At 33.4% G+C, this 144,179-nt stretch overlaps 10 protein-coding genes across 18 annotated transcripts; 4 read left to right on the top strand and 6 right to left on the bottom strand.

Annotated features, from left to right (window-relative positions):
• Positions 1-6,098: 6,098 nt before the first annotated feature.
• On the bottom strand, positions 6,099-9,173 carry LOC117933328 (two-component response regulator ARR1-like). The gene is made up of 6 exons (XM_034854695.1): positions 8,780-9,173; positions 8,599-8,675; positions 7,491-8,447; positions 6,740-6,838; positions 6,303-6,356; positions 6,099-6,152 (listed from the first exon to the last, which is right to left on the bottom strand). The coding sequence occupies exons 1-6, from the start codon at positions 9,171-9,173 to the stop codon at positions 6,099-6,101; spliced, it is 1,635 nt and encodes a 544-aa protein (XP_034710586.1).
• Positions 9,174-17,555: 8,382 nt separating this feature from the next.
• On the bottom strand, positions 17,556-23,206 carry LOC117933327 (two-component response regulator ARR1-like). Its single transcript, XM_034854694.1, has 11 exons — positions 23,065-23,206; positions 22,080-22,232; positions 21,284-21,691; positions 21,095-21,171; positions 19,327-20,292; positions 19,082-19,177; positions 18,562-18,657; positions 18,074-18,196; positions 17,961-18,004; positions 17,666-17,763; positions 17,556-17,605 (listed from the first exon to the last, which is right to left on the bottom strand). Exons 1-11 carry the CDS (start codon positions 23,204-23,206, stop codon positions 17,556-17,558), a joined length of 2,253 nt encoding a protein of 750 aa, XP_034710585.1.
• A 2,190-nt stretch (positions 23,207-25,396) lies between these two features.
• On the bottom strand, positions 25,397-31,880 carry LOC117934180 (traB domain-containing protein). 4 transcript variants are annotated; one of them, XM_034855815.1, is made up of 7 exons: positions 31,424-31,880; positions 29,943-30,058; positions 29,780-29,868; positions 29,613-29,687; positions 27,838-27,942; positions 25,937-26,032; positions 25,397-25,794 (listed from the first exon to the last, which is right to left on the bottom strand). In XM_034855815.1, the coding sequence occupies exons 1-7, from the start codon at positions 31,831-31,833 to the stop codon at positions 25,528-25,530; spliced, it is 1,158 nt and encodes a 385-aa protein (XP_034711706.1). In that variant the 5' UTR covers positions 31,834-31,880; the 3' UTR covers positions 25,397-25,527. The 4 variants fall into 4 exon arrangements, with proteins under 4 accessions (XP_034711706.1, XP_034711703.1, XP_034711704.1 ...); XM_034855812.1 differs by having other exon boundaries at positions 31,448-31,880; XM_034855813.1 differs by having other exon boundaries at positions 29,943-30,071; positions 31,448-31,569.
• A 4,717-nt stretch (positions 31,881-36,597) lies between these two features.
• LOC117933065 (ethylene-responsive transcription factor ERF027-like) lies at positions 36,598-37,639 on the top strand. Its single transcript, XM_034854429.1, has one exon. The coding sequence runs from the start codon at positions 36,653-36,655 to the stop codon at positions 37,364-37,366; it is 714 nt and encodes a 237-aa protein (XP_034710320.1). The 5' UTR covers positions 36,598-36,652; the 3' UTR covers positions 37,367-37,639.
• Positions 37,640-62,451: 24,812 nt separating this feature from the next.
• LOC117933861 (dehydration-responsive element-binding protein 1B-like) lies at positions 62,452-63,612 on the top strand. Its single transcript, XM_034855425.1, has one exon. The coding sequence runs from the start codon at positions 62,533-62,535 to the stop codon at positions 63,187-63,189; it is 657 nt and encodes a 218-aa protein (XP_034711316.1). The 5' UTR covers positions 62,452-62,532; the 3' UTR covers positions 63,190-63,612.
• Positions 63,613-63,939: 327 nt separating this feature from the next.
• Positions 63,940-99,211, bottom strand: LOC117933023 (valine--tRNA ligase, mitochondrial 1). 2 transcript variants are annotated; one of them, XM_034854369.1, is made up of 21 exons: positions 99,108-99,211; positions 98,802-98,873; positions 98,034-98,096; positions 97,680-97,849; positions 97,527-97,599; positions 93,677-93,742; positions 93,503-93,586; positions 87,242-87,319; positions 87,037-87,120; positions 86,757-86,836; positions 77,847-77,904; positions 77,471-77,770; positions 77,147-77,317; positions 74,308-74,507; positions 73,378-73,780; positions 72,649-72,900; positions 72,057-72,557; positions 71,265-71,371; positions 64,890-64,989; positions 64,444-64,589; positions 63,940-64,336 (listed from the first exon to the last, which is right to left on the bottom strand). In XM_034854369.1, the coding sequence occupies exons 1-21, from the start codon at positions 99,108-99,110 to the stop codon at positions 64,159-64,161; spliced, it is 3,189 nt and encodes a 1,062-aa protein (XP_034710260.1). In that variant the 5' UTR covers positions 99,111-99,211; the 3' UTR covers positions 63,940-64,158. The 2 variants fall into 2 exon arrangements, with proteins under 2 accessions (XP_034710260.1, XP_034710261.1); XM_034854370.1 differs by having other exon boundaries at positions 98,802-98,864; positions 99,108-99,186.
• A 1,995-nt stretch (positions 99,212-101,206) lies between these two features.
• Positions 101,207-107,955, bottom strand: LOC117934079 (post-GPI attachment to proteins factor 3-like). Of its 2 annotated transcripts, none has more exons than XM_034855681.1 (5): positions 107,687-107,950; positions 104,859-105,120; positions 104,570-104,766; positions 103,748-103,935; positions 101,207-101,798 (listed from the first exon to the last, which is right to left on the bottom strand). In XM_034855681.1, exons 1-5 carry the CDS (start codon positions 107,788-107,790, stop codon positions 101,512-101,514), a joined length of 1,038 nt encoding a protein of 345 aa, XP_034711572.1. In that variant the 5' UTR covers positions 107,791-107,950; the 3' UTR covers positions 101,207-101,511. The 2 variants fall into 2 exon arrangements, with proteins under 2 accessions (XP_034711572.1, XP_034711573.1); XM_034855682.1 differs by lacking the exon at positions 101,207-101,798 and adding an exon at positions 101,805-103,417 and having other exon boundaries at positions 107,687-107,955.
• An 8,610-nt stretch (positions 107,956-116,565) lies between these two features.
• On the top strand, positions 116,566-129,793 carry LOC117933797 (ABC transporter B family member 28). Of its 3 annotated transcripts, none has more exons than XM_034855339.1 (17): positions 116,575-117,023; positions 118,548-118,735; positions 121,065-121,088; positions 124,074-124,175; positions 124,439-124,529; positions 125,146-125,246; positions 125,407-125,457; positions 125,567-125,695; positions 125,777-125,839; positions 125,937-126,216; positions 126,746-126,894; positions 126,987-127,076; positions 127,622-127,756; positions 127,839-127,895; positions 127,978-128,034; positions 128,492-128,781; positions 128,880-129,793. In XM_034855339.1, exons 1-16 carry the CDS (start codon positions 116,624-116,626, stop codon positions 128,726-128,728), a joined length of 2,154 nt encoding a protein of 717 aa, XP_034711230.1. In that variant the 5' UTR covers positions 116,575-116,623; the 3' UTR covers positions 128,729-128,781; positions 128,880-129,793. The 3 variants fall into 3 exon arrangements, with proteins under 3 accessions (XP_034711232.1, XP_034711230.1, XP_034711231.1); XM_034855340.1 differs by having other exon boundaries at positions 116,577-117,023; positions 126,746-126,879; XM_034855341.1 differs by lacking the exons at positions 127,622-127,756; positions 127,839-127,895; positions 127,978-128,034; positions 128,492-128,781; positions 128,880-129,793 and adding an exon at positions 127,354-127,578 and having other exon boundaries at positions 116,566-117,023.
• A 4,020-nt stretch (positions 129,794-133,813) lies between these two features.
• Positions 133,814-137,812, top strand: LOC117933727 (calcium-dependent protein kinase 26-like). 2 transcript variants are annotated; one of them, XM_034855240.1, is made up of 5 exons: positions 133,814-133,982; positions 134,643-135,580; positions 135,679-135,975; positions 136,650-137,057; positions 137,175-137,812. In XM_034855240.1, exons 2-5 carry the CDS (start codon positions 134,992-134,994, stop codon positions 137,408-137,410), a joined length of 1,530 nt encoding a protein of 509 aa, XP_034711131.1. In that variant the 5' UTR covers positions 133,814-133,982; positions 134,643-134,991; the 3' UTR covers positions 137,411-137,812. The 2 variants fall into 2 exon arrangements, with proteins under 2 accessions (XP_034711131.1, XP_034711130.1); XM_034855239.1 differs by having other exon boundaries at positions 137,142-137,812.
• Positions 137,813-139,450: 1,638 nt separating this feature from the next.
• LOC117933961 lies at positions 139,451-140,432 on the bottom strand. Its single transcript, XM_034855546.1, has 2 exons — positions 139,916-140,432; positions 139,451-139,821 (listed from the first exon to the last, which is right to left on the bottom strand). The coding sequence occupies exons 1-2, from the start codon at positions 140,414-140,416 to the stop codon at positions 139,549-139,551; spliced, it is 774 nt and encodes a 257-aa protein (XP_034711437.1). The 5' UTR covers positions 140,417-140,432; the 3' UTR covers positions 139,451-139,548.
• Positions 140,433-144,179: the final 3,747 nt, after the last annotated feature.

The raw sequence follows: 144,179 nt of genomic DNA, 5'->3' as shown, positions 1-144,179 counted from the left end.
CAATGTTTTGGCTATTACTCCATCTACTCCACTCATAGAGCAACCCCAGCAATCAGGTGATTCTTATGGCTCTAGCAATCGTAGCAAGCAGACCAACAAAAAGTTCTGCAACTATTGCAAGCGTCCTGGCCACACCATTGAGACTTGTTACCGTCGTAACAAATCTACTGCTGTTGTTGCTAATATTGAGCCTACTCCGCCAATGGCTTCCACCTCAGTTGAGTCCAAGTCTTCTGGATATACTATCAACCTCTCCTCTACTGAACTATAGGAGATCATAGCTCAGGCTGTTCGTATGGCTGGTAATGCATCTCTTTCCACTACCTTATCTGTTCTACCTGGTAAGTCTCAAACTTGGCTTTTTGATTCTGCCTGCTGCAATCACATGACACCTCACTCATCCCTATTCTCCAAACTTGACCCTGCACCACATCCTCTAAATATTCATATAGTTGATGGTTCCACCATGCATGAGAATAGTCTAGGATTTGTTTCAACCTCTAATCTTTCTGTTCTTGGAGTCTTCCATGTTTCTGACCTATCCTATAATTTGTGCTCTGTGGGACAATTAGCTGAACTAGGTTATCGCCTTATTTTTTACTATTCTGGGTGTATTGTGCAGGATCCGAGGATGGGGCAGGAGCTTGGGACCGGTCCTAGAGTTGGGCGTATGTTTCCCGTGAGCAATCTTCATTTTCCACCTGTTGCTCCTATTTCTATTGCTACTGCAGCTGCTGCAGTTTCTTCCTTACCTTCTCTTTCACTTTGGCATTCTCGTCTTGGTCATGCATCATCTTCTCGGGTACAATAGTTAGTGTCTAAGGGTCTGCTGTGTTCTGTGTCTAAAGACATTTTTTATTGTACTTCTTGTCAGTTAGGAAAACAGCCAGCTTTGCCTTTTAATAACAGTGAATCCATTTCTAATAGTATTTTTGAGTTAATTCATTCTGATGTTTGGGGGCCTTCTCCTGTTGCTAGTATTGGTGGATCTCGATACTTTGTTGTTTTTATTGATGATTATTCTCGTTATAGTTGGATTTTCCCTATGAAATCTCGTTCCGAAATTTTATCAATATATAGCAATTTTGCAAAAATGATTGAAACACAATTCTCCAAACGTATCAAAACTTTTCGATTTGATAATGCTCTTGAATATACTCAACATGCGTTTCAAGCTCTGTTACATTCCTATGGCACTGTACATCATCTAACTTGTCCAAGTACCTCTCAGCAAAATGGTCGAGCCGAAAGAAAACTTCGTCATATTCTTGACACTGTTCGTGCCCTGCTTCTTTTTGCCAAAATTCCTGCCCCATTTTGGGGTGAAGCGGCTCTTCATGCTGTTCATGCAATTAACCGTATTCCAAGTGCTGTCATCCATAATCAGACTCCGTATGAGCGTCTCTTTGGGTCACCCTCTGTCTATCATCACCTTCACTCATTTGGATCTGCTTGTTTTGTTCTTCTTCAGTCTCATGAGCACAACAAACTTGAGCCTCGCTCTAGACTCTGTTGTTTCCTTGGTTATGGTGAAACTCAAAAGGGGTATAGGTGTTATGATCCTGTCTCTCATCGTCTTCGTGTTTCTCGTAATGTTGTCTTTTGGGAACATCGATTGTTTGTTGAACTCTCTCACTTTCGTTCTTCCTTGACTAACTCCTCTGTTTTAGAAATCTTTCCAGATGAGTCTCTTGTTCCTTCTACAAATACTTTTGATCTTCCTTTGGACTTCTCTCCAGATATTTTTGATGTTTCTCCTAGACAGGTTGCAGATGAACAGATTGATGACGAGCTACCCCACTTTGAGACTGGGTCCCCTGCTCCTACTCTGCCTGAAGATCCTCCACAAGACATTCCATCTCGCCACTCAACCCGGGTAAGATCCATTCCTCCGCACCTACTTGACTATCATTGTTACACTGCCCTTGCTACACTTCACGAGCCTCAAACCTATCGTGAGGCCTCTACTGACCCTTTATGGCAGATTGCTATAAAAGAGGAACTTGATGCATTAACCAAAAACCATACTTGAGACCTGGTTCCTCTCCCTCCTGGACAGTTTGTGGTTGGTTGTAAGTGGATCTATAAGATCAAGACTCGCTCTGATGGATCCGTTGAGCGCTACAAGGCTCGTCTTGTTGCCAAAGGCTTTACACAGGAATATGGGATTGATCATGAAGAGACTTTTGCTCCAGTTGCTCGTATCTCATCTGTTCGTGCTCTCTTAGCTATTGCTGCTGCTCGTCAATGGGACCTTTTTCAGATGGATGTTAAAAATGCCTTCCTTAATGGGGATCTGAGTGAAGCAGTCTATATGCAACCTCCTCCTGGTCTCTCTGTTGAATCAAACAAGGTTTGTCATCTTCGACGTGCACTTTATGGTCTTAAACAAGCCCCACGAGCTTGGTTTGCCAAGTTCAGCTCCACTATTTTTCGCTTGGGTTACACTACCAATCCGTATGATTCTACCTTATTTCTTCGTCGTACTGATAAATGCACTATTTTGCTTCTTATATATGTGGATGATATGATCATAACTGGTAATGACCTTAGTGGCATTCAAGAACTCAAGGATTTTCTCAGTCAGCAGTTTGAGATGAAAGATCTTGGACATCTCAGCTATTTCCTGGGTCTTGAAATTTCTCATTCCACAGATGGTCTTTATATTACTCAAGCCAGTATGCTTCTGATCTGCTGTCTCAAGCCGGACTCACTGACAGTAAGAATGTTGACACTCCAGTCGAACTTAATGCGCATCTGACACCCTCCGGGGGGAAACCATTGTCCAATCCTTCTCTTTACAGACGATTGGTTGCAGCTTAGTTTATCTCATAGTTACTCGTCCAGACATCTCCTATGTTGTTCATCAGGTGAGCCAGTATTTGTCTGCTCCACGATCAACTCACTATGCTGCTGTTCTGCGCATTCTTCGATACCTGAAGGGTACCATTTTTCATGGCCTTTTCTACTCAGCTCAATCTCCTCTTGTACTCCGTGCATTCTCTGATGCTGATTGGGCAGGAGATCCTACTGATCGCAGGTCCACTACAGGTTACTACTTCCTTCTTGGTTCTTCTTTGATTTCTTGGAGAAGTAAGAAACAAACTTTTGTGGCCCGCTCCAGTACTGAAGCAGAATATCGTGCCCTTGCTGATACCACATCTGAGCTCCTTTGGCTAAGATGGCTTCTTAAGGATTTGGGTGTGTCCACTTCCTCTGCTACTCCCCTTTATTGTGACAACCAGAGTGACATTCATATTGCTCACAATGATGTCTTTCATGAACGGACTAAACACATCGAGATTGATTGTCATTTTATCCGTTATCATCTTGTCCATGGTGCTCTTGAGCTTTTCTCCGTCTCCTCCAAAGATCAGCTTGCAGATATCTTCACCAAGTCACTTCCTACAAGACGCACTCGTGATTTAATTGACAACCTCAAGTTGGTCTCACATCCACCTTGAGTTTGAGGGGGGCTGTTAATGTATATTATAGGTATATTATATGGGTATATTATGTTATGGGCTTTAGGCCCAGTTAGGTTACTTGTACCGCACACATATGCCTCCTATATAAAGGCATTGATGTATATTCTTTCTTCCAGGAAATACAATACAATCTTTCAGTATTTCTAACATCATGAATGAGAGACTCTGAGATGACGAGTCTATTTAACAAGTTCTGGCTTATTCATTCAAACTCCTCTGATCCGTTCTCAAATCCACAAAGGTCTTTAACCGAGAAGACTTAGCCTAATATTTTCCAACTAAGAATGATCAAGTTAAGGAAAAAAAATGAAAAAAAAAAAATATTAGGGGATCTCCTTCACATTATGCACACAGACAACATGGAAAAAGGTTTCCCGAATTGTGCCATTTGAAATCCTACTGAAATGGACTTGAACTTCATAAGTGCACAAGACTACCACTTCCATGTCCACAAGCCCAAGAGGCTAAGGAAGTGAGAAACTATGTAAGGACGAAAAGACTTCAATTCAAGTTTCCTATGTGAGATTGACACCTTTTAGCTTTTACACTCAAAACTCACACATACACTCTTCCTACTTTTTATGTAATCTTCCAATTTCATGAAGTCCTTCCTAAGAGTGTTAAGTCTTCTAGTCGAGACTCTTAAGTCTTCTAGTCGAGACTCTTATTCTTGTATAGGTATGAGCGGTTGCTCTTGGATAATGAGCTGAATTTCCCAAGTGATTTTTCCCCAACAATCATGCTCAAAATGTCTTTGGTAATCATCTAGTTATCCATCATTGTTTGGCCAAATGTGAAACTGAGGACTTCTAATCTTCTTTCCCTCTTCATCTTTTACCTCCATTGGTGATTTCTCATCATTCATCTTTGATATGTTGTTCAATAATAAGGCTTCTGATAAGTGGGATAATATGAGAAGGTCAGAGCAAATGATTTAAGGATGAGAGCTTTAAGGAAACAAGTCCAACACATCAGTTGAATAATTGGTTGGAGAGTTTTGGTTCAATGTTTTGAACTACCATTGTAAGAAGCATTGATACTGTGAAACCTTTTAATTGTTGAAGTAGAGAGAGGATTATTAAGAAACAATGACTTGACTTTTCCATTGATTAAGAATGAATACATACATATATATATATATATATATATATATATATATATATATATATATATATATATAAAACCTAAAACACAAAAATAGGAAACAATCTATCCAAAACGCAAAAATAGGAAACAATCATAAAATTAGGAGATTACAACAAAAATAAGAAACAATCCTAGAATTAAGAAATTACAACAAAAATAGGAAGTTACAACTAATTACAAGAATTTGAAAATAGAAAGAAAATCTATTGTAATGAATTCTCTAATATTAACAAATAATCTTTTTGAATAAAATGGCTCAAGAGTGTCATTATTTGTCAGGAAGTTATAATATCTATATATATTAAAATAAATAAATAAATAAAGCAAAAGGTGCAAGTCAACTTTATAATTGACCTATTCCAAATATAGAAACAAAAATGTAATAGCTATAATATAGGGGATTTATTTTAAACAAAGTGTTTGACCTTGGATAATTTAGTGTCCGTTTTGGCATAAAATCAATTTTGAATATTTTAGTATCCATTTGGATATACTTAATTTTTTTCAGTTTTTAAAAAGAGAAAATGGCATAAGAACCCTTTGTAGATTTTTACTTTCTCAAATTTGAAAATCTTTGAAAATAATTTTTAAGGATATATGATGACTCTATACATTTTGCATAAAAGTTTTTGCATTTTGTATAGAAGTTTCTACCTTTCAAATCAAGAAGCATATCCAAAAGAATTAGCCTTGGCTTCTTGATTTTGGCATAAAATCAATTCCAGTATTCTAGTTGTTGGAATACCACAAGCTAAGCCCATGCATTGGACCAGATTGGCTTCAAGAGAATCATGAGGATTCTGTTGCCATCTTTAAACATGCGGTTGAGTTTCTTTCCTTAACAACAAGCATAATATAAACCTTAATTTCCTGATCAGGTACCAGCAGTCAATGAAATTATATGTCCAAGCATAATATAAACCTTAATTTCTTGATCAGGTACCAGCAGTCAATGAAACTATATGTCCAAACCAGACCTAATTCACACACACAATTAGGGTTTACAAGCATATCATAAGGCCTAATTTCCTCAAGAAATCAGATGCAGTGTTAATATTCATTCAGACGAGACTAACTGCATAACAACGTAAACCCTTGGTCCTGGTTCCAGGATTTTAAACCCCAGCTTCTGTAGTAACTGGAACAGCAAAAATTGGGTTGAGCATTCAAAAACACATTAAAAAAAAAAAAAAAAAAAAAGGCAGACTCTTCTGAGAGTAATAGAGCCCCAGGAGACCTTATTTAAAAACCGATCTATACAGTATTAGTTACAAACTAGAAGCTAGTGAAGTACTCATAAAAGTTCACCCACAAGTCACGTTCAAATTAAGACTCCAAATCAAAACAAACTGTGAAGACTAGGTTTAAAGTTCTAAGTGAATTAACAAAATCCAAAACCCAAATCTGACTAAGATGTAGAAGTTTTGATGGATGGATTTAGATCCTTGGAAGGTTGCTGCCTCCTTAATGCATGCCAGATGGACCAAACACCAAATCCACGACGTCATCACTAACACCCTGCAAGATAAATCAAGACACCAAAAGTCTGTAAGGGAAGTTTTCAAGGACAGAAAATTTCTGAAATGGGGCCATTAAATCATTATTTATACTACTACAAAGAGAATGAAGTTTGAAGTGATGGCTTGCCGGATTCCATGTTGGGTTTACCTCCAGATAGCCATTGTAGGCTCCATGCTCCACCACTTCTCCACCGCCTTGTTTCTACACATCACAATGGATGGATTTCAGTTAAACTAAAAAGGAAGTTAAGAGTGTGCACTAGAGCAGCTTTTAGGCTCCATTTGATCATGAAAAGAATGAGTATAGTGAAAAGAAAATTATAAAAATAGCTTGAGGAGGGAATCCATCTTTAAGTAGAGTTCAGCCATTTTTCATCATTCCCTTATTCTTTCTGCAATTCAAACAAAAACTCTCTTGGAAAAATAACTTCCCAGTGGTAAAGTTCAATTACTCTTATGAAATATAGGGCTTGGGCATGTTTAATCAGTATCCTTAAGAATTTAAGAAGAAAAAAGGACAAATGAAGCAGTGGAACATTATTTAGTAACAAAGGGAATAGAACTTTATGCAAGCAATTGACTTGCCTGATTAGGGTATGGTGGATCAAAGATTGGAAAATAGTCATCCAACTGATTCATGCCACTGCCATAATCGTAACTTATTATACCTCCATCAAATTGTCTCTGCATAGATATCAACAAATTGGAAGTTTTTTCAGAACAATTTGGAACTGTGCAGTTGTTTGGGACTACTAATAAAAGTAGGCAGAAGATGAGAAAATAAAAATTAATGGAGAAAAATATATGGAAACTAGGTTTTCATTACTCTATAGATAAATTATTTTCACATTGAGTTGATTAAATTTGGTAAAAATCAAGACAAGTTACAAGCTATTGAATTATCATTAAAAGAAAATTTTGGTATGTATTTGAAACTGCAACTTCTAAAAATCCTCCAAGTTTCTTTAGAATTGTTGTGCTCATTTTATCCAATAATATATGGGAAAAAGTAAAACAATAGAGATACGTAATGAAAAGTAGTTTACAAACAGACTCGGTCAGTGAACTAAGCATATGACATGCCTCGTTGGAGGACTATTGGTTTCCAGGAGGGTTATATTCCACAGGATTGGATTTGATGGTATACCCATGGTTATGAACTTCTTCCCTAATTTGTTGCTTCATATATCAAATCCAATGGCATAAAAGAAGGAAACTAGTCAATATTTATAAACAACCAACCTAGCACTACTTTATGTATGAAAAAGAATCAAATTGGAATAAAGAATATATATCCAGTGCAGCCAAGAAAGTAATTAATCAGTTTCAATAGTACCTCATTATAGGATGGATTTTTAGGCTGGTTCTGCCCGAAAATTTCATCAAGATCATTTTCCGAAAATTGTGGGATAGAAGGGTTCTCCATAGGAGCAGTATTATTCCTCACTTGATCAAGCAAATAGCTATTGTCCTCCCCTCCTTCCCCTAGATTGTTCTGTTGTGGCAGCAGCATTGGATTATTGTCTTGTTGGATGACATTGGAGAACCTAGGTGGGATTTGGTTTGTGCCCCCAAACCCTGCGGAAGAACATGCTCCTTCAGCATAATAACCAGAATTCACATTTCTCAATGATGCATGTGTAATACCATTGTTTCCATCGAACAAGCCATAACCGCCATTGAAACCATTCAATATCCCACCACCAGCAAATCCCATTTGACCAGAACCAGCAATATTTAGTGTCATATCAGAATTGTTGACACCATTGTTCTGGATTCCATGAATGTTGTTGGGATCAGAAACTCCTAAGGCAGTGAAAGTGTTGTTAGACATGGCATTTGGGACAAGTTCTGATCTTGCTTGAATTTTCTGTTGGTACATTTGCATTGGATCTGTAGCATTCATACCTGCACCGTTGGCTTGATAGAGAGCCTTAGTGTTGCCAAAAGTTGGTTGCTGGAGATAAGCGTGTTTGTTCATTGAATGGGCTTGTCCATATCCAAGTTGAGGTATAGGGTTACCACTTGAAGCTTGCTGATTGGGGAAAATTGTGCTGCTAAGGCTTGAACCATTAGCAATTGGGAGGTTGCCAAGGAATCTTGGTTGCAACTGGGATGCTCCTACTTGTTGATGGTCCAGAAACTGTGGGAAACCTCGCTGGAGAGCATTAACCATTAATGAAGGATGCCCTGTGGCAAAGCTTGATCTGAGAGTTCTCTCTGAAATGTTCTTTCCAGTGATAGTTCCAGGGCTGCTTGTTTCCATTACACGCTTCAGAAAAATTCTATATTTCTGAAAAAGTGGCATAAATGCCATCATTAAGGAGTAGAAATGATTGGAAGGCATCAAACAAATTGAACAACAAAGCTTTTTCAGATACACAATTAGGATTCTTCAAGCAATAAAGCTCCAACATGGAAAATGAAAAAGCATAGAATCAAACCTGCAGATGGCTAGCCACATTTTCTCTAGTTAATCCTGGCACATTCATTATCTCAAGAATCCTCTTTGGAACAGCCCCTGAATAATATGACAGTAAAAGTATATAATATTATGGATATAATTTGTAGGTACCATTTCAATCCTAGGGAAAAGGAATGTCCAATTGGAAAGGGCTTTCTTACTTTCAAGGCCTATTTTTCTTGCAGCTTCCAAGAACCGGTTATGAAGTGCAGATGTCCAGATCACCTTTGCCTTCTTGGGGGCAACAGTCTCAGATTTTTCTTTTCCATTGCCTTCATTAGCCTTTTTCAATGTCTTTCTCTTGGAATCTCTCTTATTATGCTTCTCTTCATTCATCAATGACTGTACTTCATTATTGGATGTTTTCTCAAGTCGTGATGCCCCTTGAGTCCTTTCGATTTCCTGCATGACAATATGGGATTTACCTTTCTTTGGGCCAACAGCATATTGCCATAAGTTCTTAAGGTCATCATAGTTTACAGGCTTCACAATGTAAAATGCAGCTCCAGCTTCTAAACCCCTTAACATGGAACTTTCTTTATCATCTGCAGACATCACTGAATTGGAAAGACAAGCAAATCAGAACACACTGCAGTGCAAGAAGGTTTAGGGTTTGATAAAACTCAAAATTAAGTTTTGAAGACTTTACTACTGAATGAAAGAGGACTTTCATTTAGGATAAGAATTCTTTGCCACAGATGAGGAAATTAAGACAAATGAAGAAAAGAGATTTCTCGCTCAAAGCAATACTTACTAACTACAGGGAGGTGAAATTCTTCATGGACTAGCCTTTGAAACTCAAATCCGTCCATCTCAGGCATGTGCACATCCGTTACAATAAGGTGAAAAAAATTACTTCTTATTCGAAGAGTAGTCAAAGCATCCTGGGCACTATTAACAGTCACGACTGAAATGGACAAAGGCAAATCAATTACCTTCAAATAATTAAAACATCGATGAACAAAGCAACTAAAAACCTCTTACAAGAGAATAAAAGGCATACCCTAATAGCATTTCCCAACACTAAGAATCGGAAAGCTCAATTGTAGATCAAGTGGAGAAAAATATAGGTATTAGATATATAGTAATCATGTTGGAAAGTATCCCAAATTCCTATTCAGTATAAATTCCTTTTTATAAATAATATTGTATAAAATATTTTTTATATTCGCATGTAATTGTAATATTAGAATTCCCTATAGAATAAGAAAAATGATTTACAATGTTTGTATAAAAATGTTAGGTCATAAGAATAAAAAGTAATGAGATAAATATGAGCTTGCAAAGATCATACAAGGGAGATAAAGATGTAAGGAAGAATGGAAGACATTCAGTGAAGTGAAGGGGTTCATGGTTCCGAGTTTAGATAAGAAAAATAGTTATATCTAGTTTGTCTTCTATGATGTTTTCTATGGTATAATGGAATGATTTTCTCCCATTCATATATATATATATATATATAATTAGCTAAACCGTGCCAAAACCTTATATACATTTATGTAGATTATTTTATCTTTTCATTCTTGAACTAACGTTATTTCTATTAGAGCTTCCATTGACACAACAATGCAAATGATAGAAATCATTCTATGAAAAATATTTAATTTCTTCAAAATGCATTCTGCCCCATTATGCATCCATATCTTATATATGACCTTAATAAATTGTAAAATAGACCAATAAACCATTAAAAAGCTATTATACATAAAGTTTTTCTTGGAGGATTTGATAGCTAAACTAGCGATCCTCTCATTAATTATCAGAGTTGAAAAAAAGAAAATTGCATAAAATCACATCTTATTCCACATATTGATTAAGCTTGCATTGTTAGGATATATGGAGAAATTGTAAAAATAGATTATAAAATAAATCCAAGAGAGAAAGCACACATATCAACAAAGAAAATTGATATTAGCATCGATTTTTCTTTGAAAAATTACTTGAAATTGGTCAGTACTATAATTAGAAGAAAATTAAAACTTTGATTAATTGGCATAAGAAACAAACAAAATTTTCTAGACCCAAAATAACCCTAAGCATGAGTTAACTTAGGATGAATATCATTTCTTTATCCTCTACAATAATAATAAAATAAAATAAAAAAATTGAAGGGATCACCAAAAGTGAGTTTATAAAAAATAAACATGCATGCATTATTGAATCACCAAATAAAAGTGCTATTATAAAATCAAGCATAAAATCTCCATTAGATACCTTCATATTTCCATGTCTTAAGAATTCCTGCTACAATTGAGAGACATATAACATCATCATCCACAACCATAATATGTAAGCCAACATGAGAGGTTTTGATCTCGAGAGACTGGCTTGAGGTATTTATCTCACCATCCATGTTCAAAGAGTTTCCAAACTGCAAAGAAAATGCAATGAGGTGGATGTTGAGTCAATCTGGAATATGTACAAGATGATGCAAAGAGAGATAAATGAGAGGACAACGGGAAGAAAGAGACTTTATAAGTGCCCATGCATTTCTTTGAGATAATCTTTTTCTTCATCCCTAAAATAAGTTAAAAATCTAACAATAGATACAGGGCTTCCATTCACCCATTGAATTTCATACCAATTAATGTGGAAAATCTAAAAACAATCTACACTTAAAGCAATATATAAGAAAAATAAGAAGAATATCCAACAAGTTTCTTTTTGGAAAAGATTTTCTATGATCTTTCATTCTCATCCAATTTAATGTCTTCTATAATTTTCAATTTCGGAGTCCTTATATTTGTTCAGATAAAACAAAAAATTTCTAACTTGTTGGCTTTTTAAGTATTTAAAGTTAAATATATTTTAATTTGTATTTGGTTCTTAATTTTAACTTGGAAAAAATAAGGATTTCCTATTAGGAACGGTTAAACGCGCCTAAAATTTTTCTTTTATACTTGTTTTTAAAAAAAAAGGAAAATTAGACCATATGGTAATGTTTTTGAAATATTGTTTTTAAAAATTGTTTTCAAAATAGAGAAAAAAAATAGTTTTTTAAAATAAAGGTGTTTGAGAGGATGTTTTAAAAGCGAAAGAATAAAGTCGAAGCCAACTACGTGCTTACAAGCATTTAACTAAACTATTGAAAGTATAGGAACAAAGCCAAATAGCCTAAGCCTCGATCCCATTGCTTAAAAGCAAATCCAAAATGGCGCAAACAAGAGAAAAGCTCAAAATCTGATAAAGGCCAAAGGCTAAAACGGATAAACGAACATTTAATATGTATATAAGGCTAAAACGGATAAGCAAATATATAGCATGTATTTGATTGTTCAGCCCACCACAAAGTGTTTCTTCATGAAGTAGATTGAGTTATGAGTAAATCCATCTGTTTATAGGGCCTCGCCGTCTGAAAGTTGAATATCAACCAAGTCGGGAATTTGGGAGCAAACCCAGAACTCTTGTTCAGACAATTCATCCATAAGATGGTTCATTCTAGAATGCCTAGATTAAGAAGCCCTCACTCTACTCCATTGAGACCTATCACTTGTTGAAGAAACACCCTTTCTATCCATGTAGATAAATTGAACAAAGGTCGACTAGACACCTGCATGGGGAAGCACAAATGGATTAACCAAACATCCCCTAGACTGAGACATAGAAGGCATCAACCCGATATCATATTGCTACTAAGGAAGTTTGACCCCTTAAACCACTTAAAAGCTTATGCAAAGTATCATTAACTCAAAGTCGTTTATAAAGTTATTAATTAGCCAAAATCCATGCTTTGGCTTTCAAAAACCCTCACAAATCAAGCAAAACTCCCTCACAAATCACAACTCAAGCAAAAATATGCAGAAACCCTAACACAATGCTAATAAAAGCAGGAAGTTTTCAAATAAAAGAAGAAAAAACCTAATCTGGCATAACAAAGCAGAGGTATTCCAGCACTAGTGGTGAACAATAGCACTGATAGTGAACCTGTGGCAATATTGACAATGAAAATAATAGCAACATAGTCCCTAAATGCAACCACAAGAAGAAACCTAATCCAAGAACAAGAGACTAAAGTTAAAATGGTCAAAATGGCATTTAAATAGGTTGAAAAATGGGTGCAATGATCGAGGCATTTGAAAAGACTTGTTGCCTGTCATCCACCATAATCATGTGTCACCTCGAACCCTATGCATCAAACACATGCTCCTTTGGCGCTAAAACAAAAATTTGTAAACTTTTCCAACAAGCAAGTTAACAGTAAATTCTCTCCAACCACTCATCTAGTTCATAGACGGATCTCGCTAAGAGAATTGAGGGGCATTGTGGAACCCCACATCCGTCCAAGTATAAATCCATTTCTCGTGCATGTATCAGACAAACAAAGGGCTATTCAAGTAGCATCTATATTTATTATGCAAGTAATAAATGTACTGAACTATTGCATCAGGAGTAATCATAAACATAAACGCCTGACTTCAAGCCCAAAAATCATTATTCATAAGGTCAATTATTGACATTTAAAGCATTAAAGAGGCACGTAAAATGTTATAGCTCTGTCATAATAAAAGACTACCATACATCAAATTCAAGTATGAAATAAGCTTCCTAAAAAAGTCATAGTCCATTTTTTTTTCCAAAAACTAACTTAAGCTTCAGAGAGGCGTGCCCAAAAAAACTATCCAGACACATCTTGTTCCAGATACACTTGTCGTTTGCGAGGAGGAAGCTAACTGAAAAACCATTATTAGTTGTGTACCAACATCTTACACCCCCCCTCCCTTTCCCCAATAAAAGCCTCATTAATCTTGATCATTCCTCATGCAATGAATTCAACTCTCTATAATCTATACACACTTAATAGTAAACTCATGAAAAGCAAAGTTCGATAGGTAATAATGTAATCAATGCCTTTTACTCCCCATTTTTTCCATAAAATGACAAATATACAAAAATTAAGCATGATCAAGCACACAAGGAGAAATAATCTACCAAATATCTAGGTAATAAAAGCATAAATGACGGTCCTGTCAAAAATACAAACCAAAATGATCAAAGTGTAATGACATATGATATCAAAGTATGATCCAAAATACGTCAAAACCACTTTGTCTTGCCATCCTAATACATCAAATCTCCAATTATCTAGATTTGAAGATGAGAAAGCACGATTAAAGACTTTTACAACAAAAGGAATAGACGTGCGAAAGAAAAAGATGTAAGAGAAAATGAGCATTTGAAGTCCTTTTAAACAATGAAATACAAATTAAAACATGGTCATTTGAATGGTCGCAAGAGGCATGTGAATGTCCCATGACCATTTAAGCGATTATTTTAGGCGTTCAAATCCCTCTCCCAATCCTTCCTAGTAATGAAGGTTCACAAATTTTGACCTTGTTATCTTATTGTATCCCCTTCTAAAGTCTCAAAGAAGTTCAAATTAATCTCAAAATTACTAAAAATCCAAGAGAAATCATGTATCATATCATATACATAGATATCAAATGAATTCCAAAATAGTTGGAAAATAGGATACACTCTTAGCAAGGATCATGATTTTCAAAAACTTAGCCAAAATGTTAAGATAATTGGATTTGTAAAATTATTCACAAATCAATAAAGAGAAGCAAGATAATTCAATTTCTAGGAATCAAAAGACTTTCAAGCTCATAATGAATAAATCATTTGCATTATCAGTAACAATCCAACCTCAAGTAGATGAAGATCATTTACTACTTGAATACCTTAATCCATCTTACTTTATTATTTAAACAAATTATTCCAAGTTCATGGAAAGCAAAAAACATTCAATTTGAAACTATCCAACTAGATTTCTTTTTAACATGGCTTTTTTTAGGAAGTCTTGACTTTCCCACCCCAATTTTCTCAAATTTGTTTTTCTATCAATTTTTTTAGTCCAATTTTTAGCATAGAATAAAAATTAACTTTCATCTATAATTGCTCATTCCACTTTGGGGACTTCTCATTTTTCAAATGATGAATTTCACTTTTAGATTAAAGATATAGATATTAATATTTGTCAAGGGTAACCTTTTTCATTCAGGAATCTTTTAACAATTTGGCTATTTAGCACTTATGAATAAATTAGCCAAGACCATATATATGAGGTGTGACATCACTTTTAAGTTATGATATCACATCATTACAATTGATTGTGTAATGTATATATATATATATATATTTGTTTTTGGCCACTTAACTTATATATTTCTAATGTTTATGTATTAACCTATAATAAATCACATCCAAAAATATAATTATCATATTATTGTATTTACATACATTCCAAAATACATTCCATTCCCAAACTCTATTTGTGTACTGAGAATGTGCATCCAAAAAATTGCACCCAAACATGTGTCAAAATGTGCACCTAAAACTATTTGTACCTATCCAAAATGTTTCATCCAAGCATATTGTACATATGTACCTACATTGCTCTAATAATAGTCCAATCTTGTTTTCTATTAGTATAGACAATGAGTGTTTTAGGTCCATATTGTAATTAGGACCTAAGAACTTGCGATCAATCTTTTAGATCATGTTTGGTTGACCAAATATAACATGAGATAGGATAAGGGATCGGATATTATATTTTATCTCATATTTGGTTGGTGATGGGATAGGATAAGTTGTCTCATCACCTATCCTATCTTATATTCAATGATTGGATAAGTGATAATATATATTATCTATCCTCTTCTTTTTATCTTGTATATGTTAATCTCATACTAAGATATGAAATATGCATATCTCATGTATTATAAATTTATTTTTTATTAATTCTTTATTTATTTATATATATATATATATATACTCATTTTTGCACAATAAATTTTTTTATTATAATTTAAATTTATGGTGAAAAAATAAAAACTAAAAAAATATTTATAAAATAATAATAATATATGACATATAATTTTTTTTATGTATTAAATAATATAATATAAAAAATTATTTGTAAAGCTTAAATATTTAATCATGAATATTGTTAAATATAAGTGAAATTTCATTTTTTTTATTAAAAAAATATTGGAATGTGATATAATTTTTATTTTATAAGTTAAAGATAAACATATTATAATATAACATATTTCATTGGATATGCTACCTTAAATATCATGTCCATAAGATATGTGTATTCAAGATATCTCATTGAAAATCATATCCTAAACATGTATTTCCCATCCAATTAAGTATGATATCCTAGAACATATCTATCTTATCTTATCCTATCATGCCAACCAAACATTACATTAATGATAATGTCAAGAGATAAATATGGGTTGCCACAACTATATATGTATCTTAAAATAAAAGATAGGTTTACCGATAAACAAGAGAATGACAATGAGCATATGTAATTAATTAAAGAAAATGTAAAAATTTATGTATTAAAAAAAAAAAAACTTCAGCCTACAAAAACAAAATTTAAATTTTTGACACATACCCTTCAATCTCAATACAACATTCATGAGTACTACTGAACATGATCAAGTGACTTGCCAAAACAAAGGTTAATTCATATTACCAAATTTTTGTATGCCATATCCAATCCAACAAATGCCACAATCACTAACCAAAAAAAAACAAATTATTGTTGTGAAAGAGACATTCAATTGTTTTAGTACAAGTGTCTTGAAAATACGACAAAGTTCAACAAAGAAATCAAATACGAGGACAAAGACATATTATATATATGTAGGGTCCCGGAAAGACATTTTTTTTAGGCTATGTTTGGTTCCCATCAAATTTGCAGGAAAATGTAAGGGAAAAAAAATACAAATGAAAAATATAAGGAAAGAAGAAGTGAAGGAAAATAAAAAATTAGATTAAAAGTTGATAAATTATTTTTTTTAATGCTTCAAACTCATTTTATTTATTTTAACTCATCAATATAAAGATTAAAAATTTTAAAAATACATAATTTTTTAATTAGTTTAATTATATTTGATTTTCTTTTATATTTTTCATAGGACAACCAAACATTAAAAATTCATTTTCCTTTGCATTTTTTTTCTTTTTTTAGTATTTTCTGGAACCAAACATGACCTTAGTAACCAATTTACTCGGGTACTTCCAAAGGAATGATTTCTATGTCTCTAATAGTAGGAGATTATCAAATCACAAAGAAACCAAATGGGCTGCATAAATACAGAAACACAAATTCGATGAACTGTCTCCTTGCAAAACCCTTAAATCATTCATGGAAATTGGTATTTTTCTAATTCTATTGAGCTAATAAACTTATGAACTCTAAGAATTACTTTATTCATTTTGCGTTAGAAGTAGTGATCAATTACTTTCTGCAATTTTTTAATTCTTTCAATGAATGTTCAAGTCTAGATAAGCATCACTTTACACACAGAATTCTAAAATGCCATAGGTGAATCATAGGGTTCAGTAAATTAAGAACAATGGTGACCTTAAAAAGAGACAAATTTTGTGCCCTAAGCACAAAAAGACTCAAGCCAGTGATTTTTGATAGCTTTGTAGATGATGAATTATTCCTACACATCACCAAAAATTAGTAGTCATGGGGAAAAAATGGCAAAAACAAAACCTACAATATTAAATACTAACATGCTATTCTGCTATTAGATATCCATAATAATGACAAGATTCTAATGAATGGAAAGCAAACCCCAGTCCCCCAATTTTGTTACATAGAATATCATATCATATTGATTAATTATCTTTGAAGTACAACAGTCCCTGTCTATATCTTTGTCAAATGAAAAGAAAAGAACTTCCCTCCACTTTACACCAACAATCTCTTGCAAACATAGTGTGAATATTAGAAAAGATAGAATGCATAGTGATTAGTGAATCCATACTACTAGGGTTTATATACATACAATATTAAACTTAATTTCCTGATCAGGATACCAGCAGAGTCAATGAAATATGTGTCCATGCCAGACCTGACTCATCAATATATCATAGATACAGACCAGACTAACTGCATCACGTTATAAATCATTGATCCTGGTTCCAAGATTTTAGAATCCCAGCTTCAGATCGAGCAACTGGAACAGCACAGATTGGGTTGAATATTCAAAAACACATTCATTAAACAAAAAGCATACTTCTGCGGCTGCAAGAAGTCCCAGCATTACTATATACAATGTAACTAAACAAGCTGTCCCAGCAGACCATATGTAAAAACAGCTGGTACATGTAGTACCTGTTACAAACCACAAGAAGTACTAATAGAAGTTCAAATTAACACAAAGCATCTCCAAATTAAGACCCAAACCCGAAAGAACTTCCAAAACTAGGTCCGAAGTTCTAAGTAACTGAAAATGACTAAAATGCATAGATGTAGAAGTATATTGATAGCTGGATTTAGACCCTTGGAAAGTTGTCTCCTCTCCTTAGTACATGCCACGACCAAACATGGAATCCACGATGTCATTGTTTATACCCTGCAAAAAAATCAGGACCAAAGTCTGAGGAAAGTTTCAAACACAATTTCTGAAATGGTATCACTATACCATTTGTTCTACTCCAGAAGCACGATCAAGCTTAAAATTATGGCTTGCCTGGTTCCAGGCTGGATTCACATTTGGATAGCCATGGTAGGGTCCAGTTTCCTGGAAGTCTCCACCTCCTTGTTGCTGCACATCAGAACAGATGGTTTTCAGTCAAATTAAAAAGGAATTTAAGGGTTAGGCTCCATTTGATCATGAAAAGAATGAGGAAAGTGAAAAGAAATGCTGAAATAGATTGAGGAAGGAATCCATCTTTCAATAATGGTCAGCCATATTCCTTTTTTCCTTCCCTTATTCTTTCTGCAATCCAGACAGAATTCCCATGGAAAAATGGCTTCCCAGTGGCCAATTCAGTTTTTGTATGAGCTAAAGGGCTTGGGCATGTACATTCAGTATCCTTAAGATTTAAGGGGGGAAAAATGTGGCAAATGAAACAGTGAAACATCATCTACCATAAAGGGAATGAAGATTTAAGAAAACACTTGACTTGCCTGATTCGGGTTTTGTGGTTCAAAGCTCAGAAAATAGTCATCCAACTGATCAATACCATTGCCGACATAGCCCATTATCTCTACACCAGATTCTATCTGCATAACCACAAATAGGAGAATTTTTGGAACAATTTGGAATTGTATAGTTGTTTGGGGCAATTCATAAGAATTGACAAAGAAAATATAAGAATGCCCACAACAATGGAGAAAAATATATCTAAATGAGGCTTAAAATATTGACACAGGAACAAATTGAGAAACTTAAGAATGGAACCTACATTTTTTAATTATCACTACGGCATTGATAATTTATTTTCAATTTAATTTCGTTACTTAGGTTTGATAAAATCTAGACAACCTACAAGCTATTAAATATCATCAACTTTGTAAAAATTTTCCATGTTGATTTCGTTAGGTTGATGCTCATTCATCCAACAAGCTACGAGAAAAACAAAATAGTAGAGATATGAAATGCGAAGTAATTTATAAATAGAGTCGGTGAAGTAAGCATTTGACATGCCTGGTTGGAGGATGGTTGGTTCTCAGGAGGGTTATTTTCCACAGGATTCTGGTTGATAGAATAGCCATGGCTCTGAACTTCTTCCCCAACTTGTTGCTTCACATATCAAGACCAATGGCATAAAAGCAGGAAACCAACCGATATTTATAACTAACAAATCAAGCATTATTTTGTGTGAAAGAGAATCAAATTGGAAATAAAGCAAACATGTCTTATGCAACCAAAAAAGCAACTAGTCTCAGTACCTCATTATTATGTAGATTGTTGAGATGACCTTGGAAAAGTTCATCGAGTTCACTTTCAGCAAATTGAAGGGGAGAAACGCTCTCCATGGGAGCAGTAGTATTCATCAGATGATCAAGCAAATAGCTATTGTCTCCTCCTCCATTCCCAAGATCATTCTGTTGCAGCAGTGACAGTGAAGGCAGCAGCATTGGATTATTGTTCTGTTGGGTTATATTAGAGAACCTTGTTGGAGGTTGGTTCGTGCTCCTTAACCCTACAGAAGAATATGCTCCTTGAGCATAATAACCAGAATTCACACTCTCCGACAATGCAAGATTTCCGTTAATGTTCCCAGTGATTGAGCCATAGTTGCCATTAAAACCATTTGACAATCCCATTGGGCCTGAGCCAGCAATATTGTTGTTGCAGTCAAAATTTGGGGGCAGATGTGAATTGTTGAAAGATTCCATGTTTTGTACCCCATGAATGTTTCCAGAACCCTCAAAGACGGTGAAGTTGTTGTTAGACATGGCATTTGGAACAAGTTCTGATCTTGCTTGAGTTTGCTGTTGGTTCATTTGCATTGGATTTGCACCATTCATAACTCCACCATTGGCTTCGGGGAGAGCATTAGTGTTGCCAAAAGGTTGTTGCTGCAAATAAGCTTGATTGTTCATTGAATGTCCCTGTCCATGTCCAAGTTGAGGTCTAGGGTTACTGCTTGAAGCTTGCTGATTAGGGAAAATTGCTCCTCTAAGGGTGGGATCATTAATCTGGATATTTCCTGGGAATCCTGGTTGCAGGAATGATCCTACTAGTTGCTGGTTCAGAAGCTGTGGGAACCCTTGCTGGAGAGCACTAATCAACAGTGATGGGTGTCCGGTGGCAAAGCTCGATCTTAGAGTTCTTTCCGCGATGCTCTTTCCTGTGCTACTCCCAGTAGAGTTGTTTGCTTCAGCTACGCGTCGCAGAAAGATTCTGTACTTCTGCAAAAGCAACACATTGATCTTTTAAGGAGAACTAGTTGGAAGGCATCTCAAGGATTGAACAAGAAAACCTTTGTACATACACAAACAGGGTTCTTCAAGCAATAAAATTCCAACCTAGAAAGTGTAGAATGCTTTCTTGTTTCTATATCAAAACATTGAAAATTCTATTTCAATATTTTTCTCTTTTTGGAAGCCATATATTCAAAACTTCACATTTTGTTAGCCAACTTCATATAACATCATGAATGAAGAGGCATATAAAGAAGAAGATATGAATAATCATCACAAAAATCTCTAGATACAATGCAAGTACTATTAACATGATCATGTTAATTAACGACGAAATTCTTAGCTCGATAACTAAGTAATTTATAATAATAAAATGCATATTAATGGCGTTAAAAGACGACAAAATGCACACAAACAAGATATAAATTTGAAGACGACAAAGTGCATAGGCAGCGATAAAAAATTTTAGAAGACGGCAGATTTATAAATGGAAATGGATAAAATTAACTGACAAGGTGTTTTAACAAATATTCATTCTACAGAGGATAGAAAGTCCCTAGCTTAAAATTCTTGAACTTTTTTCGGTTATCTGCATTTATAAAAACTGTTTTATTGTTTCTTCCACGATTTGGTGGTTTTGCATGCCTAGAATATTATTCTATATTACAGGGAAAGCTGGCTCTTGTGTTCATCAAACCCTAACACATAAAATGCAAAGTTTTCATGGAGTTTTACATAAATTATGCCATGTAAATCACAATTATCCATATATAGTATGCCAGAAGCAAACCTGAAGATGGCTAGCCACATTTTCCCTAGTTAATCCTGGCATGTTCATGAGCTCAAGAATCCTCTTGGGAACAGCCCCTGCATGGTATATATAAGAGAAAATATAACCATTAGACATATCTTAAGTAAGTACTATTCCAATCCTTGCTAGGGTGAAAAAAAATGCATAAATCAGTAAGAGATCTCTTACTTTCAAGGCCTATTTTTCTTACAGCTTCCAAGAATCGGGTATGAAGCGCAGTTGTCCATACGACCTTTGTCCTTTTGGGTGAAACAGCATCACTGTTCTCTTTTCCGCTGTCTTCAATAACCCTTTTGGAGGCCTTTTTCTTGGGATCTCTCTTACTCTGGTTCACTTCATTTACTGATGATACAGACTCTATATCGACAGGATCATCAGGTGTTTTCTCAACTGGCGATTCCTCCTCTGGAGCAGGTCCAACATCCTGCATGTCAACAGAATTATCTTTCCTTGGACCAACAGCATATTGCCATATGTTCTTAAGGTCATCATAGTTCACAGGCTTCACAATGTAAAATGCAGCTCCAGCCTCTAAACCCTTCAACATGGAACTTTCTTTGTCATCAGCAGACATCACTGCATCAGTGAAAGACATATAATTAAGCAAATGGTAGAGAAAGAAACAGATGAATTTCACAAATGAGGGAAACTGTCCTTTTTCATCACCCTTTTCCTCTCAAATTAATCTTTGAAAATATAAACTTGATTTTTTTTTCTTTCTATGAAATAGTGAGTTGATAGCAATGAGATTAAAAGTATATATATATATATATATATATATATATATATATATATAGAAAAGGAAGAAACTATGGCAGTCATACATGTATTTCTCTTTATGTTGGACAAAAAAGATGAGAAAACTTTGTCTGATTCTTTAAGGAAACCTTCTCCTGAAATATGAACAAATAAGGTAATTATGAATAATAAAGAAAAGAGATTTCTAGCTCAAAGCAATACTCACTGACTACAGGGAGCTGGAATTCTTCCTGGACTTTCTTTTGAAATTCAAATCCATCCAACTCAGGCATGTGCACATCCGTTACTACAAGGTGGAAGAAATGACTCCCCGATCGAAGTGTAGCCAAAGCGTCTAGGGGGTTTTTAACAGTCACAACTGAAATGGACAATGAAATTTACTTTGAATTAGTTAAAAAAAATAATAATAATGAACAAAGGAACTAAAAACTTCTAATTAGAGAATAAAAGCCTCACACTAGTAGAATTCCCATAACTAAATAATTGAAAAGTTCTATATAAGATCAAGTGAAGAAAAAAAATATAGGCATTAGATAATCATCATGCGAATGATCATACAAACCATTCCTTGACAAAGATGAGGAAGATATTCAATTCCTTGTAGATGCATGCCCCCCCATTATGTATCCTTACATATGATCTTAACAAAAATTGTAAAAACATAAAATTCAACAAAATGCAAAAAAAGAAAAAAAGCAAAAAAAAAGAAAAAAAAAAAAAAGGATTGTCAAAATGCTAATATGTATGAAACACTTCATGGAGCATTTGATAGCTAAACTAGTGATTCTCTTAGTATCATAGTTGAAAAAAATGTGTAAAATCGCATAATTTTGTGATTTTACACATACTGATAAGCTTGAGAGGATACATGGAAAAACAATGAAAATATATGATAAAATAAACCTGGGAGAAAGCTCTCAGATCAACAAAGAAAATTGTTATTAGCTTCTATCTTTGATCGGAAAAAAATGACTAGAAAGAGAGAGAGAGAGAATTTTTTAAATCGATAGTTTTAGGATGAGTTACCATTTCTTCATCTTGCACTAAAAGGGGTGAAAAAGAGAGGAGATCTTTAAAACTGAGTTTGAGGAAAAACAACCATGCATGCAAAGCCTTGTTGAATCACTAACTAAAAGAGACATTGTAGAAGATGATCCAAACAGAACAAGCATAAAATCTCCCTTTGATACCTTGATATCTCCATGTTCTAAGAATTCCTGCAACTATTGAGAGACATATAACATCATCATCTACAACCATAACATTTACGCCAGCAGCAGAGGTTATGGTCTTGTGAGACTGCTGGTTTGGTCTATTTATCTCATTGTCCATGTAAAAAAATAGTTTTGACTGCAAATGGAAGCACAATGAGGTGGAGGTTGAGTTAAAAGTGTCAAGTGTAAAATGATGCAAAAACCCTGCTTTATAGAAAGACAATGGAGAGGGAGAGATTGACATTTACTGAATTTTTTCTACACCCCAAAAATAGGTTACAAATCTATCAGTAGATACCGGGTTTTTATTTGCCCACAGGAATTTCAAACCAATTAATCAGAAAAATCTTCAAAAAACAAAAAATTCTCTATTTAAAGCAATTATACAAGGAAAAATAGGAGGCCTATCCATTGAGTTCTTTTCAGACTAGATTTTTTGAGATCCTCTTTCTCATCTAATTTAATGTCATTTCTATGTCTTTTGTTTTTAATTTAAGAGTCATTATATTTGTTAACTAAAATAAATTTTTTCCAACTTGTTAATTATTTAAATATTTAAAAATTAAATAAATTTTAATTGCTTTTATTTCGTAAATTGAGTAATTGTTTTGGCAACTCATTTGAACTTGTTATCAATCGAATGATATCAATTATTTTTATTGAAATAACAAAATTGAAAATTGTGAGGCTTTCAATTGAAATTCTTCATTTGAAAATAATCATTAATTCCACTACTATATTTGCATCTAAATAGATAAAATTGTATACTATTGGCATTGTGCATTTTCAATTTTAGAATATAAATATTGTATTAATTTTAAAATTAAAAAGGAAATAATTCAATTTAAATGTATAAAAAAAAAATTGATTTCTTAGCTATAACACATTTAACAAATTTACTATATTGCATTATGTGTTATACTAAGAAATGACATGAATTTCACTCCAAATCATAAATTCTAAATATTTTACTATTAATTTTTATTTTTATTTTTTACTAATCAATAAATGCCGGAACATTTTCATTTCAAAAAATCATATTTTAAAAAAAAAAAATACAATTAATGGGTTTCCACAAAAACAAAATCCAATAAATACATTGCCTTGAGAAAATCCATGCAAATTAATTTTTTTTTTTAAAAATCCATTTCCAACAAGTTCATTACGGAGTTAATGCAGCAGAGTTTAGTGAGTGGAAAGAGTAGAAAATCCAAGTGAAACCGGATGGGGGAATGGTGGGCTTTTTCCACATTTAGTGAAAAGGGAAGGAAATGAATGTGGGTTTATCCTTAGATATAGAAAGACAACTGCCATTAATGAGGAGGATTTGGGCCATTTCCCTTTTGGGCCAACGGTTTTCTCCAACAGGACCGAAACCACTCAAATGAAAATCCAAATGGATTTTGTACATTTATGATCAAAGTAAACCCTCCGCTTTTGGGTTGAAATTGGTCTCACTAGTTGACCTCTGAAAAAGACAAGGCCCATTTTGGATTTATAGCTCACGCCACGAATCTTGGCATCTCATTCTGGGCCTTGTGGCTTGACCCAACATCTGGCTCTCCTGACTCATAAATTTTTGTCTCACAAAATCTCCACGGATTTATGTTGAAGAAATGTGTGGGCCCCATTAGGACATCAGTTTTTTGGGCCCATGTGACCCCACCAACCGCTCTTTTGGCTGTTTCTGACTTTCACTTTTTTAATGATTATCCCCAAATAAAATTTTTAAAAAAATTCAAAAACAAAGTTTTTTTGTTTTGGCTGCACATAAAGTTGGGCTCCTTTGGGCTATGTTGGGCCAAGTTCAGGCTCGGCCCAAACTCATATTGACCCATCCTTCATTTTGGGTTTAAACAAGCTCAATTTGGAGTCATTATTTCTTTTTTTTTTTCCCCTTCTTTTTTTGTTTAATAATGTGGAGGAATATATAACACACAATTAGTAGAAAAATGTAAGGGGAGTATGCACTATTAGTAACTTAAATGTTGAGTTAAGATTCGGTTTAACGATACTAATTGAGAAAGTTGTTAAAATTGTGGGGAAAAAAGAGGGAAAAAAAAAAAAACAAGCATGCATTTGGTTCAAAATCCACCCCTAAAATGAGTAGTTCAATCAAAGGTGTCCTACCTATTCATTCATCAATGGCCTCATTTTTCTTTTTAAAGAACACTCATGTTGGAAGAAGAAAAGATAGAAGATAATTAGAAGGAAAAGGATTACAAACATTGAAATTAAGAGGGCTTCTCTCAGGGTTCCATCTTCACCATGGACTAACAAACATGCTAACTATAAACAGTTAAAACTCTGGATTCAATGTGTAAAACTATTTCATTTCTTCAAATTTAGGTATAAGAAAAAAGGGATTGTTTAGAGAATAAACCAACATCAACAATGGAGAGTCCTTCAATTTTTCATCCAAATCAGGATTCTTATACCTTATAACACGGTTTTTATCTGTTCAAATAATGCCCACAACAGGATACCAATTACAGTATCCCTAACCAAGTTCTTGAGAAGGGAATCAACCCAGCCATTAGCACCATCACCAGATGACCTCTTTCCCACAAGGTCCCGAAACCGCAAGTTCCCTTGATCTGACACTAGAGCATATATGACTCCGTTCATATGGCCCTTTCCGATGACCCCCACAACTCTCTTACCGCCATTCACGGCTTTGCTCCGCTTCAAAGACCATGCAAGATACTGAAAATAACAATAGCACATCAATTAGTTGAGTGATTGGAGACCATAGCTTCATGAGAACACATCTTTTTTATAAATATATACATATAACTGAAAAGGTATCAATAAGGAAGGTGTTTTTCTGGTAGGAAGAGACTGTTACCGTGTCACGCTCATGTATAAGAGGCTGCAGAAGCGATGGATATGCCACGCTTAACTGATCATAGAGCTGAAAGGTGCTGTCGTCTGTACTCAATCCCTGCAAGAGAATATGGAAAATAGAGGAAATAACATAATAAGAAAATATGTGCAATGAATGGATTATATAATTGTTGAAAAGAGAAAGGAATCAAACAGCACGAAAAACGACAATTTCATAGTTGAACTTTGATTCTACGTGCCAAGCGCTCAGAATTCACTGTCCATGCATGCTATGGTGCTATTATACTCCCTAAATTCAAATTATCATGTCAAACAACCAATTAGCATTCAATTACTATCTCATTTCAAGGTCCAAATCTTTTAGTTGGATTGCAGCTTACAACTTAATAACCATTCACTACGCTCCTCTACAGTACATAATATACACATCAAGGTTCAAAGAATCAGTCAAATCGGATACAACACAGTTGAGTCATATTCAGAATGATCCTCACCATAAAAAGGTTGATAAATGGTAAAAAAATTTCAGTTTCAATAATACTGAATCAGTCGGTTCAATCGAATCATGTACAAGTCAGCAGAACAAATTGCTAGTCATGCCACTCCAATTTGACTGAGTCACAGACACGTCAAGCTTTGGACAACTCTTTCAACCATATCCTTACCATGAAAATTACCATTCTACTTTATATAATCATCATAGGACTGATTATGATTGATCTTGGAACTCTGATTGATAGTCTTGATTATTTAAAAGAAAATAAAAAGAACTTGAAATAGAAGAGTTTTGAATTCTTACTATTATTATGAACCAATCTGTACATGTACTTTTATCAGTATTTAGGTAACGTTAAATGGGGTATATGATTTTTATTAATTTGTTGGGTCCATCTAGTTATTTATTTTTCTAAAATTTCCATCCTTCTTAGATTGTTTGAGCTTTTTAACTAGCATACGTTGCCTATAGCCCAACACTAATCTCAGATGCTGCAACCAATCTTTCTCAGGACTTCCAAAGTCAACAACTGATAGTGCAAGTTTGAACCATGATATTACTTATCAAAAAAAAAAAAAAAAGTTTGAACCATGATATCTATCAAAGGCAATGGCTGTAAAAGTAACATTATGCACAGAACATGCTTCTAGAGTTGATTGCAATTGTAGAAATATAAATGAAGCAATAATCTGTGAATAAACACATATAATAGATATGAAACATGTAGTTTTTACATGAGAAAGCAATCCCCATAATTGGATGAGAGATATCAAAATTTCTGCCATATTAACTAACACAACTTTGAGAAAGGAAAATGAAACTAAACTCTCTATTTGCTTCTTTAATAGACACAATGGCCTACCCTATAAATTATTACACAAATTCAAGTGTATTTGTGCACTATATGTCTTGCCAGTGGGATTTTTTAGACAGAATAGTGTTCCCTGTTAAGGAAACAATTTTTTTCATTTATGGAATAAGAATTTTACATAATTAGCGTCCATTATTACATAGAATCTCCTTCATCAGTATGTCATTTTTCAGTTTGTATTTTTTTTTTTTTTTTTTTGCTTTTCTTTTGGTGTAAATTGAACAACAAAGATTACAGTATTAGCTGTGATTCATTATGTTGTCCACCTGATAAACATTCTTTTGAAACTTTTTAATAGACACAGGACCTGAAATAAACACAACCATATGCAGAATGAGAAGATTACATGTCATGTTGGCTGCTTTGGGATACATAAAGATGTAAAAGTACAGAAGTTTGTTAAACATATTTTAATAAATTACAACATCACATAAATACTATGAACTAATAGCAGCAGCATTTCATGAAAATAAATGTCGAGCAAAGCTTTTAATGTATCAAGATAAAAAAAAAATAGTATCAGTAAAAGAAAAACCTTCATCTCGTTTGTTGACAGTTCAGATGATGTTATTCCACGAATAACAGAGATCACTAGGCTTAGTCTCTCATTCCATTCCAAAGAATTCCAAGCCCTCTCAAGCTGCAAGAGCAGATTAGGTAAGCATGATTAATCTAATCCTACTTTATATAACACTTTCGATACAAATCATCACTCAGCATCTAATAAACACCATTGAGAAAGGCCTAACATAGGGATGGCAACTGATTTCATTTTTTTAGGTCACCCACACCTAATAGGTTGAGTTTGGCCAAAATATAAATGGGGTAGGGCCAGGTATGGGAAAAAATTTTATAACCCAACTTGGGTTCAGTCAGAAATGGGTATTTAATTTCCTCACCTTGCCCCAACCTATCCCAAATAGGTGCCTTTTATACTTTTCCTTTTAATCTCTTATAATTATAACATTACAACTGTATATATGTAACACAAAAAAAAATCTCTAACCCACATTTGAGCCATCTCGTCTCTCTCATTTCTCTCTTATTTTATCTGCTTACCCAACGCCTCATCCCTCTCATCTCTCATCCCTCATTTCTCCATTTCTCCCTTTTCTTTTTTCTCTTTTGGTTTTTTCGTCTAATGTAGGCAATGATGAAATATCAATATTGACAAAAATATTGCTAGTTCGATATTACAGAAATATTAATACCAATGGAAATTTACGTAAAAACTTGGAAAAGAAAAAAGAATAGTGTGGAAAAGGAAAATGAAAATAATGGAAGCTAAATGACACAAAGATGAGAGTCAAATGAGAGATCTGGATCTGATTGAATAAGACGGCTAAGATGGGAATCAAATTAAATGAAATGACCTATATATATTTGGGCCAAATTAGCTAATAAAACATAAAGCTTTAGGTAGCTGTTATTTTTTTTAGCTATTGGATGTATTTTTACTCCAAAAATGGCCATTAGAACTTGTAGGTAGAGATTGGTAAAGTTTCTCAACCATTAGATGCTTTTTTATTTAACAAGGAAACATCAGATCTCAGGTCCCACATTTGTTAACCAATTTTCTACAGAAAAATCAGAGATATTTTGCTGAAAAATCGGCACCTTTCCATGATAACATCATGTATAAACACATCTCTTCCCCATATCAATAATATGCAATTTTCATACCATTTTTCCCTGAAAGTGAGTCAATTATATAACAAATCTTCCTTACCTTTCAATATCCTATCCATGCTAGTCAACATCTGACACGTACCAACTTTTAAATCGTTGGTTGCAGGTGCGTTCCACTTTAATGTCTCCTTGCCATTCTTCCTTCTTGCTTTTTTCTTCTTCTTTTTTTTTTCTTTTTTCATAATAAAAACCATGGTGATTGTTTGGAATGAAAAAAAAAATTACCTTTTTTACTCTTCACTTTTTCTTTTTCTTTTTTTCCTGTTTTTGGGAGTGTGGTGGGTTGTGGGGGAATAGATTTGTTGAAACTGGTTTTGAATCAGATAGGTTGTTTGATTTTCTTTTATTTTTTCTTGAAGAAGGAATATATTGGTAATAACAGGTTACCCAAGTTTGGCCTAGCTCACCCCAAATCGGGGATGGTAATTGAAATCTCATCCCACCTAGATTTGGGACAAGGATGGGATAAATAGTTTCGCTATAGGGGCAGGGATGGGAAAGCCATGACCCCATTGACATCCCTCATATGGTAAAATTGCCCAGTTAGAAAGCTTGCTCATATCAAGTAATAAGAACCAAATATCATAATATGTCTTGTTGCATAAGTTAAGATGAACATACAGTAATTTCAATTGGTCGATCCCCCAAAACTATTTGAGCACCAACTTTTTCTGATGCTTTTCGAGCAGCACGGAACTGCATAGTAGGGAAAGAGTTTCATAAATGAGAAACTATAAAGAAGCACATTTCCATTAAGTGAATCCAAGGATTATGTTGAAGTTAATTACCTCATCTCCAAAAGGGCGGTTGACATCTGAAGAGATTTTTGAAGAAAAAACTGCCAAAAGAAGACGTAATGCAAGAGCAGTTTGACCCCCTGCTATGTGAAGGAAGAATAAGCAATTTTGCTTCAAAGGTACACAATAACATGTACAGAAACCTAGTGCTTACCCAAGTTTATGCTACGACCAATGGCACCAAAAAATCCAGTCCCAGTCAAAGAGAACATACTCGACCTTAATTGTTGGTTAAGCTCTCCATGATTGGAAGTATACATTATACCAGCTCTGAAAATGAACTGTGCAACAATTGAAGTTAAGCCATGGATTGAAGACAAACAAGTATGACAGATATCCAGTCAAATCAAACAAGCAGACATACTTATTAAAACTGATTAAGTTTTAATCTCTCCTGTAGAGTTACGGCTCTTGAACATTGAAAAACTTAAACCAACATATGTGATAGACTGTAATGTTGTATAAGTATGATCATTCTGCTGCTATCCTTCAACTCTTATAAATAAAAATAGCTGGTGCTTCCAGCTTCAGGTTTCTACCATTTCTTTAAACTAGTGATATAGACAGCCTGCAATATCTGGAAGGCAGCACCACTAAGTTAGACGAAGATATGAATCTTGATATGGTAAGAGAATTGAAGGAAAAATATAGGTGTAATAGTCAACTTCATGAGATTTCCAAAATCTATGGCTTCTCTCCCGTATAACCATTCATGATTATAAGACTTCTGATTCTGCATCTTATTTAATGTTATGCAAGATTTCACAAATAAGTTCTACACCTGCCTGCATTCTTCCATAAATGACATCAAGTTTGATAGATGCATTAGCATTCAGCAGAAATGATCATTTTTCCTATTTTAATTATCATCTTCAATTCTATATCACAGGATCGTTAACCATTCATTTTCAGCATCTCAATAATCAAAACCCCCTAGCCCCCTCTCTTTTCCTCTCTCCAATTATAGCATACATTGTTCCCATTCAGGTTGAGATAATTCTATTTTAAGGATCTTAATCATTCCCCCCATCCCTTCCCTTCCTTCCCTCTCTCAGAATTAAGTCTACATCATTCCCTTCTTTCTTCTGGCAGTTACATATGGCATTATATAATTTTCAGGTTTTCAATATCCCCATGATGAGTAGGGACCTATAGTAGGAACAGAAACTTACAGAAGACCACCACATAAGTTAATCATCATTTTAGATATGCCCATTGCCATGGTTCTATAGCTTATGTGCAAAATACCCATTTCATTCCATATGGCAAAAGTCTTCCTCAAACCATCCTCCATTTCCATAAAATTTCAAGGCGCGTTGCACCTGTCATGCCCCCCATTAATAATCCCAAGAAATCTAAAATAGAATCTCTCTTGGAACTTTCTTCAAACATGCCGAGGGCTTGTGGCAGCATCATCTTACTTTAGCAGCACTTACTTCTATAATTTTCGAGCCAAACCATAGAAGTACTTGAAAATTACCAACCAAAAAAAGCCTCAACATACTCACTAGCGTACCCTAATCCTATAAGTCCATCAGTCATCATTCATCAACTGCAATCAAATTAGACCAAAATCCATTGACTAGATTCAAATTCAAACAGAACCCATTGACTATTTTCAACTTCAATCAAAACCCATTAACCAAAGACGGCACTTGCCTGCTTCTACAGAGCTCCACCACCACATTATCAGGATTCACCACCTCCACGACGCGCTCCACATCCGCAGCCGAGAAGCTCGAAATATGCGTGGTTCCGAGCAACCAAATCTCTTCCGGCTCCACGAACTCGGTCCTCCAGGCAGGCACGGGGCCGAAGAGCCTCTTTTCGATCACAACTAAACTGCCATTATCGGCCAAGTCAAGCAGTTGAGGATGGGTTTGAGCGATTGTGGCTCGAGAGTCTTCGAGAATTTGGGCTCTGAAGTCGAAGTCCGGCGGTGGAGGCTTGATTGAAACAGAAACTTTAGAGGGTTTTGAGGGTTTGGTGGTATGAAAATTTGGATTTGCGGTGAAAATAGGGAAGGTAGAGGCTAAGGTTTCCATGGATGAGGCAGGGAAGGATCAGAGCCTAGGAGGCTTTGTGTTCAGAGTTCGGATAATGAACGTAACCTTAACGGCCACAGAAAGTTCGTTTTATTTATGTAATTATTTTTAATTTTAATAAATTATAAATTACGTATTTATGACTTGATTTCATTGACTACGGTGGGTTTGAGATAATAGTAATTATATATTTATCACGTGACTTCAGCGACGGTCCAACTACCAATCTAAGTTAATAGTGAATTAGTAATTTTTTTAATTTAATGTTTGGTATGATTTTGAAAACATTGATAAGGATTATTATGAAAAATTAAAAATAAAAATAATTAGGTTAAGGGTAAATTAGATTGTATATGAATTCATGTTACGATATATAACTCTTAGCATGATTTTAACATATTTTAACATATGAAAAGTTTGGTGTCACCTAAATTATAGCTTGTTTAACCTATTTAAAAGTTTAAATTTATAAATATATATTATTTTAGATATGTTTTAATTGTTTTAACTTTCAACTTTTAATTTTATTATATTTTAATTATTTAATTTTAATTATAGTATATTTATAATGTTAAAATAAATTAAATTTTGAATTTTATATTTGTTTATTATTTTATTTAATATTTTATTTATAAAATATTTTTAACAATACCAAAGTATATGAACGAGTTAGTTTTATAATACTAAGTAAATGGATTAGACAAGTTGTAATAATGAATAAAAACACAACTTGCTATTAGATAAGTTATGTAGGTTAACATGAACACAATTACACTCAATACAAATGTTGGATTGTGATTTGAATCAATTTTGTACAAATATTGGATTGTGAAATATGAATCAGTTTTATTATACTTCACTTGGGATGTTGAGGGTTGAATTGTTCGATTAAGCTCTCCGATCAACTCACTAGAGTTGAAAGGGGCAGTGTCCTTTAGAGATTTTTTTTTTTTTATGTGTATAATATGAACAACTCGATGTCTCAATTGAGTATTAGTACACTTCGTTGATATTTTTATGTGTATAATATGAACAACTCGAGGTCTCATGAGTTTAGTGGATTATTGAGTATTAGTTACATCGATCGTTGAACCACATTAAAAATTTTATCTTTTTTATTTTTATTTTTGTGTGCATAGTTTGGTTTACAACAAACTCGTTAAAATTTTTATTGTTTTCAAATGATATAGCCACATTTTATCAAAATTATCGCCTTTAATAATAATTAATTAACATCTAAGTTTCATTTCATGGTATCAATTTATCATACTTTTTATTTTCTAATCATATTTCTTTTTTACTTTGATCACATATTTATCTCATATTTCTTATTTTTATTTCAGTATCATTTAAATATTTTAGAGCCCGTTTGATAATAATTCTAGAAAGCGTTTTTAATATTTTTAATACTTAAAAATTTTCATAATTTAAATATTAGAAATACTAGAAACGTTTTCTAAAATCACTCTCAAACACACTCTTAATAAAACCATTTAATATTATTATGAAAACTACCTTTAATATCAAATGTTATCCCTCAATTAAATCCTTAAACATCCAACTCGATCTCCATAGTTTTTATAAACCTTTTCAACCTTATCAGAGTTGAATTCAAGCCTTTTAAAATGTGGACGTGTGATTTCCAAAAAAATAAAATAATTTGAGCAAGGGACTCCATTTTCTGCCATGGACCCACAAGAGAAAAAGACGGACATTAAGATAGTGTACATCATGAATGCGTAATTTAATAATCTTGTAATAGACCATCATGGGTTGAATTTGCCAAAACAAAGAGGTACGTGTGTTGAATTCATTAATCGTTACAAAGCCTCCTTTCTTAGTATATACTTAAAAAATGCAACCAATTTTGAATGTTTAAAGTCAATTTGTCACTATCTATAAAATTGTGTGGAAAGGAAAGGGTTAAGTGGCATTTGTTTGGTTTTTTTTTTTTAAACTTAATTTTAAATATAACTTAAAATTACAGAGTGTTTAATAATATTAAGTATTAAGTTTTTTTTAATATTTTTACTTTTTATTAAATATTAAGAAGTAAATAAAAATCAATATATTATTTTTAACATTCAAAATATTAACAAAAAATATAAGTAACAGGTTAACAAAAAGTATAAAAATAATAATAATAATTTCAAATCTAAAAGTAAGTTGTTTTCAGTAAAAAAAAGTTAAAAAAATAACAGTTGGTGTTTATTTATTTTATTTAATTTTAAAGAAAACTTAAAATTAAATAACATTTAAATTGTTTGTTTTTATAATATCTTATTTTTATTGAATATAAAAAAATAAAAAAAAATCAATATATTACTTTTTTATTCAAAAAAATTAAGAGGGTATTTATTTTTTTAACTTTTTATTTAAATTTACTTTTAGATTTTAGGTTGTTTAATTTTTTACTTTTTTATGACTTTTTATAAAAAATTTACTGAATAAAAAAAGTCAAATAATATGACTTTTTCTAAATGAAAAAAGGTAACATATGCATTTTTTATTTACTTTTTAATTTTTAATAAAAATAAAATATTATAAAAACAAATAACCTAATATTGAATATTATTAAGTATTATTTATTTTTAAATTCTCTTTAGAATTAAATTAAAAAAAAAAAGCCAAAATATTATGGTTTTTTTATTCAATCAAAAGTTTATAATAAATCATAAAAAAAAAAATATAAAAACAAATAATCTAAAGTATAAAAATAAATTGCTAAAAAAAAACAAAACAAAACAAAAACAAACAAACAAACACCCTCTTAGTTTGATTTAATAAATTTGTACTAGAAAATAGTGTAAATTGAGTGTCTTATATTAGTGAGAGAAGTAGGTTGAATAATATACAAGATGGTTTCTAAATGTATTTAATTTATATGCTTAATCCAAATTGGTATAGTTAGGAAACTTGTAGCAAAGGATAACGCTTTGCATGGACCAATTGGATTTTGTTTAATGGATTTGGATTAGATAACATCAAATAGAAATTTGAAAATAAATAATTATTTTTTATTCATGCTCATCCCTAGGTTAATAGATAATTAATATATAGATGCACCTAATTTGAAGTGACCAATTATATTTATTATATTTCTTATTCCAAACTCCCATCTAACCACTATTGATGCACACTTTTGAAATTAATATATATATATATTTGTAAAACACAAATTTAATATATTTAATTCAAAATAATTATAATTTTGCATAACTTTAAGCATTAAAGATACGTGAAGTCTAATTACTATTCACCCTATTTATCTTATATTTAGGATAACTAACTTTGAGAGAGAGTTATTATTATTATTATTATTATTATTATTATTATTATTATTGAGAGATATACAAAAAGACAAAGAGCAAAATCTAGAGGGTCGGGAATTTCTTGTGCTCTTTTTTCATCATAGTGAAAATCTGTAATAACTACAAGTGAATGTAACTCTTATACTAAAAATGAACCACCGTAAATTTTTTTCACATTAATTTATTGTCACTTTTGAAAAATATGATTAGAGTGTTTTAATTCTAACATTAGGCCAAAGGCAATACCTTGATATTACCTTAGAATGATACATGTATTAACTTTAACTTGAATTGCTACTACCTTTAATTCGAGTACATGAAATTTAAAACTCCAAAAATTAACTTACGTCAAGAATGACTTTTTGCCTAGGAGAATGTCTAACTTTTACACCACCCAACCAAATCCATTAACAAGCTTGTTGATAAATTGGGTTGGGTTGGTCAAGTCGCAATCTTTAGGTTAGTTGGGTCATAATGTACAACTCACCTACATTCAATTTTATATAGTTGTTCCCACAAATCCAACCATCAACATTAAACTATATTTATTAATAATTATGAGAGAAATTATTTCAAGCCAAAGAAAAAAAAAATTATAAAGATATCATCAATTTGATGGTGTTACAAATACACTTGTTCAAGTTATTTATATTTTTAATCCGTCTAGATTTCATCACAAGACATGAGAAGTGAGTTCAATAGTTATATAGATTCCCGGAACTAAGCAGCAGCTTTTAACCCCGGAAAAAAATGGCTTTTATTAGTGATGGATAGAGTCATAAAAATTTGTGGCCACTCCGCATGTGTCGTGAATCAACTGGGACCCAACGGTACGCCTTCACGATCCTATACCAACAAGGGAACACCACCACCACAGCACAATATAATTCTAGGAAAGACTCTCTCTCTTCATGGTCTCCACATTCCTAAGTTTCCTTCCTTTTTTTTGAGTGTTGGATGCTTCCAGTCTGCAGATGACTGGTTTCTGCACGAAACCCATGAATAGGAAGCCATGGAGTGTCATTTATATGTCTCAAATAGCTATAGATAGAAAGGGATGGAAAGTGGGTGTGTTCATAGAGAATCTAGTAATCAAAAGATAATGCATTTTCCCATATAAAAATACACAAGCGAATGGTCCAACCAGACGTTGCCGTGTAACCCACAGGTTTGTGTCACTAAGATATTGAAGCAAAAAGCGTTTCCAATTAAGAAATTGGGAAACAGAATGAGGACCATTAGGTTACAGCTAATTGCTAGCTTGCGCCTGATACGTGTGCCTCGGGTTGCCTCATGTCGAATTGGGTTTAAGGCGCAAAGCCAACCGGGGTCCGCGATTTGGCCACGCTTTTGCCTAGTACTCTTTTCTCGCCCCCCTTATAAGCCCAGCTCCCCTTCCGATCTTTTTGACCCGAATCTCGAATCTCTCTCTCTCTCTCTCTCTCTCTTTCTCCCCCTCTCTCTATCTGAAATTCTGAATTGCAATTTTTTTTTTTTTTTTTTTATATATGGATGAACCTCGTGCTAACGTGCGCCAAAGTGACCAACCACCTCCTACTCCAAAAATCGAAGTGCCCGACTCTTCTCTCTCTATTGTGCCCCCACAAGGCCTTTCTTCACCTCCTTCACATTCCTCCTCAACGCCCACATCTGCTCATCCCTCCCCAAAAAATCTTCCCTCTCCGACTCCTTTTTCTGGTCAAACCGCCGGGAGGCACCCTTTTTATAGGGGAATCCGGTGTCGAGGTAATAAATGGGTATCGGAGATTCGAGAGCCGCGCAAAACTACTCGAATATGGCTCGGCACGTACCCGACGCCTGAAATGGCGGCTACCGCCTATGATGTAGCAGCGCTGGCCTTAAAAGGCGCTGATGCCACCTTGAATTTTCCCAACTCCGTTCTGTCATACCCTATCCCAAAGTCCACCTCCGCTAGCGATATACGCGCGGCGGCAGCGAGGGCCGCTGAGGCTCAGCAAGCAAAGCCCGAGAGTTCCGAGAGCCCAAACCCCACCCAACCTAAAAAGGAGGAGACAACAGAATCCAGTAGCTTGGCAGCGGGGGAGGATCAATTCATTGACGAAGAGGAGCTTCTGAACATGCCTAATCTATTGGTGGACATGGCCGAGGGAATGCTGGTTAGCCCGCCTAGACTCAAGTCCCAACCCTCCGACGATTCCCCCGAGAATTCAGACAGTGATAGTCTATGGAGCTACACATAATCAAAGCCAGAAAGGTGGAGAAGCAGAACCATCATCATCACCATCATCATCATCAGGTAAAAGAATTACTATGGTAAATTTTCCACTTTGTTTGTGAGATTTGTTTTTGGATTTCCTTTTCTTTTTCCAACATTGATGTTGGATTCCGAAGCTGATCGGGTTGCAGAGATTCCAGTTACTAACCTGTAAGAAAGCGTGTACTGTACAGCTACCATTAATGTGACTAGTGCTTATATATCTCAATGTCATAACTACCCCTTTTGATAATTGCCACATATCAAGACGCCTTCCCCATCGATTCGTTTTCCACTCTTTTCAGGGCTTCCAAATTTTCAAATTCACCATGTTCTTGTCCTTTAGTCCCTTTTTACACAACAATCATGTGGGGTTGTCTTCAATAATTTTTAATCCACAAGACATGGGAAGTTTAAGAATCTCGAGCCCATACGGGTTGTATATTCATTTATGGTTAGCTAATGGATGCAACGGGAATGGCGGTCATGATAATTGCAATGTCTTTGCTTGGTTTGAGAGAAAAGTATGAAAGAAAGAGAGACACGACTCCTTTGTTCCGTGTGCAATTTGACAATAAATATCTATATATAGCAAAAATCATTCAACTGCCACGTTAGTGTACTGGAGTCAATCTTACATAAAATATAGTCACTTTCAAATCCTACTTGAAGAAGTTAAGAGAGGAGGACTTAGAGGTGGCCATTTTAGATTTTTTTTTTTCTTTCTTTTTTTCAACTTTCTGCTATAATCCTCACATATGCGGCGGGAAAGTTGGCAAGCTTAAAAAAGAATTAAAAATAATATATATTTAATTTTTGTTAAAAATTTAATATAAAAATAAAATATTTTGAAAGAAATTAGAAACATAATAATCACAACTATATGATATTTTTTTTAATTTTCTAAATCAAAGGTAATCTCAAGTATAATATTGACAATAATAAAAAATAAAGAAAAAAATTAAAAATAAAATAAAAAGGTTATGAAAAATATTTGAAAATTTAAAATAGGATGCACAACTACCAATCAAAGAGAAGAAACATAATGAATATTTTCTTTGTCATTATTTGCAAAAGCGAATACTATGAAGATATGTGATGTATTAAATTATTAATTGTGGGTCAAAAAATTATTAAAAAATTTGCAAAAAGTTTTATTTCTAAAGCTATAACTTTTGACTTTTAAGCACATTATTAAAATTATCAAATTCAGCCATATACCGACAATATATTTTTGGTGACTTTTTTTTTTTTTTTCAAAAGTACTGTTTTTAAAATGTGTTAAAATTATAAGATATATTATTATGTCTGCAAAAAAAAAATATTAAAAGAATATACAAATGGTCTGTTTGATAATTATTTTTAAGAATAATTTTCTATTTTTGAGAATAAAAAAGTAAAAGAAAATAGTTTAACAACTACAAATTATTTTCTAATTTTTGTTCTTAAAAACAAAAAATATGAGATTTTTTTTAATTGTTTTCACTTTTTTTTTCTAGAGTTGTTTTAAAAAACAATTATATAAGTACGTAGAATGATTAAAAAAATACTAAATATAAAATTTATTTTTAGAATATATTAAAAATGTCAAAAATATTTTAAGCTTCCAAACGGATTTTGGTTCTATAAAACATATAAGAACAATTTTTAAAAACTATTATCAAAAACTATTTTTTAAAATTATTTTCAAAAATAATAACTAAACAAGATCAAAACTTTTTGTATTTATTTTTAAACCTACAATTTTTTACTTTTAAACAAATTACTAGAATTGATCGAATTAATAAAGCTAAAAGCCTGAAGCCATATCAAAGGCTCACATTTGATGTATAAAAGAAGTTCAAATATTAAAGTTTTTAAATTAATGAACATTTATTTGGTATTAAAAATGATTAATTTTATATATTTATTATATAATTTAATTATTTTCATGGGTATTGATGCTATGAGGTTTTACTTTTGAATAATTAATAAAAATCTTTTATGTGTGGGTTTAAAAAATCAATTTGAAGAATCTACTAATTCAACTTTATATTACCCATCGTTGTCATAAACTTTTTAAAGATACTGTAAATTTCTTGGGGATTTTTACTTTTTGGTGGTGATGATTATTTTTATTACTTTAAACTTATTTGAATAAGTTGAATAAAAATATAAAAATATATAAAATAAATAAATAAGAAGGAAAAAGGAAAAATTGCTTGAAGAGAAGTCCTTTGACAAACCGTTTTTGTTGAAAGTTGCACAATAAGCTAAATAGGTAGGATGATTCATTAGTCTGCTGCCAAAAAGTTTCAATTAGAGGAAAAAGTTTTGACCTTCTGAAAGGAGGAGGCAGGTCGACTGCCTATATTTAATTTTTTTGGTTCCCATTAGTTGTTCATTCTAAACATTAGAATTGGACCTACTCATTCCCATTCAAATTTTTATTATTTTTTTTATTTTTTTTCATTCTTTTCATATTTTTTACTTTTAAAATTTTAATTTTTATTAAATATTTATACATAGAAATAATATTTTTTTTATACATTAAAAAAGTTGAAAAAAAAAGTCAATTAAAAGACTTTTTTATTTTATATTATATATAGTTGATGACAAAGTTGGTATCCAAAATACATAATCAATTGTCATTCTTATCTCTTTACATTATCACCAACTAATATATATTGTCTATTTCAATCTTAACATCAGTTTGGTTTTAGAAAAGTATTAAAAAAAAAAAATATTTAAAAAATTATTTTCTTATATTTGATTTTATTATAATATATATATATATATATATAATTAATTAAAAACTTACCCATAAAAGTATTTTAAAAATATTAAAATAAGTGAAATAAATTTAAAATAGTATTAAAATGTGGACCACATATTTAAAAATAAAATTATTTGTGTAAGGAACTTTTTTCTGCCATGGACCAGAAGAGAGAAAGATGGACAACCAAGACAGGGCACATCATGACAGCGGCGTATATGGGCAATGCCATGTATTGAATTCCCAAAAAGGGGCACGTGTGTTGAATTAGTTAATCGTTACAAAGCCTCCTTCCTTAGTATATACAACTAAAATGCAACCAATTTCAAATATTTATTGCTCATCGTAGACCAACTATTAAATGGACTTGGATTAAGTAACATCAAATTGGAATTTAAAAATAAATAATTATTTTTTATTCATGCTCATTGATAAGTCAACTATTAAAAACAATGTTTTTAAAAATAGATCGATCATTGAATTGAAAAAGTTATCGATTCACGATTCATGATTCACGGTTCACTAATTGGATCAGCAATTGAATTAGTAACATCATAAATATATAATTTATATATTATTAAAATTAAAAAAATTAATAAATAAAAATAATAAATTCTATCTAAATTTTGACAATATCTACATGTTTGTTGAATTTTTTTTCATAAAGTTTTGTACATATAGATGTCAATCAACCCAATAATTTTAATAATTTCAATAAATTAAAATTTTAATGTGCAAAAAATAAAACAAAAATGAAAAAAATAAATATTAAACATATCATTACAATTATAATCAACAAAAATTTAAGAAATTAAATATTAAGATATTTAAATATAAAACATAAAAAAAATAAATTTTAGAAAACAAAAATGGAAGGCGGTAGGAAGGTAAGGTGACTAGAAGGGGTGCGAGCACGCAAGGGGACTATGTTTTAGGAGAAGAGATGGGGGGTGCCAGCGGGAAGACACTCCAGTGGGCGGCGACAGTGGGAGGTACCAGTTAGGGCAGTCACGCGGGAGAAGAAAAATGAGCTTTTATACTCATCAAAACATGTGGTTTTGATGCTGGGAAAAAATAAACGATTCATTCGATTCGTCGATCGGACCGTCAGTTCAACCATTTCAATTTTGGTTCAATCACTTTTCGGTCAAATTCGTCATATCGGACTGGAATCGTGATCGACTGATCCTGTCCGGTTTTTAATCGTCGGTCGGACCGTCAGTTCAACCAGTTCAATTTTGGTTCAATCACTTTTCGATCAAATTCGTCATATCGAACCGGAACCATGACCGACTGGTCTTGTCCGATTTTTAAAACCATAATTAAAAATATTAACTTTATACTTTTTTTTTTTTATGCACACTTTAAAAAATAAAATGAGTATTTGTAAAATTAAAACTTAACATATTCAACTTAAAATAATTAAAATTTTATGTATTTTCAAGTAAACGACAACACCTTGATACTACCTTTTAATGATAAATAGTATAGATATAAATTTTGATTTGAATTGGTAATACCTTTTATATTAGAGTGCATGAAATTTTAATTATTTTTAAAGGGTTTATTTTTCTATTTTTTAAAAATATATTCCAAAACATATTTTTCTTTTTTTAGTTATACTAATCACTAGCTTAACAAATAAAAATAGAAAAAAAAATATGTATTTTTCACATAGTTATGTAAAAATAATTCAAGTTTCATATACTTACGGGTCAAAGGTAGTACCTAGAATGATAAAAAAATAGTATCCATATAATTAAAAGATAGTACTTAAATGGTCAAATGTAATATTTTTAATTAAAAAAAAAGTGTATAAAATGTTAACTATTTTTAGATAATTACTTAAAATTTGTATTTTATACATTTGAGTTCCTATTTTACGATTTTTTTCATATGAACACATGGAAATACAATTTTGCCTAGAATAGATGTGCTTAGATATATCAGTGCTAATTAAATTGGTGGTGCTAATTATATTGATGGGATTAGGTTTAAAATAACAAAACTCTACTTAGATTTGAACTGACAATGGTAAAATAAGAAAAATAGAGAAGTCATACTTAATTTTGGTTTTATTTTTCTTAATTTTCTTGTTCTCATATGTTTTGAGATTCAAAAGAAGATGAAAATAATTTTAGTGAAAAAAAAAAAAAAAAGAATGGTGGGGTTGAGTCATGGAACTTGAGATTCAAGATAAGTAATGATTTTGATAAAAAATGATTTAGAAAATGCTCCTAAATCTCAAAAAAAAATAAATAAATAAAAAAAAATCAGATTGAGTATGATTTTTGCCTAGTAGAATGTCTAAGTTAATTTGCAAACTTTTACACCACCCAACTGTTCAACCTATCCATTAAAGGAGTTCATAAATAAGGTAGGGTTGGTCAAGTTGCAATCTTTAGGTAAGTTTGTTGGATCATAATTTATAACTCACCTATATTCAATTTTAGATAGTTATTCCCATAAATCCAACCATCATCATTAAATTATATTTCTCAATAATTATGATGGAAATTGTTTAAACTTAAAAAAGAAAATCTATTAAAATCGTAAAAACTTTATCATTTTCAAAATTAATTGACTTAAAAGTCGGTTTTTATTTCCTTTCTTTGTATTTAAAACATCATTAACATTCTTTTTCATTCTTTATTACTCCTTCAATTGACACACTCAATGCAAATAACTCCGAGAATTGCAATTCCAATCCTCTCTACCCAAATTTTTGCATCTCTCTCTTTTTGAATTGCATTCACTTGCGCGCCAAAGTGACCAACCACCGCCTACTCCAAAAATTGAAGTACTTGAGGCTTCTCTCTCTTTTGTGCGGACAAGACCTCTCTTCACCTCATTCGCATTCCTCCTCAACAGCCACATCTGCTCATCCTCCTCGAAAAATCTTCCCTCTTCCTCTGCCTTTTCCGGTCAAATCCTCGGGAAGCACCCTGTTTATCGAGGAATCCGGTGCCGAGGTAATAAATGGGTACCAGAGATTCAGAGCCGCGCAAAACTACGTACTCGAATATGGCTCGGCACGTACGACACCTGAAATGGCGGCTGCCGCATTTGATGTACCGTTGCTTGCCTTAAAAGGCATTAATGCCAACTAGAATTTTCCCAACTCCGCACTGTCATTCCATATACCAAAGTCCACCTCCGCCGGTGATATAACGGTAGCTGTAGTGACTAGTGAGCACCGCCAAGGCTCAGCAAGCGAGCCAAGGCTCAGCAAGCGAAGTCCAAGAACTTGGAGAGCCCAGACACCATCCAACCTAAAAAGGAGAAGGTCAGTAGCTTGGCAGCGGGGGAGGATCAATGTAGTGCCAACGAAAGCTTTGATGCCAATAATGTTAGTTCAAGAACACAAAGATAAAACAATCACACATATGGTACATGAGGTTTTAACGTGGTTCAGTCAATCATGCCTACGTCCACGGATGAGAGATAATGATTCCACTATACAATAGAGAATATTACAGAGGACAGAACCAGATACAACTATTGGGTTCCCGAAACATCCCATGTTTCCCCACTCCTTGTATTCATACCTTGCTACGAGCCATCTCGCTCCACCGGGTACCTCCCGTTCTTCCTCACATCTCTATCCACCTTGTATAGTCTCTACAGGCCCATCTCCATCTCATAGTTTTTTTCCTCATGACTTAGAATATTTATAGAGATATTTTCAACAACCTTCCTTATTCTATAAGGAAATCTAATATTACAATAATATATCAACCTAGAAATATTCTATATAATATTCTTTACAAAAAGGAATCTATACTAATTAGGAATTTGGGACACTTCCTAACAATCTCCACCTTAGACCAAATTCCATGAAGTTAATCTTCAATCTCTCTATGACACAAACCTTTTTGTATCATATCACCACGAGAGAGGAGTCGACTCCACCTTCAGTGAAAATTCCTTTTGTTTTCATCTTGTGTGCTTTGTGATCTTTTGCTCTTCCAGAAATCTTCAACCCAAGCTCTGATACCAGTTGTAGTGCCAGCGAAAGCTTTGATGTCAACAATGTTAATTCAAGAATACAAAGATAAAACAATCACACATATGGTACACGAGGTTTTAATGTGGTTCAGCCAATCATGCCTACGTCCACGGATGAGATATAGTGATTCCACTATACAATAGAGAATATTACAGAGGACAGAACCAGATACAACTATTGGGTTCCCGAAACATCCCATGTTTCCCCACTCCTTGTATCCATACCTTGCTACGAGCCATCTCGCTCCACCGGGTACCTCCCGTTCTTCCTCACATCTCTATCCACCTTGTATAGTCTCTACAGGCCCATCTCCATCTCATAATTTTTTCCCTCATGACTTAGAATATTTATAGAGATATTTCCAACAACCTTCCTTATTCTATAAGGAAGTCTAATATTACAATAATATATCAATCTAGAAATATTCTATATAATATTCTTTACAAAAATGAATCTGTACTAATTAGGAATTTGGGACACTTCCTAACAATCAATTCATTGAGGAGGAGCTTCTGAGCATGCCTAATTTACTGGTAGACAAGGCCGAGGGAATGCTGGTTAGCCTCCAGACTCAAGTCCCAAACCTTCGACGAGACAATTTTTATTTTATTTTTTACTTTCCATCTCTTTGCTTAAATATGTACAATTGTGGTGAGAAAGTTTAAATGGGAAGTAAAGATGTAAACAAAACATGAGATGCATATTATACTTAAAAAAGAATAATACATATTATGTATTCAAATTTTTATTAAAAAGTAAAATATTTTGAAAGAAATTATATATAAAAAAGAAACTAATTCATACATTTAAAATAAATTTTGGTATATACCAAAATTAGTTTCTGAGTTTTAATTATTTTTTTAGAATTACTAAATTTTATGTATTAATTAGTGCAATTTGATTTAAAATTTATTTAATTAATGAAAAATTTTTAAAAATTTTAAAAGAAAAAACTTTAGAAAAGTATGTCCAAATTTAAAGAAATATTATATTTTAAGATTTTCGATACCAATATTAGACTATGAGAAAAGGAAAGTACATATTCAATTTTACTTGTTTTTTTATTGTCTTTTTAAATTTTCTATATTTTCCTTTTAGTTTAAAAAATAAGTAAAAACAACTTTTATTTATTTTCTAAAAATCGTTTTTTATTTCACTTTATTTTTAAAAATTGTTTTTAAAAAACAACAATCAAACATTACTATAAATTATTACAGATAATTATTTATTTTAAAAAACAGACAACTATTTTTAAATCACACAATAAAGCAGACATTTATTCTTTGAAAACATCTCTTTTTCAAATAAAATGGAATTTTGAGAATCATAACAAACAAAAGGGAACAAGGTGGAATGTTGAAGATAGTAACAAGCAAAAAGGGATGGGCCATGCTCATTTGATTATTAAAAAAGTCATAATATGATTTAGTTGAGAATGTTAGGGCACCAACTCAATGAACTTTTAATCCCAAAAAAAGAGATTGTCCCCATTTCATATATATCCATAAATTGGTAATCAATCATATGTTCAATTCAATGGGCAGTCAGTGTTTGAAAAGCGGCTAAAAGAAGAAATCTAATCATAGTATTAGATTTGATAAAATATGATTAGTGGGGGGACTATCATACTAATTGGGAAACCTACATTTTCCTTTTAGAAAAAAATAATATTTAATATAACTCTGGTGTTGTCATTATTTGTCATCAATGAGCATTGCAGGGTGTTGATTAAAAAATAGTGTTGTGACAAGTGTCACACTTAAATAGTAATTTGAAGGACATGAGTCATGATAACATCACTTTGATGCTTTTTTATTATTATTATTATTATTATCTAAAAGGCCCCAAAAATCGTATTAATTGTTTCTTAGCTCGTTTCAAAAGGTCCTCCAATTAGTTCTGAAAATAGTTTTAAAAAATAATTTTTAATGTTTTGAAAAATAAAAGTTTATTTTGAAACCTAAAATATTTTTAATTTATTTTTAATATTTTTAAATATGTTTTAAAAATAATTTTTATGTTTAGTATTTTATTTTTAATCATTTTATATGTTTGTATAATTATTTTTTAAAATAATCCTTAAAAAATAAAAATAATATAAAACAATTAAAAAATGTTATCTGAAAACATCTTATTTTATATTTTTAAGAATAGAAAACATAAAATAGGTTTTTGTTATCAACTATGTTTTTCTATTTTTTGTCGAGAATATAAAATTGTTCTTAAAAACAATTACCCAAACAAGTCCCAAAATTATGTTCAATTTCTCAATAATTCTAAGAAAAAAAATGTTAATATATATATATACATATTTATGTTTAGTTAAATAGTAAAAAATATTAAAAAAATCAAATATAAATTTAATTAATAAGAAACTTATATATTTTCAAATTATTTCATCGTTATATAAAAAATTAAAATAAATTAAATGAGTTTGAAGCAGTATATATAAATAATTTATTGATTTTAAATTTATTTATTTATTTTCCTTTCATAATTTTTTCTTTTCTATTTTCTTATCCGTTTATTTTTTTCTCACATGTTTAGGGACCAAACATGACTTAACTATCATCCAAATCAAATTTCCCTATCGTGTTTTCCAAGGAATACATTTTTAAAAACCTACTCTCCAAAATATTTCTTACAAAAATATTCAAAACATATCATTTTTCATATTTCTAAATGACATCAATGAGTACTAGCCTCCCCACTCACTAAAGTTAGCCGTACAATTCTCCACTCCACACTCCAAGATCAAAGGCTTAGATGATTGCCTTAAAAAACTTAGAATAGAAAGTATCGAGTGACCAAAATCTTTTTAAAGTTCAAAATTTGAAGGATAATTCATTGATGGTGTTAGTACATTTATTGAAATGCCTTCAAATGGAGATCTATCTTCATTCAACCAATAGAAATTCAAAAACATAATTTTCTCATTTAAATACATTATCTATCCATGTTCAAATCAAAAGAAAGTGGTTACATTGGTCAAATCCAATAAAATTTTAACATCCCTTCACTTGTCAATATTCAATTTTATATCTAGAGTTTTATCCATTTTTTCAATCTTGTATTCCAATCCTTTTCTAGTACAAAACATGGTGTGTATAACATGATGAGAAGGTAGAAGATAGGAGTGCTTATCTTAAATCAACATCTCACTAACATAGCATACTACTCAAAAAACTTACTTATACCCCAAATTAGGCAATGACATCTAATCAAGCTTTTTTTACACCCCTCATGACTTGTAACTCAAAGAAATGTTTAACCTTTGTGATCATACATAATGCTCATCATTATGTTGAAAGACAAAATTCAACATGATCTTCTAGACCATGGGTTATAGTGTATCATCGACAATCTCCCTTAAGCCACTCTTGTCAATCCATTTAGACTTAACCACTTTCCTAACATACTTTGTTGAATCATGTCAATCACAATCCTTAAATAACATGCTAAAGTAGCAACATAAAATCCTCATTTCACCATATTGTTTAGATTCAAGGGCATTAATGCTCACACAGTGTTGGTGTAGGAATTCCTCCAACCATACTCTCAAATAATCACATATGACACATACAATATCATCTCTACGTTATGGTAGAGCTCCCACAAAAATGGGTCTATCACTCTCTAACACCATATGAATCTTGGTCTAGTTGCTTCACGAGTGCCTAACTTAAGTTTCTTAGCCTAATTACCCATCAATCACCTATTTAATATCTCATATTCAACTTCATTTAGGCTTTATAAAAATGTGGACTTATTTCATAGTAAGCTCTTTAATAGTCTCATCTTAAAGCCCAACTAAGGCAATATTCCATAATTAAATTATTCTGTTCACCCTCTGAGTTCTAAAATGACTACTGCCTCATCCAACTCGTTATTCAAGCACTAGGATGATTGCCTTATGTGACTAAGTCAATCTAAGTCTAGTGACATTCAAGAAAAATATATGGTAGAGTACAATGTCAATCATGTTACTAAAGGAATCTATGTTGAATAGTTGTATAAAATACTCATGATCATATGAAATGTCAATGCATAAGTGAAAGGTGAATCTCAATAATGGACTACACCTAGATTTGAATCGGTGTTGTTGAACAATTTTAAAAAAATCTCTCAACAAAAATTACCTAATGTTAGAATTTCTCAATGTTTATAAACTTCTTTTCCAACAACTTTTCAATAAAGTATAAAATTCACAAGCAAGTACAAATGCAATTCACATGCGAATGCTTCAACACTCCTCAAAATTAATTCATAAGAACAATTCTCTTCTTAACTCATTTCCAATTACTACAAAATATCATTAACCAAAATGAACATAAAAAATATTCAAGATATCCAATGGATAATCACTATTTTAACTCATTTTTCTTCCATTCAACATATATGCCCAAATAACCAATAATATCAAAAAATGAAAATAAATCAAAGAGTAGAATGAGAAAAAGAGACAATGACACCAAATTTCAACATGGAAAACCTCCGAAAAAATAAAAAATCACGGGCCTACAACCAATCAAGGACTTCCACTATGAAGAACAAAAAATGAATACAAGGTTTTACCTAACTCAAACCTACCAATCATTTCCGAACCACTTGACTAGTACCTTTCATTTTTAGCTTCTCACCTTTTTCTTTCGGAGCACACTTGGAGTCCACACTAAGCTTAATCTCGGTCTCTTCTTGAATCGACACAAGAAAAAAATGGGTTTTTACCCAAACCCAAATAACTAGAAATTGAGAGATGAATGAATGAAGAATCAACCCATTATTTTCTCAAGAAAATTCATTGAAAACAGTTTGGAAAACAATAAGAAAGTTGGATTTTCTTAGCAACCAAAGGCCCCAAAATAGGAAAGAAGAAGATAACCAAAGGAGATTGTTGTTATTGTGTCTATCTCTACAGCATAGGAAGCAAGTTTGGGGTTTTTAAATGAAGGAAACCATTGATCCAACAAATGAGATTCCATCAAAAAAGAGTAAGTTGGATCGATCTAACCTAAAGTTGGATCGATCCTAGAACATGGCATTTTTAACACTTGGTAAAAAAATGCTTCCTAAACCTTCCTAACTCCTTAAAAAAATTTCAAGAAAAATCAACATTTAAATACAATGGTTGATTCAAATCCATCTAGCTCCAACTACAACTACAAATCTTGGCCTCTTGACAAATTCAACAAACTGATCTAAATTAACCAAGTAGTTCGTACGTAGAAGGATTGGATGAATCAAGTTAGGAGACACTTAGGAATTTTGTCCGGAATTGCCAACCTAGCTAAATTCACAATAAGGTATCTAAGCATACATCATAGTTTACAAAGATCTAAACTCCTAACATGAGTTTGAAAAACATATGTAATAATGGCTTTAATTAGAGTAGTAGCCATCATCCTTCAAGTAGAGATATGTTTAAGAATCACCTCCGCTTGCATAATAACATCTTGGATATACTAGAATCTAATGTCTATGTGTTTAGTCCTATCATGGTACTTGGAATTCTTACTACATGCTAAAGCTTCCATATTATCATTAAAGACAATAACAACTTCATCTACTACAGCTATGACAAGTAGGCACAAAAAAAAAATCTTCTTAACTAAATTACCTCTTATACTATCATTGAACAAGAGAAATATTCTAACTCCATGTAGATAATATATTGCAAAATTGCTTCTTATTACATTAAGAAATAGTTGCATCAGTAAATAAAAAGGTATATCTTGTAGTAGATATGTGTTCATCTTTGTCACTAACATAGAAAACTCTACCTTTTCCAATTACACTAACATAGAAAACTCTTTTCATTTATTCATTGTCTTCATCATTCCTGAGTCATTGATCAATACTCAAGGTGTAACTGTTCTCTTTTGGATTATGCATCTAAAAATATTCTAGAATCATCTTAATGTATTCTTTTCATATAAACTAAGAAGCTTTCTAAAGTGATCCCTTGGGATTTTAAATATCAGCACATAATTTAACTCTTCCATTTCCTTGATGTCAAAAGTATAAGACCATTCTTTGGTGACAATAGTTATCTTAAAATCTTTCATAACTAACAAAATGTCATCAACATACAGAGATAGAATGAGAAAACTTCTCCTTGATTGTTTGAAATACACACAATGGCACTCATCTGGTATGTCAAAGCTAATAAAAATAATAGTTTGATAAAAACTAAAATACAATTGTCTAGATGATTGTTTTATGCCACAAATGGTAAGCATAAGGCATTTTTGTCCCACAACTTAGAACCTCTAAGCTAATCCATGTGGATTTCCTCATCTAGTTTTCTATTGAGAAATATAGTCTTAAGATATGTTTGGAACGATTATAAATCTAAATTCATGACAATAGCAAGAATGAGGCAAATCTCACCACTAAGGTAAGAGTATCTTCATAGCTTATACCCTCTTTTTAGGTATAACCTTTCGCCATAAGATGTACCTTGAATTTGTCGATTGATCTATCTACCTTGCACTTAATATTTAATACTCATTTGTTTCTAATTATCTTGTGCCTAAATAGAAGTTCAACCAACTCCCAAACATGGTTTTTAGCCATGAAACTCATTTTTTCCCTCATGGTAGCTAACCGATTCAACTAATCTAGGTGAAGTCAATGCTTCCTTGAAATATGGAAGCTCATCAAGTTCTAACAGAGCACACATGAAAGATTTCTTCTCAATCTCAAATCATAATTGGCAATCTTTCCTTATTGGATTCTATACAAATCTTTCCATATTGGATTCTATGTAACCAAATATCATAAGAAGAGTCATTTAGTGATATGATCCTATTGAGTGGTGTAGTCCTACTAGAGGAAAGTCATTCTCGCTATCTTTAGCAATCTTAGATTGGGTTTGAAATTCCCTATCCTCATTCAAAGATTGTGTGACTTCCTTTTGTAAAGTATACAATTTAAGGTTCTTCTTTACTTTATCTAAACTAAGATAGTCATCCTCTATGAAATCTATATTGTGCAACTTTATCTAAGTCATTTTTCCATTAGAACGTTCTCCATACATCACATAACCCTATGGGGATTCAAAAAAATTTATAAAAAAAATTGTTTATTTGCTCTAAGGTAGAAGTGTCCAATGGGTTGGGTAGCCCATTTTGGCCTATGGCCTGGCACACCAAAAGACTGGGTCGAGCTGGCACGACCCAATTACTGTAGCAGCTCGGGCCAACACAACCCAAAGGATCGGGTCGTGTTAGGCCTAAGGAAACAACCTATCATGTCATCGTGTCGACCCATCTTCTTATTTTTTTCATGTAATTTGTTGAAATATTGAATAAAAGAATTATTTTTTATACTTCATTTCCCTTTATATTCCATTATTTTAAAGTTATTCTTATTTTGATAAATAAAAAAAACAAATTCAAATATAATTTTTTTACTATTTTTTTTTAAAAATTTCATTTCTATAAATTTTACAATTACAAACTCGATAAATATAAATATAAAAAAATAAAAAGCATAATTATTAGAGGTGTATAAAAAATAAAAATCATAATTATTAGAGGTGTTTAAAGTAACAAAAAGAAATTTTATTTAATAAAAAAAAAAAAAACTTAAGACAAAATGACTTACAAAAATTAAATTAAATTTTTTAACAAAGTGAGTGACTCATAGGCCACGGCACGGAACAACACGATTAGCCCATGGGCTTATGGGCCATTCCAAGCCACCTATTTGGCTTGCATGGGTTGGCCCGGCCCAACACAATTTTTAAGTCAACATGGCTCATTGGACACCTCTACTCTGAGGCCAAGTTTCTCATATCTTTGAGAAGTATTGTGAACAAAATCCACACAACTCCAAAGAAATAAATGCTTCAAATTTGGTTTTATGCCATTTTATAACTTATATAGGATTGTAGGAATTGAGTCATGGAAGGACACTATTAAGGATGTAGGTGGCAATCAAAAAAGCATCCCAACTTGTACTATCACCAATCTAACCATATCTAATAGAATATAGTTCCTCATTTCCACTATTATCATTTTACCTCAAGGTTTCCAAGAATCATTAATTGACTTTAAATCCACTTTTCTTCACACAGTCATTAGAACTAATATTATAAGTAATTGTAACCTCAATTAGTTCAAAGAATTTTCAAATTCCTCCATTTCTTATTCTCAACCATTTTTTGGCTTAGTGTACTCAAAAGCGAAGTAACCCATCTTGCCACAGTTGTTGCATTTGATTTTTTTATTGTCCTACTTTTCATTAGGCTTGCCTCTTTGGTGTTTTTTTATTCTTACCTTTGTTAGGCCTAAATTTTTTGTTGTTCCACCATATTTTCCTTGTCTCTTACATTTAGTCTTGTTATCTTGTTTTTGTCTCATTAAAAAGATAGTATGTTGCACCCAAAGTTCTCTACCTCGAGTTCGATGTGGTGAGAAATATCAACAATATTCTTGATATTCTTGTTATGGGGTTAGCATGAGCTTTACTAGCCCTTAAGTTTTAGGCAAAAAGTTTGTAATAGTTGTAACTTGTTATACTACTAAAAGCCTTCAAATCACGAATTAGGGAGCTCTTAGATGTTCAATTGTAGTTGCTTAGATACACTACTCAAACTTTAAAATAAACAAATGCAACCCATTTACAAATGTCATGTTATAAACAATCTTAAGTTTATTCCCCATGTCTTAGGCCTAGAGGCAACTCTCAAATTGCCCAATGATATTAATGCGCATGTTTCTTAACATGATCAAACATACACATCAATCCTCTTTTAGGTTGGTAAACTTCCCTTCCTCAAGTTGAATCATGACATTAGTCAAAGTCACTAAAACTTCTTGATTATTTAGTCAGAATTGTATTTTTCAATGTCATATATTATAATTATTGTCATCTAGTTTTTCTCCCACAGCAATAACATATATACTCAATAACCTTGTATTCATTGTACAAATATGACATTTAGTATAAATATTTCTTTTTTCATAAATTTCTAATTAGGATATGATATTCTTTCCTAGATAAAGGATGAAAATTTTTGCATTACTTAAAACCATCTCTCAATTTTGTAAATAGAAATATCATATTTAATTTGAAATGTGCTTTTCAAGACACATGAACTCTTCCTATCCACAATTAATAAAGGAAATAAAATAGCACAACCAAACATATATGGGCCATTACCTTGCTTGTGGTGCATATTGATGAGAGTGGTGCATAATGATGAGACACAATGCGATTACATGGCTTCCAATAATGATACAAGAATTATTACGTGGTCCAAAAAGAAAAACTACAAAATATCTAAAGAAATGAAATGTCACTTACAGCAACACATTTTATAGGCATGTCTTAATCTATACTATCCTAATATATAGTCCAATTTTTATTTTTATTTTTAAAAAAAAGACATGCACTCATATAATCATAATTAAACAAATTAATTATATAAAAAAAATTATTCATGTGGCGACATTTGATCATCTTTCATTTTTATTTTTATTTTATAAAAAATGAACAAATTACCAAAAGTAAAAATATAAAAAATATAAAAAAATAAAATAAAAAAAATATCACATGGGCACTCACTCAATAGAATTGTAAGAAACTAAGAATATATGATGCTAAGCAATGGGCGTAGACGCAGGGGATCATTGCTGCACAAGTGCTCCTATTGACTTTTCAATGACTCTTTAGTGTCCTATCATGCGGTAGAGGTTATCTAGGTAATGTTCATTGAGGATATTTTGGATATTATTGGGTAGTTAATAGTTTAAATATTCTCTAAATCAATTATATTCCAATTTTCATATTTTAATTCTAATTATATAACTTTTATATTCTTTAGGCTACTAGGATGGGATAAAATATGATAATATATATATATAGCTATATTTATCCTATAAATATGATATTTTAAGGTAGCATACTAAATATAATGTTTATATTTAATTTTTAAAATGAATAAAAAATAAATATGAATATATTATTTTCAATGTTTAAAATAAAAATTATATCATATTAAAATAATTTTTATTTTAAAAAAATCACTTGTATTTAAAAATATTCATGATTAAAATATTTAAACTTTACAAATAATTTTTTTAATATTATGTTATTTAATATATAAAAATAATTTATATATCATATATTAATATTATTTTTATAAATATTTTTTTAGTTTTTCTTTTTTAATCATAAATTTAATTTATAATAAAAAAAATTATTTTATAAAATGAGTATATGCAAAAACAAAAAATTGAAAAAAAATGTATTTATAATATATGAGATACACATATCTCATATCTCAATATGATATTAACATATCTTATATAAAAGGATAATAAATAAATAATATATCTCATCACTTATCTTATCTGATATTTAATTGAACATAGAATAATACAATCAAACAAGAGATATAATATAATATTATTTTTCTTATCTTTTCTCATACTTTATTCTATCAATCAAGCATATGCTAAGTGATTTTTTCAAACATTTTGACTAAAAAAATGTTTTAAAAAATTAAATAAAATATTTGTATCTCTTCTCAAGATATTTTGGTATATCTAGGTTGAGAACTTGTGGTTTCTAGCCACCCTTTTGTTTATTTTTTATTTGTTCTTCCTTGTCAAACTATTGCTACCAAAGTCACTTCTTACACCCAAGGTCAATTGCCTAGAAAAACTAAAACAAAAAGAATATTGAAAACCATGGTCTTTAAAATAGCCGTTAAAATAATGGTTCATGAAGTCTTCATTCAACCGATAAAAAAATATTTTTTTTTTTTTAAAAAGAAACATATTTTAAATTTCATTAAGAAACATTATCTATCCACATCAATTCATGCAAATGTTAGCTATGATGAGGTCAAATCCAATCAAAATTCCAATGTATCAAATTAGAGGCAGTATCATAAATAAATTAAATTATTAGAATTTAAACAATAATAAATTTTAAATTCAAGTTGAAAGTAGTACATTTTAAAACCAATAGCTTATTATATTTCTTGAGTCATGAAACACAAAAATTAAATAAGGTCAAACGTGAGTCCCGTGCATCAAATTTGAGTAAAAATTATAGAAAAAATCAATTAATAGAAGCAAACGACAACCAACATAATAACCAAAACCCAATGAGTCAATATAGATCTACTACTTTGTACTTTGTATTTAGTACTTATCACATAGGACAATAAAGATTTAATATTTGTACATTAGACGCGTGCTTTTTGGGCTCGTGGGATGTTTATGAGTTGGGTTGGATTAATTTAAATATCTTATGATATAAATTCTAGAAATTGACAGAAGGACTTAGAATTTCACGTGATGGGGAAGGAAAATGTGAGTTGAGATACCACAAATAACAACTAACATTTATAGACCACATTCCATCCCAACCAATGGAAGGAACATGTCCAAATCAAAACTCATTGACCAATTCAAAATGATATTTGGACTTGACATCACCAACCATAATGACAAAATGAATAAAAGGTGTCCAAAAAGACGGAGATGATTTCCACAAGGACTTGGCCAAATTCATAGTTAGGACTCATTTCAATGTACCCTAACCCATCAACATCACTCTTTGTTTGCGTTCAGAGAAAAAATTGAAACGTCACCACCACCCAATTGTGATTTGTCTGTCTCTCAAAGGACAAAAGGCCTACGATCGAATATATTATTGCTTCTAAAATAAAAAATGAAGTTATTTGATTTAGAAAGTTCTTAATATAATTTAAGTAGTAGATAAACAGTGGGCTAATGACACAGTCGAAAATACCAAAAAAACCATCTTAAGAATAAACTCAAAGAAAAAGTATCGTGAGATAGTATAGAGAAATAAAGTCACTATAGAGAAGATGTCTTCTACTGAGCACTTGACAAATCCTTTTATCAAGACTTTACCTAACAAAGTATTTGACGAACATAAAGATAACATAGGTGTTTGATATATCCAATATACTTTGAGAGCTATTAGCAATTTGTTATGATAGCATTTAAATCACGAATTATGGATAATTAGGGATGACAAAGCTCTTAGATGTTCAACCATTGCATGCTTAGACATACTACTCAAACTTTAAAGCAAATGCATGCAACCTAATTCCAAATGTCATGTCATAAGCAATCCTAAGCTTCTTCCCTATATCTTTGGCTTAGGAGTAGCTTTCAAATTCTCTAATGAGATCAATGTGCATGTTGCTTAATATGATCAACCACACACCGACCTTCTTTTACCTAAGATTGGTAAGCTTCCATATCTCTATGGTGGTGGGCTAAGTTCCCTTCCTCAAGTTGGATCATGAGATGAGTTAAGGTCTTTAGAATTTTTATTATTATCTAGCAGGTATATATTTTTAAGTGTCATATGCAATAATTATTGTCATCTAGTTTTTCTCCCTTTCATAGCACTTCTCACACTCCCACATCAAAGACTCTTATGATTGCCTTAAAAAGCCATAATGAAAAGATGATTGAATAAGTGTGATCTTAATAATACCCTTGGTTCAACTAATAAAAATCATTAAAAGAAAACATGTTAATCCACATCAATTCAAATGTGGATGTTAGTTATCATTAGGTGAAATCCAATCAAAATTCCCTCAATATCAAATTAGAACTATTATCATAAAATAAATTCAATTATTGGAATTCAAATGATAATATATCTTAAATTTCAATTTGAAAATAGTACATTTTAAACCGCACTTAGCGGTGTTTTCATTCAAAGCGTCTTTAATGGCAAAACATTTTCTCCAACAATTTTTTTTTTTTAATAAAATTACCTATGAAATGTTTTTCCGATGAATATTACAATTGATTTTTCAAATTTTAAAAATTGTGATTTAAATTTCGTCATATATATATGATTTTTCTTTTGAAACATTTTTTATGTTTAAAGTAATTTATAGAAATACTCTCAAGCATCTTTTTTTTTTCAAAAACATTTTTTAAAAACACTGTGACACGAACTCTTATTATATTTTTCGAACCATATTAAATCTAAAAATTAATAAGGTTAAACATAAGTCCCATCAAATTTAAATCAAAATTATCTATAAATAAATAAATAAAGTCCGATCACAACTCACATAATATATAAAACCGAATCGACCTACCACCTACTACATAAGACATGAAAAATTTAATATCCATACATTAGACGCGTGTTGTTTTTCATTTGTGGAATATTTAAGAGTTTGAGTTGGATTAAATTAAAGACCTAATGATAAAGAAGAATCTAGAAATTGACAGAGACACATCAATTTCACGTGATGGAAACCAAAAGTGAATGAATTGAGGTAATACAAATGACAACTAACGTTTCTAGACCACATTCCAATCCAGACCAACTGGATGAAACATGTCCAAAATCGAAATTCATGACCAATTCAAAATGACATTTGGAATTGACATCACCAATCATAATGCCAAAATAAATCAATAAAAAAAACGAGTGTCCAGAGAGGCCGAGATGATTTCCGCAACGACTTGGCCAAACACATAGTAAAGACTCATTTTCAAGGGACCCCGGTCCCATGAGAAGCCGTGTAATTAGTCCACGTCTGGGCCCAGCCCATCCACATCACTCTTTGTTTGGGTGGGGAGAAAGAGTGGGAAAGTAAAGTCATCAGTCACCACCACCCAACTGTGATTTCTGTGTCTCCCAAAAGGCGGAAGGCCTACGCTATGAAGTGGACACTCCCACTTTCCTTAGTCCTCACTCATTTCATCCCAACTACCAGTTCAAACTTTTGGATTTTTCCTTTCCCCCCCTAACTTCCAAAGATTTTCAAATGGGCCCCACGTTATTGGGGAAATATTGGATGTGACCGTCGGACCTTCTAGGAATTAGGTCACGTGGCCCACGCGTTTCCGTGGCTAAAACCTGTGGCTTCACCCGTTTTTAACTGTCAACCGTGTTTTTTTCAGAGCCGGGTCTCATCGTGGCGTCATGTCCAAAAGGGCGTTTTCAATGTACGGGCCACGTCAGCTCTCGCCACTGTTATCCACGTTTCTTAGTTTCCAAGAACTTTCTGGAATTCTTACTAGTTGCCGATCTTTCTTCCCTCGCGATTCCTCGCCGTCTAGACTCGACGGCTTTTCTTTTCTTTCCTTCTAAAAAAACAATATTTATTTTTTACTATTAAAAATATTTAACATTAAATAAATTTTACTCCCCCGACTTTTGAAATATTTTATATTTTACTCTCTTATATTTATTTTACTCAATGTTTTAGTCAAATTTGTTAAAATATAACAATCTACCTCCTAAATTTATTAAAAAGTCAATAAATAGTTTATTAAATAAAAGAAATTATTAAGAAAAGCTTAAATATAAAGAAAACATCTATTACTCAAGTTTAAAATCACCATACTTTGAAATTGTATGCAAAAATCACCGATAGTCATACAAACATTTTTCTAAAATAAAAAATAAAAAATTAATTACTATATTTCAAAAAAATTTACTTTAAAATTGTTAATTCAAAATTGATCTTACCTAATTTCATATTAGTATTCAAACCAGAGTATGAAAAAAATCGATGTATTTTATAATTTTATAAAGAGATTGTAATTAGAGGCAAAGTATAAATATTTAATAAGTTTAGGTCACAAAATGTCAAGTTTTGAATACAAAGTAACAAAATATAAAACTTATCGAAAGTTGAAAGGATAAAGTGTATTTAACCTAAATATTTGTTTTCGAGCATTTTAGATAGGGTTGTCATGCCATGATCAGTAATCAATCATATCGGACACAGTCCAATGGCATGGGTTATAATTCACTTTAATAAATTATTCCAACCTTGATTTAATAACATTGATCACCCTTATCAAAAGTTAAAGTGTGTTTAATAAAAGATAATAAAATATGGAATGAAGTCAATTCAAAGATGGCTAAATCTATCATTATTGAGATTTAGTTGTATATTTGAATGAGTCATGCATTGACCCTTGGAGGGACCAACAATGGACCCCTTGAATAGACCTCCTTACCAGTTTACAACCTCAACTTTTTCCTTATTTTTCACAAATTCAAAAATGTCAAAAATATTGAAACTATCAAGATAAGAATTAATGCGGCTTTATGATACTCAAGGATAAAGGAGCATCACCTAGATGTAAATAATATTGGTACCATAATATGAAATTTATATGATATTAATTATAAGCATAAACATGTTAGACATGATTTCTTAAAAAAAAAATTAAAAAAAAATTGATGTATAATAATGCTCGAAACATAGGTTAATAATATAATCTACATTGATAACATTGAATATTAACATAGAAATAAAAATATTACTTCACTAAATGTCAATATTTTGAAATATATTAAATTATATTTAATACCAAAAGGATGATCTATGAGGTTCAAAAATACTTTAAAAAAATGTTTTAAAAATTAATAATTAAGTACATTATTATTTTGTATCCTTTTCTTTTATATTAGCTAGTTTTTTTTTATAAAAAAATATTAGTAATTATGTTTGCAAGTTTATATCTTATTTGAATTTGAATTGAGTCTTTAGGATATTATAATGATATTTTTTGTATTTATATATATAATTTGACAAAATTTGAATTGATTTTGTTTTTTTATATATTTTGGGAAAATAGCAATGGAAACAACAATAATAACATTAGGTTATGACATAAACAAGGAAGACTTTGCCTATGTTAGCAAAGGCTTAGAACCTTTTCATGCAAGATGGCATAGCAGTCCATCCCACTTTCAAAAGCATTTTACCAAAATATCACAAATGGCCAAAAAATTTAAAACATAAGTGAAATGATACATGGTATGCCCAAAAATAACCTTGGGAAATACTCTAAATTTTACCTTAAAGTCACAGTATATGCTGTTACCAAATTTTCTGTTCCAATTAGAATGTTTAAACTTCAAGCTATATCTTTCAACTTTCTTTCTCATGTTTGCTTACTCTCCAACTCTTTCCCTAACCTCTATTTATGATATTTCATGCTATGAATTACTTCATTTTCATTTGCCGAAACTTACCTTATTAGAGCTTATTCTAAGCATATTTAGTCCCTTATCTACCATGATTGAAAATAATTTCTTCAACCTACATCCTTTTCATTCTTTAAACCTATGATTTAGCTCAAGATATATGTTATAACCATGGCTAGGATCTTAGAAACAATTCGAGTTACGTTGGGTGAGTTGAGTCTTTATAGTTGCAAAAATCATTCCTATATACGTCATTAAAGCATAATTTGTGGCTCTAATCATCTAGCGCCTTTTGTCCCTGTTTGCTCACCATCTCAAACTCCTCACCTAATTCATTCTTTCAACTCTTTGACCAACACACATCCCATGGTTACAAGATCCAAAAATGGAATTTCTAAACCTAAATTGTGTGTTGCAATTATTCCAATGTGTGACTCTATTATAGCTCATGTTATTATATCACAAGCCTTATCTAATCCTCATTGGAAGTCTGCTATGGATAGTGAGATTACAACGCCTAGATGCTAGTTCCTAATTCTGAGAATATGCTTGTTGTGAGTAATAAATGAGTGTTTAAAACCAAACTTAAAGTAAATGACATTATAGATTGTTTTAAAGCCAGACTTGTAGCAAAGGGATTTCAACAAATTCCTAGTGTTGATTACTTTGAAACTTTCAATCCTATGATCAAGTCTTCTACCATTAAAATTGTGTTTACTTTAGCTATCACTCATCAATGAAGTGTATAATAGATTAATATCAATAATGTCTTTCTTAATGGAGAATTACATGAAACAATTTATATGGCACAATTAGAAGGATTTGTTGATCAAGGAAAGCCTACTCATGTGTGCAAGCTTGTCAAGGCTCTATATGGCCTTAAGTAGGCTTCTAGGCCCTAACTTGAAAAGCTTAAGAGTATCCGATCTTGGTAATTAGTTTGCATTGAAGACACTAAGAAAAGTGAACTATTTTCTTAATTTTGAGGCACATAGAAATTCTACAAGCTTAGTTCTTACACAAACTAAGTACATCCATGATTTGTTAGTTAAAACAAACATAACCTCTTCCAAGTCTTGTTCTACTCTCATCTATCAAAATCAAAAACTTGCATTGAACGACAACAAGTCTTTTGATTTTCTCTCTCTTTATCAAAGTAAATTGGGGTTCTACAATATCTCACCATAACCAAACTTGACATATTGTTTGCAGTTAATGAACTTTGTTAGTTCTTTCATGCTCCAACAAATAATCACTAGTTTGCTTCCAAAAGGATTCTCAAATATCTTTGAGAAACGAGTACTATTAGACTTCAATTTCATCATGCTTCCAAAATGCTCCTTGAAGGTTTTGCTGATGTAGACTAGGCCAACAGTCTTGATAATAGACCCTCAATTAGTGCTATTGTGTTTTTCTTTGTGGTAATTTAATCAACTGGAACTCTAAGAAACAACGAGTTGTTGCAAGAAGCTGTATTGAGTCAAAGTATCGTGTTTTAGCTTCTACCACTACATAATTGATTTGGATTCAATCTTTGTTTCATGAGTTGGGTCTTTCTCTTGAAAAAACATTCAATGTTATGGTGTGATGACGTTGGTGCTACTGTTTTAGCTTCAAATCTTATTTTTCAAACCAAAACATTTGAATCATGAATATTATTCTTAATAAATAAATAATTTATTTACTAAATTTTAAATTATTGAATAATTTCTAGATATAACTAATTATATGATAAATTTAAAAAAATTTAATAGCAAATATTGGAATGTAATATAATTTTTATTTTAAACAAATATCAAGAAATTAAAAATAGTATTTTATTTATTTTATAAATTAAATATATGCATAATATAATAATATTGTATCATTAAGATATGATTTCCTCCGTTAAATATATAATATATGTACCCTTCCAACTCATGAAGAATTTATAAATTCTTCAAGACTTATAATGACTGATCGGAATAGAATCGGCGAGGAATTGGAAAATGAAGTATGGTAGCACATCACTGACATTGACTCTGACAGCCAGAGGGACAGCATTTGATACAGATACATTGGACCCATCAGTCAACATCATAGACCAAGTCAGGCTTACAATATCCACGTCACTTTCATGACACGTGTTGTACAACCATCGCTCCACAACTTGGCCACCAGCCTACAGCTGTATTCAAGTCAGCCCCACTTCGATTCTCTTAAAAAAAAGAAAAAAATAATAATAATTATGATAATTATGTAACCGTGGGTTTCCAGCCTGTCTCCTTATCAGAACCGTGTTTGGGAACCATATATATAAAACTCGTTAATTACTTTGTACCCAAATCTCCACACAAAAAGGGCTTCACTCAGCACTCAAATCAGTTACCGTTCTCCTTAACTGCTCTTACTAAATCTCGACACTTCAGTCTTCACCGTTATGAATACTACTTCTCCACCATATTCCGACCCTCACCCGCTCGTATGCAATTGGGATTCCCTGAATTTGCCTGATTCTGATGGAGGCAGCGAAGAGTTGATGCTGGCCTCCACACACCCGAAGAAACGAGCTGGGAGGAAGAAGTTTCGGGAGACGCGGCACCCTGTGTACCGCGGCGTGCGGCGGAGGAACTCCGGGAAGTGGGTATGCGAGGTGAGGGAGCCCAACAAGACGTCCAGGATATGGCTGGGGACGTTTCCGACGGCGGAGATGGCTGCGCGCGCGCACGACGTGGCGGCATTGGCGCTGAGGGGACGTGGGGCTTGCCTCAATTTTGCGGACTCTGCGTGGCGGCTGCATGTGCCTAGCTCCCGCGACGCCAAGGACATTCAGAAGGCAGCGGCGGAGGCGGCGGAGGCGTTTAGGCCAATGGAGAATGATGGGGTTATGCAAGATGAGAGGAGGGAAGAGAGTGAGGTGAGGACGCCGGAGAATGTGTTTGTTATGGATGAGGAGGACGTTTTTGGAATGCCGGGTCTGCTGGTGAATATGGCTGAGGGTCTGCTGATGCCGCCGCCGCATAGCGTGGCGGATGGCTACGGTGGAGATGACATGGCGGCGGATGCTGACATGTCGTTATGGAGTTACTCTATTTAGTAATTAGTCTAAAGTAACAGAGGGTAGGTGGGAGTTTAGTAGAATTAACTATTAGCCCGTACTTCATTTTTTGGCCAGTACGGAGATATTAATATGTAAGAAAAAGTAAGAGAAAATCCCAAAAGTGGGAGGTAAATCCGGTGGTTGGTACGCGGCGGTCGGCATGAAGGGATCAAATGGACCATTCCCTAATAATATCGCCAGCGAGTGTGTGGAAAGCTACGGAAAGAGCTTGTTTCAGCTTTTAATGCCTTATGGTTTGGATGCAGATAAAGAGAGTGGTTTTGATAAAATGCTTTGCTTTGTAATTAAATAAACAAAGTCATAATGTAATCTAAATGGTATTGAAGTGAATCCAATATCATGTACTGAAGCAATATTTTTGGGGCCATGTAATATACTTTGTTTGGGTATTTGGTTGAATATCTTCTTTATTTTCGCCTTTTAAAAATGGAAAATATATATAAAATATAATAATTATTATATAAAAACTAATTTAAAATTTGAGATTTTTTTTAATTCCTGGTTTTAAAAACTATTAGTTGCTTTTTCATATGTGATGATTGAGATAGGACAAAAAGCAAAACTGAAAAAAAATATAGTCCTATCCATTAGAAGGAAAGTAAGGATTGAAACCCTTTTCATATGTAAGGATCAGGAATATACTTGAGAACAGGAGCTGAGGCAAGTCACTAGGCATCTTCCAATACATAACAGTGGAACATTTTGTAGGGGTCCAACACCAGGATAAACTTGCAACGATTTGAACCAATATTTGTCAAAATTTAGATCATTAAAAAATTTTAAAATCTGATAACATTTAATTTAATGAAGTCTCAGAATTTCACAATTTAAAAAAAAACAAAAAAACAAAAAAACAAAAAAAAAAAAAATGTCACACTTAGTAATGAAAAACAAGAGAAAATAATTTAAGTTTCCTCCAATGGGGCCTTCTGTGAGGTTGAAGACTCAATGGGATTCTTGTTCTGCTGCAATATCACGTTCCAGATGCTGGCTAGCTTGTTCAAACGACAAAAGTTCTTGCATCAATGATGATAACTTGGCTACATTTTCTTCATGAATACGAGCCGGAACCTTTTCTTGGTACCCAGAAGCACTCATGATTTGTGTTAGATGCTCCTGTTGCCTGCAAAATACAAATTTGATTAACCAACAGCAAATGAATATACATGCAACTTCATTTTACTCGTGACTTGTCACAGTGAAGGGTTTGATTTAGGAAGCTGCACTTACTTTCTTATCTCCTCCATCTTTTTCCTGAGTTTTTCTCGCTCTGCTTCTGCGTTAAGAGCTCCCTGAAGCTTGAGATAGACAGAAAGGCTCTCATTTACTACTGATACAGCACATCCGATAGGAGCATCATCACCCTCGTTAAGAACCTGCAAAATATGTGCTCCGAGGTGAGAAAATTTTTAATGGTACACAAACAAACCCTAATAAGGCATACAACAAACTCCCGTTCCTCCATTTTGCCCTGCTCGAGCTTGATAATGTAACTAGCCACATAACGGTCAGTCTGCTTTGGAAACACAGTTTCACAATATGACAAGTACCATCTTTATTAATTAGAAAAATTACAACAGAAATTATTATCATATTAGCACAAAATCATGAGGGTTGAAATTGAAAGTGCACCATCCAAGCATGCACTGCCCTGAAGTAAAATCTATACAACATACCTTCAAGGATGATAAAGTGGCAAGAGTCAAAATCTCCAGTTCGTAGCTATTTATAATTTCTGCAATTGCATCCGTCCGGCAAAGCACATAAGCTGGTCGCCTAAAGAATGATGTAAAATATGCCCACCACAACTATTAGAATCTCTTACATAAATTTCCAATGAAACAACCACCTTCATGCTATCTAATGAGTCCCAATTGAAAATCCTATAATTATCCAAGCCAAAAAAGTAAAAGGAATAATAACATTCTAATGTGCTAATTAATGCTCCTCATGGATACATGTATCTTTTTGTAACTACACCTTCAAAGATTTTCAGAGAAGATTTATAATTTATTTTCCAACAAGCCCCTTTTTAATGATTAATCAAATCAATACACACACACAAAAGAGTTGGATTGCACAAAACATGCCAAGGGACTCAAAAATATCTGCTGAGAAATAACACGAAAATAAGAGAAATATGAGGAAAATAAGACTAAACACAAGCAAAAGGACGACCAGAAAAGAATCAGCACAACTTCTTAGTTGTTGAAGTCCTTGAATTGGTCTGTTAATTTTAATGACAGAAACATAAAACCTAAAACTACTACTATTTATATATCATTGGAAAACAGTTAAATGTACATATATTTTCTTGAATTTTGGCATACATTCTGTTCACATTCTATATGGTCAACTTACACAAGAATGCTTTGCCTGGGTCAAGGTTGGTGCTAGATTGTAGCTTTTAATTTTTTTTATGGATTTAGTTAACTGTTTTAGCTGTTTAAGGATTGTTGGCACCTTTGGCATCAAATGCATTCTCATATCATAGGAGGTGCCCCCCTTTGTTAGGCACTTTCCAATAAAATCTTTATTGCCAATCACCTATATATATATATATATATAGAGAGAGAGAGAGAGAGAGAGAGAGAGATATCAGGAATGCTTTGCCTGGGGCAAAGGTTTATCAGTATGACCTTGCTAGATTAACCTAAGCAATAAGATATGAAAATAGGAGGAAGTACCTTTGAAATCCTTAGGATTCCCACTTGGAGAAGACCTTAGGGTCAGGTATTCTGGGAATTATTGAAAAGGTCTCAAACCATCTCTACTTAAAGAGTATAAGTATGGTTACATCAACATAACTGTGCTGCATAATCACATACTTTCTATCAATTTTCATTACAACCATTAGTATAGCACCCAAAATTGAGAAGGTTCATAGGAGTTTAGTAGAAACCATTTGATTAGGCATAAGTTGGTATGTCAAATTAACATAGAGAGGGATTAAGGTTTTATGTGGGTTGCTTAGGATAGAGCTCTCATTAACCATTGGTTGCATTTCCTCAGGGGAGGGGCCCATTTTGGCGTGTTGCAATCAGATCAATTGCAGATTAATAGGTTGAATGCAAATCATGTTGTGAGAAGCTCGCACCATTACCCTTGGGAAGCCCTATCCATGATTATAACACTTTCTGCTGACACTTGAGATCCATTTAGGCGATGAATCTAAGGTTTGATTCTTGAAAGGAGGGATAAACCCACCTAATACCACTTTTCCCCACCTTTAGAGATTACTGAAGCAAAAGGAATCCTCATCAACAACGTCCATTCTCCCTCTAATGGCCTCCTAATGGAGATAAAGATATTAAATTGCACACTTATGTTAGACATAAATATAGGAAGTGATAATATTTTTATTTGAGAGTTAGAAATGCCTATAAAAAAGGTTTCCTATTAGAGTTAGAATTGTTTATCTATATATTGGCATAGCGATGTTATACACTTTAGACTTTGATTAATAATATTCATAATTCTTTTAGAATTTCTCTCTTCCACTTCGATTTCACTCCTTTGTATTCTTTTCTCTATACTATCCCACATCAATTGATATCAAAGGTCAATTTATGGAAGTGTTTTGCAACATGAAATACTCACCACTAACTACTGCCACTTATGTTGTGCAGCATGTTGCAACATGTTTTGCATCATCGAAATCTTGCACCAATCTAACTGCTTAATACCTCCATTAAGTCTCATTAGGTAGTTTTTATAAGTGCTTAATGCACTAGGATTCCTAAATTTATTCTTATTTCCTTTTTTGCCTATTACCTTAAAAAAAGAAAGAGAAAAAATAGAGGGAAGGGAAAAAAACTAAGCTATTTATTTCATCTTTTCCTTTATTTATCTTTACTTATTTCATATCTATTCCACACCTTTTGTCTTTCTTTTAGAGTCATTGCATAGTCCTTTATTTGAGTTTTTATTCCTATTATGTGCATCCATTCTAAGAGTAACTTGATATTAACTGAAGCAATACAAGTTTATCTCAGCATTATCCCTTTTTTAATACTTTGTCCTTATTTCCATTTTTTCCCAATTTTTGTTTTTCACCAAACATGAAAGTCACTAAATTAGAACAATCTCACCTGGCCTTTCAAAGGGATGTACAAAACCCATTGCAATAACTCTACAAGCTTAGCTAAAAGCTATTGTGACCAAACTTACAGTGGACCTAAGTCATTTATTGAAAAATCCAGAGTGTAAACCATAGAGGACTTGAGAAGTCCCAACTGGTTTTGCCACCTACACATCTAAGAAAGTCACCTATACGTAAAGATATAGTAAATGGTAGAGTGCTAGATGAGGATGAGGATGTTAACGATGATGAAGTTTTTGGTGCCCTAATGATTATTATTGGAGATTGGAAAGAGTCTAGATCACAATTTGTCAATGAAGGCCCTAGGAATACCTTTAAGCACAGGGAGCCTCAGGGTAGATATCATTATCAACAATATAAACCTTTGCCTCTATAGTATCATTATGACCAATCTAAGTATATCCAAGATGAGGTAAGGTGATATCACTAGGAGATCAAGGAAGACACTCCAGAGTTTCCTGATGGGTCAAACCCAGATGTTTCTTGATTAATTAGTAAATGTTAAAGATTACTTTGATTCATATGGCATGACCACCATTCCATGAGTTCATTTTGTTATTGGGGTGGTTAGGGCCTTGTGTGGGAAAGGAAAGGAGGAAAGTGTGGCGTTCAGCACCCTTGTGCCTTTTTTGGACTGTTTGGAAGGAAAGAAACAGTAGGGCTTTTGATAATGTAGAGCATTCGATTCAGGGGTGTAAATCGGTTTTACTTTGTAATCTGTGGGCGTGGTCCAGGGGTTTTTTTGTTTCTGGCCCCACTTCCGTTGTAGATTTTGTTGATTGGTTAGGCCATGGGTAAAGGTTTTTCTTTATATACTTCCTGTATACGGTGGGGTGCTTCATTGAAGTGCCTCTTTTTAATAATATATTGTCTCTTTATTCATCAAAAAAAAAAAAAAATTAGTAGGGCTTGCTAAGTGTTATTAGCAATCAGTCTTGCCTAACATCAACTGTATAGGTTTAGTGTGTAGGAAAAGACGAAGACTGACATAAAAGTACCTACCAGCCTCTCATAGAAATCACTTATTAGGCACAATTATTGAACCTTAGGCAAACTACTTCCTCTGTTAGCGAGTATATGGCCTAATTTGAGAAACTAATGTTACATTGTGGTATTTACCAAGATTATTAGGTTACTGTTACTAGGTTTATAAATAGTTTGAGAACTGAAATTTTTAGTGTGGTAAGTTTATATTCTCCTATTTCCTTAAAAGGAAGCTTACATAAGGCCATAGAAATTAAAAAATACTTCTTGCCCCATGAGGCGTGCCCTTTCCAACATGCCAATTCTTGTCAGCTTCATCCTAGCCCTTAGGTCTATTTATCAGTCATAGTCAGTACTTGACCAAACCCTAGAACTACTCCAACTTTCAAGGTGACAGATTCATTTCCTTACCCTGAGGCATATGCAAACCTCCAGTTTTGTCTTCTTCTATTTTTGCAGTACAATCCTCCATTCCAGTACCTCATGCTCCTTATGCTTCATCGCTGCCAGTTTAGTCTTCTTCTATTTGTGCAGTACAATCCTCCATTTCAGTACCTCATGCTCCTTATGCTTCATTGCTGCCAACTGATGATACTTGAATTACTGATGAGGAGTTCCTTCAACTCGATCCTAATCTTTTGGAGCAATATATGCAATATAACTCACCAAAGTCAAATTCTTTTCAATCAGGTGAAAATGATGGAGATAAAGATGTTAAATTACACACTAATGTTAGACATAAATATTGGAAGGGATAATGTTTTTATTCCGTTATTTATTTTAGGGTTGTTATTATTTAGTGTATTGTTTTATTATAGTAAAAATTCTTTATATTATTATTAGAATTAGTTTCCTACTTGAGTTAAGATTGCTTAGCTCTATATAGCTCTAGTGAGATAAAAACTAAACTTTGATAATATTCGAAATTTTCTTGGAGAATCACTCTTCTATTTCTATTTCACTCTATATTATTCTCTCTATCATTCTACATCACTCACCATCTCAGATTTTCAACTTCTGTTGAAATCTCGTGCTCTTGAGTAGAACAACCTTCCTTTTCTGTTATCATCCTTTTAAGATGTTTATTTGCCTGATTTTCTTTCAATAAGAGATGTTGGAGTTTAGATACCAGGAACATTTTTCGCTTTTAAATCCTTCTAATAGCCTCTCCAAGAGTGAAAATATTGGCACGCTCCTTCCAACCAGATACATATGAAAAGCAAATGATCCCTTCCCACACTATCATCAAAGCTTTTTAATGGTTAGTAGCTCATAAGAAGGTTAATGTCAATGACGTGTTCCAAGGTAGGAGAAATTATAAAGCCATTAGCCTAGATAGATATGGCAAGTGGGATATCAGCCGACCATTTCTTCTGATGTTGTTCAATCTTTTACAAGTCCCATGGCAAGGATCCCATGGAATGGGGCTCTAAATAAGAGAACATGATAATTTTTTTTGTCAGAGCAATTTGATAGGAGAAAATGAGTAAGGTACCATGGAAGTACACCAAGCTAACCACTATGCGATATGGTTGGAAGCAATGTAAAGGTTAGAACGTGTAAGCAAGGGACAGTGATACAAGGGACAGAATCTGTCAACCAATTTCCCTTGTGTATTCCACCAAAGAATCTGTCAGCATCCCTTCAATATTATTGCTATAAATTGGGGGATTGTCTACTAGTAGAATCATAGGTAAATGCTGAATTGGAACCCAACAACGACACCACTACCACTATCCAACCCCACCATGCAGGGTCAGATAGGAATTAGAGGATATATTAACAGGGTTCTCCAAGCTCTTTTATTATTGTTATTATTATTTTGATAAGCAAAGAAAATAACTTATTAAAAGCATATAACAAAAAGAGAGGGTGGGGAGGAACCTAGGTACACAATAAATATACAGAAAATGCCAAAAGAAAACAAAAGAAACAAGTGAAATCCCTCAACCCCTGCTATCCTCTTTTGAACAGCCATAAATTTCTGGCTTCCTGCAATGATTCTATCATTGTTAGAGGGCCGAAAAGAATTATGTTCCTCTAGGGTTTTGAAATTTATTGTTGAATGATAGCTCCTTAGTTGTTATCTTTCAGGCTGCAATGGGAAGTGGGTTCCATGGTGTTAGATCACCAGAGGAGGAGAATTCTTGATATCTCTAGGCACCTGGTGGGCAAAGATGGGAGCAACATTTCTAGAGGCATTCATAGGGAATCACTATCCTCCTTGAATGGTTAGAGAGAAGGAGATAGTTCACACTTGGTTGAATTTTTTTTCCCCCTTCTCTTTTAATTGTGAGAGATCTTTGGTTCTTCCTTGTACATTTCCCTTGATATGATTAATAAATCTTGCTTCTTATCAAAAAATTCTAAATAGTCAATCTCTTTACCCAACATACAACATTGAACAAGATTGTCTTTGAGGCAATCTACAAACAGAACCGATAACGTGCATAGCTAACTGTGTTACTTCAAATTATCTTTGTATATTTTCACCTAGAACTGAGGACATCAAAACATCTGTCAATGTTCCAAATTTTTACTCTTTATGGAAATATGTCAATTTTCTATTGATGGAACATATCTTATCACCAATCACTCACTCAACAATCTTTTGCTCCCTTTGCGACTACATCATGCAATTATGTGACATTTTACTCTTATAGTATTTATGAGCAGCATGAGTCAAATATTTTTTGTTCATTAAATTTTAGAGTTAACTGAAAAAGAACATGAAAATGTATTTGTTATATAATTTTTGAGAAATTATAAGAAAGATCCCAAAAGAACTTGAAAATCAGAATCAGTTTCAGCATTAGCACACCACAATTACAACAAGATTTCAATTCACAGAAATTGATTGTAGTACTTTCCTGGCAGAAACTACTAGAAGAAATGAAAAGAAAACGATACAGATCAAATGTTGTAAGAAACATAGACAATAGCCCAAGTGAATTCAAATATTTACCTTTCATGTCGTTCCTTAGCAGGCATCAAAGACCTGAGAGACCTAAGTGATTTCACAGTAGACTCCACGAGGTCCATCTCATACTCTACTCTTTCATTTGTCCAATGCTGTAAAAGAAAATGAGATATCAACAGAGATTAAGCAAATTAGAAGTAAAATTTGCCTTCAGGTAGAGTTTTAAAACCTCTTAACACTTAGCATGCACCCCACTAAAATGAAAGTGAAAAAATTTATATAAAAAATGAAGAGAAAATTAAATTAAAAAAAACAAAAAATACAACCCAAAAAGAAAAGGATAAAAGTAAAACTAGCAAAAAGACAAAACAAAAAATTGGAGATAAAAATATTGCAACTTAACTAAACAAATGTGAAGCCTAGGGAATAACTAATGTTGGACACTACTTTTTCTTTCGGTAGGGGACAATATTGCAGGTAATTATAGTACAATCAGATAAAAATAACTAAATGCATCATAATGTACTTTCCTGTGAAGCCATATGAATTATCTATTAGCTTGTATGTATCAATTTAAACGTATCACATTATGTTAAAGGACAGTCCAGTGAAACAATTCATGTGATAATTTACTTTTTGCTTGGTTTGGGTATCATCTGATGCATCTGAACTGATCCCTGCTGATAATGATGAATAATGCTAGCTGGTATTCAAATTCCTATTAAACAGATCCCCTATGTCAAGAATCATCAAATAGTGTCTCCACCTCCAGGTAAACCATCTCATTTTCTACCACTTTGTGTCTTGGACACTTTCAATTAAAAAATAGTAACTAACCTGTACAACTGATGGGTAGTCGGATATCACAATTGATTCTTTCCTAGCACAATCTCTTGCTGGAGGAAGGCGCTGCCACAATTCTTCTGTAACAAATGGCATAAATGGATGAAGCAACCGCAGCCCATTGTCCAAACATACCCACAGTGTATCTTGGGCAAACCTCCTCGCAGATGCAAATTTAGGATCATTACTAGAGAAGAAAGGTTTAACTACTTCAATGAATACATCACACAATTGGAACTGCCACCATGAATATACTGTGCTGGCAGCATCCGCAAATTCATATGAATCCAATGATGACACTGTTTTTGATATAGCCTTGTTCAGTACAGAAAGTATCCATTGGCAGGTAAATGGCATAACATCTGGAACTATTTCCATCGGTGGGGTGTAATCATCTCCAAGCTTGCTCATAGCAAATCGTATTGCATTCCACAGTTTATTACACCATTGGCGATACCCAACAACTCTTTGGATATCCAAATTTATTCTATCAGACTGGAATGATCGGATGATGCAAGGTTACAAAATTGATATATCAAGGAAACAAAACCAAATAGGAGATAAATAGATTGGTAGACGTACAAACCTGTGCTGTATAAGTCACAAGAGCAAAACGAAGAGCATCTGCACCACATTCAGCAATACCATTAGGGAAGTCCTTCACCTGTCCCTCTCTGGCAATTACCAGTTCACTGGGATCCAAGTTACCCTCTTCCAACCTCCTGTGAAGGCCTTCAAGGGATATCCCATTTATCACTTCAAGAGGGTCAATAACATTTCCCAACGACTTAGACATCTTACGCCCATGTGCATCACGAATCATTGGATGCAAATAAACCTGCAGAAAGTTCATGTACATCCATGGATTTGCTTCAACTAATTTAATAGAAATTTGCACACATAAATTAATCATTTAAAGTAGAGTACAATTTTTTCTTATTTTCCTACTGCACCTCAACTGATATATTTTCCTTTGGATTGTACCCATGGCCCCACATATGACAGGACTGCACAAAAATTGTTTCAATGTGATTTCCAATTAATGCATATTTTTTAGGGGAGGGAAGTGTATCAAGGGAAAGATACATCTGTCACTGACCCATGGCAGATAGCACCAAGAGGTACTAGGAGACTGCAATAAAGAGCCTAGGCTATTTGCATTATTTGAAATTCTCCATCATAACATGGGGCATGATTTGAAACTCCCTACCATAACTCACACAGATGAAGTACCAGAAGCCCCACAAGCAACCCAATCACAACTAACAAGTTTCCACAATTTGGCTAATTATATATGATAGCAAAGTTCACTCACCTTTCTAAAAGGCACATCACCTCCCAGCTTAATACCTAACATCACCATCCGAGCAACCCAGAAAAAGAGAATGTCATGCCCAGTTTCCAGAACTGAAGTTGGATAAAATGCCTTCAAATCTTGTGTATCATCTGGCCAGCCCAACACAGTTAATGGGAAGAGACCAGCAGAAAACCATGTGTCCAGTACATCAGGATCTTGAGATATCTGAAAGTTCTTCCCAGGAAACATTCTGCTAGCCTCAATTTGAGCCTCTTCCTCATTTCTAGCAACCACCCAGTGGTCAGTGTATGCACCAAGTTCCTTCATTTTGTCATCCTCCAATGTAACATACCATGCAGGAATGCGGTGGCCCCACCAAAGTTGCCTTGAGACACACCAATCTCGAATGTTCTCAAGCCATCTGTGACATTTGAAATCCATAATTTAGTGATAATCAGCTTTTGGACAGCAGTTAAAATGTGGCAGATAAATAGTCAACTGAAAATAGAAAGGCATGAAGGACTCATGAGTTCAGAATATGCACACAAAATGACTCCACAGAAGGAAAAAAAACCTAGTCACCTTCCTTCAAATTAAAGAGAACGATATCCAATCTAGCTTTCTGCATAACTAATTTTGCCATATTATTATACATTAGAGGAAGGATCATAGGCTCACAGCATTAGGAAAAAAAACCAGTCACCTTCCTTCAAATTAATGAGAACTGATATCCAATCTAGCTTTCTACATTAGAAGAAGGATCATAGGCTCACAGCATTACATCATTTTAAGATCCTAAGGTATAAGTTTGATAGAGCCAGAAACCATAGTCAGATCTTGAACATTGTTTAAAGCAGCAGGAAATTAACTCCTCATGTCTTAATTTCATTAACCACTACAGTTTAACATTAAGAACTTAGAGGATGGTAAGATTGCAAATGAAGATACCTTTTCCAGTCAGCAGCATACTGCTTTGGAATAATCTCAATTTTCCTATTCTCATCATCCATAACAGCATCAAGAGCTTCATTGGCAATTCCACTGCAACTAACATACCACTGAGGCTTTATCAGTGGCTCCACAACATCCTTGGTCCTTGAACAAAGGCCTAGACGCATCTCATTATCTTTTGCGCCTTTATAGAGTCCCTAAATGCAAAGAGCATTCAGTCAGTAAAGTTATTGGAAATACGATATAAATTTATGGTAGGACATATAGAGGAATGAAGCGGGAACAATTGGCATTAAACCCTGTACAACAGAATGCTCAGCAAAATGCTCTATTTTCTAGTCACAAATTCCCACCACTGTCATAAGAACATAAGTGTATGCAACCCTCATATGGTGGAGTAAAATGACGTACTTCAAATAGCAATTAGCACATAAAGGCTGTCCTAAGAAACATGGAAAAAGGGGTAGAAAAGATGAATGTCTTGGAAAGATAAGAGCTAATACACAACCTGGAAAAACCCACAAAAAAAGGCAGCAAATAAGGCTTGATTTAGGACATTGGAATTTGATTTTGTAAATGAAGCATAATAGAGAAATTCTATATGATTCCCACTATTGGAGAAAGAATAGAAAGAAATAACTGTACTGATCAAACAGAACATGACAATATATGGCCATTTTTGTCAGTCATAATTTTTCAATAAATATTGCCACAAAATGTGAGCCATAAACAGTGAAAATATGCCAAAAAGATGTTCAGTAGCTTGTAAGAATTATAAGTAGGTGGGAAAACTTCTTCTATTTCTACCATTTTGAGCTTATGCAGTGATGCACAAGGAATAACTCAATTACCTACAGAAAAGAGAAAATATCATCGTTTGGATTACACATCCTGACTGCATATTTCACCTGCAGCATTCATTCTATTTCCTGAACTTATGATTTGAAGTTTAAAATTCAATCTATTTATAGTTATGATTTTCAAGAAAGATGAACTAATAAGTTGATAAGATTATAATGTGTTACAGGAGTTTATAGAATAACATTTTTTAATTTCTTGGAGCTTATAGATTTTAAATTTAATTTCAACATTTTTATTTCTGGCAGAAACTTAGAGATTAAAATTTTTCAGATAAAATAGCTTTGGGAGTCTTGTGCCCCTCTGGAAGCAGCTTTGGTGCTTGCTAGAGACAAATGTTCAATGGATGATCACTTCATTGGTAGGAAGTGGAACAATCTAATAAATGTTATAATAGATATTGTCTCTGCATGAGAAGAACCTATCAATCACCTTTTAATCCATTATGATGTACATTGGGTGCTTGATGCATTTTCTTTTCTCTGGTGCAAGTTCTTGAGTCTTTCCAAAAACAGAGAAGGACATCTTTGCTTGTTGGTGAATTAAAAGAAGGGGGTAAGACCAGAACACATCTGGAAGGTGGTGCTGCATCAACTAATATGGGGTATTTGAAGCAAAATGATAGCCTATTTTCTTAGACAATTAGTTACCCATTTAAAGAAGAAAAATATTTTTCTCTGAGCTCTGCCATTTGCAGCTCCTCTTACCTTTTTCTAAATCTAGAGCTTCATTTAAAACCTTTTTTAGATTGTTGCCCTCTGAATCAAGCCCTAGCGGCTTTCAATATTTCGAATCTCCTCAAATTCCTTGTCTTAATATATCTTTATTCATGAAGGTCCTTGAAGCATTGAAGATTTCTCAGCATGTTTCCTTGGATGCTTCAGCAGCCTATTTCTATGCAGCTCACAGGTTTACATTGCTCCTACATATCCCAGAGTTGTCATTTCCTTTCACAGAGGTTCTTTTATCATACACCAAGCTAAGAACATAGCTTGCTTACCATTTGTTGGTTTTCCTGTGAATAACTTAGAAAGCATGGTACTAAATATTGAATACGCAATTCAGCTTTAGAGCTTTACCAAGGATGTAGTGCATATTGAAAAGGAAGTTATCAAGTAGCATCAGCATTACACTGCCAAGTGGCCATTTATTAAATTGGAGACTAAAGATTTGCTTCATTCATTTATATTGCTGTATAACATGAAACCTGGATATCTATAGTCCTAGAATACTTTTATTTTATGCAAATTTCTTAGCTCATTTTTAATTCACTACTGGAAGGTTTTTCAAAAAGTTATGGATTGGTAGGCTCCATAGAGGATTTGACAGATGCAAGTAACTTACAATTGTTGAACCTTAGCTATGACCTTCAGATAGTGACTGGAAGCATAACGTTGTTTGGAAAATTTTTCACCTTAGTTGAGGAAGAAAAATTTGAAACTTTGCCTAATTATTCTGAACATCTAAACAAAAGTTACTTTAGCAAAGCATCAATAAATAAATAATATATCAAATGACAGGAACTTCACTGCGACAGCAAGGCATTTATGCCAACTGCCGGCAGATAAAACCTCAGATAATATGGCCCTACACCACTTAAATTACTGGGGAAGCTCAAACTCTGGACCTCTGGTTCTTTTCCAAAGGTCACTACTGCTAAGCTACACCCAGGAGGTTAGGAAGAAGCGCATCGGTCAAATTGGAAAAAAGATTTACTTGGTCTTCTATAACTGCCATACTCATATATCTCATGTCCATTTTTACAATGCCTACAACAGTGATGAAGACCATTGAGAGAGTTCAAAATGAATTCGTATGGGAGGGGATAGAGGATGCTAATAAGGTTGATGCATCTAAAGTGATAATAATTAACCCTCAAGAATAACCCAATTCCTCATAAATTACTTGGATACTATGTGTAAGTTAAGCTACAGTGCCCCAGCAACTAGAACAGGACAGATATATGCAGTACCAATACCTTTTTGTGTAATGCTGCAACCACAGCCTCACGGGCTTTGAAACGTGGCATCCCTGCAAATTCTGGACCACCATTGCTATTTATTTTCCCATCATCAGTGAAAATGTTGATGAACTCAAGATTATGACGCTTCCCAACCTCAAAATCATTTGGATCATGGGCTGGAGTTATCTGCAAGAATTTAAAATGAATGGTTAAAAATACATACATCCCATAAGGAGAATTAAGAGAAAGATTAAAGGAAAGAATTCTCTCATTAGGACTATTATAAAACAAAAAGATGAGAGAGAGAGAGCATTTTTAAGCTTTAGATAGATGCTTTACCTTAACAGCACCAGTCCCAAAATTCTTATCAACGAGTATTGCATCACAAATAATAGGAAGTTTCCTTCCATTAAATGGATGAATGGCGAATTTTCCATGAAAACGCGTGTACCTTTCATCATCAGGATGTACAGCAATAGCAGTATCACCAAGCATTGTTTCCACTCTAGTAGTGGCCACAACTATCTCTTCCCCTCCTTCTATAGGATAAGCAAACGATGTTAAAACACCAAACTCCACTGGCTTTTCATATCCAGGAACCTTTAAGAGAGTCCTAACTTTGATGTCCTCATAGTCTACCTACAAAAACCAAGCAACATTCAGAAATGCAGGATATAGTCCTATTGCTAATACACTTAAAGGGATCATGGCTTACCTCAATATCAGATATTGCTGTTCGCAAGATGCAATCCCAATTCACTAATCGAAGATCCCTTCAAAGAAAATAAAAACAGAAGGATAAATATTTCCAAAGAGGTGTACTCATCAAACTTAAGGAAATTGCACACCAGATCAAACAAAATAAGAGCAATTAGCCTAACAAACTAAAGGATGAAACAAGTCCTTAATTTCATGAGAAGCAGTAAAGAAATCTAGAAGTCATTGTCCACTTGAAACAAGTACTGCTTTATAATTTTCCCCAATTCATTGATATAATAACCATGCAAAAGTAGTTTCCAATGATTAACTCAAAAATTAAGAAGAGTTCTTTGTTACTATAATATCACCACCCGCATTTTTTCCAACAAATTGCAAAAAGCCAACAAAGTAAATATAAAATGGTTCTTAAATTTAACCTGCAAACAAAAAATTACCAAATCAGCCATCAGAAATCAACTAGATTCAAGACAATGAAACTGGTAGGAGAACAAGGTACAAAAGCCACTATATTAGTTTAACCACCTAGCTGACTCCTCACCTATAAAGGTATGTTTAGATACAATCAAGGATGAAAATATGAATATCAAAAGATGGTTTGATTTTACAAAAATCTCGATAACGATTAAAAAATCACCAAATTTGACCTCGAAACAAAGAAATTTGGATAAAACTTTGAGTAATGATAAAAAAAATAAAATAAAAAATAAAAAAAAAATATTACAATGCACAAATTAAACTAGTTTTTTTTTTTTTTTTTGTGTAAAATGATAAAACAAGAGTCATTGGTCAATAATACAAAATGTAAATAAATTATGTTTAAAAACTAAAGTGCATAAATTATAGACTAATTGTTTACATTCAAATTACACATTAAGCCACAACTTACAAGAACCCAACAAAACATCTTACTCAAACATGTTACATGATCTCGCAAGATGGCATGCTGGTGGTGATCCCGGAAAATGCCCTAAGCACTAGGTGTGAGGAAGTAGGGGGGATGGAAGGGGGGATAAGTGCAATATAGGAGTCACTTCTCCAATGTTTGATGGGGGAATCCCACTATGCTGAGGGTTACTTCAGCAAGCTAGCATCCTTCAGCAGGTTTGTGGGGATGCTAGTTCACAGTTTTGAATAAGAGATTCTAGCATTTATGAGGAGGATGGAGCTTAGAAAAAAGGAGAGAATTACAGAACTTTATAGACAACATAATGTTCTTGCATAATTTATAGCCAAACAATTAAGGAATAGAGTTTCATTTCACAAGCAATAAAAAAAGCTATTGCAAAGCCTTAAGCCCAAGGAATAAATGGAAGTTAGCATCCAAACCTAGATTTGAGACTAAACTTCTAAATTTAGAGTGCTCTAATAATTATAACGCTTTATCAAGAAAAGAGAAGAGTAGGAAGAGCAATTGGGAGCTAGCAAAGGTTTATCAATGAAGCTATGGATTTTATAATGGAATGTTAAAAGAATCAATGATGGAAAAAAACAAAAAATTATTAAATCATTTATCAAATCAGCCATAGCACACCTTGTCTCTTTATAAGAAGCAATGGTCCAACAAATGTTCATGCAGATGATGAGGAGTTTGGGAGTAGGACGATTCTTAGAATGGGATGTTGTGGAAACTAGGGTACAAGTAGGTAGGATTTTGGTTGGAGTTAATAGAAATGGAGGTGGTGGTGTTTTCAATCTCCTATCAGTTCAACACCTCTAAGAATAGTTCACTTGAGTGTTCTCAAGGGTGTATGGGCCGGTACAAAGTGGGAACAAAGAGACCATCAACACGAAATTGCTTGCTATAAGAGGGCTTTGGAATGATTCCAAAGTGTTAGGAGGAGACTTCAATATTGTTAGATTTTTTTGGGAAAGCGGGGATTGTTAAAGAAGCTCATCACCAATGTGGCGATTCCCGAAGATCATTGAGGAGCTTCATTTGCTAGACCTTCCACTAGTTGGTGGTTCTTTTCTTGGTGTGGTGGGAGGGCAGTTTCTATTAGTAAGGCTCTTTCAAAAGAAGCTTTAATGCCACTTTTCTTGTGTTGGTCCCTTACCCTAAGAACGGGAAGTTGAGGATTTGAAAGATTCAAACCATAAGTTTGGTTTTGTGGAGGTTTCCAAAAAGGTGGTATGTGTAGGAAATCTAGGAGATATTTTCTGCTATTCAAGTATTATTGTTTCGTTTAAATAATAAATCTGATTATATCAGATTTTAGGAGTGAGTTAGTTGTTTTTTAAAATTATTGTTTAGAGTTTAAATTTAAATTTTGTCCTGTTTTTTAGGAGTCAAGTTGTTAACTGAGTTAGAATAAGTCTCCTAGTTCCTAGGCAGCAGAATTGTTAGCTATTCTCTAGCTATCTATTTAATTAGTTGTAATCTCCAGCCTTGTAATTAATTTGAATTTTAAAAAGTTCAGAAACCAGTTCGGTTTCAGTAGGAAAGTAGTTTCTGCTTATTAGCATCCCATTTCTGGAGGGTAGACAAATTTTGGATATGGTCCTTGAAGCAAAAGAGGCCATAGACTCAAAATTGAAGAGCAACACTAGTGGGATCATTTTATAAGCTGGATATCAAGAGGGTATATGTTCATGTCAAATGGGGCTTCTAGCTAGCAATCTACAAAAAAAAAAAAAAAAGGTTCTAGTCACAAGTGGATTGATGGATCAAGTGGTGCATCTTTATAGCTCGCTTTTCTATCTTGGTTAATGAAACCCCATTTGGTTATTTCCAAAGTTCCAAAGGCTTGAGACAAGGTGACCCTCTTTCTCCATATCTCATCACCATGGCTATAGAGGCACCTTTTTGTAGTCTAAAAGAGCTAAGGAAGGGGGCTTCATTGTAGGCCTTTCTATTACTAGAAGAGGTGGTAGGGTGATGGAGGCGCCATATATATTGTTTGTTGATAATGTTTTTATCATCTATGATGCTAGTTATAAGCACAAAGAACATTTGAGTTAGACATTCATGTGGTTTAAGGCAATTTGTGGTTTAAAAATCAATTTGGAGTAAAAGTAAATTGATCCCAGTCAGTTTCTAATGTGGCCGATCTAGTTAATGGTTTGGGTCATGGGGCGAAACATGGTGGAGAAAATATTTCAAAAACAGCTTGCTGTGTGGAAAAGACAATAACTATCAAAAAAAGAAAGGTAAAAAGCCCTTTTAGTTTCGAAAACATGTGGCTAAGGGTGGAAGGTTTTATAGATAAATTTAAAGAGTGGTGGCAGTCTTACAATTTTTGGGGAAAGTCGAGCTTTGTGCTTGCCAAGAAGTTACAGGCTTTGAAATGCAACTTGAAGAAATGGAACAAAGAGGTCCTTGGTAATGTGTCAGCTAGGAAGGATGTTGCCTTGGAGCAATTAAACCATTGGGACGGTTTAGAAAGGCTAAGACCTCTCTTAGAGGAAGACAGGAGAAGTCAGCGGACAGCAAGAGATGAATATAGTCACTCCACCATCCTTGAAGAAACTTCCTAGAGGTAGAAATCAAGGGCTCTACGGTTGAAGGAAGGAGACAATAATACAAAGTTCTTTCATCGCATGGCTAATGCAAGGAGAAGGGGAAATTTTATCAGTAGCCTTATGGTTAAAGGTGTACAACTGAATAAAGAGGGGAAGCTTAAAGAGGGTATTGGGTCCTACTTCAAATCCATGTTTGAAGAAACTCAAGCGAGAAGACTTGTTATGGTTTAAGGGTTGTTTAGAAATCTTGACTCCTTGGATAATGAGAGACCTTGGAGGGGTCGTTTTCAAAGGAGGAGGTAACTACAGCTCCCTCAAATTTTGGGGGTGACAAGGCGCCAAGGTCGGATGGTTTTTTGCTGGCTTTCTAGAAGTTCTGTTGGCAGGAAGTGATGCAAGTGTTTGAGGAACTCCATTCGCAGAACACTGTTTTTCGAAACCTTAACACAACCTTCTTAGCTCTCATCCTGAAGAAAGGTGGGGCAAGTGATGTGCAGGATTTTAGGCCTATTGGTCTTGTGGAGAGTCTTTATAAGATTATTGCAAAAGTCCTAGCTAATAGGCTAAAAAGGGTGATGGGAAAAGTGGTATCGAATAGCCAGAACGCTTTTATGGAGGGTAGGCAGATTTTGGACGCAGTTTTGGTAGCCAATGAGGCAATTGACTCGAGGAAAAGAAGCTCCAATGTGGGTTTAGTGTGCAAATTGAATATTGAAAAAGCTTATGATCACGTAAACTGAAATTTCCTCCTATTAGTTTTGGAAAAAATGGGATTTAGTCCCAAATGACGGAAGTGGATTTTTTTTCTGCATTTCAACTGTGAGAATGGAAGTCTAAGTCAATGGCACTCCAATAGATTTCTTCTCAACATATAGAGGTCCGAGGCAAGGGGACCCACTCTCACCTTATTTGTTTGTGCTGATTATGGAAGTGTTCAGCAGTTTAATTGCAAGAGCTGGAGAGAAAGGTTTCATTAGGGGTTTTAAGGTAATAGGGAGAGGTGGAGAAGGGGCTAATGTATCTCATTTGTTGTTTGCAAACGACACCCACCTTTTTTGCGAGGATAATGGTGATCAATTGAAATTTTGGAAATGGGTTGTTACTTGTTTTGAACTAGTGTTAGGCCTGAAAATAAACCTGCCAAAAAGTGAAATTATATCAGTGGGGAGCACGAAGGATGTGGATAGAGCAGTTGCATTATTTGGGTGTAGAGTAAGGAAGCTCCCTACTACTTATCTAGGTTTACCCCTTGGAGCCCCTCATAAATCGAGTAGAGTTTGGAACGTTGTAGATGAGAGATTCAAGAGAAAATTGGCTACTTGGAAAAAAAATATTAGTTAAAGGGAGGAAGACTTACCCTTATTAAGTGCACTCTTTCAAACCTTCCAATCTATTTATATCGCTTTTTATAATCCCAAAGAAAGTGAGAATCAAATTAGAGAGAATTCAAAGGGAGTGTTTGTGGGGAGATTTGGAGGAAAGAAGGAAAATCCATTTGGTAAGTTGGTCGGTTATTTGTAAAGATAAGAAGCATGGAGGGTTGGGTTTAAGGCACTTAGAGGGTTTCAATCAAGCTTTGCTAGAAAAATGGCTTTGGAGCTTTCCCCTAGAAAGGGAGAGTTTTTGGAGGAAAGTCATTATTGAAAAAATTGGAGAGGTGGAAAGGGGCTGGACCACTAGAGAAGTGAGGGAGTCTTATGGGATGAGTATTTGGAAAGACATTAGAAAATGATGGGAGGATTTCCTTCTTAGAACTAGTATCCGTATTGGAAATGGTATACACACGAGATTTTGGTGGAACATTTGGGTTGGGGATTCTAATTTGAAGGATCTTTTCTCTAAGCTGTTCAGAATTGCAGCTCATAAAACTGCTTCAGTGGCTGACCTATGGGGAGGCAAGGAGGTGAAGGCGGATGTTTTTTTTTTGATAAGTAAGCATAAATTGTATTAAAGGGCAAACCGCCAAGGTGAAGGCGGATGTTGGGAGGTGCACTTTAGACGATCCTTTCAAGTTTGGGAATTGGAGGAGGTGACTCGTTTTTTAGAACATATTTCTGCAATAAAGGTCCAAGAAGGGGAGGATTCCTTGGTTTGGAGGAACGATGGGAGGGGAAAGTTTAATGTCAAATCATATTATAGGTCTTTAAGGGCCAAGAATAGATTTTTATTTCCAGCCATAGAGATTTAGGGTTCATATGCCCCTCTTAGAACTCGTTTTTTTGCTTGGGAAGCAGTTTGGGGAAAAAATTTAACAGTAGATATGTTAATGAAGAGGGGCTAGTCCATGGTCAATAGGTGCAGCCTTTGTAAAGATAATGAGGAATTAGCGAACCGTGTTTTGATTCATTATGGTAAGACAAGGGAGCTATGCACTCCACTATTATCATCTTTTGGACTGGTGTGGGTATTCCCGACTTCAGTGAGAAATCTTCTTCTAGAATGGAAAGTTAAGGGACTAGGGAAGAAGAGGAAAGCAGTTTGGAGATTGACGCCTATTTATCTTTTTTGGTGTATTTGGGGAGAGCGAAACCAGTGTTATCAAAGGCAATCGCTTGGGCCGCCTAGGCCATCAGGCCAAGCAGGGTAGATAAAAGTCGTCTTTTGAAGACCTAGGCAAGGCGACTTCAAAGAGGCAACGCCTTGGGATAAGGGATAAGGCACAAGGCATAGAGGCGGTCGCCTTTGACCATGAATTAAAGATTAAACATACTTAGATTATAATTTCATTCAATCTAACATTGGATTAAACAAAGTATAAGATAAAATATTATATTATCAATCATAGAGATAATAAAACAGAGGGTTATCAATCTAGTCTTGATGGAAGTAATGACAATTTTAATTTCAACAATGACTATGATGATGATGACTAAAGCTTCTCTAGAATGTTCAATCTCTTATTTTGTTTTTTATTTTGCTTTTAGATGTTTGAAAAATTAGAATATACATTTAGATAGGATAAATATCTTTAAACAATATGATGTTTTTTATAATATGGGATATAATATTTAACACTTTCAATAATTATTACTATTTTGTTAATTTTATAAGACATATTAAGTGATGAAAAATTAATAGTGTTGATTGTTGAAGACAACACTTATATTGGTTGAATATTGAATAGGTAAATATATGTATATTTTCTATCGCCTTACTATAGTTAGGTTATCGTCTTGTTTTTCGCCTTTCGTCTTAGGCTAAAAGGAGTCTTATCGCCTTGATATCGTTTTTTGCTTTTGACAACACTGAGTAAAACCGAAGAACTTTCTAAGAGGAAGAGTTGTTAGATCAAAGTTTGGGGAACCTCTTTTTCCGTTCACTTCTAGAGTGGTCTCATCAGTTTTTTGATTTAGATTTTCCTTCTTTTCTGAATTTTTTGGGTGATTGGCATGGTGGCTAGCTTTTTTATTTCTCTCTAGTTTCTTTCTTTTTGCAACCTAGTTTTGGCTTTTTTTGTATACTGCCAGTATACGTAGGGTACGCCCCTTATTTTGGTGTCTTCTTATTTCAATTTGCCTTTGTCTATCAAAAAAATAAATAAATAAATAATTGCATTGAAAAAAAATAAAGGTTAACTCTAACTAAAAGTACTTTATCTAGCTTGCAATCTACTCCATGTCATTACTCATCATCCCTAGAAAGGTGAGCTTAAGTTTGGAGAAGATTCAAAGGGATTTCCTTTAAGGGAAGGTGCTATTGAGAATAAGCCGCATTTGATAAATTGGTCGACCATTTTCATGGACAAGAGGAATGAGGCAATCTTGATAGTAGAAGTCTCTCAATTTTCAACAACCCCCCCCCCCCCCCTCCTCGACAAATGGTGTTAGAGATTCACTATTTAGTATGAGGAAAAAGATAGGGGTTGGTGCTTAAGAGACAGAGGGAAGGGAATGGGGTAAATTGATGCAAAGTAATTAGAAGTGGTTGAAGGTCTTTAATAGTAGTAGAATAGGTTTCATGATGGCCAATGGGCAAAGGGTGGAATTTTGGAAGGATAGATGGTGTGGTGACTTATCTCTGGGAGAGTCTTTTCTTGCATTGTTTTCAATAGACACGGCCAATGGGATCAAGCTAAGGAGAGGGTCTTTTGAAACCCTTGTTTCTCATGGAAGATCCATAATTAGGAACTAGATAAGAATAGAGGTTTTTTTATAGAAGACTACAAGTGCAGATGAGGAGGAGAAAATAATTTGGTTGAATTCTAGGTGTAGCTAATCCATAGTTAAATTCCTTTACTCTTGTTTGTCTAACGGGAGAATGAAGTTTTTCCCTTCAAGCATTGTTTTGAATTGTTAGGTTTTGTTGAGGATCGAACTTTTTACTTGGGAAGCAATTTGTGAAAGGATCTTGATGTTGGATCAACTCAACAGGAATGGATGGAAGTTGTTGGATCAGCTCAATAAGAGTGGATGGAAGTTGTTGAACAAATGCTATATGTTTAAAGGAGAAAATATGATTGATTACATCATCCTTCATTCCTCAAAAGTAGTCATTCTATAGCAGCTCATTTATTCTTTGTTTGGATAGATTGGGTAATGTACTCTTCAATAAGAGGTGCCCTCTTAAGTTCAAATGGATCCTTTGTTAGGAAAAAGAGGAAGAAAGCTTTGAGATTTTTTCCTTTGTGCTTATTTGGGTCATATGGAAGAAAAGAAATGGGAAGGTGTTTGAAAATTCTGAAAGGGTGGATCAAGCAATCAAACAATTCTTTAAGTAAAATATTTTTTAAGTGGATTAAACTGTATATAGGAGATTTCTCAATGTCCGTGGTGAACTTCATTGACCAGTTGAGCTCTAAATAGGGATAAGGAGTTGGCTTTTGTCTCTCTTCTCTTCAACAGCCCTTCGGTGCCTGTTTTACACCATATAATACTCTTATGCACCCCTTTGTTAGGAGCTTTTAATATATTTGCTATTTGCCCATCAAAAAACAAAACCTTACCTTAATTATATAGTGAATTCTTAATTGGTAATTGATTAAACTCAACTAGGACAATCCAAATGTGAGAGGAGAGAGAGGAAGATGAAACGAACTCAAAGGAAAATGAGAAAGGGAGGTTAAAAGAGAGAAAAATGAGAAAGGGGGGTTAAATGAGAGGGCCCTTATTTATAGCCATTTAGAGTCCAACTATTGAAGGTCAAAAGTTCTTGTACAAAACAATAAGAGGAAGGTTCTAACAACCATGTTGATATTTTTTCACATATCGGTACCCCTAAATTAAAGATATTTTGGCAAAAATATTGCAATAATGTCAATTTTTTTCATTCTTAGGCAAATAAGCAACCGTGGCCTTCATTTTATGAACATTCAAAAAAGAACAATAAATATAAAAATAACACCTAGATTCATATTCCAACAGCTGTGAATAAACCAATTCAAACTTACAACTGCATAAATGACAATTAAGATGAAGAAAAACAAAACACTCTCCCATGCCAAACATACCTATAGATAAGACCCTCCTTGTAAAGCCTAACAAAAGCCTCTGTAACAGCCAATGACCTTTTCTCATCCATTGTAAAACACTGGAAGAAGATCGAAAAGGAAGCAAGGAAAAGGATGTGAAAGTAAAATTAGAAAATAAAACAAGAAAACAGGGGAAAAAAAAAAAGGGTAACAATTACACTTCCACTAAAACCAACCAAGGATGTAACCCAATCAAAGAGTCCTAATACTTTTGTCAAGAGAGAATTCAAATCAGATAATACCAATTTTGAATCCTTACCTCACGGGACCAATCAAGAGAAGCACCCATACGTCGTTGTTGTTTCAATATGGTCCCCCCATACTCATTCTTCCAATTCCAAACCTTTAAATGCAAAGAAATTGTATTCCAAGGATATACATAAAATATGTGTTAGAATTGAAGACAGCTACTTGAGGGCTGAAGTTAATGAAGTTAAAACCAGCTTTCAACAGCTCAAACTCACTTCAGATACAAAGTTCTCACGGCCAATATCATGTCTGGTTAATTTCCTTTCCCGCATTAACTTCTTCTCCACAACGACCTGCAGTTCCACATAATAACATGTTTTCAAAGAAAATAAATATCCTTTTAAATATTAAAGCTCACATATGCCTACATGGCATGGCACAAGGATAGAGAATTCATAGCAGAGGTATTGCTGCTTATACTTGAGAATGCATAGCAGAAGTGTTGCTGCTTATACTTGAGAATGCATAGCAGAAGTGTTGCTGCTTATACTTTGCTTATGTGTGATGCCACTGCATGACACATGGTATGAATTCAGGCCAATTAGTTATACATCTTTAAACCACCACCCACCCCTCCCCCACTCCCTTCAACCCTCCTGCATCAGATTCATCGATCTCAAAATTATGTGTTCAGCTCCAAATCAATGCGCTAGCACTATATCATCATTATAGCCAACTTGTAGGAGACAAAACTATAAATCAAGGAATATTTTGAGGTAGGACCTAAAAATTGCAGTACCATATCAGTTTTCTTTTTTTTTTTGGTATAATGAAATGACAAATTAAAGAATGTTGAATATAATGTATTTATAGTGTACAATCTTTCTTTTCTTTCTTAATATAGGTCACATATATGGTAGTTAGTTCAACCTAGCCTTTTATATATATTTCTCTATTGTAAGAAGTTAATCATATGAATGAGAATTAAAGTTTTCTCTCTCTCTCTTTCAACATGGTATTAAAGCCGAGGTCACGGGTTCGAACCCTAGGGGTGTCGCTGGGAGGGAGATTGTTAACAGATCGGAGGGTTGGCCGCGTCCATCAACTCCTCTTGTGTTCGCTGTGGGCGCTTGGGTGAATGCACTATAAGGTTAGGGTATGCGTCTTTCCTAACAGCAATTGCTTTTAGGAGAGTTGGTAGCGCCTGAGGTCCTACAAGTGGTATCACAGGTGAAGTGGATATGGCGACTAAAAATCCTATTTTTACATCCGTCATCTCTGGATCTCCTACTATCACATCGGAAAAATTGATTGGTAGTGAGAATTATCTCTCCTGGTCAGCGTCCGTGGAACTCTGGTTTATGGGACAAGGTTATGAGGATCATCTTGTTACACCTAAGGATGTTATACCTGATGTTGACAAAGTGCAATGGAAGAAAATCGATGCACAATTATGCAACGTATTATGGCAATCTGTTGATCCCAAAATTTTACATCATCTTCGTGCCTACAAAACCCGGTTTTGTTGCTCAGGGGGAGTCTGGTTTAGTGTACAAGTTACGCCGCTCTCTATATGGCTTGAAACAGTCTCCTCGGGCATGGTTTGGGCGTTTTAGTTCAATTTTCAAGAGTTTGGAATGCTTCGGAGTGAAGCAGATCATTCAGTTTTCTATCATCATAACTCTTCGAGCCAGTGCATCTATTTGGTAGTTTATGTGGATGACATTGTCATTACAGGCAGTGATCAAAAGGGTATCCAAAGACTAAAGCAACACCTTTTCAACCACTTTCAAACCAAAGACTTGGGCAAACTCAAGTACTTTCTGGGACTTGAAATAGCTCAATCCAGTTCAGGTGTGGTTATGTCACAAAGGAAGTATTCCTTAGACATCTTGGAAGAAACAGTTATGTTAGAATGTAAACCTGTTGACACTCCTATGGATCCAAATGTCAAACTTGTACCAAGACAAGGGGAGCCTCTAAGAGATCCTGGGAGATATCGACAACTTATAGGCAAACTGAACTACCTCACCATCACTCGGCCAGACATCTCTTTTCCTGAGAGTGTGGTTAATCAATTTCTACAGTCACCATGTGACAACCATTGGGATGTTGTGATTCGCATTCTTCGATATATAAAAGGAACACCAGGTCAAGGTATGTTGTATGAAAACAGGGGTCATACCCAAATTGTTGGTTACACAGATGCAGACTGGGCTGCTTCACCCTTAGATAAGCGCTCCACCTCAGGGTATTGTGTTTTTATTAGAGGTAACTTAATATTCTAGAAGTAAGAAACAAGATGTAGTGGCCAGATCAAGCGCCGAAGCTGAGTATCGAGCTATGGCTTTGGCAACATGTGAACTCATATGGTTGAGGCAACTCCTTCAGGAATTGAGATTTGGAAAAGATGAACAGATAAAGATAATCTGTGACAATCAAGCCGCATTACATATTGCATCTAATCCAGTCTTTCATGAAAGGACCAAGCATATTGAAGTTGACCGTCACTTCATTAGAGAGAAGATCGCATCAGGGTGTGTTGCTACAAGTTTTGTTAATTCAAATGATCAACTAGCAAACATTTTCACTAAATCTCTCACAGGTCCTAGAATTAAATACATTTGTAACAAGCTTGGTGCATATGACATATATGCTCCAGCTTGAGGGGGAGTGTTGAATATAATGTATTTATAGTGTACAATCTTTCTTTCCTTTCTTAATATAGGTCAAATATATGGTAGTTAGTTCAGCCTAGCCTTATATATATATTTCTCTATTATAAAAACACCAAATATTTCCACAAAATGGCCAATACTAAGGCAAGAAGAAACTTCATGTCCAAGATAAAAAGTGAATGGTGTGAATCTCTCTTCCTTGGAAGATATAAAAGAAGGTGTATGTAGGGCCTACCAGGCCTTACTCTCAGATTCAGGGGATTGGAGGCCTAGTATCAATGGCCTTAACTTCAAGGAGCTGGGAGAAGGTTTGGCCAACAGCCTAGAAGTTATGTTTTCAGAGGAAGAAATTTTTGCAGCCCTAAGCAGCTTCTGTGGTGACAAAGCCCCAGGACCGGATGGTTTCACAATGGCTTTCTGGTTGTTTTGTTGGGACGTTGTTAAACCAGAGATTTTGGGCCTCTTTAGAGAGTTCTACCTCCATGGGACTTTCCAAAGAAGCTTAAATTCCACGTTCCTCTTGCTCATCCCTAAGAAGGAGGGGGCCGAAGACCTAAGAGATTTCAGACCAATCAGCCTAGTAGGGAGTGTCTACAAATTGCTTGCCAAAGTCCTTGCCAATAGACTAAAATCAGTGATGGGGGAGGTGATTTCAGATTCACAGCATGCTTTCGTTCATGGGAGACAGATTTTGGACGCTGTTCTCATCGCTAATGAAGCCCTTGATTCTAGATTGAAAGGCAACAATCCGGGCCTCCTTCTCAAGATGGACATTGAGAAGGCTTTTGACCATGTCAAGTGGGACTTTCTCATGGATGTGATGACTAAGATGGGATTTGGGCATAGATGGAAAAAGTGGATGAATTGGTGCTACTCTACGGCTACCTTCTCAATCCTCATCAATGGAAGTCCCACGGGTTTCTTTCGTAGCTCTAGGGGATTGAGACAAGGAGACCCCCTATCCCCCTATCTATTCCTTTTTGCCATGGAAGCCCTTAGCCAATTGCTGTATTGTGCAAGAAATGGGGGCTTTATCTCTGGTTTCAGAGTGGGAGGAAGAGGAAGAGAGGGGTTGCTTGTGTCCCATCTCTTGTTTGCCGATGACACCTTAATCTTCTGTGACGCCGAAGCAGATCAGTTGCAATATCTTAGTTGGACATTCATGTGGTTTGAGGCGATTTCAGGATTAAAAGTCAATCTGAGCAAAACGGAGGCCATCCCAGTGGGGGAAGGCATCCCTATGGAGACTCTTGCGTCGGTCTTGGGATGTAAGATAGGGAGTTTACCTACCTCCTACTTGGGTCTTCCCCTTGGAGCCCCTTACAAATCTACTAGGGTGTGGGATGCAGTGGAAGAAAGATTCAGGAAAAGGTTGTCTCTCTGGAAAAGGCAATACCTCTCCAAAGGTGGCCGCCTCACCTTGCTAAAAAGCACTCTCTCTAGTCTCCCAACCTATTTCCTTTCCCTCTTTGTGATCCCCAAGAAAGTGTGCGCAAGGCTTGAAAAGATCCAAAGGGATTTCTTATGGGGCGGTGGTGCCTTAGAGAATAAACCCCACTTGGTGAGTTGGAAGGCTATTTGTGCTACTAAAAAGAAAGGAGGCCTGGGCATTCGCAGTCTATCTACTTTTAATAAGGCCCTCCTTGGGAAGTGGTTGTGGAGATTAGCTAATGAGAATGAGTCCCTTTGGAAGCAAATTATCTCTAGTAAGTATGACCTCCAAGAGGGGGGTTGGTGCTCCAAAGGGGTGAGAGACCGCTATGGGGTGGGAGTTTGGAAGGCTATCAGAAATGGTTGGGAGAACTTTCGTTCTCATTCCCGCTTCACCATAGGGGATGGCACTAGAGTGAAATTTTGGAAGGACTTGTGGCGCGGAAATCAAGCTTTGGAAGAAGCTTTCCCCATCTTGTTTAATCTTTCCGTCAACAAAGAAGGCTGGGTAGCTGAGGCTTGGGAGGAAGATGAAGTTGGGGGAAGCTGGGGACTTCGTTTTAACAGGCACCTTAATGATTGGGAGGTGGGAGAAGTAGAAAGCTTATTATGTAAGCTTCATCCTTTGACCATTAGAAGAGGTGTAGAGGACTTACTCCGGTGGAAAGAGAACAAGAATGGGACCTTTTCTGTCAAGTCTTTTTACAGTTCACTTTCAAGGGACACCAAGCCCCCCTTCCCGGCTAGAACTATTTGGACGCCTTGGGTTCCAATTAGGGCTAGCTTCTTTGGGTGGGAGGCGGCTTGGAACAGGCTTCTCACCACTGACCGCCTGAAGAGATTTGGTTGGAGCATTCCCAACAGATGCTTTCTGTGTAAACAAGAGGAGGAAACCACAGATCACCTTCTTCTATTCTGTGAAAAAGCTAGAATGTTATGGCTTTTGATCTTCTCCCTTTTTGGGGTGCAATGGGTGATGCACTCCTCTGTGAAAAGAAACCTCCTGGGTTGGCATGGTTCTTTTGTGGGCAAGAAAAGGGAGAAAGCTTGGAGAGCTGCCCCCCTCTACCTAATGTGGACCATTTGGAAAGAAAGGAATAGAAGGGCTTTCGACGATATTGAGAGGAACGATCAAGATATTAAATCCATTTTTTTGTACACTTTTGTGAATTGGGTTAGGGTATACATAGAGGAACATACATTGTCTTTGATAGATTTCGTTGACTGGCTAGCCACCAAGTAAGGGTCAGGCTTGTTCGTCCCTTTGTTTTTTGCTGATTTGTACTTGGTATACTACGTGTATACCCTTTCTCTAGCCTTTTGGCTCTTAATGAATTTTCTTTACCTATCAAAAAAAAAAGAAGTTAATCGTATGAATGAGAATTAAGGTTTTCTCTCTCTCTCTCTTTCAACAAAGAAGATAAAAAGGAAAAAATAAATAAAAGAAAAGAAGCAATCATAGCTAGGTTCCAAGGTAGTCCTAGGATTTCCTTAGCTATCACACCCTCAAATGAAACATATAGATGCTGAAAACTTTTATTAAAATTTTGATTCTCTATTCTCTACTTTAAAACACTACATGGGTATATATATATAAATGCTTACGACTCTTTTTCCTAATAGGACAATTTTCCTAATTTTTTGTCTTTTTTAACAAGAATAGGAAAAAGTATAGGAAAAAAAATATAAAACTTTCAAAATATAATAAAAAGATTCAAAAACTATAAGTGTGATAAAAAATAAACTAATAACTAAAATAGAAACGTAAAAAAAAGACTCAATTTAACAAACTATTGTATGTCCTAAGAGGAACTTAAATCATTATTCTTGTCCCAAATTAAGGCTTACACACTGGAACCAGCATTTTTCCTTCACTCACACACTCTCCTTGATAAATGGGATGCAAAGTCCTTCCCCTTGGGTCTTGCTCATAACCACAGATATAAAGATAAAAGTTCAAAAGAAAATTAGATAGTGATAGTACTCCAAAAAGGGATATGCTTTTAGTTGGGCTTCTTACTTGGCCAATCATTTGATTGTATAGGTTAGCAGAGCATGAAGCCAAGCATTTGGCTCCTTAGTAGGAGATCATTTATCTTTATGATCTGTAATGAGCAACCCTAATCATTTCAAGCTGTTCCATTAGATTTGCTTTTATATACTGGCAATCTATTATCCTTCTTTTATATACTGACCCTTTTGGTGCTTGTTTATTAATACTATTGCCATTTACTTATCAAAAAAAAAAAAAAAAAAATTTAAAGAGCAGATTGTATACTTCTATGAAGGATTTCTCATCCTTCTTTCTACATACTATTTAGTGCAATGAAATGGCTGTTTCTAATAACAAACAAATAAATATATGTATGCATATATACACACACACACATATCATAATGACAATGGTAAGGCTCTTCCAAGAATAACCTGAGTTGCTATCCCAGCATGGTCCATTCCAGGAACCCATAAGGCATTGTATCCCGACATTCTCCGCCAACGGATAATTGTATCCTGCATGAAATTAAGATCACAGCTAATCAACATGCATAGCAAGAGCTATAAATAAATTACACTAGAGGACTAAATGATTAACTAGGAGACCTGTATGGCAGAGGTAAGGGCGTGACCTATATGCAGGGCCCCAGTTACATTTGGAGGTGGCAGAACCTGCAGTTATATAGAAAATGACAGTTAAGCAAGGGCTAAATCAGATGTAGGATTGACAGTTTTGACTAATAACACCATTCAACAAAGTTTAGGGCATTGCAACAGGTTCACATGGTGTTCTAATACAAAAGTTGATAATGTTTGATCACACATAGTTGCCAAAACAAAATACAGAGAAAGGTAGTACAGTAAGATCCTGCAACACTTCCATTTGGCAGTGTTTTTTGAAAACACTTTTAGCCTAAAAAGTGTTTTTGAAGAAAAATCGGGTGTTTAGCAAAATTTAAGGAACACTTTTAAAATTTAGAAAAATCACTTATAGTGTTTCCTGGAGAAACATTTGATAGGTTATTCTCCTAAAAATACTTCAAGGGAAAACAATTCCATTAAAAACACTATAAAACACACTCTTAGTTTAAACAAGGCCTAAGAGAAAGATACAAACATAGTTGAATGCTTTCAAAAGACAGTTTACTAATTCAAGTTCCACAAAAAGCACAAGAAAGTCATCAATTTCCAGGAAATATGCAAACACCAAATTACCAAATCATCACCTTAAGAGACTGAATTAAGAGATTTCTCAAGTGTTCACTTTAAAAAGCACCAATATGGGAAATCATTTGATTGCAGTTCCAAGCTAAGTCTTATCTTAGAAGGCAATAAAGCCACACAGAAAAGAAGCCAATGTCAAAAACTGCCATTCATGTACAGTTAAGATCCAATGGTAAAAAGAATCAGAATGTGTTAAAGGTGCAAACTTAATCAGCCAACCAAAAACACCAAATACCACCAAATATAATTTCTGACACCACGAGGAAAGGCAAGCATAGAGGTATTAATTTTATTTCATCATGGCTCATAGATTAATAAATTATTGTCCATGAGGTAGCATGAGACATGACTCTTGACGCACATAGCCTGACAAAAATTGCGCCAATTACTCGTATAACATATTAGCCCTACAATACATGACTAATCATTCAGCACCACATATTACAGAACATTTCCTGAGGCTACTATAGTAATGACACATGTCTCCTAATATCTCAATGACTATGACTATTGCGTACCATTTTTCCCCCAAGAGAGGAGATAAGACTGGCCTAGATGCCCTCCCCAATGGTGGAAGCCCAAACATCTCAGTTGTCAATGAGATGAAAAGGCATGCCTGGTGTAGATATTGAAAGATTACAATCACTTCACTCCTCCAGGATTAAAAGACTTGACTGTGTAACACAACCTCCTATTCAATTGAAGTAGAAAGATAACTAAGAGAAATTTAATGTCTAGTCTTGCTATAAAGAAACTACCTAGAAGGAGGTGAATAGTTAGTCTCTAAATTAATCCCCAATTTAATACTTTATTACCAATTTTTGTTTTGTGCCTTCAGATTATTAATTTATTGAGAGCATCAATCCCATGCAAATATATATAAAATCGATCACATAGATGAACATAGGGATATCACATAGAAAAACCAACTAGAAACCTACTAGGTGTAAAAAACCACAGGCAGTCTCTCACCACTCAATAATCCACTAATTATGAAAAAAATGAACATGATTTTACCTAATTAAATGCACCTTCTCCTTAGGGTCTTGTACCGTCAGCACCTACACTCCTTTTCCACATCCTCCATATAGCACTCTCTTGTCTTCTTAATGGATTCCTCGAAATTGAAGTTTCGCAATGAAATCTCTGACCTTTGTTGAAACCAAAAGTTACTCTCAAAAAAAATCTTGAAAGTTTGAGAGTTGAAAGATTAAGTTTTTTATGAATGGCTATACTCTCTCAAAGTTCATGAAAACCCATTCTTATTTTCAATAAAATATCTCTATTTATATTTATAAAACTCTTTTTAGAATTATGAAGAGTTTCCGAATTTTAAAACATTCCAAAAATCCTTTTTAAAATCAAATACCAATTTAGAGATAAACACAATTTTAAAACTTACTAAAAATAATTTTTGGAATTAAAAACATAGTAGAAACCAAATTAGGAAATATAAAGTATACCCTTCCTAAATTATTGTATTAGCCATTCCAAAAGCTTCACCAACCATAGATGCATACTTACCTTAAATTTTACAACTTCAAGTAACCTAAATTTGAATTTGATGAAGTTTAAAGTTGTCTTGAGATAGATAAGACCCAAGGAAGAAAGTCGTATATAATTTATAAGAAAGGAACAAAATTGCCAACTTGATAAAATACATTGTCAATAACCATTTGTCCTGATTGTCCCTTCTCATAAAGGCTCCAAAAAGGGATATGTTTCTCTTTAATCAATTTCCAAACTAACAAGAATAAGATTTGTTTCCATGGATTGTCCTTGGAGGTTCGACTAGGAACAACTTCTGATTTTGACATGCTTGATCAAGTTGGACGCAAAGCTTGGAGGTTCTATATAAACTCAGACACACTTGTAGTAGGCCCAACTTCCCATATCGAATACTTAAGATTGGTTTTAGGATTTTACTTCAGTAGCAGGAGAAAATAAACCATACCATATAGGATTTTTTTTTTTTGATAAGTAAACGCAGAATATATTATCAGGAGGCAAAAGAGCCGCAAAGCATACAGGGAGTATACGAGGCGACTAAGGCCTCCCAACCAGACAGAACAAAACACACCACCCCTAAGTGGAGGCTAACCACTCCAAGAAGCCTATAAGGGAGAGCGGCTCCTCTCCAATGTACAATTTAGCCCAACCATACCGTATAGGAATTGTTCTAGTCCTATGGTTGAAAGTAAAATAACAATGTTTAGAGGACGTGTCAATGCCAAAGGGTTGGACAATCATCAAAATAAAATCCCAAAAATAGTTCATTCTCCATTTGCAAGGGAAAACTAAAAATTACTAAATATTAGTCCCTATGAATCTTGCTCGCTAATACCTCTGCTCATGATTCCTTATCCATCTCAAGCCCTAAACTTCTAAAATTATCCTTGGGATCACTACCAAGTTCTCCAAACCTCATCTTTTCTCAAGTTGCTCTGTCATATCCTCAAAGTTCGACACTTTACCTTTCTCATGATTGACATCCTCTTTTACTCAACACGCCACCAACAACAAGATGATTACTTAAATCTAATTGAACTTTTTATGTAGAAAGGACAAATCCCAACAATGAGAACATATCATTACACCAACCAAATTCAACTAATGTAATTCTGATTGATGTATTAAAGAGGCAAGAAGGGATTTTCCTTCCTATTATCCCAATTTGATATGCCTTCAAATTTTATCTAATATTTCTAATCCCTGTTTGAAAGATCCAAAAGCAGTTTGATTTGAGGCATGACATCAACAGTCAGCCTAAACGGTTAAAAAATAAATAAAACAAAATAAAATACAAGTTCAGACAAGCAAAGTAACACTTTATTACAAAATTATAGCAGAAATATGGAAGGAAAAAAAATCAAAGCATTTGACAGAAGTCAATACTTTTCTGCTAACAGGAATGAATACAACCATTAGCTTTCTATCATTTTTGGATGGAAAAAAATGCATCATCCTACTTGTAAGAAAGAAAACAGAAAACTAATTCTTTGAGTTCCACTCTAACAATTCACAGTTGTCAATCACACACTTCAAGATCCCATAAGTCTAACTGATATTCTACCTAACCCAGGGTGTATATAGATAATGTTCAGTCAGAGATATTTCCCTATCTGAGTACATACTCCTTGTTACTTTCTTCTCCCACCTTAAATTATAAATTCAATAAATGAAACACTTCCACTTCCAGCAATAAACTTCCAAAGATTCAAAAGAGACTCACAATCACAAATGGCGGTTTGGAGCTGCTAGAATCTGCCACAAAGAAGCCTGATTTTTCCCACCATTCATACCATCTAAACAAGCAAAGTATAGAACATAAGGATCGCAGAGGATACAAATATGGTTAACTTTGCACAGGGAAGGCAATACTTACGAATTCTCTACTGCACTTGGACTATATTGCTTTGCCATCTGACGAGAAAGACGTTTCTTCTCACCAAAAGGTGTTTCTGGGTGAATATAATCCTCAGTATTCTCTTCCTCAGCATCCCGCTTTATTTTCCTCTCACTTTTTTTTGAGGCATTTGACGATGCTTGTTGTGCCTGCAATGTGTGAAAACACAGATCGAGAAGAGCATTACTACTCAAAAGAGACAAGCTGAGAATTGTTTATTGTTCATGCCCTTCATCAGCATCATCATCATACAGATAAAGAAAGCAGCACATGAAAGAGCAGCAATAATAACCAAAACCACCAGAATGTTACAAATTATGCTATCATTACTACCTGAAGTTTGGCTGCCTCCGCCTTTTGTAAAGCCTTGAGTTTTTTCAATTCCTTTGCTTTTGCCTACCATACAACAAAAACAGAAAAATAAAATGGTAAAAAGAAAATTTATTGTCAACATAAAATAAAAAGGCAAATAAATAAAGAACCATGAGTCACGCAATAAAATAAAAAAATTAGGGTTAATTTCACTCATCGTCCCTAAGGTTTTGGGCTAAATGGATTTGGTCATCATTAGTTTAGAATTTTATCAAATACCTTCCTTACCCTTTTATCTAGTATTCACTCACCTTCTCTTCGACTCAAAATAAGAGGGGTATTTGATGAAATTTCAAACTTACAGAGGCTAAGTTTATTTAGCTCAAACCTCGGGGAAGTGAGTGAAATTTATGTAGAAAATTAAAACACCAAGAAAGGAAAGATCAACCGAGAGCTGAATCTTTTTCATTTTTAATTTTTGATAGGCTACCTGAGAATCCAACTAAATCAAACACAGTTGAAAATGCAAATGCTCTAGTTGATATGAAAAACAATCTATTAAAGTGAATTCAACAACTCCAATTGAAGAGACTAACTAAACTATGAGTAACATTCTCATATTATAGCTGAAAAAAAAAATCGTCTTTAGCATTAGATTACAGAGCACTGCTATCAACTCATCACATCTATAAGTCTTATCATAGACATAGCAAAATTCATATTAGCTATTCCAAGTCAAGATAGAACAAAATGGTGAAAATATCATTCTAATACACAGGCATAGCAAACCTTTTCCTCTTTCTTTTTCTTCTTCTCAGGGTCCTCAATATCTGGCTTTGCCTCTGTCTCCACCTGCGAGTCCTTCGCCCATCAAAAAACAAAAATAAATAAATAAATAAATAACAATAAAACCGTAAGCCCCGTTTGGATGCCAAGATAGATAGTAAAAAATAAATTTTTCAACAGCCAATTCATCCCCGAATCTTATTAGATTCCAGTCCATTTCCTTGGCACAATTTCTCGGAAGCCAGACAGAAGGGAAAAAGTGAGAAAATCAATACTAATCAGACAACAAAAATAGCGTTCATCACTTACCATGTTTTTCAGCGTGGAGGCAGAGCCGGCTCTCAGTGTCCCTGTATGTTGTGGAATGCTTTAGGTCAAGCTCAGAGAAGAAGATTATTAGGACCCCAAAACGGGCTCGGCCTGGCCCATCTTTCTTTTGGAGAAATTTGGAAAATCCGGCCAAATGCTCCACCAAAATGTTAATTATTTAATGACTTAATTTGAGTTAGTATTTTATATATATATATATAATAATCTAATATTATTGCTTAAAATTTATATAAAAAAAATCAAATCAACTTAATAATTTTAAAAAATGCAAACAAAAAAAAAATTCTAAAGCTTTCTTCAAAAAATTGAGAGAAGAAAGAGATAAAAATAATTTATTTAATTTTTATCTCAATCAATTACTTATTTAAAATGCTAATTTTGAACTACAGGTCTCATCCCATCTCAATCGATTATGATAGACAAACTTTTAGAAATGTTACGAAATTTGTAAACTTTTTTTAAAGTGATTTTTTTTTTCCAAATGATTTAACTAGTGGGAAAATTATTAAAATTTTTAAAACATACAAGATTTTTATTGGTTGAAAATTTTATTTACTATGAAATTTAATCATTTTATTACCTTTAAATATGGAACTACAAAAAATGTCTACATAATATGATTTGAATAAAAATGTTGTATCAAACATATTGACATATGACATTGATTTCTAGAACCGACTTAATTTTGGTGAGAGTTTTTAAAAAATATTTTGTATGTAAATTTATTATAAAGTGTGTAAAATTCTTAATTAATATAAATTTATTTTTATATAATATTTCATAAGTTTATATGATATTATAGTATTAGATTACCTTATAAAACAATGAAAGTTATTATAAATATTTCTATAAATATTTTAGGTGATGAAATTAAAAATTTATGAGATGAAAATTAACTCGTAAAAACTTTATGGACCGAATATAAATGTAAAGAAGAATGTGAAATATTCGATGAGGTGAGGGAGATAAAACGTTCAGAGAATTTAATAGTTATATCTTGTTTATATAACTGTGAAATAATTTTTTTTCACTCATTAAAATTTGGTATATATTTATGTAATTACCTATTCTTAAAGCTTCCGTAAAATGAAATTATTACAAATATTTTAGATGTTTTTGGATAATGTAATAGGACAAGGGATGGTCCATAATATGTACCCCTTTTGAATTGCTTCCATTTATTTTTGTTAGGTTTGGACATAGTATTGAAAAGGCACACTAAATCTACTCTTCATTCCAATCACCATTGATGCTTTTAGGCCTAATTTTTTTCTTTTCTTTCTTTAAATTGATTCATTTCATGACATCATGGGTTTTTCAATGCAAATAAATTCCAACAATTGACATTATTTTTTCTATAATCATTGTAATAATATAATATTTTGAAAAAGAAAATTGAAGTCTTTATTTAAAAAAAAAAACAAAAAGGAAAAGATTAATGTTACATTTATTTGATTTTTACAGGAAAATGTAGGATTTTGGAGTGAAATGATGATAATTTCAGAAGACAAAAATGTCTAAAAAAATGATAAAAACTTAATATATATTATATATGAGTCCTTCATCCAACAACCTAAATTTTATCATCTGATGTTATAATTTTGATACTTACCGAATAGATACCTTAGCATATTCCTCAAATTTATCACATTCTAAAGTATTTTTGTATCAAGCACACAATTAAATTTATTGGGCAGTGATAAAAAGGGCATTTAGAGAATCAATGCTAGAAGGCACCTAGAAAACCTTACTTTTAGCACTGATTAGGCAGGCTGTCAATGTTATCAATGGTAAAAGTTAGGCCACCCAGGAAAAGGAGATGCGATTCTTCACCCAATGGCAGCGCAGCTGGCATCGTTTTTCTCTGCATTGAGAAGTCTCCCGGACAGGCAATTGTGGGGTTACAGTCTGATGTCTGGACTAATTCCCATACCAAATCTTGAAACATTTTTCTACTCATCCAGGAAAGGGCCAACGGCTTGGTCCAGAGCAGTATTGTTCTATAAATTGATTCAATGTTACATGTACGGATGTAGCCCATATCAATTATAGCTTCTCTAAACCAGATAACAACAACAGAACATCAAAAATTTTACAGAAGATTTTATTCCACTTGGTGATTGCAATTCCTTTTATACACTGAATGAAAAATTACACAAAATGGAGTTGTCTGAAATGTACATTCCATCACAGAACTGAATTTAGCACATTCCGTGGGAAAACAAACGAGAGCCAACAAACAAGAGTCTTGACTTTCACCAACTGAAAGTAGAAGGAGGGGACCATCATAGCATGCAAAGCATGCACATGAGGAAAAGGAGAAGGTTTTCTTACAAATTAGCAGAGATGTGAGCAAGTCATACAAGATGCGGGTCAAGCGATGCTACTTCACTTTCTTCATGAGAGCTGATGTTCTGAACTCGCTGTCATCCTTGACAAAGCTCCACCAAAGATAGGTAAAAGGGATGGCAAGGGCATGCCAAACAGCATGGGCATCCACAAATCCCCAGTAGGGTGGAAAATCATATATTTCCAAGAACATGGCTAAAGCTCCTCCCACAACTACCACCCACAACTTCCAGCGTGATGGATGATGAGTGACACCAGCCCACACTGTCCACAAAAGAAGTTGAGCTATGCCCATGGTCAAACACACTTTCATGTTCAAACCTGCAATATTTTCTATTGGAGTCAGACCATTTTCCTACAACTTCATATTAACAAAACAAAATTTCATGTCTGTATTTTGGTATCCTCCAAATCCGGACCAAATTGCAATATACCAGTCCTTGGATATCACTAGAGGAGACAGTGGCAGACAGTAAAAGTTCCTAAACATCTGGTGTATAAATACAAGTTAAACCACATGTTTGGTAACAAAAGTGAAGATAAATCTGGGCATACATGAGAAATTTTAGAATCCATGCACACCTATAATAAGGAAAATTACCAAGTTAAATAAATTATTTTGACTGGTTTATCCTTATTTAGAGTGCTCTTGAAGATGTAATATCAAACCCATTGATGTAAAAAATCACATAATCATCAAGACAATGTCATAAGCTGCTACAATTAGTTTGTGTCATGCATTTTTTTTCTTTATGGAGATGATATAAGTTTGCTATGCCAAGAAAATATCAATTCCATAGATTGTTTTACAGGTTATAATTGCCAAGCAAGCTTTAACTAATGCAAAATCTTTCAAAATAACAAGAGAACAAGGTCAGGCTTTGCCATAGATATGTTTAAGGTTGAACTGAAATAGGGAAAAAAGGATTTAGAAATTAGGATTCTGGTAAGGTCTTTCAAAATCCAGCAGTGTAACAGGAGATTAAGGTTAAGCTTTGCTGTAGACTTGTTTAAGGATGGACTGGAGTTTGTAAGAGGATTTAGAATTAGGATTCTGGTAACTATTTTGATTGCTCAACGTGTGCTCGTCTCAGCCACTAAACACTGTATAATTAAAAACAGATTAAGAGAAAAGGAGAAAAATAAGTAATTGATAGTCTCAAGCACCAGAGAGTTGCACTCCCTTTTTTCTGTATAGGGAGCCTATTTATATCATTTTTCCCTATCAGAATAAATAGGTTTAGAGAGAGAGAGAGAGAGAGAATCACAGCTTCTAAATAAGCTTTACAACTACAGATCTCGGTTGACCTAACCCAAGGTATTGCAACCCTCCTATAGTCTAAGAACCAAATTAACATAATAACAATTAACCCTAGCCCTTACATCAAACTTAAAACTTAAGAAAAGAAAAAAAAAAGATGCAAAAGCAATTAGCAGTCCAATGCTGAAGTGGTGTAAATCTTACAGTGCTACACAAGTAAACTGCAAAATAATTCCCCACAGTACTGAAAACAGTTCCTACTACATTAACTCAAATTTTCCCCACTTTCAAATGTAAATTAACAATTAAATTCCAACAAATAAAGCAACCAAGGGATACGAATACTATCACGAACACTTCTTTCAAACCATGAGCTTAGCTTTAGGCTTCCAACATGGATACATATTCTCTAACCAAGTTATGCCCACCCTATCTGCTTCTATAAAGTTGTTGACAAAGTCAGTAAAAGCTGAAATAAGGATGTTGAAATGGATGCACAGCACAATATGTCTGGGATAGAATGAAAAATTAACGCACCAGCAAGACAGTAGACGTCATACTAGTGGAAGACAAGATGAGAGATAGACAAGATGGTTTAGTTGTGTGCAACAGGGACCACTACCAAAACCCGTAAGTGAAATGCTCAAAGTTGAATGTTCAATGAGGAGGATGAGAGGCTCTCCAAAGAAAAAAAACAATGATTATTAGAAAAGACATAACAGAAATGGCCATAGATAGAGAAAAGTGCCAAAAGAAGTTTGTACAGCCAATCTCAAGCATACATATATCCAACTAAAGTAGTTTGGGACCACACAAAATTGTGGTCCAGATAGAAGAGTCTCTGCCCTTTTTTTTTTTTGATAAATAATAGAAGAGTCTGTGCTATGTTGGCACATATCATATTCAAGGCAATATTCCATAACTAAATGTAATTGTGCTGGTAGTTTTGTACAGTGATGTACAATGCTGCATAAGTTCAACAAATGGAGGATATTGGAAGAGGGGTTACCATAATCAAGTTTGTAGAAGTTCAGATACAAGATATGGGTAGTCACAAAAGCCATCAGTGGAGCAGCAATCATGACCCTGGCAGCCTCATCTCTCACATTGAAAGCTCGCAGTATGGCCAGAATAAGGGTAAATCCAAGTAATGCCACCCCAGAAGAATAATCTAGTTTCTCTGTCAAATCCACATCTCTGAAAATAATTTAGTTAGAAGATGCCACAAAAAAAAAATATATCATAATAGTAATTGCAGTAACAACAATAATCATAACTATAAATAATAATAATAATAGTACAAAACAAACAAATTTAGCTAATACCAACCCATGGTTTTAGGAATCACATTTCATACGTGATTTATTCACTCACTTGGAAACTCGAGGCATGGTGTTCCCCAAAACTAATATTGAGGTTTGTGTAATTGCGATGCCAACAATCCCTAGTTTTTTTCCCTTTTGTGGGAGTACATACATTACAAGTGTTGTGTTTTTCTCCAGACCAGGGGTGGTTGGTAGCAAGCCATTATACATAAAGAAATATAACTTTTTTCTCCTTAATTTCATATACTACTAGAAGGGACATGCAAAACGCAAAATGACTAATAGATTTTGTCTAAGTAGGTCTAAGGGTCCAACTCCAATCTTTTCCCCATTTTGTAAAACTTTCAGGGCCACTTTAGATCCTTACATTTTCTTGTCTATAAAATAAACTAAAAGTAATTGTACTTTGAGGAGAAAGGTTGAGCCCACAACTTTCTCTAATTATGATAGTACAGATAATAACTAAACCAGCAGACTAAAGGGAAGAATCCCAGAGAATTGCTCACCGACTGTGGAAAACAGCATTCCAGAACCAGGCATTCATTGCTAAGATCCCATAGATATGCCATAAGCCAGTATATTCATAGAATGTCTTCTTATCTGGCCTTAAAGGCAACTTGTAATAAAGAAGGATGAGAAATGACACCCAACCATGAAATTGCATAGCAAGATTGAGTGTGGCTAGAGCAACAGAAACAGGTTCCTGAGAACATGAATAACACTCATTCAAAATAAGTATATTGTACATACATTTAAGAATCAACCTAAGTTCCGATGTAAGTAAAATATAAAGACCTGAATTCCATATACACGCCGGAATGGCCATTTTCCATGATATTTGACAGGCTTGTCACCAAGTTCCTCTCTTTCTTCTTCCCTAGCAAGCATACAGTGGTACCTACAATCACTGCGGCAATCCCACTGCTTCCACCGCAGATAGAGCGGTTCTTGCAGATACCATGGACCACCAATAGGATTCCCATCAGAAGATAGTTTACAGTGTTGGAAGCACTTGTCCCCGACACATCCAGTCTTCTCACACTGTTCTATGCATGCCCTGGCAAATCCAGAAAGTTTGAGTAATCAAGATTATAAGTTCATAATAATGATGATGGAGTATCTCCGTGTGTGTGTTTGAGTGTGTTTGTGTTTGTGCGTGTGTGTGTGTGTGTGTGTGTGTGTGAGAGAGAGAGAGAGAGAGAGGCTACACTCTGGAGGCATCTCAATGAGGTCCTAAATACCCATTTGACAAAGAATGGAAAAATAAACTCCAATTTTTCTTATCAGCTTCACAAAGTTGGAGTAATTTTTCTAATTTGAAATTTAATTGAGTACTTTAATGTAAAACGACTACTTAAATGATTTCCACTAATGAATTATACTTTAGTTTTATGGAGGATGTTTGTTTAGAATGTTTTGTGGTATAAAGGAAACACGATTTTAATCGGTTTCACCACCAGCAATAATGAAAGATTGAGTGGAAATTTATTTACATGAAAAATAATTTGAAGAAAGACTTCAACTTCATGAATGTGTCTCACAACTGGATTTATGAATCTTGTGCCACGATATATTGGTAAGAACTGGAGGTTATGAAATGAGTTTCCTAACAAGGTTCAATGAGAAATGTTGTCAAACATCTTGAATGTTGCAGTGAGTTGAGGAATAAGGAGATGAAGAATTCATCCATTTGTGAAAGTATGAAATATGTAAGGATTTCTTCACTATAGCATGTACTTAAGAAGTTTATGGGAAGCGGCGGTGGGTGTTTTGTTCTTGTATAACTCAAGTCGCACTTTTGGTGTCTCTTTTTAATACAAATTTGCTTCTTTACTCATCAAAAAAATAAAAAAATAAAAAATTGAGAAATTCATGGGAAAATAAAAATTATCTTTAAGAAGTTTTATTGCTTGATGTGTAAACATGATGGAATTCCTTCTCTTATACCAAATGCCATGATTGATTACCAAATAGCATTTAAACATTTGGAACAGTAAGCTCTGAATTTTATCATTCATTTATTTATTTGAGAAGATCAGTTGACAATGAAAACTTCATACAAGTTTTAACAACATTGGGTTCAAATATATCATTTTTAAGAAGGAAATAGAATCCAAACCCTTTTTGACGTGATTAAAAAGAGAACTGTTGCCATTTGGGTCTATGACCATGAAGGATTCTCTTCAAATGGTTCCAAAGTGATGTGACATTAAAAGTAAGTGCTCAAAGTGAAAAGATATTGCAACATTGACAAATGATGAATATAACTCAATCACTGTTGTTGAATAATCCTTGCTATAAGTTCGAGTTTCACTTGACCTCTAAAAATTGTGAATGTTTTAAATTTTAGTTTATACTGACAGGGGATTAAAGTTTAACTCAAAAGCTGCACAGAGCAAATTTAGAACAGAGTTTTTATTTTCTAGGTCTCCAACTAATGATGAATCAAACAATCAAAATTCTAATTTCCATTCTTTTCCCACATTTCTTCATAAACCAAACATGCCATTTGCTATCAGAAATATAGGTTATGTTTTGGTTGATGCACGGTCAAACAGCATAATCTGTGTGAGATTAATATCAAAAACCACACAACCAAGGAATGCAAAATCAACCATTCAACCTTTTAATTTCTTTCTCAGCAACCAAACATAGCACTTGCTATCAGAAATCTAAGTTTTGTTTCCACTGGTACACAATCAAATAGCAAAATCACAGTAAGGGTAATACCACAAATCAAACAATTGAGCAATGGAAAATCAAAGATTAAAAATTTTAGTTTCTTTCATTTTCTGGCTATTTCATAGCAGGAAAAGACATGGCATTTGCTATCACAATCTAGGTTTTGTTTGCACAGATACACCATAGAACAGTGAATCATTGTAAGATCAATATCACATACGACATAGTTAAGTAATGAAAAATCAAATCTATAATATTTTATTTCTTTCATTTTCCTACATATTCTCAGCAATCAAACAAAGCAAAAGCTATCATAAATCCAGGTCTTTGTTTCCACTGATGAACAATCAAACACTGCAATCGCTGTAAGGTTAATACTACAAAACACACACAATATAGTAATGGAAAATCAAACATTCAAAAAGTTTTTTTTTTTTTTTTTTTTTCATTTTTCTGCATTTTTCAGCGACCAAAAGTAGTATTACTATCAGAAATCTGAGTTCTGTTTAATACACAATTAAACATTTGCTCTGAGATTAATACCACAGACGAAGCATCAAATAGTCAAAAGTTTACATTCTTTCACCCTAAATATTTTCAGCAATCAAACATAGCATATGCAATAAAAAAAAATCCAGGTTATACATCCACTGATACACAGACAAACAGAACTATCACGGTGAGATTAATATTACAAGCAACCAATCAAGTGATGAAAAATCAAACATTCAAAACTTCAATTTCTTTCCTTTTACTGCATTTTTTCAGCAACCAAACATAGCTCATGCTATCGGAAAATCTAGGTTTGGTTTCTACTTGGACACAATCAGAACGGTAAAATCACTATGAGATTCCCACAATAAAGCAAATCAAATTAAACAATAAATCCGAATCAAACAAAAAAAAATATCAAATAAAAAATAAGTAAATGGGGAATTTACTTGTAGAGTGGATCAGAATCGCCGGCACTAGCGTTGAGAACGCGAACGAGAAAGGAGAGAGCGAAGGAGAGAGCGATCCAATGACATTGCGCCATGAAAGTCATAGGAGAGAGAATATTTCGAGATTCCTAGAGATTGAAATTCTAGTTGAGTTGCGATTGACTGAAGTCCATCTACATGATCGTGGCTGAAGAAGCTTGGGCGCGCAGAGATGAGATGGAGAGAGAAGTTTTGGTGGGTCGCGATGAGTGTGGACCAGAATCTCCTAGAAGCTGGGTTTTAAGAGGTGATTCACGAATCATGACTTGAAACGTGGATGGGACCATACTGTGTCACGTGGTTTTTCAGTTTTTGCTCCCAAAACATCATCGACATTTCCCTGAAGTCACACTGCTCTGAATACGGTGTCGTTTGGACGAGCCCATTTGGGTGGTCGGACCCAACCCCACCGCGAATCTTTCCTGTTGGGTCTTTGATTGGCCAAGCTTTTTATCACACCTACGAATTTTTCCCTAAAATTTTCTAAATGTGCTGCCTTAGAAGTCCTCTAAGCCCTCCAACAGCAAGGAAAAAAAGAGATAAGACGAGACAAAGACGGCAAAAATTACAGAGACCTCTTTTCCCAACTCTCTCAAACAAGATTCCCACGTTCACTTTGGGGGCAATTCTATTTATGGGTTTTAATCAGCCAACTACATGGCATTTTCACAGGAACGACCCATTTTGAATTCAAAGGTCTTCCAATCACCTTTTTGTCTCAATCATTTGTTATGTGTCCCATGATTGATTCAAAGCCGATGCCTATCTACTAGGCAAAGAGGAATTTAATCACCTTATCCCCGACTCCTCTCGTTTATTTATATATATATATATATATATATATATATATATATATAAACGAATGTATGTAGGAAATTTACATACCCACCCACTCCTTCTCAATTATTATTTTTGATTTTTAAATTTTATTAACAATTGATATGACTTATAAATATATATAAATATTTTTAATTTATTTTTATGAAGAGTAATATTAGAAATTGAAAAATTTTGAAAAAAAATGAACTAAAATAATTTTTTTATTTAATATTATATATAATTATGATGGGACAAGGTGAGACTAAGTAATACTCGAACCCGCCCTGAACCTATCCTAGGTTTTAAAAAAATTCTCAAACCCACCCTCTAGTTATCTTTATCCCAAACATGTCCCATTAGGGGTGGGATAAAGTGAGTATAGAGAAAAACTGACCTTATTGTCATCCTTAATTATCATCACCTCTTGTAACATGTATTTGTTATGATAGAGTTCTTAAAAATATTACATATTGTAACAAAATTAAGGATTTATTATTTATTAATAAATTTTTAGTTTCGTTTTTAATCATTCTCATTCCATGCACTGTAGTTCATGAGTATTCTGGTCTATATTCCTTACATTATACATTGCTTAAGTGCATAATGAGTTACATAGAACATCCAAGTCATAAATTTCTTAGAAGTACTAAATGACTTATTTACAACTGGCGTATGGGCCTAAGCAACCCATTATAAACTATAGTACAATATCTCCTTAATTAAATGATTGGTTTTAGCCATCAAGGTGAGTTTTCCATAACAGGTGTACTAGTGTATATGGTAACACATTTGACAAAACCCAAGGTGAGTTATAATGTAAAACTATAAAGTAATCATGACTTCACTAAACTATTTCATTGCATTGTCTATCAACATTGAAAAAATATTGAGTTTGTGTCAAAATTATTAATGACTTTAACTTATAAGTAAAATCCTAAAATGTTCATATATTTCATATAAATTGAGTCACTCTTAATGGAAGTTAGTAATAATAGGTATTCTCTATACTTAACAAACTTTGGTCGTGTGTAATGGCATTATTCATCTTAAGCATATGTGAGCTGCTATACTTGGCATATTTTCTTATTAATTCCATTAGTGCTTATTGTGTTGGCTTCCCTTATACACTCATCCCTGCTTTCATCAGCCTCCTACACCTTTCCTATCAAATTTGAGGGGAAATGTGAGAGAAATAAAATAAAGAGGAAAAGTAGAAAAAAGAAAAAGTGAATGAAAATAAAAAATAAATTATAAATTATAAATTATTTTATATATTATTTCAAATTTCCATATTTTTTTGTGTAAAAATTAAATAATTTTAAAATGTATAATATTTTAATTAAATTTGATTATTTATTTTGTATTTTTCACAATGAAATCACACGTAAGAGAATAATTTTATTTGACAACTTTTTTTCTTTTTTTAGTACTTTTCAAAAATCAAATGTAGTCTCACTTTTATGAAATCGTGTCAAGTGAACCTTTTATCTCTCTTTTATGACATGTCCCAGTTGAAAACACACATAAGCTCTTATTTGGGACTTAGCATATATTCAAAAGTACAAGGAAACAATTAACACTCAAAATAAAATGATAAAACTATCATTTTACGTATAAAACCACTATTTTATGTATAAAAATAATACAATTTTGAGTGTTATAGGGTGTTTTGGTAAAACTTAATACTTATTAACCAATCACTTATGTTAATCCTAAGTTAAATTGATTTTATGTTGTTGATTTAAAACTTATTATTTATTTTTTTAATTCAAGTATTAAAGTTGTTTGGTAAAATTAATTTAAACTTTTATTATAAATTATCAAATTAATATATTTATCCTTATTAATTTTAACTAATATTCACATTTTCTCTCATTTTAAATAATAAATTTATTTGTTAAATATTTATATTTAAAGTATTGTAAACATATAAAATAACTACAAAAATATTCATTATAAAAAATGAGTTATGAATGTAAAATCATGGTTATAAAATATACTCTCATTAAACATGCATAAACGAGATAAAAGATTAGGAATAAGTTAATTATTTTTACTTGATACTTAAAATTATTTTTGAATTTAAGTAATAATATTAGGTTACTTTATTAAATATGTTTAATTTATTTAATAACTTAAATTAAACCATTAAATTATATTAAGTGAATACCTAAAAGTCTATTTACAAATATCGAGAGATTCTTTGTGTTACAAACTTACAATTGTATTATCAGGCAAGAAGATGAGAATAATAAAGAGAAATGAAAGCAAAATGGAAAAAAAAAAATGAGTTATTGCTAAAAAGAGAGAGGTGCAAGTTATTAAGAGTGGGTTTTGCTATGTGATTTAAAAATAGTATTATGTTTTTTTTTTTAATTTTTAAAATTTTATAATACTGTTTACCCGTTTTTATCTAAAAATATATATTTTTTTAAAACAAAGTGAAATAATTATTTTTTAGAGAGAATAAATAAAAGTTGTTTTAACTGATTTTTAAAAACAAATTGTCATTTTTCCCGATTGTTAAAAATTATTATTTTTAATTTATTCATAAATTTAAAACATTTTGAAAACAAATTTTAAAAACAAAATGAAATGGAAAATAATTTTTAGAGAATAAGTAAAAATTGTTTTAATCAATTTTTATAAACAAAAAGAAAACATGGTTTATTTGCCCTTATTTGGGACTTAGCATATATTCAAAAGTATAAGGAAACAATTAACACTCGAAATAAAATGATAAAACCATTATTTTATGTATAAAAATAATACAATTTCGAGTGTTACAGTGTGTTTTGGTAAAACTCAGTACTTATTAACCAATCACTTATGTTAACCCTAAGTTAAATTGATTTTATGTCGTTGACTTAAAACTTATTATTTATTTTTTTAATTCAAGTATTAAAGTTGTTTGGTAAAGTTAACTTAAACTTTTATTATAAATTATCAAATTAATATATTTATCCTTATTAATTTTAACTAATATTCACTTTTCTCTCATTTTAAATAATAAATTTATTTGTTAAATATTTATATTTAAAGTATTTGAAACATATAAAATAACTACAAAAATATTCATTATAAAAAATGAGTTATGAATGTAAAATCATGGTTATAAAATATACTCTCATTAAACATGCATAAACGAGATAAAAGATTAGGAATAAGTTAATTATTTTTACTTGATACTTAAAATTATTTTTGAATTTAAGTAATAATATTAGGTTACTTTATTAAATATGTTTAATTTATTTAATAACTTAAATTAAACCATTAAATTATATTAAGTGAATACCTAAAAGTCTATTTACAAATATCGAGAGATTCTTTGTGTTACAAACTTACAATTGTATTATCAGGCAAGAAGATGAGAATAATAAAGAGAAATGAAAGCAAAATGGAAAAAAAAATGAGTTATTGCTAAAAAGAGAGAGGTGCAAGTTATTAAGAGTGGGTTTTGCTATGTGATTTAAAAACAGTATTATGTTTTTTTTTAATTTTTAATTTTTATAATACTGTTTACCCGTTTTTATCTAAAAATATATATATTTTTTAAAACAAAGTGAAATAATTATTTTTTTAGAGAGAATAAGTAAAAGTTGTTTTAACTGATTTTTAAAAACAAATTGTCATTTTTCCGAAACTTGTTGTTAAAAATTATTATTTTTAATTTATTCATAAATTTAAAACATTTTGAAAACAAATTTTAAAAACAAAATGAAATAGAAAATATTTTTTAGAGAATAAGTAAAAATTGTTTTAATCAATTTTTATAAACAAAAAGAAAACATGGTTTATTTGCCCTTATTTGGGACTTAGCATATATTCAAAAGTATAAGGAAACAATTAACACTCAAAATAAAATGATAAAACCATTATTTTATGTATAAAAATAATACAATTTCGAGTGTTACAGTGTGTTTTGGTAAAACTCAGTACTTATTAACCAATCACTTATGTTAACCCTAAGTTAAATTGATTTTATATCGTTGACTTAAAACTTATTATTTATTTTTTTAATTCAAGTATTAAAGTTGTTTGGTAAAGTTAACTTAAACTTTTATTATAAATTATCAAATTAATATATTTATCCTTATTAATTTTAACTAATATTCACTTTTCTCTCATTTTAAATAATAAATTTATTTGTTAAATATTTATATTTAAAGTATTTGAAACATATAAAATAACTACAAAAATATTCATTATAAAAAATGAGTTATGAATGTAAAATCATGGTTATAAAATATACTCTCATTAAACATGCATAAACGAGATAAAAGATTAGGAATAAATTAATTATTTTTACTTGATACTTAAAATTATTTTTGAATTTAAGTAATAATATTAGGTTACTTTATTAAATATGTTTAATTTATTTAATAACTTAAATTAAACCATTAAATTATATTAAGTGAATACCTAAAAGTCTATTTACAAATATCGAGAGATTCTTTGTGTTACAAACTTACAATTGTATTATCAGGCAAGAAGATGAGAATAATAAAGAGAAATGAAAGCAAAATGGAAAAAAAAAAATGAGTTATTGCTAAAAAGAGAGAGGTGCAAGTTATTAAGAGTGGGTTTTGCTATGTGATTTAAAAATAGTATTATGTTTTTTTTTTAATTTTTAAAATTTTATAATACTGTTTACCCGTTTTTATCTAAAAATATATATTTTTTTAAAACAAAGTGAAATAATTATTTTTTAGAGAGAATAAATAAAAGTTGTTTTAACTGATTTTTAAAAACAAATTGTCATTTTTCCGAAACTTGTTGTTAAAAATTATTATTTTTAATTTATTCATAAATTTAAAACATTTTGAAAACAAATTTTAAAAACAAAATGAAATAGAAAATATTTTTTAGAGAATAAGTAAAATTTGTTTTAATCAATTTTTAAAAACAAAAGGAAAACATGGTTTATTTGCCCTTATTTGGGACTTAGCATATATTCAAAAGTACAAGGAAACAATTAACACTCAAAATAAAATGATAAAACCATTATTTTATGTATAAAAATAATACAATTTTGAGTGTTACAGTGTGTTTTGGTTGGTAAAACTTAATACTTATTAACCAATCACTTATGTTAACTCTAAGTTAAATTGATTTTATGTCGTTGACTTAAAACTTATTATTTATTTTTTTAATTCAAGTATTAAAGTTGTTTGGTAAAGTTAACTTAAACTTTTATTATAAATTATCAAATTAATATATTTCATCCTTATTAATTTTAACTAATATTCACTTTTCTCTCATTTTAAATAATAAATTTATTTGTTAAATATTTATATTTAAAGTATTGTAAACATATAAAATAACTACAAAAATATTCATTATAAAAAATGAGTTATGAATGTAAAATTCATGGTTATAAAATATACTCTCATTAAACATGCATAAACGAGATAAAAGATTAGGAATAAGTTAATTATTTTTACTTGATACTTAAAATTATTTTTGAATTTAAGTAATAATATTAGGCTACTTTATTAAATATGTTTAATTTATTTAATAACTTAAATTAAGCCATTAAATTATATTAAGTGAATACCTAAAAGTCTATTTACAAATATCAAGAGATTCTTTGTGTTACAAACTTACAATTGTATTATCAGGCAAGAAGATGAGAATAATAAAGAGAAATGAAAGCAAAATGGAAAAAAAATGAGTTATTGCTAAAAAGAGAGAGGTGTAAGTTATTAAGAGTGAGTTTTGCTATGTGATTTAAAAACAGTATTATGTTTTTTTTTTTAATTTTTAAAATTTTATAATACTGTTTACCCGTTATTCTCTAAAAATATATATATTTTTAAAACAAAGTGAAATAATTCTTTTTTAGAGAGAATAAGTAAAAGTTGTTTTAACTGATTTTTAAAAACAAATTGTCATTTTTCCGAAACTTGTTGTTAAAAATTATTATTTTTAATTTATTCATAAATTTAAAACATTTTGAAAACAAATTTTAAAAACAAAATGAAATAGAAAATAATTTTTAGAGAATAAGTAAAATTTGTTTTAATCAATTTTTAAAAACAAAAGGAAAACATGATTTATTTGCCCTTATTTGGGACTTAGCATATATTCAAAAGTATAAGGAAACAATTAACACTCAAAATAAAATGATAAAACCATTATTTTATGTATAAAAATAATATAATTTTGAGTGTTACACGGTGTTTTGGTAAAACTTAATACTTATTAACCAATCACTTATGTTAACCCTAAGTTAAATTGATTTTATGTCGTTGACTTAAAATTTATTATTTATTTTTTTAATTCAAGTATTAAAGTTGTTTGGTAAAGTTAACTTAAACTTTTATTATAAATTATCAAATTAATATATTTATCCTTATTAATTTTAACTAATATTCACTTTTCTCTCATTTTAAATAATAAATTTATTTGTTAAATATTTATATTTAAAGTATTGTAAACATATAAAATAACTACAAAAATATTCATTATAAAAAATGAGTTATGAATGTAAAATCATGGTTATAAAATATACTATCATTAAACATGCATAAACAAGATAAAAGATTAGGAATAAGTTAATTATTTTTACTTGATACTTAAAATTATTTTTGAATTTAAGTAATAATATTAGGTTACTTTATTAAATATGTTTAATTTATTTAATAACTTAAATTAAACCATTAAATTATATTAAGTGAATACCTAAAAGTCTATTTACAAATATCGAGAGATTCTTTGTGTTACAAACTTACAATTGTATTATCAAGCAAGAAGATGAGAATAATAAAGAGAAATGAAAGCAAAATGGAAAAAAAAAATGAGTTATTGCTAAAAAGAGAGAGGTGCAAGTTATTAAGAGTGGGTTTTGCTATGTGATTTAAAAACAGTATTATGTTTTTTTTTTAATTTTTAAAATTTTATAATACTGTTTACCCGTTATTCTCTAAAAATATATATATTTTTTAAAACAAAGTAAAATAATTATTTTTTAGAGAGAATAAGTAAAAGTTGTTTTAACTGGTTTTTAAAAGCAAATTGTCATTTTTCCGAAACTTGTTGTTAAAATTTTTTTTTTTTTAATTTATTCATAAATTTAAAACATTTTGAAAACAAAATTTAAAAACAAAATGAAATAGAAAATAATTTTTAGAGAATAAGTAAAAATTGTTTTAATCAATTTTTAAAAACAAAAGGAAAACATGGTTTATTTGCCCATATTTTCTAAAACTTTTTTTAAGTTAAAAAATAAAAAATGATTTTTAAAAACAAAATTTAAAAAACATGGCTAAACGGGTCTTAAATTATTTAATTTTTTAACTTTTTGTTAAAAGTAATTTATTTTCAAATTTCATTTTACATTTTAGTGATTTATTACTTATTTCTTAACTTTTTTTGAAGGTTAAAATTAAGTTATTGAAACCAACAAACAAAACAAGGATTGAAGACTCCACTCACCCACAACTGACATAACTAATATGAAGTCATTGCTTTTTTTTTTTTTTAATTTCTTAAAGCTCAATACAAATAAATAATTTAATATTTAACATTATTAGATATTATTTAAAATTAAGTAAAAAAAAAACACCTTAAAAAATTTTCTACTTTTCTTATATATAGATAAATTGTGTGGAACCAATATTTATTTATTTATTTTTAACTAAGGAACACTTAAAATTATTTTCGTCACGAGGAAATTATGATATTTGAAGTATTAAAATAATAATCTCCCATTTTAAAATAATTATAATTTTATAAATATTTTTGAAATTATTGTGGAGCAAGATATTTGTTTATCCAATTTTCATTTTTCATATATTTTTGGACACGAAAAAGGCAAGTCATATATGGAGAGTGAAACAGGTCCAAAGACATCTTAATCCGTCTTGGAAGTTGGGAGTTGGTCCATACTCGAGAGCATTCAACTTGCGGCTCTGAAAGAAAACTATGCGTGTACACCTATCCTAGCGAGTAAGTTCGTCTACGTACGCCATCGACTGCGTGACAACAACTACCCCCAATTTGGATTTTGGACACAGGTCACACAGCACACTTACAAAATATTTGCGCTCGCTCCCCAACACTCATCTCTTGCAAGCCATGGCCTCTGCAACTCTCCCACTCCCTCTCCGGTCGCACCTCACTCGGCTCAAACCCCCTATCAGCCACGCGCCAAGAGCCATCGCCTGTCACGTCAAACTCTCCCACAGCCACTCCAACCCTTTCCCGCCATTTTCACTTCTTCGAAGCAGATCAAAAGGCGTCGTGAGGCCCCCTTCTGCCTACGTGTCGGGTCCTGCTTCCGACCCGATAATAACCGAGCCGGACCCTAAGGTGGAGAGTTCGAACGATGCTCATGATGAAACTGTTGAGCCGCCGAGTGCGATCAGTTCGAGTCTCTTGTGGAGTCTCCTGATGCGGTACAAGCTGAGACTCGCTGTTTCGGCCGTCACTCTCATTGGTTGCTCCGCTTGTACTCTCTCAATGCCTCTATTTTCAGGTAAAATTCCTAATTATTCTATTTATCTTCCTCGTTGCGCATGCCTGGTTGCGGAACAAACGGAGGAAAAGAGAAGGAAAGCAAGTTTTGATTTTTTTTTTGTTTGATGTTGTTTTTGGTCCGAAAAGGTAGAAAGGTTTAGGATTCTTAGTTCTTTAATTCTTTTAACCTTTCAAAAGGGCGGCATCGAATAATCCTCCTTTTGGGTGCTTTGAAATAAGAGGGCAGGAAAAGAAAAAGAAAATTTCAATATCCTAATGCCCCTTTTTGGGTGACTGAAAAATCAAATGGTTGTGTTAGACTTTAATAGAGGTTTCATTTTCTCAGGGTTTGAGGGATAATTTGCAAAATTTTCATTTATTTTAAGTAAAATTCAAGCAATTTTCTTTCAGTTCATTGACTTTAGAGTTTTGGTGTCTTAGCATGTGTATTAGGTTATTAGGTTTGTGGAAATTTATTTGGTTGCTGAGAAATGTGGGGAAGAAAGAATATTAAGTTTTATATCAGTACTAGGAATTAGAGTCACCGCCAGATTCTTACCAATGCTGGAATGGAAATATGTACATGATAAAGAAAATGGTTCATTTGAAAGTCAACTTCAATCTCTATCGAATCTTCCGTGATCAACCCTAACACTATTAGTGGTATTGTCATTCTTCATATTACTGTCTGAAGTTTTGACAGCTTGAGTTTCTCCATGTAGATGAATTGGATATAAAAAATATATGAATTTGTAAAAATCTGAAAATTAAGAAATGGAAATATAATGGGAGGTTGTACTGGAATTTTGAAAATAAGGTAACTTAAGATTTAATTTCAAAATATATGGAAAAGTGAAGCACACTTTTTTTTTTGGGTCTCAGGGTTTGATATTAATGACAATAACAAGATGAGTTCTGAAAATAATCTTAACGTTTGGATCCAATCTTAGTAATGGGATGGTTATTTGATAACTTATGCTCATCTGGATGCACTTTTGATCATTTTTTTCTGTTTCTAGAAGCAAAGAAATTAGACATTCTAGAGAATGTAATTGGTGTGTGCAAATTTTGAAAAATAAAGCAAAAAACAATTGGGAAAATTAAAAATCACAAAACGAATGAAACAGACCTTTAAAAGTAGGGTAGAGACTAATCTATAAGCTCATGATTGACGTTGTAACATAAGAGAGGTGAAACTAAAGCATTTGCCCATTTCTTATTCTGATTTTCTTTTCCACTGAAACAAACAGAGTTTAGAGGAATTCAAGAATGTGCAAATCAGTTAGATCCAACTTCAAAATTTAAAATGGACACAACAGCAGAGCCTGTTTCAAGTGTTGTGTTTCTCAATTCCTTAGTACAGGATCTTCAATCTTGAGAATTATGACAGTTACATTTTTTATAAAATATTTGTGAAAATAATCATGCACCAGCTTGTTAGCTTACTAATTAGCCAATGAATTGTTCTTTGTTGACTTAATAAGAAAATACAAATAATACCCTTACCCCCTCTGCTTAGTGACTCTGTTGATGATTCATCCAGGGAGATTTTTTGAAGTACTTATAGGCACTAGACCAGAACCTCTGTGGAGACTGCTTAGTACTGTTGGAGTGCTGTATACATTGGAGCCAGTTTTAACTATTATTTATGTTGTAAACATGAATACTATTTGGGAGAAGGTTATGTCAACCTTACGCGCTCAGATTTTTAGAAGACTATTGATTCAGAAGGTAAAGTCAGTGACTGTAATTCTTTGTAATTGCTGCACTTTATCATGAAATTATCTGTTCTATACAAGGTAACATAATGTGAGTGTTAAATTTATTGTGCTAGAATTGAATGCCCTGACAAATAAGGAATCAGGTTCTAACTTGAATGAAATAAGTGAAGAAAATTGCGTTTGCATTAAGGGAGTTTTACATCATGTCCTTGCTGTGTGGTAAACACTAAAAGATAAACTATACTAGTTTTCTTCTTTGAAGTTGGCCATCAGAAATAATTATGAGTACAGAACAAGTAACAATCTCACCTTAGAATATGAAGAATGCTTCTTCCATGTTTTGATAGACCTGGTATTAATTGTTGTAATTGGTTTCTATAAACTTAGTGCCAGTTTTTCCTTTTTTTTGACAGTAGGATGTATGATTAACCAAATAAGTGTGCCAGATGGAGATGCAAGATTACCTATCTTATGCTAATGACCTTCTTAGGAGAAAAATATTCCCAAGAGGAGAAGTTAAGAAAGACCCAAAATAAAGAAATGAAGGGGATATTTTATCCTCTAGAAAAGAGTTAGATGCATCAGCATCTTTTTTTGGAGTGCAAACTCATTTTTCAGCTTGCTTTTCCCCAATTTGTGGGACACCGATTGTTGTTGTATTTGCTTCTCTCAACCCAGTTGCTGCTAACCTTCTCTAAAAATGTTTTCCACCACTGGACCCCCAAAATCCTTCTGATGCAGGTTTGCCTGGTTGACTTCTGTTCCCTAGGGATGAGGCTTTGGTCCCTTTCTTTTAATTTTAGTTTTGTGCTAGTTCCTCTCTATGTCTGCAGATGCATGGGATTTCCTTTTCCTTGTTCCGCATTTTAGTTATGGCTAGCTAGAGGAATATTCTCTTTATGCTTGTGGCTTGATCATATTCCATTTCATTTCATTTCATAAACTTTTGTGGTAAGTTTCATTAATTTTATTGCTTTCTATTGTAATGACTAGTGATGCCTTTCTTATGTCAGTGGGATTCTATGTAACTTGGAGTTCCAAAAACTCAAAAAAGTTACTTATCAAAAAAAAAAAAAAAACTTAAGACTTGCTTGGAACATGAAGTTTCCTTATATGCACTTAATGAATGAGAATTTTTATTTTTCTCAGTCATTATTAAAGCGTGTTTTTGAATTATGAAATTAAATAGAGGGAATGGGTGAATAGGTGGTCCTTTAAAAATTTAATCCCTGATTGTAATAAATGTCCAATTTTTAATTATTCTTAACATGAATTTAATTATGAAAGATTAATTAAGATGCAGCAAATAATAAATCAAACACCACACAGGAAGAACACCAGAAATACGGGGAACTCCTTTTCTCTAAGGTAAAACAATGAGCCTCTTTGGCTGAGAGGACAATCACTAAATAAAAAGGAATTTATAGATTTTACTAGATTTGAGATGCTCACTCCTCTTGAGGGTCTTATTCTCGATCACACTCACACTTTGCTTCACATCCTTGATTGAGCAAACTCCTACTGCTCAGGGCATTGTGAAACTGAATCCTGATGCCAAAGATTGAAGGTTGTGAGTTCTTATAGATGAAAAATGACACAAAAAATTCTACCCTTTTTTTAGAACAGACTTTAAGTTGATTAGAAATTGAGCCTGCATTTTCTTGAACTTCTTATCCAATAAAAACCCATTTAAACAAATCAATTTTTATTTTTAGAGAAATGGTAGGTATTTGATCATCCATCAATCAGAAAGCTGTCCAAGAGATACTTCCATGCAGGTGATCAATTGGCCCTCAGGGGCTATCTGTCAGTTATGTAATTTTAAAACCCACGTGGGATATTGCTAGAGGTATGATCAAATGATTGATCGGTCCTCTAGCGGATTGAATTCTCTGCATTTTGGCACCAACCCTGATCATTTTACTTAATATGCATTCATCAATCATGTTGAGACCTAGAACCACTGTACATACCTGATATATGATGGTGAACTTGACCCTAAATGCATTCCTGAAACTCTGCCTTCAGCCTTTAATTCAAATAAGACCTGGGGTAGTAGTGGCTCATTGGGATTTTTAATTTTGACTTGAATTGCTGACCTAACTATGCACTAATACATAATATTGTCTTGGTCAAAGTGCTCATAAATGGAGTATGGCCCGAGTGTGAAAAATTATTATGATAGGCTGATTAATAGTGATCCTCTTGTAATAGTCTTACACTGCTTGATGCTTTTAGATTATATTTTGTTTAATTGCTCATTTATTAATTTTTTGTTACTTCACCATGCAAAACATATATATCGTGTCTTTTAATATGTTAATATTCTGTCTATGCAGGTGGAGTTTTTTGACAGATACAAGGTATGGATATGACATTCTCAATTTCTTTATTGCGCATCATTTGTGGGGTTGAAAATCATGGAAATGCTATGTGCAGTCATCAGTTTTTCCCTCTTGAAATTGCCCAAGAAACTCCTGTTGTAAAGAAATATGGCTTGTGTAAGCATGTATAACTTATGGTTAATATGAAAAAAATGTCAGCCTGGATATGGACTGCAATAAGGTCCAAGTGTCAATCTAAATGCTATTTGCCTATAATCCTTTGTTAGGAATAAATATCTTGAAAGCAGGAGTTTAGTGTGGGTTTAGTGCTCAGACATTGGATATTCAACATTTTGCATACTAGCTTTTTTCCTATGCTACGGTGTGCTGCATTTTTCTGTTAACGAGTCTTATGATTTGATGTTTTCTCCATTAGTTATCCTTTAAAAGTTGCAAATCGGAAGAAATGATATATTTGATACAAATTCTTTGGAGTTGCACAATAATTTGTGGGTAATTATGAATTTTCAACATTAATCCTGGAAACTCTGCAACATTCCGTTTTTTTTTCTTTGGTGTGGATATGATGTAAATGCGTTCAAATATTTTCTGCTAGCCAAATATTTTTAGTGATATGCCTGGTGTATTTTCTTGCTCATTTTCCTTTGATATCTAAGGTTACTCTTAAGAGGAGAGAGAAAGGAAATGAATATGAATATCTAGAAGGTTTGAGTTTGTGCATAATGAATATCTAGAAGGTTTGAGTCTGTGCATCATAATTTATGGAATTACTCAGTAGCAAAAATAAAATCCTAAGATGAACAAAGAAGAATGTTTGGAAAATGGGCAGACAAGCTTGGACTTTGTATAAAGTTCTCATTATTGCTAAAAGTGATGAAATAGCAAGCAATGATGCATCTTGGGAAAGGGGGATTAGAAAATGATATCAGTATAGAACTGGCATCATGATATGGTTTCTGAATCTTGTGGCTTTTGAAACTTTCCTCTTTTATATTTTCCTTGAATCTGTGGCATAAAAAACTTTCTGGAAGAAGGCCACCCAACCTCTACTCTTGCCTCACGTAACAGACAATCTTGATGGAAGCTATTGATTATTTAAGGATGATGTGAAGGACCTTATATCCTAGTGCTATAAATGACTTTTTTGTTTCTTTTTTCTGATAGGCAAAGAAAAAGATATTTACTAAGTGGCGTTTGACAACAAGGGGATGCAAACTAAGCAACTGGGTTTTACACGAGAGAGAGAGAGAGAGAGAGAGAGAATTATACAACCTGTCTCTGACACAATTCCTCAATAAAGTCCCAAAGAGACAGGTCAAACTCTCAATGAATCATAGCCAATCTAGAAACATCGCTAAGAAGTCATCTTTCTGTGATTCATTTGAATTCTCCTCTCTTTTTAAACATTCTTTTTTTTGTGCTCTTTCCAAATGCACCAGAATAGGCAAAGGGGGGCAATTCTTGACACAACTACAACTTTTAGCCACATCCTCGCATGCCAAGCTAAGAGACCTTCTTTTGTATAGTCAGGGAACAATCCCTGAAGACCAAACAATAAGCACAAGATCATAAAGCATACGAGCTTTGGCACTATGGATAAGGACATCCCTTGTTGATTCCTGTTTGGCCTCACAGAAACTTCATCTAATTGCAAGGGCCAACCCCTTTTCATGGATCATCCACTGTAAGGATCGTTTCCCACACAACTTACCAAGTAAAGAGGTAAATTCTTTTAAGGGCCCTTGAGGTCCAAATCTCTTTAGCTGGGAACTTCACTGGGGCCTCAATAGATAAGGATGAATAGAAAGACATCACAGAAAAGTACTCATTCCTACAACCTTCCCCAGCAATCTACCCTTAGCAGGTCCATGTAAATTGCATGAATGTGCTCAAAGAAACTACTAATCTACTCCATTTCCTAATCATGAAATGCCCAAACCACCATCCAAATCACACCAACTCTAGTATTTTTATTAGAAAAAATCTTTATACAAAGAAGATTAGTAATCTTTCAGCAAGGTCTCCGCATGCCATATATCAATACTGACTCTATTGAACCCATACGTGATTTCAGATGTTTTGTTTATTATCTTAGAACTCATGAATCACCTTTGTGGGTCAAGTTATATCACGCAACCATAATATAGAATTGATTAGCAGTGAAACATAACAATATTGACATGCTTTTAGCTGAATAACTTAGTTCACTCGAGTGTGAAGGTTTTTATCTGCAGATATTTTGCCTGCTGGTGTTACTGAGCTAGTGAGATCATAGATTGCTCAAATTGCCATCTGAAATACCTTGTCCATGGTAACAAGTGAGGGTGGTGGTGCACAAATTTATAAACCATATATTGGTGCTTTAACAAAGAATAGGTCACTACACTTGCTTTCCATTGCATTAAAACTTCTCATAGAAAGCCAGAAAGATCCATTGTTACTATCCATCCCTTTTACTGAATGCCACAATGGCCATCTGTTCTGCACGTCCTCCTTTCCTCTCCCACTTCTCTCTCTCCATCTCTCTCAATAATGCTGTTTATGTTCCCCTTTTTTTTTGATAGGCAAATAAGACTATGTATATTAATGACTATAAAGATTCATTTTTTGGCAAGGGACTTAATTTATTCATATCTTCCACGCCATTTTTACAAATTTATTATTTGTTTTTTTATTATTATCATTTTATAAATTTTCCCCACTGTGGGCTTACATATCTACTATAGTTTGTCCAGGTTATAGAGTAGTATTGATGCCTATATCTAACTCGTTGTTCTTTTTTACTTTTCCCCTCTTTTTCTTAGTGTGTATATTTTACAACGGTGTTTTATTTATTTTATTTTTATTTTTCATTTTCTCATGGTGAGCTTACATATATGTTATTGTTTGTCTGAGTTATGGAGTAGTAATTGATGTCTATATCTATCTTTTTCTTCTTTTGCCCATATATATGTATATATTGTTGTAGTTGGATGGTTAAGAACACATTATTCTTTCTTATAGGTTGGTGAACTCACTGCTTTGTTAACATCTGACTTGGGTTCTCTTAAAGATATTGTGAGTGAAAACATTTCAAGGGATCGTGGATTCAGGGCACTTTCTGAGGCAAGCTACTCTACACTAAGCAAAAGTGAGCTTTATGTTGCCTATAGTTAAAGATGTAAATTATTGTCCTTGATTCTGAGAGAATTGAGTTACATTCAGAAGTAGCAAAACCTTCTGATTTAATTTTTACTATGGATCTATTATTGTTGTTTGAGAATTTACTTATTCCTGGAGATTAATTTATGGAAAATATATTTCTGATTATTTTTAGGAATACTCTTATGTGATTTCAGTACTCAGTTGTATATGTGTTTTTCTTACAGGTCATTGGCACAATATGCATCCTGTTCACTTTAGCCCCCCAACTTGCACCAATTTTGGGCGTACTGATGCTTACTGTATCTGTTTTAGTTGGTAAACATTTTCTCTTTCAAATTATTTGCTTAGCCATTAATTTGTCCAAAGAAAATTATAAGGGATAAGAAAAAAAAAAGATTATTGGATTAGGCAGTGTAAATTGTTCGATGCTTAAAGTTTCTAGTGTCCATTCTTTGTTGCATAATTGCAATAGAAATAAGGTTTACATTTATTATTTGTCATTGAAAAATTTTCATAAATTTTACAACCTTTGGGCTAATTTGTGAAATGTCTGATGTAAGGCCTAGAATAGAAATAAAAACATGATTGTCAGATTTTCTTGATGGCTCTTGTTTCCAAACTTGTATATTGTATTGGAGGTGTCAATTTTTATAGTATTCTAATTTAGCAGTATTTGTCAAAAATTTTGTATTCCTTTTTTCAAATTATGATCAATTGCTTGATTGGCGATGTTTCATGAACATGTGCATGTTTCAGTACACCTGAGTAATTTAAGCTCATGCTGTAGAAACCATGTTTGTTTCCGACCACTAAGATTTGGTCTAAAAATGGTCATATCATGCTTGCTAGAAGGTGGTTCTTGAAATTTTTGGTACTCCTTTGCTTGGTTCATGTCTTCTCACCTGCTGCTGACCGTTGTAAATCTCCTCAGCTGTATACAAGCGGTCAACTGTGCCTGTTTTTAAAGCTCACGGATTGGCCCAAGCTTCCATATCAGATTGTGCAACAGAAACATTTTCTGCAATTCGTACTGTAAGTTCTTTGAAGTCCCTGCTGCATAATTTCTTGTGTCTGTCTTTGTGAGAAATCAGGATTATCAATTGTAGTCTTTGAAATTTAACATTTTTCTTTTGGATTGGGCCTTGGAAGTACACACTTGTAATTGAAGAATTTTTTTTTTTTTTTGATACAGGTAAGATCCTTTAGTGGCGAAAAGCGTCAAATGTCTATGTTTGGTAGTCAGGTAAGATATTGGTTATTAATGAGAATCCCATGAATACTATTTTTGTAAATACATGGAGATACTAACCCTTCCATGCACTTATAGCAACCATCTTCATGGAGCTTTGCAGGTTATGGCTTTTCAGAGTAGTGGTATAAAGCTTGGGACCTTCAAATCTCTTAATGAATCACTGACTAGAGTTGCCGTCTATATTTCTTTGATGTCCTTGTATTGTCTTGGTGGAAGCAAAGTAAAAGCGGTAAGAACTTCTAGCTTGTGACACTATATCCTTTAGCCTGTTTCATGTTTTTTGTTTGAAGTTAACATCTGTTGCTTGCAGGGTGAACTCTCTGTTGGAACCATTGCTTCTTTTATTGGATACACTTTCACATTAACTTTTGCTGTGAGTCCATTTTTGTTTTGTTTTTGCACTTGTGCTATTTTCTTTCTACATGCTATATTTTCTTTCTACACACTATTCGATGTGATACATCTTTCAGGTTCAAGGGCTGGTTAATACATTTGGAGATCTTCGTGGAAGTCTTGCTGCTGTTGAGAGGATTAATTCTGTGTTTTCTGGGGGACAAATTGATGAGGCCCTTGCCTATGGTTTAGAAAGAGACATCCGGAGAAAAGAAGTGGATGATGAAAAACTTGGATTATTCTTTGTCAATGGTTTTGATGAAAAAAACATATTTCCAAATATTCATTACATGTCAGCCTTGAGATCAGCTAGCAATGTGCATAGCCTAGCTTGGTCTGGTGATGTTTGTCTTGAAGGTACTACCAATGCAGTTTCACGAATTAAAATTAAGTCTGCCTTCACATGTTCTCTCATACCTCAGTTTTTAGATGTTGTCTCACATCCAAAAGAAAAGGATTGTTTGTCTTTCCATTGTCCTCTAACATGGGCTGGTAACTAGTAAGAAAAAACATCATTGTTATGAGAAAGGTTTGTTTTGGAAGGAGAAACCATATCCTTGTTATTAAACTACTGGCTAACCTAGTAGCTTGATGAGTCAAACATCATCAAGGTAACATATATAATAACTACTTGGTTCTTTCTACCTAGTTACAAAATTGGCTAGCATGGGTATATGACTTTGACCTTTTATGCCGTATGTTTCTTTTGTGTGTCTGATATGCATTCCAAAGCAATAGCATCCTGTAAATCACTTTCTGTTATTGGGTATTACTTTGGGATAACGATATGTGGTATTATTGCTTATTCGTCAATTTAATCCTACAATGAGTTCATTATACATTTCATGACACTGCTGCCAACGAATGCCCTCATTTTGTTGTGCAGATGTGCATTTTTCTTACCCTTTGAGGCCTGATGTGGAAATCCTAAATGGTCTTAATCTAAGGCTAAAATGTGGAACTGTAACTGCTCTAGTTGGCTCAAGTGGTGCTGGGAAAAGTACAATAGTACAGCTATTGGCACGTTTTTATGAGGTTTACTTACATTCATTTTAATAATAAATTTCATTTTCCTGTTATGGGTTGGTGAAGAATGTTGTGCATCCATTGGCTTCTTTTTTTTGCAGCCAAGCAGGGGCTGCTTAACAGTTTCCGGAGAGGATGTTCGAACATTTGACAAGAGCGAATGGGCTCGGGTTGTCTCTATAGTAAACCAAGTATGTACCTATTCATACATATCTGATACATGCATTCATGCATTAATGCTTGTCATCCTACATCTCATTTGGTTTGATCCTTTGATGTTGAACTGGTTAGGTTGACAAACGAGGAACCATTTAAGGTTTTATGCAGATATGATTGATTTTGGCCAAATGAACATACCCTACCTATATATATATATATATACATAGCATATGCATTTTTTTGTGAATCCAGATATACTGGAAGCATGTGTGTAATTGTAGTTGGTTTATACTTCATATTGAAGTGCAGTTTTCAGGTTTTTGTTTTGGAAGCTTGGGGAAGGTTAGTTTTAGGATTGGGAAGTTAAAAGTGTGAGTTGGGTCTGTTAGTGAATCAGTTCGAAGAGAACGTTGGATTGGGTTGATCTGACCCTCAAGAGTTGGTTTTATTTAGCTTTGATGATAAGACAAAAAAAGTTTGCAGTTATCCTGAGACAGCGCTGATGAAGTTGCATTTTTTACCTGCTTGAAACATTTGTAGCTGCCTTTCCCCAAGATAACTATATAAAGTGATTCAGGAACCTGTTCTATTCTCGGTGTCTGTTGGAGAAAATATTGCCTATGGGCTTCCTGACAATAATGTATCCAAGGATGATGTGATAAAGGCAGCCAAAGCTGCTAATGCTCATGATTTCATAATTTCTCTTCCTCAGGTTTGTGATCTCTAAATATGGTTAGGTTGTACTTCCTCTTGCTAGTCTTTGAGTTCTTTACTGATTATTTAATGTATTAAAGGGTTATGACACTCTAGTTGGTGAGCGTGGAGGTCTACTGAGTGGAGGACAACGGCAGGTACTGAAATATGTATGCACACATGTGTAGAATTTGAGTGTCTGTTATTAGTGATTTGATTCTTCCTATTACCAATTTGTAGAGAATTGCCATTGCAAGAGCTCTTCTCAAGAATGCCCCAATCCTGATACTTGATGAGGTATGTTTCTGGACCTTTTAATTACTTCTCTGTGTATATTCATGCTTTATCATGCCTCTGTAAGTCTGGCAACATATCAGGTTGGTCTAGGCTCGGCTACTTTGAACATGACACTGGAAAAATCATTATAAAAGCTCTCATATCCAGTACTAGTCTAGCTCAATAATAAGAAAATGTCAATTTCTTTTTGTGATATTTATTTTAATATCAGTTCAAAACTTCCAACATGTTACACATGTCATTTATATTGCAAGCATAGCATTCATCACTTTGTTGGAATTAATATCAACATAAACACTTACAATATTCTTGCTTAAAATTAATATGCCTAGACCTATTAGATACGTTGTCTCTCACTCCTGGCCTTGCTAACTCGTGGGTCTTGGCTCATGTGATTGCCACTGCTATGCCCAGTTGATATTTATTATATCGTATATGATTTTCTTCTGTGATACAGGCGACAAGTGCCTTGGATGCAATCAGTGAGCGCCTGGTTCAAGATGCTCTGAGCCATCTGATGAAAGGAAGGACAACATTAGTGATTGCACACAAGTTAAGTACAGTTCAGAATGCAGACCAGATAGCTCTTTGTTCCAGTGGAAGGATTGCAGAGCTTGGGAGTCATTTTGAGTTATTAGCTAAGAAGGGCCAATATGCTTCATTAGTTGGCACTCAGAGACTTGCTTTTGAGTGACATGAAATTGCAGGGTATTCCATTTTCTCTAAATAACTGCAGAATCCAAACATGTGAGTCATAAGATTTAATTCCCTTTGATCCTTTCTTGTTGCAAGGCTTCTAGCTGTACTGGTATTTACTTTCATTTGGAATTCTCCTTGTCATGCAGATACTTAATTATGCCATGCTTGAAAGCAGAATGGCTGGGAAGAGACACTTTGACTCCATGATTTCCAAAAGATAAGCTTTCACTGGATTTTTTCTTAGATGATTGTTTTGCAGCACTTTTACCAGTTACTTGTAATAAGACTGCATTATATGGTAACCTAACATTGAAAGAACAAAAATCCAGTTGTAAATGGCATTACTAAGATGACGCTATTGCATTATTTTCATTATTTGCAATTTAATATAGCAAGACCTGAAACTGTGGCAAAAACTACAATGGTATTATATGCTAAGAAGATGTTCACACTTTGTATTTCATTTTTCAAATAGCACTGTTGGATCACTGCCTGCGTTTGATGGTGGGGTTCACTTCGTTTTTTAAGTGTCTAGAAAACTTGGATCCATTGCAGGATCTTGAGGGCGAGTTGCATTGAAAGAGAAGATACGGTTTGAGAAAGAACAATGTGACACTTAATAGAATGTGACCCAGAGAGTGTCCCCATTTCATCAAGATTAAGGCCTCTTGGTGCAAGATTATTCTCAAGCTATTTGCCATTGAGGAAAGGAGGGGGCAGGTGTTGGGAAGGCTTATCTTTGAGTGGCACTTTCATCGCGTGGCAAAACATGGTTGATTCCACCAACGTACAGGCCGTCGCACGCAACAAATGCAAGGACATCTGCACTTGTAATAGTTTGTGGTCATTGAGCTTCAATTTCAGCCTTCGCTCCATCAATCACTTTGACAGGGATATTCTTATCTAATTAGGAACATATAGGAATAGATCTTGGCTAAGAGATGAGTCTCTTTTCAGGTCTAATGGGTACTTTGGGATTTGAGAGCTTTAGGCCAAATCATGTACATCATTGTGTGCTTTGTATATTTATTCTCTTATTTTATTCTTCTCATTTTTATTCCTTGTCGTAGTTTTTAACAACAGACTACTAGTGAAACTTAGTTTATTTGACTAGAAATGATGATAAAGTTTGAGGTTGAGAAGTTTAGAGAAACAATTTTAGTTTATGGTGCATGAAACTATGCGCTTTGTAGGTTCAATAGGAGTTTTCCAAAGTGCTACAAAATAAAGAAACTATACCAACAATGATTTCTGATGAAGAGAATGATGAATTTATCGAGAAAGTTTATAGTACTATTAAGTTGTGCTAGGGTAATGAAATATTTTGTGAGGTTGTAGAAGATGATTCAACTACCAAGTTATGGTTGAAGTTGGAAAGTTTGTATATGACGAAGGTTTTTGCAAATTGCTTGTATATAAAGAAACGGTTATTATTTCTCCACATGAAAGAAGATATATCTATTAAAGACTACCTTGATGAGTTTAACAAAACTATTATGAATTTGAGGAATATTGATGTTAGAATTGATGATAATGACCAAAACATAATTTTTATGTATTCCTTATTGAATTCTTATGATTTTTATGTGGATACCATGATGTATGGTAAAAATATACTTCATAGAGGATGCTAGAGCAATCCTAAAAGCAAAGAAGAAAGCTCATGTGCAACTTTGATGGCTAGAGGGAGATTAAGAAAGAAAAATAATGACGGAAAATATTTATCCAAATTTAAATCAAAGTTTAAGAGAAATAATAAGTGTTTCAATTGTAACAAAGAAATGCATTATGTGAGAAATTGTCCATATAAAAGTAAATAAAAAGAGAAAACTTTTAATTCTGTTGATACAACAATTGTAGAAAAAAAATCGGATACTATAAATGTCTTTTCAGTTAGAATTAGTAACTCGATGATGAGTAGGTCATTGATTCAGGATGTTTCTATCATGTCTCTTGATAGGGGTTAGTATCTACCAACTTATACATGGTGGGAAGGTTCTCGTAAGAAACAATATAGCTTATAAGGTTGTTAGGATAGGTACAATTTGAATTAAGATGCATGTTGACATTATAAGAACATTAATTGATGTAAGACATGTTCTAAAGTTGAAGAAAAATTTGATTTCTTCTTTAGGAACACTTGATTCCAATGAATGCACATATAAAACATGAGGTAAAGTTATGAGAAATTTAAAGAGTGCTTTTGTTGTGATGAAATGAAAGAAAATTAATGGTTTTTATATATTACAGAAAAGCAACAATTATAGGTATAACTGTAGTTTCAACCTTAGAATCAATTTCAAAAACTACGAGATTATGTGATATGCACTTTGGGCATACAAGTGAGAGAGGTTGACAATCTTGAATAAACAAGATTTGCCTAGGAGACAAAAGGAGAACTTGATTTTTGTGGGTATTGTGTATTTGGGAAACAATGGAGGGTTAAATTCAATACAATTATTGATAGGATTAAACGTAATTTAGATATATTCATCACAACTTTGAGACCCTTTTTTAGGTTTTTATCATATGGTTGTGGAAAATACATATTGAGCATTATTGATGATTACTCTAGAAATGTTTAGGTATATATCTTGAAATATAAGAAAGCTGTCTTTGGGAAGTTTAAGCAAGGGAAAGTTATGATCAAGAAAAAAAAAACATGCATGAAGGTAATTTGAAACCAAGGGTAAATAAGTAAATATTTGTAGGATTTGTTGAAGGAGTGAAATGGCACATGTTGTGGTGTCTAGATTCAAACTTTTCCAAATATTTTATTAGTATATATGTGACGTTTAATGAGTTTGCAATTTTGAGTCCAAGTAAGGAGCAATTTGATATGGTCCATATGGAGACCAACTTGATGTGACCTTTAAATTTGACTAATTGAACACGTACACTAAAATAAGGAAATCTTAAATTTGTTTGTATAAATGACAGACTATATGTAATTAAATAAAATAAAATTTAATTTTTAAATAAAAGAAATTAAATAAATACCTCAAAAGTTAAAATAAATAAATTGCACCAATGTAAGTACAAATGACATATATAACTAAATTAAATTAGATATAAAATTGAAATTTGATTTCAACTAATTAAACAATTACCTTGAAATAAATAATTTAAACTAAATTAAATATTTGAAGTAATGATTTTTATATACATTTGAAAATGAAAATTTGTACAAAATTATATTCAACCAAATTAAATGTTAAATTAATATTTCAATTGAAATAATTGATTACATAATTATTTCTAACAAAGTAAAATTAAATAAAATTTAAATTTTGAACTATATATATACAATTTTAATTGTAAGAGTAATGATAAAGCTTAAACCATAGATTTAAACTAAATTAAATATAAAACTATTATTAAAGTTGAATTAATATTAAAATTGAACTACAATGATAATTTGCTAATATGCCTCAAGTAATTTTTGATATTCCATTTGTAGTGAATTTGTACCATTACCGCAACTTTGAAAATTATGACACCAACAAATTTTAAGGGGGTGTTTGGTACGTGAGAATGAGAAGTGAGAATAAATATTTAATTTATTCCCGCCCTAATTCCCATATTTGGATAAATTTTATGAAAGTTCGAATAAAATAAAAAATTATTTTGGTAGAAATCAAATCCCACTTATAAGTGGGATTTTAATTTATCATAAGTAGGTGGTATTTTGATTTCATTCCTTCATGTCCTAATTCCCATATTTGAATAAATTTTAGGAAAGTCTGAATAAAATAAAAAATTATTCTAGTAGAAATCAAATCCCACTTATAAGTAGGATTTTAATTTATCGGTGATATTTTGATTCATTCATCTTATAAAAAAATATAAAATAGTTTAAAATTATTATTTTACTATTGGATTTCATTCATCAAACTGTGATGTCTCTTCATCCCATAATAAAACTATTTTTTTAGTCTTATTATTTAGTAATAAAAAAACTCTCAAAATTTACTTATTTTAAATGAAAAAAAAAAGTTATTTTAAACTGTGTGTAAGAATATTGTTGTTAATTTATTTATTTTTCATTCTCATTCATATTATTACCGAACGTTAAAATAGAAACAAATAATCGCTTGATATTGAATATCTAGGTTCGTCTAAACACTAGAAATGAATCACTAAATTAATTTCCAATCATAAAAAAAAGGAACAAAATAAAATATTTATTTCTATTCCTAAAGTAAATCAGAATAGTAGGAAAATGAGATATTTATAAGCGAAGTATGAACAAAAAAGAATCTTTTAAAGGCCAAATAGCTATGTTGCATCCAAATTTAAATTTGATCATTGTCCAATGAAATACTCTCATCAGGAAACATTTCTAATCATTACATCACATTAGGAATAATCTCGTATCGTTGGATAGGAGGTAGAAACATTGGGAGAGGCTAGCGATTTTTTCATCGATAGATTGACGTGACATATTATGGAGCAGTTCGATCTAAAAGATCGTTGACTTTTCAGACTTCTGTTTTTCTTTCTGCGAAAATCACTGAGTGATCACCGAAATAATCTTTCTCCACTAATTTTCACATCATGGTTGCTTGATGTTTGATTTTAATCCTTGGATGTTAAATAAAGAGCATAGGGTCATAATAATTGTTGGCTATTAAGTTAAAAGGCAACACTAGCTCTTAGGAAGAAAGCAAAGGCTCACCATAATTATGGGTTTAAGACCTCCAAGGGACCAAACGCGGCTTCTAATAAATTAAAAATTAAAAATTTTAATTATTTTTCTTAATTATTATATATATTTTTTCATTTATTTTTTAAAATTTATATTCAGCTACTATGAAGTTTAGAAGCTAGCTTAAGTGATACTCTTCTAGAGAGGAATATACAAAGGAGGCACCCACCTGCAATTTAATTCAAAGGAGCGAGAGTACGCGGCTTTTTGTATACACGAGCGAGTACACAGTTATCCTAAGAACCAAAGGGGCCAAAATTAAATTGAACTAAATTAGAGTATGTTTTCATGTCCGAAGGAGCTTTCGAAACAAAACAGAAAAACAGCATAAGCGTATAATTTTTGTTTCTGTTTTGGTAAGAGAGAGAGAGAGAGAGAGAGAGAGAGAGGGGGGAACAGAGTGGGGAGAGACCAGAAGAGCCCCACAGAGAGGCCCTTTGGTTGGAGGGCTTGGGCTACTCCTCCAACGGACTTCTCATTCTTCGTCGTCTTCTTCTTTTTCTAATTCTTCTCTTCTGTGGCGCTCTCTCTGTCTCTCAAGGTTTTTCTCTTTCTTTCACTACTCTTTTTTTCTGTGTTTGTTTTCGGAAATGTGGGTTTTGGATGTTGTGCTGTTTTCTTGTTTGTTTTCGTGTGAAGTTTGGATCTGAGTTGTCTTTTTCTGAGCTGAATTTTAATGGCTTTTATCAGTCGTCTTGTTGGTTGTGTATACTACGTCAGTTTTACTTTACTTGTTTGCATTTTTTTCCTTTGATTTTGTAAGAAGTTCGGATCTGGGTTGTCGTTTTTTTGAACTGAGTTCTAATAGGTTTATGCTAATTTTGTTATTGGTCGTGAATGGCTTTCTTGTTTTGAGGTGATCTGGGCTTAGCATGCCTTTTTTTATTTTTTATTTGGTTTTATGATTAGGGTTTGTGATTAGAGTTGTCTGGTGGATCTTCCCCAATGAGTTGATGCCTTTTTTGTTTTTTTTTTTTTTTGTTTTTTTTTTTTTTTGTATTAAATTTGAATTCTGTTGTGAGCTTGAATTGAAGCTTGTTTAGTTCAAATAATTATTTTAATAAAATATATGATCTGTCTGAGAATTTGCTCAAATTTGTTTTTTTTTTTTTTATATTAATTATTTGATTAATGTTGAAGTAGGTTTAGTGTTTGCTATTTAAATATAGTTCTGAATTTGGTGAATTTAATTGTGTTTCAGATCCTGGTGATTCAGCTGAGATCAAAGAAATTTGGGGTTCAGGGTTTGAATTTTTCTTATATTGGGTTTTATTTTTTAAATATCTGTCCATATACGCCGTAGGCTGTTGGTTACGTGGTAAGCATCCTTGTCAAGCTTCAACTACTAACTACGGGAAACTTATTTCTGTTGACCCAAGTGTGGTTTTGGCAAATGTGGGTGTCTAAGAAAAGATCAAAATTTTGACCAACAAATTTAGTATTCCCATTTATTGGAAGACTGTCTCAAAAAAAGCTGTGTTATATTGCAAGAATCATAATCTGGGATCTCGATTATTACTTCTGAATCAATCAGGTGCTGGAAATTTGGTATGGCTGTTGCCAAGAGCAACAGCAGCAGTGAATCATCGACCAAAGCCCCTCATTGTTACAAAGTTGAAAGCTTGAAGGAAACCATATTGGACACAGACCAGACCTCAAATTTGAAAGACCGATTTGTTCTTGGGGAGCAGTTGGGTTGGGGACAGTTTGGTGTTATTAGGGCTTGCTCTGATAAGTTAGCTGGAGAGGTGTTGGCATGCAAGTCAATTGCCAAAGACAGGTTGGTCACTCAGGATGATGTGCGGAGTGTGAAACTTGAGATTGAAATAATGACCAAGTTATCGGGGCACCCAAATGTTGTGGATCTCAAAGCAGTTTATGAGGAGGAAGATTATGTTCATTTGGTGATGGAGCTTTGTGCTGGTGGAGAACTCTTTCACCAGTTAGAGAAGCATGGAAGGTTCTCTGAAGCCGAGGCTAGGGTTCTCTTTAGGCATCTGATGGAAGTGGTGATGTATTGCCATGACAAAGGTATTGTTCATAGAGATCTGAAGCCTGAGAACATCCTCTTGGCCACAAAAGCATCATCCTCACCAATTAAATTGGCTGATTTTGGTCTTGCAACCTACATCAAGCCTGGTAAAGACATGCATTTCTTTTCCTTCTGATTTTTATTACCATCTCATCTGAAGTTTGAATTCTGAAATGTTTTAAGCATTTGGGTTTTGTTGATACAGGGCAGAGTTTGTATGGGACTGTTGGGAGTCCATTTTACATAGCTCCTGAGGTACTGGCAGGGGGTTATAACCAGGCTGCTGATGTATGGAGCGCCGGAGTTATTCTCTATATTCTTCTTAGTGGGATGCCGCCATTTTGGGGAAAGACAAAGTCAAGGATATTTGATGCTGTCAGGGCAGCTGATCTACGGTTTCCATCTGATCCTTGGGACCAGCTATCTGGTTCTGCTGAGGAATTAATTAGGGGAATGCTCTGTAGGGATCCTTCTCAAAGGCTCACAGCTCAGGAGGTTCTAGGTAGGTTTTTTTTTGATAGACACTAGGTAGGTTGGATGCCACTATTTACAGGAATATTTTTTGTAGTTTCTATAACCGTTCAGATGTCCTATTTTGGATACTGGTGGGGCATATTGGGAATGAGAGCAATCTGATGAAAAGGTTTACAAAGTTTTAATTACTTTTATACATACTATAAGCATCAAAGGATGGGTGCAAAGCCATCTACATAGATGCACAAAGTACAAAACCAAACAGAAATACTAGAAGAGGTTCACAATTCATGAAGTGGCTGAGTTGTCAAATCAAGAGAAGGCCTGGGAATTTGTCTTAACAGGGTGATAATCCTATTTAAAACTGTTGTTTGCATTGTAATAATTTTGATCATGTTAATCCTTTACAATTTCTTTGCTGTTTTAAGAACAACAGTGAGCAGCCCTGGTTAGTCTTCATAATGTTGCATGGGATCATGTGTTTACTGCAATAATCTATGTTCTGTATGAATCGAGGCAAGTCATTTTTGCAGTTAATTAGTGTTGGTATGCCCCAGAATTAAGTTATTTAACCTAAAATTTCTTGTAATTTGACCTAGTTTAATTTTAAATTTCTTAAAATCAGATTTTCCTGTTCACCACTGTTTTGAGTAACCCCTATCCGTCTACCTCATACTTGCTTTTGATTCTCTCCTTTTGTAGATCACTCATGGATTAGGGACCATGCACAATCTTTTGAGGAACCACGTGAACATGAAAACCAAAGTTATGAACACTTGGGTGAAGGCGGAAGCTCTTTCTCTACTTTTATGACTAGGAATCAGGACATCAGCTTTGGCACTGGACCGCGTGTTATTTGTGATGCCCAGTCACCTCAATTCACATGCAGATCATCCTTTACTTCCTTTGGGTTAGAACCATCAACACCTTGCTTTGCATCTGGTGGGTTTTCTTTTGGCAGCACTGATGAGCCCAACACCTTGGAATTCTCATCTCCTGTTCCCTCAATGCCAAGCTTCGCATTCTTCAGCCCTTGCCCCATCACCGTGCAAGAGAGTTATACATTGGATCTTTCAGCCAACATATCCACTGTAAATGCAATTCAGAAAGGTATTTCAGTTTCCTTAATTTTGCCAACTTTCTGTCTTGATTGTAAAAACTTTAATTAAACCATATTTCTGCCTGATTATTCAGAGGCAAGCTTAGGAAGGCTGTTTATGTTGTCAGATTCTTCTGTTTGCCTTGGGCATGAAGCAAAAGACATTCATTACAAGACAGCTGAAGTGAAGAGGGCTGGAGGAACATCTGGGTATAGGATGTCGGGCATTCACAAGAGGAACAGAACAATTGGCCTTGGTGAATTTGATCAGCTTGATTTAGTGGTAACTGAATCAGTGATTCGTTGGGCATCATGCACACATCTCCCTACTGCATCATCACTTAGATCTTCTCTCGTCTGTTGAAAGCATGGACCAGCCGATGAGATAGATGAATTTATGGTAACTGCATTACTAAATGCTTTGGCTTCATGCACGCAATTCCCTACTGCTGCATCTCTTAAATGGCGTGGACAAACTGATGGGATAAGATGATGAATTGGGAAATTCTGATCTGCAAAAACTACTGTACCTAGGTGAAATTTCCTGGCCATGTAATGTCCTAGGTTTGCACTTGAGTCCAAGTAGGTATGTTCAATGTTAGAGCCAGTTTGAGGTTGGGTTAATCTTAGGCTTTATGATGAGTGATGTCTTTGTGATCTCGACTGTTAGTTTGCTTGCTGATAACAAACTCTCTAATGGGGTGTTTAATGTGTAAAAAGTAATCTATGTCTTCACAGTTCAAAGGTTTCCAATTTTCATGCTCCAGCTAGTTTTCAAATGGCTTATACAAATGAAGTGAAGCTCCCTGAATATGTTGCAGCCTCCCTGGAGAGGCTTTAGATGATGACATGGTAGTCAGAAAAATGCCAGTACTTCAAACTGGATATGCTTTGTGGGTATTCCAATATTTATTATGATGGATAGATGCAGGACCCATGCAAGCAGAATATTTTCTTTTATTTTAAAAAATTTTTGGATCAAATTCTTGGTGTTTTTTTCGTTGATAAATTTGATGCATGATGGGTTTGAAATAATGAGCATTTTGTGTGTTTCATGCCCCATTGTGGACAATGTGCTACACAAGGCTTTGGGGTCAAAAAAAAATCAGCAAAACTACTACTCCCAGCAGTGATTTTTAACACCAAATAAAGCATGAATATATATATATATATATATATATATATATATATATATATATATATATATATTTTTTTTTTTTTTTTTTTCCTTTCATAAAACAAAAACAAAACTAATTGTTAGGTCAAAGCTCATGAGAAAAAGCTCTTTGACTGGGAAAGGATTCTTGGGGACAGGTCTTTGTTGTGGTGTGTGTTGTATGGGGCATGGAAGGCAGGGTTCATAGTCAACATTGTCACCTTCCTTAGCGGAGAAGGGTTAAAGGAAAATTCCAAATTTCTTTCCATTCTCCCCCACTTTTTGTGCAGCCAAACAAAAAAAAATTACCCATCGGGGCTAGAAGCTCCTCTCCTGATCAAAGACTTTCCAGCTTCGAAAAACTTGACAAAAAATTGGGTCAAAGGGGAAATTTGCCAAAGGACATGTGTCATATGGTCAGCTGTCCACAAAATTGAGGGAAATTTGCCCAAGGACATGTGTCATATGGTCAGCTATCCACAAAATTGAGAAAGGCAGGGCAAGCTCTCCATCATGCTAAGAAAAACACTACGGCATCCATGCAATTCCAACTCAACCCCACTTTAAGGGACAAACAGACACTCTTTTATAGTATGTTCTTGCCAAAGGATAATAGAAAGAAATCATATGACCATGACCCTTTTACCCGTTAAAAGAAGTTACAAAAAGCTTATGCTACCCAAAATAATCAACAGAGCAACTTGGATCAAATTTTGGAAGGCAAGAGGTCCAGTAGTAGCATGAGAACCAAATTGGCAGACTACCCATTAATATAAGTGGTATAAATTCTTTAATAAATTCATAAATTTATTTTATGCTTTTTTCATATCTAAATTAGCTTGTTCTTATGTTATTGATTTCATTTTTTGAGTAAGATTTTTTTTTTTAAATAGATTTATTTTTCTTGAGAAATAAGAGTTGGAATATTGAAAAAAAATAATTATACATTAGTTATGTTCGATTTCCCTTCATGAGAATTTTACTAATTTATGATCAATTCATTTTTTTAATCAAATTACAGAAATTAAATTATATTAATTTAAATCATTTTTAAGTGAAAAATTAGGTTTCAGAATTAAAAAGGTTCAAATTCAAAAGATAAAAGACAAAAAAGTGTATTGTTCTGTTCTAATTTATTTTTTTTTAGTAAAATAAAATTAGCTTAGAATGACCCATAAGTTTCAACAAACCTGTTTAAAATATGAAAATAAATAAATAAATAAATAAAATAAATAAAAAGGACCAAAATGTTACAGTAACTTTTCTGCTTAAATAGATTCTAAATGAAAAATTTATACAGTCCAGAAGATGTATGGCAATGGGGATGATACTGAATTTGAAAGTTTTTAAGAAGTGGAGTAGGTAATAACGGCATTCAAGTTGGCAAGGCACTCAGTGGGAAGGCCGAGAAAGGTGTTCATGAAGACATCATCAATGGCTTCTACTGTTGCCACCCCAACCAACCTGCACTTCCCTTCTCCATCCAGCCTCTCCCCTCTCCCCCTCCTCATTCTGCCTTCTGATTCCTCCGACGTCAACACCGTGGCCACCATCAAAGGAGGCGCTCTGTAGATATTCCCCACCGAAAACAAAAACTTAGCCTTGAATTCAAGATTAACCTACAAAATCACAGGCAAAAACCATATTATTGTCTCTAAGTTGCTTCACAATAATCAACTTATCAATCAAATTAATGGAAGTTTCGGAATCCACCTTGCCAGATTCTCGACTGATGTTCCCCTGGAAGAGCTCCGGAACGATATCGATCCTCAGAAATGGTGGAAAAGGCAACCCCAAAAACCTAGTTGTTGCAGTGGTCAATGGTGGAACGTAAAGAGTTTTCAGGTCAAAACAAACCGAAACTTGATCCTTCAAGCTATTATCTTCAACAATTGGGGCAGTCCCAGTCCCAGTTCCAGTTCCACCCTCTGCATTATACTCAAAGTCAGGATATCTGGAGATGCCGAGCTTACAAGCTCCTAGGGTCCTGAATTTAACAGTGTAAGCACTAGTCTTTGGGAGTTGGGTCTGATCAGTGGGTGCTTGTTGGTTTTGAATGGAGAAAGAAGAGAAGGCAATGGTTTTGATTCTGGGGTTATATGGCTGGTTTGTGTGCAATTTGCACAGAATTGGAGAGTTTGGGGAGTTCATTTTAGACCCCATTTTTTGTGGAATTAAGATTTTGGAGTTCAGAGGTAAGGAAAAGCAGCTCATCCGGAAAATCCTAAACATGAGGTTAGTGTTTGTTTTCGAGTCATCACCTTATCTTTGCCCCCGGTGTATGGATTTTCTGTGCAATTGGTGTCTGGTACCGACACATGTGATTCAGATATGAAAATCACCTTCTTCCTAATCTAAGGACACTCTGCCATGTTTCCACGGTTGACAGTGATAATGGCAAGTTCTTCTAGGTATTCCATCCGTCCCATTCCCATGGTATGTATGATTAAATTTAAAGATCATGCAATATATATATATATATTTGTTTTCTAATTATTAATACATACAAAATAATTAAAATATTATTTGAAATTTAAAAAATATAAAATAATTCAGTAGGATGAAATTCATTTAAATTTTTTATCAAGATAGGAATGAAAGTAAGTGTAAAGATGACCATTAAAATTCAGAACACGATATAAGTGATTTTTAAGTTCATATGTGACACTTAGACTAATTAAGGCATTTGGCGTTGGTAAATGGCCAATTTTTTTTTTTTTTTTGGAATTCAATAGTAAAGAAGAGCAGTTCATCTGGAATACTCGGTCCCCAAGCATGAGGCTAGTGTTTGTTATAATCGTGACCTTATCTTTTCCATCGGATGCATGAATTTTCCGTGCAATTGGTGTTTGGTAGGTTACATGTGATTCACATATGAAGCCATGTCTCCATGACCGGGATGACAATGACAATGGGCGAGTTTTGTCAGGTATTTCGGCCTGCCCCATTCCCGTAGTATAATGTAACATATATTTTTATTTTCTTATTATTAACTTAAAAATATTTTTAAAAATAAATAAATCGAAAACTTTTCTGTAAAATTGAAATAATTTTTCAATAATTCTATTCCTATGAAATTAAATAGAAATCATTTTCAGGTCAATAAAAGGAGTGTTAAATGTTTTTGTAGATAAAATTATAAAATTCATTTTTAGAAAAAAAAAAAGTTGTAAAAATTATTATTTTACAAACAAATTGATTTAGATTTTTTTTGTGTTAATAAATACGGAAAAATCATTTTCTGGTCAACAAAAGGGGAGTTAAATATTTTAGTAGATAAAATTATAAAAATCAAATTTTAAAATAAAAATTGTAAAAAATATTTTTTAGAAACAAATTGAATTAATTTTTTTTTTTCAAATAAATTTGTAAAAATCATTGTAGACCCCCATATGGGCTTGTTTTTTTTCATTTGCTGCAGATCACACTTTTTGCCAAGTGAAGGACTGTTAAAGAGCCAGATGCTGCTTCCTGGTTGGGTGGTCAGTGGTGGGTTGGAAATGCAATGGGGTGGAGACACCTGTTGGAGGATATTTAGAAGGGCTTTTGGGGCTGTTAGAGAGGAGTTTGGGTTTTCTTTGGAAGTGTGAGGGAGACCCTCCCTCTCTTACCATGAATCCCGGCCAGATGGGATGGGCAGCTAGGAAGCTGAGGGCTTGATGCCAGCTGCAGCAGGGAGAGTGGTTGGGCAAGCCATGCTTGCTGACTGGTGAATAGGAGGGCGGAAGAGTGGCTTGCAAAAGAAGACACCAAGAAAGAAAAGAAAGGGAAGGAAACAACGGGAGAGGAGGACAGAAAGAGTAAGGGGGAAAGCATTTTTTTGGGAGAGGTAGGAGAAGAATCAGTCAGAGCTTGGTTTTAGTGAGTGAGAGGAGGAGAGCATTCCAGTTTTCCTGGTGTTTGGCTAGAGATATTTGAGAAGAGGAGATCCTTTCTTGGACGGCAATGCTATAGAGAAAAGGGTGGAGACATTAGAGGTTTGAAGAAGCAAGTTGAAGCTGTGAGGAGAGGCCCAGGCGGAGTCGCGGAGAGCAGGGAAAGAGCTTGTTAGTTCGATCTAGGTATGATTTTCGCACTATTTTGTACATTCTCAAGAGATCTATCCTGTTTCTTGATAGTTTTTGGGTTTTATTTGTTGGTTTGCTGTGGACATCAAGAGCCACAAGATGGTTTTGGTTGAATGTGATTATCTGCCCATATATGCTCTGTTTTGGTCCTCTTTGATGCTCTCGTTTTTTTTTTCCCTTGTAAATGGCCCATGTGCATGGAGAAAAGTTTAACTTGTCCAAGCAAAGGCTTCATGTTCTCATGATGAATAACACGGTTACCATATGCCTACGCCTTCTTCACTGTTCGCGTCAGCCATACCCATTTCCTCACTCAAGCTTGCAGGAATCAAGCATCCTCCACCACACCCATTTTCCTCTCATTCATTCTCCATCCCACTCCCTCACTTACATGGAGTCTCACGGGTACATGCTATCCTTCACTCCTTCACATACCCATTAAAACCACTCACCTAAGCCTCCATATCCTTACAACCCACCAAACCCGTTTCTCTCTCTAAACTTTCACCTACTTGCGAGATCCTCCCTAAAAAATGTCGCGTGGCTCTCTCTCCCTTGCACACACAGACGGTCCCCCTTGCGATGTGTGGCATAGCTCATTCCACCCGGGGTAGAATTCTGTCTGGCCGACGTTTAACCTTCTCCGAATGTCTCACATCCGGAATTCTGTCCGGCTGACGTTCAACCCTCTCCGGATGTCTCACATCCGGAATTCTGTCTGGCCGACGTTCCCACTTTCTCTTGATATCTCACATCCGGAATTCTGTTCGGCTGACGTTCCACCTTCTCCGGATGTCTCACATCCGGAATTCTGTCCGGTTGACGTTCCACCTTCTCCGGATATCTCACATCCGGAATTCTGTCCGGCCGACATTCCACATTCTCCGGATATTTCATATTCGACGCTTGACGCCGGATGGGAGAGGAGGGCGATTCAACTTCCCCGGTCAGACATGTCTGGATCCTCTGATAGCGCTTACCCGGAGAGCATCCGCAGTCGACAATTCAGATTCCCCGGACAGCTTGGCTCGTCAGACACTCGCGATTCGCCGGATCCATTTCCGTCCGCAATCTTCTGCTCCTCTTGATTTTAATAGGCATGAATGTTTTTTTTTTTTTTTTTTCATAATTCCGGAATAATAGAATCTGTGATATTAATTCATGCAAAATAAATGGGTTTTGGTGGGAGCCTGATATATGTGACTTTATGATTGATTGATTGTTTGTTTTGATTATCATACATGATTGATCTACCCTACTCTCTAACATACATGCGATTATTCCTAAATTGTGCACTAACCCTCTCTATTGATAGCGCATGGTGGCTCGTTGCCTAGGTATGTACCCATTTTCCTCTAATCGTTATCTATGCATGTCTCGACTTTTATGTGTGCATGATCATTCAGGATATTCATTGATTTACTCGTCAATTGCCACGTCAGCTTCATTTTATTAGTAGAGACCCAACTTTAAGGACTTAAAGGGGTGTTACGGTCTTTATCGTACCTTCCCGATAAGTAATCTAACCCCCGAACCTGATCCAGTTTTTCGCAGACCGCCTTTTCCAAAATAAGGAGTCACACTTAGGGATTTTCTTTCTTATTTTGTTTACTTTTTTAAAAATAAAACAAAAATAAGTGGCGACTCCGAGTCATTTTTCCTAATCAATAAAATCAATTTTTCAAAATACAAATCGAGCTCATCATCGAGTGGGAAACGCATGAGCCGAAATGCGAGGTCCACAATCATATTTTCTAATAAAAAACATTTTTACACAAATAAATTGAATTGGAATACATTTTGGTAAATAAATTTGTGAAAAAAAAAAAGGATTGCAATAGTTTTTTTTTAAAGTAAAATTGTCTAAAATCTTTCTTCTAGATAAAAATTATAGAAATCATTTTCTTGTA

The sequence above is a fragment of the Vitis riparia genome, chromosome 16 (assembly GCF_004353265.1).
Source record: "Vitis riparia cultivar Riparia Gloire de Montpellier isolate 1030 chromosome 16, EGFV_Vit.rip_1.0, whole genome shotgun sequence".
In the NCBI taxonomy this organism is placed as follows: domain Eukaryota; kingdom Viridiplantae; phylum Streptophyta; class Magnoliopsida; order Vitales; family Vitaceae; genus Vitis; species Vitis riparia.
This window is presented reverse-complemented; position numbering and strand designations above follow the sequence as displayed.

Coding starts and splice junctions, on each gene's coding strand:
- LOC117933328 (XM_034854695.1), bottom strand. CDS start 9,173: ATGTCTGCAGATGATAAAGAAAGTTCCATGTTAAGGGGTTTAGAAGCT. Junction 8,676..8,779: donor AAGAAAAATAGGCCTTGAAA/GTAAGAAAGCCC, acceptor CATATTATTCAG/GGGCTGTTCCAAAGAGGATT. Junction 6,153..6,302: donor CCTACAATGGCTATCTGGAG/GTAAACCCAACA, acceptor TTTATCTTGCAG/GGTGTTAGTGATGACGTCGT.
- LOC117933327 (XM_034854694.1), bottom strand. CDS start 23,206: ATGGACAATGAGATAAATAGACCAAACCAGCAGTCTCACAAGACCATA. Junction 18,658..19,081: donor ACCAACCATCCTCCAACCAG/GCATGTCAAATG, acceptor GTGGTTATGCAG/ATAGAATCTGGTGTAGAGAT. Junction 18,005..18,073: donor CTTCTGGAGTAGAACAAATG/GTATAGTGATAC, acceptor ATTTTTTTGCAG/GGTATAAACAATGACATCGT.
- LOC117934180 (XM_034855815.1), bottom strand. CDS start 31,833: ATGGAAACCTTAGCCTCTACCTTCCCTATTTTCACCGCAAATCCAAAT. Junction 30,059..31,423: donor GTGCCGTCTTTGGTTAATGG/GTTTTGATTGAA, acceptor GTTCATTTTCAG/AGCTGGTATAATGTATACTT. Junction 29,869..29,942: donor TGGTCGTAGCATAAACTTGG/GTAAGCACTAGG, acceptor TTCACATAGCAG/GGGGTCAAACTGCTCTTGCA.
- LOC117933065 (XM_034854429.1), top strand. CDS start 36,653: ATGGATGAACCTCGTGCTAACGTGCGCCAAAGTGACCAACCACCTCCT.
- LOC117933861 (XM_034855425.1), top strand. CDS start 62,533: ATGAATACTACTTCTCCACCATATTCCGACCCTCACCCGCTCGTATGC.
- LOC117933023 (XM_034854369.1), bottom strand. Junction 97,850..98,033: donor CGGAGGCAGCCAAACTTCAG/GTAGTAATGATA, acceptor CACACATTGCAG/GCACAACAAGCATCGTCAAA. Junction 73,781..74,307: donor TATGCTGCTGACTGGAAAAG/GTATCTTCATTT, acceptor CAAATGTCACAG/ATGGCTTGAGAACATTCGAG.
- LOC117934079 (XM_034855681.1), bottom strand. CDS start 107,790: ATGACTTTCATGGCGCAATGTCATTGGATCGCTCTCTCCTTCGCTCTC. Junction 103,936..104,569: donor AATGCTGTTTTCCACAGTCG/GTGAGCAATTCT, acceptor AATTATTTTCAG/AGATGTGGATTTGACAGAGA. Junction 101,799..103,747: donor CTTCTACAAACTTGATTATG/GTAACCCCTCTT, acceptor AAAATATTGCAG/GTTTGAACATGAAAGTGTGT.
- LOC117933797 (XM_034855339.1), top strand. CDS start 116,624: ATGGCCTCTGCAACTCTCCCACTCCCTCTCCGGTCGCACCTCACTCGG. Junction 125,696..125,776: donor GTGGAAGCAAAGTAAAAGCG/GTAAGAACTTCT, acceptor TGTTGCTTGCAG/GGTGAACTCTCTGTTGGAAC. Junction 127,896..127,977: donor TGAGTGGAGGACAACGGCAG/GTACTGAAATAT, acceptor ACCAATTTGTAG/AGAATTGCCATTGCAAGAGC.
- LOC117933727 (XM_034855239.1), top strand. CDS start 134,992: ATGGCTGTTGCCAAGAGCAACAGCAGCAGTGAATCATCGACCAAAGCC. Junction 135,581..135,678: donor TGCAACCTACATCAAGCCTG/GTAAAGACATGC, acceptor TTGTTGATACAG/GGCAGAGTTTGTATGGGACT. Junction 135,976..136,649: donor CACAGCTCAGGAGGTTCTAG/GTAGGTTTTTTT, acceptor CTCCTTTTGTAG/ATCACTCATGGATTAGGGAC.
- LOC117933961 (XM_034855546.1), bottom strand. CDS start 140,416: ATGAGCTGCTTTTCCTTACCTCTGAACTCCAAAATCTTAATTCCACAA. Junction 139,822..139,915: donor TCAGTCGAGAATCTGGCAAG/GTGGATTCCGAA, acceptor GTGATTTTGTAG/GTTAATCTTGAATTCAAGGC.